Source organism: Anas platyrhynchos, chromosome 1, assembly GCF_047663525.1.
Source record: "Anas platyrhynchos isolate ZD024472 breed Pekin duck chromosome 1, IASCAAS_PekinDuck_T2T, whole genome shotgun sequence".
NCBI lineage: Eukaryota > Metazoa > Chordata > Aves > Anseriformes > Anatidae > Anas > Anas platyrhynchos.
Window position 1 is genome coordinate 184,443,984 of NC_092587.1, and position 127,076 is coordinate 184,571,059.

A 127,076-nucleotide genomic window follows, 5' to 3' on the forward strand; every position below is an offset into this window, starting at 1 on the left:
TACAGAATCAGGCGAGTATTCACCTCAAAAAGAATATGAAGTGAGTCCGTGGAGAGCAAGAAGTAGACTGTGGAATTCAGAAAGCATCAGAATAAAATTTTAAGAGAATAAAATTGAGTTAAATTAGACCATGCAGAGCTAAAATAAAAAGTGAGAGAATTTTCATCATGTAAATGAAAGAGGAAATTTGTGGTCTGACCCCAGAGCCACAGGAATGCCTTGTCCCAGTTTTCAGACTCCCATTGGGACTCTCAGCAAACCAAAGCAGCCCCTCTGGTTCACAATTACAGCATGAAGAATATTTCATTTCACAGAATCACAGGATTGTAGGGATTGGAAGGGACCTCAAGAGATCATCGGGTCCAACCCCCCTGCCAAAGCAGGTTCCCTAGAGCAGGCTGCCCAGGTAGGCGTCCAGATGGGCCTTGAATATCTCCAGAGAAGGAGACTCCACAACCTCCCTGGGCAGCCTGTCCCAGTGCTCCATCACCCTCACAGTCAAGAAGTACCCCTCATATTCAGCTGGAGCCTCCTGGGCTTCAGTCTCTGCCCGTTGCCTCTCATCCTGTCAGTCACTGGGCACAAAACAGGCCCAGCTCTCTCAGCCTGTCCTTGTATGACAGGTGCTCCAGGCCTCTCATCAGAAATAGTGTCTGTGTTTCTGGGAAAACCTAAATGTGAGCTAGTTTTGCTTCAACCTTATTTGAATCTGTGGCATTTTAAAGCTGCTGGGAAGGCAGGCAAGCAGGCAGGCAGGAAGGAAGGAAGGAAGACATTATTTGCAAATGTTAAATGGCAAAGAGTTTGTCTGGGGGCTTAAAGTAATTCTTAGGAGCAGGCTATGGGCATATGTTTGCTCTGATTTATGTATAGAAATGGGGAGTCAGCTTCCAAACTGGCGTGTGTCACTGCATGGCCCCAGTGGAGCTGTCATACTACAGGCTTGCACAGGGCACAAACCAGGAAATAATTTGACTCAAGCTAATAGTAACTCAAACGAAGGGCTTTACATAGCAAAACATTAGGCCAGCAGATTATAAACAGTTCCTTAGTAATGCCATATTTCAAGTTTCTTGGCTCTTTACTGAGTACAGAAGAAGCACTGGTTAAGAGGGAAGGAACCAGCTCCTCCTCCCAGCTAATGGTGTAGGAGGGTTAGGGGGATAATTCATTTTGTGGCTCTGATGTATTTTAAGGTCTCCACTGGAAAAACATCGCAAGTACAATTAGTGATTTTAAAAAGAAGGAAAGAGGTGAAAATGGAGGGAAGGAAAGATCCCAAATCCCTTAATTGCCATATGAAAAGTTTAAAAAAAACAAGCTGGGAGCCTGCTTTACTTGCAGTCACTGCACTGTGCTGATGGGAGGCCCGTGCAGGGTGACCTCCACGGGCTGATATTCACAGCTCTGTTGGACAAACAAGCCAGCACAAGACCAACATGATAAATGTTCTATGTTAAATTTTCATAAAATTCTCATTATTATTAACTTTACATGAAATTGGGCAACTGAGTTTCTGAGAAACAGTGTGGAGATGTACTGCACTTGAACTGAGCTTTGTCTCAGTCAAGAGTCAAAAAATGGAGGAATGCTCATACTCTGACTGGTTTTATGCTAAGTAATAAATGCAGGTCAGCAGCCCAAATACACCAGCTATTATATTTATTTTCACAAATTATGTGTAGTTCTGTACTAGGATTACCAGACACTTTTCTGATGGCCTATAATTGTGCTGAGTTTAGTGGCTCTCAACTGTTTGAACAGCTTTCATACAGTTAATATTAGATATTTTGTAAGGTTAGATTTAATTGCTTATACATGCAAAACCATAAATAACTGGTGAAACAAACCATTTTTTCAGATTGACCACATATTTTTTATTTTTTTTTTTTTCCTGAAATAAAATAATTCTCTGCAGCAATTTTATCAAAATAGAATTAGATGCTGGCACTGGAAAATTGTTTGGAAGAGGATGTAATTAATGTAATTAAAAATTTGTAAGATTTGGATCTGCAGGGTACCTTTTATAACTCATCTCTGTTTTGCCTGGTACCATGTTTTTACCCAATACCATGCTTTACCTGATGGCTGCTGGAAGTGTCTTAACTGAGGCTGCTTAAAAATGACATGTTCTTCATGACATGCTTAGTGACATTTCCCCTTTGCCTAATTAGCAGAGAGCGCTAATTATTTTGATAGTGCATAGCCAAACCAGTCTGGGGAAGAGAGCTGATTTCTGTCCTACCTCATATCAAACATTACTCGTCATTTGAACTCTAGTTGAAGAACTTCAGACCTGGTTCTCATCTATGTCTTTTTAAATAATAAGAATCAAACACCTGATCTTGATTAAGAACTAATTGTTTAAACTTCCAGAAACATTTTTATCTGGTAGTGTTAAAGATGTGATCTTTGAAGATGTGCAGCTCGCACTGACATCCTGAAACATGCAAGTGATCACTTTGTAGTGGGACCATTAAAGCTGGCATGAGTTAAAGTGGTCCTGGGCCTGCTCTGTCTTGCAGGAGATAGGAAGTTTTTTGTTTGTGAGAGTCTTTTTTATGTTTAGACTCCTGTTTTCAAGCATCTATGTGTGATTTCACTTATCTATGGAAAACTTTCCTTTGAGACTGTATAGCTGTGGTCAAAGCTCTGTGAGGTCTCACACCTGTTAAAAGCTCTGCAGTGAGGGATCCCATACATTTAAGGAAGGAAAGGAAGTAGAAAAATGACAAGGACAGAAACCTAGATGAGCCTATAAGGTTTGGGGAGAGGAAGGTTTTGTTCTATCTCCACAGCCAGATCCTGATCCACAATCTCAGGTTCTGAATCAGGGCTGAAGACATGATTGGAGATGTTTTCAGTGTGGTTAAAATCCTGCAAAAAGCTGTAAGTCATCCAACCATTGGACTTAATTAGCAGAAGTCTGAAAAATAAGATTACTCTAATGACAGAATCCCTCTCCATATAATATTGTTCAAAATATTCTGGACCTATTTTTTGAAGCTGACCCAGGGCAGCTTCACCAGCTTTGATACAGAAACAGAACTGGCATCTCCTTCACTTGGAGCAATCAGTTGCTCCATGAATGTGCCAGACAGTGCCCAGAAATCAAACTAAATAATGCAATAATTAAATGGAAAGTTTCCAGAGCAGATATGTTGGACTTTAGTTATCCCCACCCATTTATTCCTTATGAAGCTAACACATTAAAACAATCTGCTTGTAGGCAATGTTTCCAAAAAGAGATTTTTTTCTGAAGGTTCTCCGCAGCCAAACCCTCACTAAAAACAAACAGAAACAGAAACAAAAACGTGTGCCAGTGGTGCTGATACCAGGGAAGTGGGGACATAAGCAAGCTGAGGACGGCGTTCAGCACTGCTCTGGTTCAGATGGAGGACACCACGTGGGTCCTAAACAGCTTCAGGTTCCTTTCCTCAACGTTTCTTACAGGGGAACAGAGTTAAACTGTGTCTCAATAACCCTAACTAACCGCTTTAAGAGAGCACCACATCTTCAAAAGAACCTGATAAAACGCACAAGCTAGCATGCATTATTTAAGAGCAGCTGTTGCCATAATGACTGTGTGCAAAGAATAGCAGAGCCACAAATCCCAGGCACCACATCCTGCAACAAAACCCACGCGGATGTAACCCTAGGACCTTATTTGCCTAATGGGACTTACTACAGCTAAGAAACATGTTGACGAGGGGCAATGGCTTTAACATCTTGACGTCCAAAACTCAGTTTTTCCCCTTACTTCCTTCTGCTTGGTCCAGCCCTGGGAATTTTGCCACTGAGAGCTGGCTTATAATAGCTGGATCAGCTCAGTTTTCTGAGTGCTTAGGGAAACTGTTAATGCCTGCATTGAGTGCTAGGCAGTGGCCAGTGACAACACTTTGGGATACATTTGGTCTAACAAGGGAAAAGCACGGTGCAAGTGATAGCTGGTGCTAATGAAATCTGCCTCCTTCGAATCTATGCAATATTGGCCTGTGCAATATCGATTCATTCAGCGTTTCCTCCTGAGAGCACAATTATAATGCGGAGACAGCTCATGGCAGTGTATCAGAGCTACACGCATAGCAGACACACAGCAGTAAGACACAGAGAAGATGGCATGAAAGCACTAGGAAAAGCTCCATAAGCACTGCTTACAACGTCCTAATGAGAGCTACAAAATAGTGGCTTTTTGGGTGCTGTTTTAAAAAGGCAAAGACTCAAACTTGTTCAGTTTTGCGCAGCCCAGACACTTAGGTCATTTGCATTTTGGCTAGCTGCTCACTGAGAAGCAGTAAGTAGAGACTGCATCAAAGCTTGAATGATATTCAGGGAGAAAAAAAGACCCTGAAAGCACCAGGTCATACATATTCTGCTTTCCATTACTTGATAAAAGAGTTTTTACCAAATAACTCCCAGGACTTTATGTAAAGGCAGCTCGCAGAGGTATTCACACACATGAAGGAGGTTTCAAGAGCGTTTCCTCAAGTGGATTTGATCGCTGTGCTCATTTCCATCATCTTATGACCTCCACAGAAATTTCCATTCAGGCAAAAGCTCAGTTTGCGTGGCCTTTGAGAGCTGAACAAAGCGCTACCTCTCTATTTGATCCCAAGCACAAGCCCCGGGGTAGGTCTGGGCTTATGTTTATGTTGGAGCCCTACCCACTGTTTCCTCCGAGCCTGCTTTTATTTTTCCATCAGCCACACGGCAGTCATAGTGCTCACTGTGGCAGACAACCCCACATTAATCATGTGAGATAAGCCGTCAGGCAGCTCTGCCTTCCACCCAGCTGATGTTGCAGCTCCCATCCGTCTTCCTCCCTTTTCTTTGAAAGCAAGCAGTTCACCTTGGCTTTAAATCTGCACATTAAATCAAGAGGAACACCTGTCTTTTTTTAGCCTTTGAAAATATTTTAATCTGTTCCTTTCCGACAGGCAGATATAGCTAGAATTACCACTAATGGGTTTCAATACACAAAGTTTTATGACTTGGTGGCTGGCACTGCTTATATCATGTGGGTTTTTATTTACATAATTGTGTTTGTCTTGATTCCCCAAGCTGATATTTATTAGCACAGAAGAACTGGCAGAGCTGATATAAGGAGCAGTACTTAAAATATATTTGTCAGCCAAAATGAATCTATGATACAACGTGCCTCTCTGTGGGTTTCATAGAAAAAAGCCTTATTGAAGAGCTTTTTTTTTTGCAGGAGTTGTGCAATTATCCTGCTCTTAAATACAAACCTATACGTGTACCAAACCTATACGTGTACCAGTACTGGGTACCCATCTATCAAGTATAACACATGAGCATAGATAAAATTAACTGTAACCAAAATACTTAGCTTTCTAGAGATACAGGTTGTTCCCGTGGCCATAGAACTAAGGTAAAATAAAACAGAGACAAACACTCCATTGAAGGTGGCTTAGTTTCGGGTGTTTGGCTTTAGATATCTGTGGCTTTGCAGATTCCCCTGGACTTGTCTGCACTTTAACAGCCACGAGCCTGAGGTACCAGTTGATGTCTGAAGCTGTTGCGCCTCACCAGGCACAGAATAACATTCCTGAGGTCACACAAGGTTTTGCAAAGACCCTAAACTTATTTTTCCTGTCCTGTCCTATACCTGTTGTCGTGCTGGTGGGCTGCTGCTGCTTCTGCAACAAAGCTGCTACAGGATCTGCTCCGTGCATCCCACTGGTGCTGCTCATGGTGGATGAATACCCCAGGAGCTGGCAGAGGGAGGTGACTTTGGCAGTCCTGTCCTGTAGAGGCTTCTCACGGCAGTCTCATAACCTGCAGTGATCCTCAGGGGGGCTGATTCGTGTCCTCTCTGTGTCTGTGGGGTATTATCCCCTTTGTCAGGATGGCAAAGCTCTGGCAGGAGGAGGTGAGCAATAGGTTTATGCAGGGAGAAGTGTTTGGGCCTTGAAGGTGAGCTGGGGAGGGAGTTCTTGGGATCACCCCAAGTGTACAAGGAGATAGGCACTGCCTGCAAACCTGCAGGTGGGGAGGAGAAGGACTTTTTATAGCTGACTGCTATTAAAAAACCCTACCCAAAGACAAACCATTACCAAGACCTGGTTTTGAATTAAATTTTGCTTAGTGTCATAACTAAATCATCACAATGAAGGATGTCAGTAGAAAAAGCTATGGTTAAAAAGAATTGAGATGCCATCAATCTTTGAATATTTGAGACTATTTAAACCTTATTCCCTCTTAATATGGAGGAAGAGGCTTGCTGTGCCCAGGCGAACAAACCTTGTCACGACGAACCTGAGGCTGCTCTGGTGTCACCACCTGAACCAAAGCAGCGTGGACCCAAGCATATAGTGACATGTGTCACCTAATTATTACTGCCCTGACAAACACTTAGATGCAGCTCTCAAGGATGCAAAGAACCAGCACCCAGAAAGCTCTCCTCACCACAAACGCAGTCAGGAAGCATCTTGAAGTTGTTTAATTAATGCCTTAATGTAGCACTGCCTCTTACTAGACACATATTGAAAGCCCACTGTCAAGTCCTGCAAGAATCCACTGACAGGCTGAGGGCCACCTTCTGCTCTTCTCAACCCCACAGGACACCTTCTGAAGGCAGAGCCACCATGGGGCTGTCCAGGACTTTTGGCACTCCTGAATTAAGACAGCTGCTCAGTGCATTTAGCTACAGACTCTTGGTCATAGCAGAGAGCAAAACAGCCCAATTTCCTGAGAAAATTATGTTAAAAGGAATCCCGCAGGCTATGGAGAATTTTCTCCCAGTTTTGCATAGAAATGATATGACAGCAGTGTTCATTGGCACTGCTGAGTTTGCCAGGTGCAAGAGGAATTGATTAAGGACAAAATTCTGACTGTGCATTGCTCTTCAATGGGTGGTAAAATCTCTCCCCTTTTCTTTGTATTTTTATAGAGCTGAGCTCTGCTTCTTCCTACAAAGCTATTCCACTTTGACTGTACTCACCAGGCATTTCTAATTCCTCTTTACAATAACACTTTGGCCAAATCCTGAACACATTCAGCAATTACATGCAGGAACCTTACCACCAGGTAAGGGGCTGGCTGTTAAAGTGCAGAAAGGAGATTTGCCAAGGTGCTGCGAAGTGCAAAGTGCAGAAGGCAGCTGAGTGCTGTCATGCAAGGAAATGTCAGATTTTATTTTTGCAGACATTTTGTGCAGCAGGGACTGCAAGAAGTGCTGACGCTCAGCAGACCTGGGGTGCTTCCTTACATCATTCCTGTCAGCTGATGGCACGAGTATCTCCTCTGTGGGAGAAAAGCAAAGTAAATATTCTGGTATGTGAGTGCATAGAAACAAGTGCAAAATGGCAAGTGGGAGGAGCAGGAGAATAAATCGGAGGTGCTCTGGGCATTTCCTACCTCTCAGACAGCCTTGGTCTGAATGAGACAGCTGTGATGATGTAAAGGGCACTCCAGATTGCTGAGGTCCCCTCAGCCTCCCTGCTAAATCTCCGTGTGGAGAATCTCCGTTCATTATGCCAAAAAAACAAGCCTAGGTAGGAGGAAAAAGAGAAAAATATTTTGGCAGGGAAGCCAAACAACACTGCATGAAAAAGAACCCCTAAGAGTCTGGTAAGCCATGGGATCTCTGAAGCAGTACTGGGTCTGAGAGCCAAGGGGTGGGAAAGTTTGAAGGGTTTTAGAAGGAATCTGCAGACCTGCGATTATCCCTGCAGGACTGATGAAGTCTAGAGCTTTGCAGCACCCTGGGGAGAAGCCCCACCAGGTTAATCCACCTCAGCTGTTTTTACGGGATATTTCTCCCTGCCTGGCTGACAGGTCTGATCTACCCCCCCAAACAAACAATAAGAGAAATGAAAAAAATATACTCTACCCTGTGAGTAATTTTTTTTTATTATTATTATTTTAATGTCCCATATTCATAAATAAAATGACCTGAGACACTTGCCCAGCAAAGATTATAATGTTTGTTGTTCAATAGCTTGTGGTTTAAAAGTCCTGCTTCCCACTGGTAGGAGCACAGGACAGCTGTGAGGACAGACAACCCAGTGCTGCCCAGGAAGGATGCTGTCACCCAGGAGCAGAGGCTGCAGGGAGAGGTTGGAGGCACGAGGCTTGCTCAAGAAAGGATGCTGAGGCAGGGCAAGCCAGGGAGTCCACACATCCAGCTGTAACCATCGGTGATCTCCAATCTCTTTGAACCTATCTTGAAAATACTTAAAAGTTTATAAAGTATTTCAAGCTATTTGTCACACCCTTAATAGATTTTTAAACATTCTTGATAGTTTATCAAGGAAAAGAAAAGAGCTCTTATGCCACATGGATGTGTATTTCTTGAATAATTAATATTACCCTCCAGGGGATGACTCAGTCAACTCAAATGTGATTTGTATGTGTAATGCGGACTATTTCTGCTGAGATGTATGACTAAAAGTGCACTTTAAGATATGTTCTAGGAAGGCAGAATTAAGACAGTCTTTCAACATTACTCCCTGCACTTGAGATGTAGAAGCCCAATATCCACTCACAATTATCACATTTCTTTCTTTACTTTGGTCGCAATGATTAAATGCTTGGATCCCTTTGGGAAACTTCAGCCTGTGGGATGCAGGCACGTCAGGAAGGGTTTTAGCCAACAAAGGCATTAGGCACACCTGAAAAAAAAAATGCACAGGACAGGATAAATCATTAGTTGTATGCTCACGGATATTGTACCATTATTTCCCAGTTCAGATGTAAATAAAGGTACTTATTTGTGGGCACTAGGTAAAATCAGTTCCCCAGAGCTCTTGAACACTAAGGTTTAACAGAAACAGGTGTCTTTGAAATGGGTCTTATATATGTACAAATGTAGTAAAGAAACACTTGTATATATTCTCTCTGAGCACGTGCTCCACTGAGATTGTCACTGAAATCAGGGGGTTTCTTTATTTGCAGATGGGAGAGGAGAAAATGGCATGGATATCTGGAAATCTGCAATTAATAACTCTATTTTTCACTATTTGGGGGACTTAATGGAGAATAGGACACTTTTTCTGAGGGTCAGAGTCATTACAGAAAACCGTATTCATATCTTATGAGATGAAACAGCCTTAAGATTGTCTTCTCTAAGCTACGACCCATAGGTCATGTTCCTGAGAGCTGTCTAAAAGACAGGCATAATTACATTATATTTTTAAGTGATCTGAGGGAGAAACTTTGCTCTGCACAGCCCAGCCTGCAAATGCCTGTCCCTTCAACCAGCAATCAGTAATTCCTCTGAAGGCTGACACGGGGCTGCGGAAAGCCAACACCAGAGAGCATCTCCTCAGAAGAGAGCAGTAATTCGGGGCTCCTTTGCCAGTCCTGGTGTGCCCTGCACTTGGCAGTGGGGCTGCCAATTAGCTAGCTGGCTGCTTTGACATGCTTTGAAGATGTAAATTGGTTCTTCAGTTCCACAAGGGCAATGAATGAAGTGCTGCTATTATATTATTATATTTTTTTTCACAGTGGAAGCAATTGCTTGTGAATATTAAAGGAGATATCTGCCTGCACCAGTCTGTATTCTGATTCCCCTCAGGTGTTTGATGCTCAGCCTCAGCAGCAAGCACTTCTCTTTGTACCCATGCAGAGGCCGGGGTAGGGAGAAACCTCAATCTGACCAGCAAATAACCAAAGTGTGCACTCTTACAAGCAGTCTGTCTGTGTGCTGGTGTGAGCAAGGTACATCCACACAGGATGCCACGGCAGCCACAGACCTGGGGGGAGCTGGAGCAGGTCACCAAGCCTCTCCGTGTCACAGCTCCACCTTCCAGGCAGGACAGTCCCTAGACACATACTGGTTGTAATTGAAAACAGCTTCTCCTTCATGAGCAGAAGATTTAAAACCTGCACATCACCGCGGTAATTGGCCAATTAATTTCCCACAGGATGAAGGCAGCAGGAAGGCCACAGGCAAAAGGGAGAGGGGGAAAAAAGGGAGGCAAAATCAAGGCAACGGGAGAGATGGGCTGAGCTGTGACATGAAGTAAGCAATACAGACAGGATAAGCTGTTTCCTATGAGGCCACAAGCTGCAGGTAACCCCTCCTGTGGAAAGCTCCTGGGGCATCACTGGCCAAGCAGGGGGAAGGAACGGGCACCTGTGTGGGGGGCTTGTCCTGCACAGATGTGTAGGGTGCATGGATCCAGGGTCAGGGCCCTGCAGAGATCCTGTGCTGGCACTGAAAAAAAGTGGGAGTATTTTGTATAAATGTTATGTTTGAATCTCTCTGACATTTTCCCCTCAGTGCTAATTATTCCCAGCGGCTTCTCACCATGCAGCAAATGCCTGGCACTGTGACGATTGCTAAAAATGTGTAAATAGACTCTAGAAGAAAGTGCCTGGAGTCACCTTGCAAAGTTAAAGAGAACCTGTGAACTAACTAAAAATAAGTCAGATCTCAACCCATATTCAGCAGCTTCAGATACCTCTCAGAGGCAGAGGCTCAGGGAGGATCTTATCAATGTGTGGAAGTATCTGATGGGAAGGTGTAGGTTAGGTGGAGCCAAAGTCTTCTCAGTGGTGTCCACTGCCAGGACAGGAGGCCATGGGCACAGCTGGGCACCCAGGAGGCTCCCTCTGAGCACCAGGCAGCACTGCTGTGCTGGGCAGGTGACGGAGCCCTGGCACAGGCTGCCCAGAGAGGCTGTGGGGTCTCCTCCTTGGGGAGCTCCAAAAGCCGCCTGGACGTGGGCCTGGGCAGCCTGCTCTGGGTGTCCCTGCTTGGGCAGGGGAGCACCAGGGGCCTCCAGGGGTGCCTGGACTACTCTGTGATCCTGAGTTTCTGTGTAAATGCTGTCCTCTGGGAAGTAGCTGTGACAGGTATTCTTAGAGGGACATAAAATATAAAGGATCTGCTCACTCAGAAGCAGCTAGTACAGCATTGCCTCCAGTCCTGTCAGCAGCGTGATTAATACTGACTGGAGTCAATGAAATACACACCAGGAGCTGAGCTCCATCTTCTTCACCTTCTCACACCAGGAGAAATGGCCTGGCTCTGTTCACAGCTCCAGCATTAAAGAGACTTTGTAGGATTTAAAAAGCTAGAGTTCCTGCCATGTACAAGTGGAAACTACAGACAAAGCCAAGCAACTTCACTGCCTGGAGCTTCAGCAAGCAAATGCCTCAGAGCAGGGTTAGGACAATGGTGGCACTGTGTGGGCCCAAGGCTGTGTTTCCACACAGCTCCCTCCCTCATCTCTCTGCCAGTTTGCTGTGGTTTCAGCAATAAATTACCGTCTTTAGAGACAAATTGTGGCAGGAACTGCAGTGTGTCAGAGGACACTGCAAGCCCTGGGGAGAAGATCTCACTCCTGGATTACCAGAGTTTTCTGAATGCTAGTTCTCATGTCAATTCGGGCCTGATGGGCCTGTGCAGACCCGGAGCCAGTGGCAGTGCTGCTCCATGGGTTGTCACGTTCCCCTCATGCCTGTTTGTCAGAGCTGCTTGTGCAAAGGTGTTCAAGAACGTTTGGTCTCAACTGGATGTGTAGTCTAAAGTGTGCCTTGCGTCCCTTCCTTTCAACCTGCAAAGCCAGAAAGGGTGTGGCAAAGCACATGAGAGCGGGATACATCTTCAGCTGGCCATCCAAACTGCTTCAAATGAGGCCTGGCAAAGCCTACCAGAGTGACAGCAACCTAAAAGGAGGCTGTGTGGTCCTTTTGGTGAAGTTCAGCACAGTTTTGCCCAGCCAAACCCCATTCCTGGATACTTGAGGGCTTGAGGGAGCAGCAGTTCCAAGGACATGTGGAAGGAAGCTGTAGCCTCACAGGGCTGTCAAAGTGAAGGCTGGAGCGTGTCCAAGAGGTTTGGCTCTGTGAATCAGAAAGGACAGAGCTTTCTTGGGATCCAGGGCATGCACCTCTTATGGTGTGATGTCAAGGGACACAAAACAGGTCAGCTGAACACCTAGTTTGAAGGAAAGTGTTATAAGCACAGGAAAAGCTTCAGATATCTGAAGGTGCATCCTACTGAATAAGCTTTCTAACGATTATCTGTCGTTGTTTTTAATAACTTTTAATATATTTCCAGCAGAAACAGTGGCGATCAGGAGGTCACCTTCACGAATAGCTGTGACAGTTGGTAGGATGTCCAGAAACCTAAAGGAAGGTGCTGTGACAGATGTCAGCCCTGCAGAGGTGGGGCATCCTTCAGGAAAAACCTTAACCAGCCCCCCTCCAAAACGAAATAACTGTGAGATGTGGAAACCTTTAAAGAGTTTTTATTGGAGGGTGATCAGTGGAAATCACCCACAAAGAACTGAGTCCCTCAGCCCTCGCAGGCAGCACAAAAAAATGGAGGTGAAAGTCCCTTAAAGGAGACCTGGAGTTCGTCAGCACTCGGAAGAGAAAGCAGAGTCTGCTAGGTAGCCATGGGTGGCCACCAGGCCAAAAGATGAGTGTATTTCACCCAGCACCTCAGCTGTGAGGATAATAGGGTTGGATAGCAGCTCCCCCCAGGCACTGTGAGCAAACGTGGCAGGAAGGGGAAGGGGCCTTGGGTTTCTCTCTGCCACATTAGGAAAACTGGTGAAGAGAATTGTTTCGTCCAGGAGGAGGTTTATTGAGTTATGATGCCTTGTCTGATGAAACTGGAAGTCAGCCAAATGAGGGAGAGACATAAATTATTCCTATGAAACACGGGATTTAGAAAGAACACAGGTTCAGCCCTGCCTTGCAGCAGACTATCTGTCATTTCTAGTTAGACTTTGGTGCAGATTGACCTCAAAGCACTTTGTATTCAAACATGATCCCTAGGGGATCAAACCATAACTCACACTTGTAATGAAGGTGTTGTTTTTTTTTTTTTTTTTTTTTTTTTTTGTTTGTTTGTTTGTTTTTTTTTTTTCTGAGACTCTCTCCCAGAGTGATCAGCCCACCAGATAAAGAGACTACTGACAGACAGGTCTGATGCTGTTGACATATCAGCTCCAAAGCTTGTTCACTTCCTGGCATCAAAAGTTGCTCAGTTTCTCTGGGATCCTAAAACCATATTCAGCAAGGGGAGCTTGGCTGACTGCCCTGCAGAGCCTGGGCTTTGGGAATCTTGTCTTCAGCATGTGCCTTGGCCCATAAATTGTGGTGAATCAGCACTTAAGGTTGAATGTATGCATAGCCCATCATCCAAGCCTTGGCAAGTTTTCTTGTCTGGGCTCCTCAGGCATTGACAGAGCCGAGGAAAGCAGGGATTTGACAGATGCTCTGTTGTGACTCTTCAGCTCAGAGGTGGCTCTGGACTTATACAAGCTCTGATGCTCTGTGTACACAGGGACTGAAGCACTACCCACAACCACCAGCAGTAGAAACCCCAAAACCCCAAGTCTCCACTTCGAACTGAACTGTATGCATACAGGTATCACACGGAAAGAGTCATAGTGAGGACACAGGTCTATTTAGCCCGGTGTATCTGCCCTGTTTTAAGTATTAGTAGTTTAGAGCCTCAGCTTGAAGAGGTTTTTTGAAACCACTATGTTTATAAGCCATTTACTTTTGTTCTGTGACTTTGTACAAGTCGTTTTGCAGTTTTCAGCCTCTGCACAGCCTGTGCTTCTGGGTCCTGCAGCTTAGTTTTGTGCTGTGGGAAGAGTTCTTACCTGTCTTGAAACTACTCTGACAAGTTCATTATCAGAGTGTGAAAAATCACTCCCTGCTCACCCTTTCTGTATCACTCGTAATTAGGCAGACCTCAGCTCCACTTGTGCCTTTTCGAATGGATAATTCTCAGCTGTTCAGTCTTCCCCTGAACAACTTCCCAATGTTCTTACAGATCCTTATCACCCTTCCCATTGTTTCTCACTGTCTTTAAAAAAAAAAATGAGCGATAGAATATGTTACTTTTTAACCCAAATGTATGATGTTTCCTACTTAAATGAGTGTTGACAGGTCAACAGTTCAAGGGGCCGTAAGAATCTGACTCATCTCATTGCATTTAAAGCTTCTGTTCAATCTCTCTTCACATCTCGTACAGGCAATGACAATTCAACAAGCCTGGCCACGACGTCACTTGGGATCCATTCAGTCCCTCAGCTGGATGGTTCTGCAGTACAACCTTGTGTTTTTCAGTGCATCCAGCAGAGTGCTGCGGTGCTTGAATAATGTTTGCCAAGAAGAACAATGTTGTTATTGTGTTTGCCCATGGAGTTGCAAGCTGCATTAGCTGTGGTGTTTAAAACTGACTGTAACTTCTGCTATTTTGGGACCTGGTCTGTGGGCAGGTGGATGTACAGGCAGAAGTTAACCCACCTCCACTCGGAGCTCTGCAGAGGCTGGAGAATGGTGCTGGATTTACACATGAGGAACCAAAGCAACGGAGTGCAGCTGGAGGCTGACCATAACGAAGGTAAATCCACAATCCTTCAAGCTGCCAGGGCCACAAATGAAATAAAAGCATAAAAGCTGCACAGACTGTGGTACAGTTTTATAGCTGCACAGACTGTGGTACAGTTTTATAGCTTCACCTCAGTATCTCTTTCCTTTGCTTTCTACACTTCTACAGCCTCTCTGCCCTGTTCATTGCAACCCAGCTGACATTCCAGGACACTCTTTCAATAAACCAGAAATATCTTACGAATGCAGTGGCTGAATTGCTAGCAAAGGTCATGAGAGCACTCATACACAGCGGCTGTGAGGATGCTGGAAGGGCAGCAAATGTTTTATCAGATTTTGAAAGACTGTCAGGACAATTACAGGCCTCTAAGAGGAGCGTTTGCTGAAGCGTTAATTATACCACTTAGATGAACAAGTGGCAAGACTTGATGGAGGCGAGCCAGCACTTGTAAAACAAAATCCTGTCTTATTCTGATAAGACTTTTAATCTTTTTTCAGACATTCAAACTGCACTTGACAGAGTTCTTCACAAGCAGATAATAACTTGGTAATTATGGGATGATTGTCCACATTTTATTGAGTTAAAAAATGTATTTCACTGTTTATTAAATGCCAAGTAATTCCACAGCTAGTATTTGTAAGATCAGAAGCATTTTAATTAACTTATAATCCATTAAGAGGAAAATTCCAGTGTAAATCTGCTTGGTAGAGTACCATGGGACGAGGCCTGTGGGGAGGAGGGCCCAAGAAACTGGAACTTCTCAGAAAAGGGAACTTCATACAACTTTACAATTCCATGTTAATTTGTTTGCTCCACAAGTGATTTGTGAATTTCTATTCTCTTGCTTTAACGTTACACCATTTATAATCTCCTTGCTTTTCTTTAAAAATCCTAGTACTGCTCAAGCTTATTACAGCCCAGTTTTGTCCAGATTTCAGATAGTAACTGCCTTGCTGAGTCTTCTAAAACTAATTATGGAAGGCTTCAATTTTGAAGAGTTTTTTTTCAGAAACTCCCTATTTGAAAAAAAAAAAAAATCTTACATTTTTCAGTTCATGGAGTAAAACGTCACTTTTGCCATGCTGCTGCTAGGGATGCATACCATTGGTTATATCTCAAAATTTAGAATGAGTTTTTGAGATAGGCTACTTCAGTAAATTACGGCTTCATTGTTTTCAAAACCATGACGACTGGAATCAGAAGTCTTATACTTACTAATACCTCCAGGATCCTTGCAGTAAAGCCCACAGGAAATGGCAAGAGAAAAAGGTGGATTTTAAAGAGCTACTATCACCTTAGTCACATCAGAAGAAAATCTTCATGTAAGTGACCAAGCAATGAGTGAGTCAATGTCTCCCAGTCTTTAAGACAGAAGCACAGAAGCACAACACGGCATGGATCCAAAGCTGAACAGCTTTGCCTGACCTATTCCGTCTCCACAAGGCCCAAGGAGATGTGAAATGTCACCAGTTTGAAGTTGGAAGTGATTAACAGCATCATTATAGATGGAGTTTTGTGATAGCTTCAAGATTCTCAATCACATGAAGAGTCCACTGCAAAAACATTTCTCATTTGCACAACAGAGACTTGAAAATTAACCTCATCCGGCGAAATATCTAAGAACTGAGTATGAAATCAAACAAAACTCTTTAAACACTCTTTTAGTACAACTGACCATCAAATGTTATTCAGCTGATAAAATTACGATGCAGGTGCTTAAAGAATTCTGTACTCTCGCTGCAAAAAGGAAGAAGGCACCAAAGGTTTAACAAGAATGCTTTTATTCAGCTCTCACAGTTCTAAACAGTAAACATAATTAACGATACATCCGTGGTACCAGACAGCATACTCCTGGTATCCGTAAAATGTCTACTGTTTAAGGCACTGATAGTGGGAAGAAAAAAAAAAACATAACATTGATTGCTCCTATTTAATCAGTACTTGAATCTATTATGAATATGTGCTTGCTATTAAAACGCTTCTAATTCCACAAGCTACATTCACAAACAAGTGTTTATACAACTTCAGTAATTACTGAAACAGGAATCAGTGGCTCCCCTGTTTAGGCGTAAGAACAAGTATTGCATTACTCTGAATGGAATCAGTTTCTAACCTACCAAAAATAAAATAAATTCAGAAACAAACCCACAAATGACTTCAGCAGTATGGCTTTAAGACCCTGTATTTGGTTACAATATAGCAAGCGAAGTTAAATAACAGCATACAAGTGCCATATTCTGTTCTCTTGAAGTAACAGTTTTACAGTATAAAAATTAGTTCAGAACATACCAATGCCGGTTTTTGTACAAACATTTTTACAAAACTGAATTGCTCAAAGAAAAAAAATCAAGAACATTTAAATATGAATCACTTTTTACATGTTTTAAGCATAAAATTACTTATCTTGGTGATATAAATTAGAAATCCTACAAACCTTTTAAAGCTGGCATCCACGCACTACTGAAATGCACACGTCAGAAATACTGAAGTGTTAGTTCGTCGAAAATCCTTAAGTCACATTTATACTTGCCAAATAGATACACAGCGATTTAGGTTTCTGAAGGAGCCACAGTGACCTCCCGTGGCCACTTCAGAAATCCCAGTCTTAACCTTTTTGCGCATTTTGAACACGACATTCAGAAATACTGATCAACTTAAAGGTAAAACAGTAGTTCATGCTTGGTCCACCTATCCAAGGGAACTACAATATTTCTGTTTGAAACGAGTATCAAGGAACATGGCCTTCACATGACCCAGCTCCTGGTCACAGAAACAAATTCATGTCTCCTCTCTCATTTATCAGGAACCTGTTCTAGAACAGTTCAGAGAACTGTTTCTGCAGGTCAAGCAGACACGAAGGTCAATAGATGTTTAACAGATGTTCGGTATTAGGCTCCCAAATAAAGAACTTCAGTTTTTGCAAGAACAAAGGAAGGAAATGTGAATTGATGCTGACTCCAAGTCCAAAACAGAACACAGATAAAGTTGTAGGAGACATTTTAAATGTGTGGCAAGTTCATTGATATATAAAGCCCTAAAACATTTTAAAGAGAAACCAAACTAACGAAAGAATCCAAATGTCAATTACATCTCTTCTTCCATCACTCTGAAGGAATGTAACGACCAGGAACAAAACAACAACATCTATATTACGAACAGATGATCAATGTAAGAACAGCACAAAAATCACAGTAGTGTCAGCCTCTCATCTGCAGTACATTCATCTGCTGCTTATAAATCCTCTCTGTTGTAACCAACTTTCTTGCCATTAAGTACCTCTTCTGTGTTTGGTGCCAGCCATGTAAAATATACCTTCACTGGATCAATATTCCAATGCTTGTGAAACGATATTGGAATCTGGTGAGAAAGGTAGTCTTTTGGGTAGTCCATTGGCCGTGCCTAAGAAGGAAGAACAAACCAAAAGCACCAGTAATCAGTTCGGAAGGATAATTTTGGAATCAGAAAGGATCACCGCTTGATGGCCTCTGTTTTATAACAAAGCAACATGGCATTGACAAACTATATAGGGTGACAACACAGGTTATTTTACATCATTCTGTTAAATTACAGGCATTAGTTTAGATCTTAAACTCATGCTGCAGTCATCATGGTATGAAGTATACTGACAATAACCCTGCCCTGTTTCTTGAAATGAAATGGCTGCTATCTACGAACACAAGCAGCAAGCAGTATTGTTTGCATCACATCTGTTTAAACATTCAGTTTGGATTCAACAATGAGAAAATGATTTTACGTAATGTTCTCTTCGTTCCTCCTCTTACTGAGAGATGTCAGCACTGCCAGTGGGACTGTAGGATCCTAAATATAGCAGCTGAAATGTATGAAGTTTTACGATGGCAAAGGATCACCAAACGCAGGTGATATTGTGGTACCAGGAAACCGCATCGTTTTTCTTGATCACATCACATCAGAAGAGACAGAATTACAACAAATGCACATAATGCAGCTGACTTCCTAGCGAGCCAAGCATGTTTTATTTTCTCTGACAATTTAATGGCAGGTAAATGCATCACTATGCAAACAAGCCCAATCTGTAGTGGTCTCTGTAAACTATTTTTTTTTCCTGTTGTAAATAAAAATTTTGTATAGAGAAACGCAAGAAAGGCATGCAAAAACTTACTCAGAGAGCACTTTGTTTCAACATTTTTAAAATGATTTAATAAAAGATGCATTCTTTTTTTTTTTTTTTTAAGAAGTAAAATAAAATTGAATCAATGAGTTGATGCTGAAGCTCGTAACTAATTTAATACTGTACATTTCACCTACTTATGGTCACAATAATGAATTCTACATGCTGCATTCGTCATGCTCTTTCATGTACAGCCAGTCATAAAACCAGGCAAGGAAATTTGACATTAAGAAATCTGAGCTGTGTTTTTTTCCCCCTCTTATGTTTAAACCACAGACTATTTATTTAAAGAATTAAAATAAAATAATTTGGTGCAATCAAGAGGGAGCCCAAAAATAATTTTCTGGTTTACAAAAAATCCAATTTTGGTTTCTTGGTTTTTAAAATATTTGTTGAATAATAGTGAAATTCAGAGAATGAGCACACTCCAATTTTATTCAGTAGTTTTTCCCCTCAGGCTTAACTTTTGTTTAAGGTATGCTAAATTAGAATTTGTTATAAGTGACAGTAAAGATGTATTACAATTCAACTGTAATTTTCTGTGTGGAAAATCCGACTGCTAGGATTTCACTTTCAAAGTGATTCTGTATCAAATGTACACTATTAAGGATTACAAAGAAGTGCTCTGTTTGGTTGTGTAAGTGCCACTCCTACAAATCTGTAAAATGAGTTCTAGTCTTTCCAACTCTCATTTTAAAAACAACAAAAAAAACACCCCCCAGCCTCTACAAGCAAATTATTCAGTAATTCTGTCGATGAAGATGCATTACTCTTCTTTCATACTTATACTGAAAGAAGCGATGATAAACCAGGAAAGAAAAATCAATATGATTTTTTTATATATGCACAAATAATTAGAATTCTGAATAGTGTGTTCTCAGTCATCCCACTTCCCTAAATAGTAAATGTAATCAGAAAGAAAATCTCAATACAGGAAAAGCTGATAATTTAATTAGCAAACTTCTTCCTCCCTCCCTGACAGCTGCTTTGAATTAGTTGGTAATTTACTAATTTTTCAAGGAGGCTATTATCCTAATTTCAGTTTATTTTCAGCTACACAGATCTTCCCAGTTTTTAAACTAGATTAACTTCTGAAAAACATCCAACATTTCACTGATTTAAATGCTAATTTTTAAAAAAGTGCTGCACTGTTTGGAAAAATCACAAGCGCTTCTTCTCTTTACTACCATGGGAGGAAGGCAAAGTGTTTATTTGGTTCACGATGCAACAAATCTCTCTGGGACTCGGTGCATCATGTTTTCCACTATGATGTCACAGTTAGATTATGAAAAATTCTGGAAAACAGAAAGACGATTTAAATCTATTCCGATCCTCTTCTCCCAGACTGGAGAATATGCTCAAAAGAAAATTATGTTTTGTGACCTTTTTCGCTTGTGCTACCATAGGCCAATTTTTCAAAAGGTATTTGTATGATTCTTCAGAACCCTCCATAAAAACAACAGTTACAGGAACGCTTTAATGTTATATTCATATACACTAAGTAATAATATGTTTCAAAATACTAAATTCTGAATCACTAGAAGAATTGGATACATAGATGTATCAGGTTTACATAGTAAGCAAGGGTTTGGTAGTGGGGGGCTGCAGGAGTGAGGAGCTGCCCCCATGTTAAGAGCCAGCTCCAGCTGCTGGCCAGAGCCAAGTCAGGGAACAACGCTGGTTGTGCCTCTGGGAGAACAGACCGAAGCAAGAGAAAATCTGCACAACAGCAGCTGGGAGAGAGAAGTGAGAAATGAGAGAGAAGCAGCCCTGCAGCCCCCAGGTGAGTGCAGCAGGAGGGCAGGAGGTGCTCCAGGCAGGCAGCAGCAGTTCCCCTGCGGCCCGTGGAGAGGCCCCTGGTGGAGCAGGCTGTCCCCCTGCAGCCCATGGGTCCCCCATGGAGCAGATCTCCACGCTGCAGCCCCCCCATGGGTGGAGGAGCCCCCGGTGAAGCAGGTGGATGTGGCCTGGAGGAGGCCGCGGCCCATGGAGAGCCCCCACAGGAGCAGGGGGCTGGGGTGAGCTACCGCCCACCCGTGGGGGACCCGTGCTGGAGCAGTTTGCTCCTGGGGGATGGACCCCGTGGTACGGAGCCGTGTGGGAGCAGTTCCTGAAGAGCTGCTGCCTGTGGGCAGCCCCCGCAGGCTCAGTTCGGGAAGGACGGCATCCCGTGGGAGGAGATGTTCTGGAGAGAAGTAAGCTACAGCAATAGCATCTTGGTTATAGTTATTACAAAGCAGACTGATGTGTAATATTTATGAGTCACATTTTATGTGTATACTTAAAAGAACAAAATGTATTATAAACACTAGCAAAAATAACTCTCTGACCTGATGGAAGAGTGGGCTATGTGTTATAGGGATTCCTAAGCCACTGAAGCACATCCCAAGAACCATATCATCAGGCGCGTCCATGCTGTAACACCGGCATTTACTAGCAAGTAGTTTCTGAACGGCTGTTCTGCTGAAAACCATCCTGAGTTAAAAAAAAAAAAAAAAAAAAAAAAAAAAGAGTATTACACAATAAGTACTAGAGAAGCCAAACAACTGTAAATAATTAAATATTAATTATAAATATTAATCATACATATTATAAAACTGAAAGACAACAGGTAGCCCTCTGATGCAGCTCATCAGAAATTTCCAAATTTGAAAAGTCAGTACTGACAAGTAATGCAAGAGGCATTGTCTGAAAGATAATTACTTCACATAAAGAAAATGAATTATGCTGTTACTCCAACAGTTATTTATCAGCAGTAAAAACGGTGGCTAGCTAATTACCCTTACATTTTGCCAGGACTTTCTCTTCTGTCTTAGTCAAACATACCGTCTAGTTACTTCTCATGTAACCATTAAAAGGAAAAGAACTTGAAATCTGAACTGTCATTCCTTGAATCCTCTGCTGTACAGAGTTCTCTTTATAAGTGAAAAATGTTCCTTGAAGCTATTTACAAGGCTTTTCTGCTCACCCTCTCTTGCTCATCTAAATACCAACAAGAGCCCCACAGCTGTTAGATCATTAGCACTAAAATAAGCCTCCAGTAGACCAGAAACATGATGATGTCTTAAATTCAACAGCTGAGGGAATATGCTCTTGTCTAGCATTCCCTAGCTGTCTTTTCTGAAGTTACAACATCAACACACTTCAATACATCGTGCTCCAGCTTCTACACATTCCACTAATTAGATTCACACTCCAAAATTGCTACACAGCTTCATGAGTTTGTTCACAACATGACAATCCTTTGCTTGATACAGGGACATGGCAAAATTTGCAGAAATACTGAGGCTAAGGCAAAAAGCCTTGCCTAAGAATACTGCCAGATTGGGAGCTGTAGAATATTTCACATTAGCATTGCAACTTTGAAGACAGATCAGCTGCTTTTATCATAAAAAGACAAAAAATGGTGAGCACAATAGGAAGTCATATTTCAGTATTCAGATCAGAGAAGAAAAAGTCAGTTAAAGCCTTGAAAAAAAGAATCAGGACTTGTGACCAGCACACGTTGCTATGCAGAAGGTGTGGTGGAAACTGCCCACATCTGGGGAAGATACTTGCTAGCTGATTATCTGGATCATGTCCTTTCATTTATATAGAATTCTTCACTTTAGACAAACCTCAAAATTGGGGTATGGAGCAAGACGCATGATCTGTGCCTTCATCTGCTCAAACCCAAGAATAGAAATAATCCCCAAATTTCTACATCTAGATGACAGAACAGAAACTAAGACATAAACACTAAAGATACAGAGGTACAGGATGGGTAACTAACAAACAGCAAGGTCTTTTTCTCAACTCTAGCATAAACTCTACTTGAGCAAGACCTTCTGCAACTATGCAAAACAACGAGAAGGTGAGTCAGCGGATCTTTATTTACTCATGGATGGATAAGAAAACTGGCAAGTTATTATAGTCATTACTTTTCACAGAGAACGACGCTAAGGCTATTTGGATGTCCACGCTACTTGCTTTAGATGGTTCTCATTGTAGTAGGAGCCAAACCAAAAGATCATGCACATGTTAATTTAAACCAAATTCTATATACAATCTCAGCAGCCCATCTCTCTCATGCGTGAGATCAACCCACAATGTTCTCTTTCTATGAGAAACTGTTCTCTGGGATATAAATATCAACTTCCTTGCTTAGCTACCTCTCCATAAATCATTGCATAAAGTTCAAAAACAGAAACAGAATCATCATCATTTTTAACCATGCTTGGACACTGGGGGGAAAAAAAGGAAACAGGAAAGAATATTTGCATTGCAGCACTTTGTATCACTAAGTGTGCTTCTTTAGGTTCTCCTGCAAACTCCACCACAGTTCAGTTCAGAAGTGTATTTTTTTAGGCAGGTATCCCAATTGTCTCTGCTCACAACACTTTGAATCAGATTGTGAGATGGTCTGAGTGTGCAGAATAAATTCAATTAAATGAAACTGAGCTGTATGATCTGCTTCAGGAGAGCATGTGGTGCTGATAACTGGTAACTGTTCACAGGAATGCTCAAGCTAAAATGAACCCTCTTAAACATGCATGGTGCTCAGCACCAACTGCTTTGCTCTACAAACCTGTTCCTACTGGGCTGCACAGCTTCTGACTAGTTGTGATATTTAGGTCTTGGAGCATCACGGCATTGTAGTTGTACTGAGCAAAGTTGTACTGTTTCTGTTGCAACTGATTTGTATTGTAATTCAAAACATGTGCATTCAAACTAGGAACTGATGGAGTTCTCAGCCGGAATTTAAATACATTACCCTCCTCCTCCAGTGATGTAACTATATCCTCCTGTTCCCAAGCCGTAACCATAACGCTCTCCAAGAAATACCGGTTCATTTGGGTCATAGCAGCTGAGCAATTTTCGGAGCCTGAATATACTGTAAGAGGCAAAACCATTGAAAAGAAAAATCAAACCATATAGATATTTATTTTGACAAAGACATTGCTTGCCTAAGTTGTATTCTAGTAAACAGCACAAAAATGATCCAAAAAATCCAGAAATTCTACAGAAACGGAGATACCAACTTTAACAGGAATTTGTAATGGACTATTTACTGAGAAATGATTGTTTGATTTGCTCAAATGATGGATCAGTTAGCCTAGAAATGTTTTTCTGAAGTAGGCCATGTTTCTCAGCAAAACAGTCAGATATCAGAAAACATACAATATTATTTTTTCCAAACAATGGTAAGAACTTTGCAAATGATGACTTTGGCTCAGGAAAAATGATGACTTTTGGCTCAGAAAGAAAAAAATCTAGCTTAAACTATACGAATACTGCTTTATCTACATTTACAGTTTCTTCCAAATTCTTCTTCTGGCATAATTTGACGTAAAGTATTATCTTGAACCACATATTCTCATGTTCATGACTACGTTCTCCTGATGGTTGATTACTGTGCTTCATTTTTCTTATACTGCAGCATTGTTTTTCATGCAAATGTGATCCAATTTACTAACAAAGGCAAGTCTCTGAATATTGTTTGAGATGGCTGTGACAAGCGACTACAAAATCTTTCTCCTGGCTCAGTTGTGAGAGCAACACAAGGGAAAAAGTGTATTAGCAAGTGACTAAAACCAATCAGCTCACACATGCCTATACTAAAGGATCACGCTCTGCAACCTTCAAATTTAGAGGCTATAGGATTACGTAGTAACGCTGTGTGCATAGTTTTTATCAAGTTAGAAGACTACATTGTTTTTAATATCAGTCAAGGAACCAGGACAATTTTCTTCCTTGAAGGAATGCAAAGCTACATAACTAAAAATATATATCTTAAGTATATCTTAAATACAGAAGAAGAGATATATATAAAGATATTAAGATATATATCTTAAGTATATCTTAAATACAGAAGAAGAGATGAATACTGCTAAAACTGTTATCAACACGAACAGTGGAGATTCCTGAAATACTGCAACATATACCTTATCAGTGTGTCATCATCCACTATGACTAACCAAGGAGTTCTGGAAGAGCTATGATTCAAAAACCGTTCCAAAATGGCAAAAGTTTTCCCACAGTGACCTAAAGGAAGAGGAGTAACAGAAAATATGATTTAAATATGATGAGATTTTGTAATAAACAATTATTTATGATTTATAATAATATTTTACAGCACTATGCAAAACATTTTGGAAATGACAGGCAAAATATTTGAGATGCAAGTTTAATTTATATCCTTCATTACGCTGAATGGCATTTGTACAAATAGTTCAAATAATCATACAAATAATCATTTCTTTCAATGCAGGACCATACCTATGAAGGATGCTGAAGTATGAAAGTTCTTTGATTATTAAAAAAAATAGAAAATAAACTATATTTGAGCTATCCTATTGAACTGTTGGACAGTTTGGGGCGAACTACTACTCTTAATTTCTGAAAATGTAAAAGGAGGAGATTATGACAAAAATATCTTCTGCAAAGTACTCCAAAATATTTTCATAGTATTTCATGATGCATCTGGTCCATTGCTTGCACATAAATATTTCACAGAATCGTAGAATGGTTTGGGTTGGAAGGGACCTTAAAGACCACTTAGTTCCACGCCCCCTGCCATGGGCAGGAACACCTCCCACCAGACCAGGTTGCCCACGTCTTGAGCCCATCAGGGACCCTCTGGATGGCATCCCTTCCCTCCAGCATGTTGACTGCACCATGCAGCTTGGTGTTATCAGCAAACATGCTGAGGATACACTTGATCCCACTGCCCATGTCACTGACAGTTAAGCAGTGCTGGTCCCAGTACTCAGCTCCCTGAGGAACACCACTCATCGCTCATCTCCACCTGGACACTGAGCCGCTGACCACAACTCTGAGTGCAACCACCCAGACAGTTCCTTACCCACGGAGTGGTCCATCCATCAAATCCATGTCTCTCAAATTTAGAGACAGGCTTATCATTGGGATAGTGTAGCTTTGCACAAGTCCAGGTAGACGATGTCAGTTACTCTTCCCCTATCCACCAATCTACTGTACTTGTAACCAGCAACTCAGGTCCCAGTAAATTCCTCCATTTAAAAGATAAGGATGGAACACTATATTTGAAGCTACATCCAGTGAGAATATTTTGAACAAATGCACTAACCCTCTGCTTAAGAAATAAAATAAGCCTTAGCTCTGCTGATTTTGTGAAACCACAAACATAATTTATTTTAATTACTATCCTCTGTCTGCCTTTGATAAGCTGTATGGAAAAAAGGACAGCTGGAAATAATCCAGAGATCAGAACAACTGAATTAGTGGGTCAGATAAAGCTAGCGGGCCACAGCTTGGACACCTCTAATTGAGAAAGTAATAGCCCGTGGCGGACACCGCAAGCCTAACAACAATAGAACATTAAACCCTAAAATGAATAAATTCATTGGAGCCATCACATCCACAGCCTTTTTTTCCTATTCAAAGCAAATTACCACTTTAAAATCACATCATTTATCATTAAAAAAAATCTTCCAATATTAATGTTTAGCTTTTGAATCCAAATTGAGGCATACTAGACACAAGCATACAATACTTGAATACCATATGGGAAGTAATTTATGTTCAGAAACCAGTTGGCACTGTCTGAGGCCTTTGGTCATAAATCCAAAGTGAGCCCAGGGTAATTACACTGTTTTTTGTTTCTTGGAGTATGTCAGCACACCCTCCTTTCATACTCACAGCAGGTTTCTACTCAAAAAAAAAAATACAATATTCTATCTAGTTGGGTGAACTTTGCTCTCCATCCATTTTCTGTGTGACAAAAGCATTCTTTTAGTTCCAGCTGCAGGAATGTGCTATAGAAACACACAATTTCTAGATGTCATCCTCTACATATCCTCCAATGAAATATGCACATCATCCTGAAGCATATCATCTTTACACAATCACTCCTGCAAAAGTGAGAAGAACAGCCACCAGCTCACCTCTTTCAGTATTAGGTACGCCTAAATCTATAGTAGGAATGGAGCTGTCTGCGTAATCACTGTAGTATTCAATAAGTGCAGCTTCTCTTTCCCAAGTCTGCTTTACGACTGGTACTGCAAAACAGTTGTTGACATTGAAACATAAGTAACTGCTAGATTAAAATGCTGATGTCCTCGTTAACTGACATATTCCTTCACACTGTAAATAATATTTCCAGTACAACAATTTCCAGAAAATAATATTTCCCGTACAGCATCAAGGTTGTAAGCATTCATTCTTTTTTCCTGCCTACAATATTTAGGGAAACATTTTTACATTTTTATGTCAGCTAGCCAGGACAGTTTTATTTACACCATAATGAATTTCCTTTAAGAATATGACTATAGCTACATTCATATTACATTGAAAAGGCTGATGTTTACATTTGTGCAAACCCACCTATGGAATTCATTACTTTTACACTTGCCATGTTAGACTTTATAGCATACATCAGCAAGAAGACTATTAGAGACCGATCATTCTTCCAGTATTGAAACTGTCACATTATGAAAACAGCATATCCAACTGTACAGCATAAAAAATACTCTGAAGCATAAGCAGACCGAATGCATCTTTTGAAACACTATATACCTAATATTTGACAGCAACACCATGTTAATGCTCAAAAGCACCCATCTGTGGAGGCACGCTCACAAAAGAACATTTATAAATACACAACCAATTTTTATCCCCTGCAGATTCTATTCAAAGGACTGTTTAACATTGTCAACAAGCACAACCCTTTCCTTAAGAGCCTGCCATTTGACTTAAACATTTAAAATGCATCACACAGAATTCTAGTAATGATGCGATAAATGTTTAAGTTATTGTCAGCCCCAAAGCAGTCTGACAGTGGGACTTGATGACCTTTGTACTTCCCTTCCAGCTGGAACTATTCTGCTCTGTATCCTGAAGTGAATGAATTATGATTAACACACATTAAAACAAAAACAACACAGAATGGTAGGAACACCTGTAGGATGTTTGGAAGAGAATGATCAGATTAATATCAATGATTTTTCTTCCATTTTAAAAATTAAGAGGTCAGGACTTAGATGAGCAACTACTCGGAAACATCGTGCTTCTTCTCTCATTGTTTGCCTGCTCTGTGTTCCATTAAGCCTTACTAGGAGTTGCTAGTTATTTAATTGGTCACCAAAGCCCTAAATCCCAAGCATTTTACCTATGTACAATTTAAGTAATTTTCTACACTAGGAAAACTGCTTTCCTACTAGAAGGAAATATTTATGTAAATTCACTTTGCCACTATTTAACCGTGATGCTTGTGAGTAACTCATTTCAGCCCCTTTCTGGAACCATCCTTCACCTGAATGTTTGCTGCCTACCTACTTGCTTGCTTCCCTCTGTTCTGATCACATAAAGATTAATTGTACGGTTAATTATTGATTGACCAACGGTCAGTTCTATAAGATTAAAATGAACTAAAAGGGGACTGTTAGGATAGATAGTAAGAACTCAATCTACTAACATAAAAGACTGTAGCATGTGCAAAAAAATAAAATTCCACTTCTGTAGCAATGCACAATAGAAAATGTTGCTTTTAGAAGTTTTAGGCACTTAAAACTCCTCACAATTTTTGCATTAAAAACTTAAGGGAATTATGTACAAAAAATGTTCATATAACATTATGGTGAAGTTCTGAATTACAAAGTCAGGAATTTCACACTATATTAACTTTATCTCCTAAATAGTAGTACTAACTAGTAGTACTATTTAGTGTACTAAATACTAATTTTAGATCATATAACACTGCATAATCATGCACTAATTGGCAGAGAATACCACCTAAACTTATTATTTATTTATTTATTTAATTCTAGTTGAAATAAAACAAGTAGAGAAAATAATTTTCTTATTTTGTGGAAGTGGTCCACTTCAAAAACATTCCTCAGAAGAACAAAACCAGAAAACTTTTGGAAACTAAGGCTCCAAACCAGAAATGTTTCAGACACACAAAACTCTTCCACCATTCACCTGGTGGAGGCACACCTTTAAAGGTTTTTTTTTCCCCCACTCTTCTCCAAACAAGGACCTAAACCTCAATACAGTGCTTTAACATACACAACTATTTGCTATTAGGGACTAAGCTTCTCACTTCCTTTGGTGGAGTCCCCTTTTTTCTTTGTATAGATGAAAAAACAGTTCACTGAAGTGGGGACCTGCATGTCACCTTAGTTAAATGGTCTAATAAGGGAGTTAGTAGCTAAAGCAGCTCTTTTCCTTGCTTGTTTTGACGGAAGTGTCACAGATATATGACTATTGTAAATTAAACCCCACAAAAATTTCCAATTTCTAACACATTTTCCAAAGAAAGTGCAGCTGTTTGAAAATTCCTGACCAACCACTGATGCAAATATTTATCAATATTTATTAATACTAGTGATCACAAGGAACTTTTAATACCACACTGCAGAGATACCTACAGAAGGTTAGCTCTTAACTCTTTATTTTGTTAATTGTGCAATTTCTAGAATCCTGATGTATGTTTGAAGTCTTAAAATCTTCTTATATTACCATATACAGTATGAAGGAGAGTTACATATGAAGTAAATACTTAAATTGAGCTACTTTTGTACATCAAACTCCAAGCCTTACTGTTGAAATTATGTAGACTTTGGTATACAATAAAAAAAATGACTTACCAGGTAAAAGGAGCTCTCTGAAGCTGGCATCCATTAACCATTCAAAATCTTGAGTAAGATTATCCTCTATTGCATAACACTGGAAACTGTGAGGAAAGTTCAAGAATTTTCCTCAGTCTTCAACATGTGTTTCTTGAAGGATATTTATTTACGCTACCTTTTTGAAGTCATATGTTCCTTTTTGAGAAGGTTTTTGTTTGTTTTAATTTGGTTCAAGAAATTAAACATGGATCCAGAAAGGAGAACTCTTCAGTGAACTCCAGTTACAGGACAGTCAATTTTGTTTTGTCAAAAGCTATTTGCTAAAAATATCCAAATGACTATCACAAAACAGCGGAAAGAGGCATTCATCAAGTGTGGTAACAACAAAGTTATTAAAATATCTTCAAAGGAAAGAAAAGCACCTGGCAAATAATCTAAATTTAGAAGTGATAGAACCTACAGTTTTAGATGCATCAGTATATGGCGACTTAGTTAAGAAAAGAGCTTTTATCTTCATGCTGTCCTCTGACAATAGGTGCAGCAAACACCACACAAAATTTAGTACAAATACTAGCCCTTCATTTTTTCCCCAATAATAATCACTTTAAGCTTATGAACAAAGTATGCTGACACTACTACAAGCCTGGAGTATTCAAGGATATACAGAATTCACATAAATCCATAAATTAATGATAAATAATAAATCCTGAATTTCTTTATTCACAAAGAATATAAAAGTAAAATAGAATGGACTGGTAAGTGGCATCAAGTAAGTAGAATGTCTACTGTTAATTTGGAATTTTTCCTTCCAAGTTTTGTATACACTGTATCTGCCTCAACTTAGCTAAGCCTCACTACATAATTAGCTGAAGCTGGGTGTCTCTGTGTCTGTATTTTTCTGGTGCCTGAGACAGAATTTAATACCCACTGTACAGATTTGTTTGGACTGCACTACGTTGTTGTGTTTTGTTTTTTGTTTGTTTGTTTTTTTAAACCATGGAAATCGTGGTTCATGGTCATGTTTTCATGGTGACTATCATTACTTGTAGAACACCACAACTTCCAGATGAAATACTACAGTGTTGCACACTTGAGAGATTCTTGATCTGGACCATGGCTTCAACAAAGTACTACAGCTGATAGATTTCTACAAGAGATGAAATTTCCCATTCCAAGCATTATAAAACACCTGTGCACAACCAATTGCTTAGGGTGACAACAGGTGGAAGCAATATGACAGCATAAGCCACTCAATCTTCCTTTTATCCTGCTCTCCAGTCCAATAAAAGAGCAAGTGGAGAGAGCTTTCATCTTACTCAAATTTCTGAAGCAGTCACCATTGAGTTGCACAAGTGTCATTGCTAGCACAAAGAACAGAACTGATCCAACTAGCAGGGGAACACACTGAAGAATATAAAAAGCGGCAGTATTAATATCACAATAGCACCAAGTTACATCAATATAATTACGCATATTTGTAATACATGTATTCAATTTTAATATTGTCAACCAATTTCTAAGAAACACCAAACTACTGTAATTTTGTCTTAAACATTTTGCAGCCTTCCTGAAGAACTCTGAATAGAAAAAAAAAAATCTACCTAAAGAATAATTCAGTGAGACTTCTGAAGCCTTCATGCTTCCCAGTGAATTTTGCAAATATTTAGTCCTCAGAGCAACACGGACAGCATGTATCAGCTTGTTTTTATATATTAATTTCATGAACTGTATTGTACAGACCTACTACCTTGACTAACAAACAACTTACTTCTGTCTCCATGAAACTTCCGACATGTTTTTACAGCAACAAAGACATCTTCCTTTTTCACTGGGTCTTTCTATTTGGACAGAACAAAAATGAATTTTGTAATTGCAGGCTCTGCCTTTAACATTTTATAGGATATGTATGTCCATAAATAAAATAAAACAGAAGATACCTTTTTATTGTACAGCGTATCAAGTACAATAGCGTATTAGTAATATAGTAGAACTGAAATTTTTGTCTCTTGAAAAAAGATCATTAACGATTTAAAATTCCTAGAATAACATTACTGAAACACTTTTTCTGTTGATGTAGTATTCTAACATGAACAAAACATCTATCATTAGGAAAAGAAAGTGAGTGGTGAAATTTGTTGCACTAGGAATGATTTGTCTGAAAAAAAAAGTTCTTTTAAATTTATTTGAAATTAACATAATCACTATGAGAAATGCTGAACTATATGATGCTCATAAAAAGAAGCTTAAAATCTACAGGTGAGTAATCTTGATTTCCTCAACTCTACAAAAGACAAAAAAAAAATATTAACCACCTTTATTTTCCTTTTTGGCACCTAGAATTTTGCTATCCTGGAATCATGGAACACTTTTATACCTCTAGCAACAGTTAATGCGTAACACTGTAAGTATATTCTCCTAGAGGCAGAAGAGATGGACTGTACATTAATGTACCAAATACTGTATTACATTTTATCTTTAGCCTAAACAAAGTTTTATATTTCCATCTGTGAAAAAAAAAAAAAAGAGTGCTTGTACTTGAGTGTCTCAAGGTTTGAGATTTTTTGAAGTAAAATATTATGCATTTTAGTAAGAGTTTTACCTTAACTAAGCAAGTGATATTTAAAGTTCAGGACTTACACAAAGTGGCAGAAAATTACTGAATGTTGTAGCACACTGATCAACCTTATACGAGTTCACGTCATCTGTGCAGAACTCAGGCACTGGTGTAAGATGAGGTCCATCCCCTTTCTGCCAAATATACAGGGCAATCTATGAAAACAGAAAGCATTTATATCAGTAAGAAAAACTGGATAAACATTCTCAGGGCTTACAAAGAAACCACAATACAAGTTAAGCTTAATAAAGAAAATGGAAAATATTAGGTGCCAGAGAGGATGTGACTTTATTGATTTACTAGCTGGATACTTTACCTCTTGCTTACATTTCTAGAGCCAACATCTATTTTTTTGCTATAACAAATTCTACACATACTCAAGTTTTAAAGGATTAAAGTAGTTTAATATATTAATATATTATTAATATATATTAATATATAATAATATATGATATTAATAATATATTACTAAGGTAATATATTCAAGCATGTCAAAACAACTGATCTCTAACTTTTGTAAGAAGAGGTGGAATGAATACTTGCACCATCCTTTAAATTAAAGGAGAGTTCTTATTTTGTTGCTTTTTGGAAATTCTCTTGATAATTTGGAATAGGTAGGGCTACTTCTTCCTATGTAGAAGTTTTCAGCTTTTCAAAAGAGACACATTCCTTAGTGACAATTTGAAATTAAATTTAAAATTTAAAATTTGAGATCAGCGATGACATTGACAAGTTGTAAAATACACTGAAAGAAAATGTAGATGTTCTAAACTATAGTAGATCCTTGTCTATTTTAAATGGAAGAACAACCAAAAAAAGCCAGCAAAAATTTATAGGAAAAAAAGGAAGAGGCAAATCAGTGATGCCTGAAGCTGACAAAGAAAATACCCCTTGAGTTTATGTTATTAATTTTATTACAAATTAAATGAATACTTCCATACGTATTTTATTAAACGTCAAGAACACTCAGACTAGCCCAAAATTTGTATTGCAAACCTTTTACACTGCTTATAATGCCAGACTAAATATTCATGCAGATAAATTCTATGCTGGGTGCCTTCCTCAGACCAGTTAAAAGATTAACTCCAGTTTATCTAAAATTGTTCAAAAATTTGCTAGAACAAAGTGAAGTTTCTCAAAATTTAAAAGGCAGAAAAGAGCATCTCATTAAGTATATGGATTCAGAGCTTCCCTGCTGCACTGACATATATTTTGAATGCTTAATCTCTCTCAAGGACAGCTCAAAGATGTGAAAGCATCTTCCACTTTGTACAAGAGCTCTTTGAGCATAGACTCAAGATGTAGGAATCCCCAGGTTGCTTCTGCCTAACTATCAGAAATTACAGTTTTGACTTTTGAAAATGTTGCTATGCCAACAAACCAGGGATATTCTGAGAAAGACTCTCCATGCTACCTCATGAAACGGAGTTAGTGTGCAAAAATTTAGGGTGAGGCTGGCAGGCACCTCTGGTGGTCACTTTGTCCAGCCCCTGCATCATCTTCATGGCCCTATGTCAGTCCGTTTCCAGCACGTCCATTTTCATCTTGTACAGGGGAGATCCCAGACTGGACTCCAGGTGCAGCTCCATCAATGCTGAATAGAGTGGAAGCATCATTTCCCTTTAGCTGCTGGCAGTATTTTGCCTAATGCAGTCAAAAACACTGCTAGCTTTCTTAGTGGCAAGGGCACATTGCTGACTTGTTGAAGAATCTTAGCATCCTCAGAAAAATCCAGTAAGCTACACACAGCCACTTCTGGAACTCAGGAAAAATAAAAGGGAAGTGCCTGTTTGTTACAGGTGCTGCTAGGACTGGAGGCAGGTTTGAGAACAGAACCACTTTCTTGAAACTTAAGCTTAGAGATTTGAAAGTTTTTAGACAGCAAACACTTAGTGTACAGTCACACACTAAAGTAATTAATTAACTGAGGAGTTTTTAAGAAGTTGCTGGTTTTAAGTGGGCTGTCACATACAGATGCACTCAGACCACTCCAATTGCACAGTGAAGTCTTTAGTTTAATTGCACTGAAAAGAGTTTAAATTACTGCATTTTAATTTGTACTTGATGGGATACAAATGACAACTGTGAGTGCAAACACAGTTGCCACCAGTGCTCTGATGGCAGTGACTAGAGTTAAGGCACTGTAATTAAGCTCCAGGTTCTCCATACACAACAAGTTCTGTAGTTTGTAAATTCTGATTTCTTTAAGCCTCACCTTTGTTAAGGGGTCTGTTTCTTTGCTGTTTTAGCAGTATTTTGGAAGCACATATGGTCTTAGCATTAAAAGTGAGTTCAACAAAGTACTAAAGAGAAGGGCCTCTCTGTATAGAAGAAAATGGAGAAGCATGAGTGGCAGTTCAGCCTAATACCATTAATAGCGGTTGGAATAAAGGAGGAATATGGAGAAGTATGGAACATGTAACACATACATACATGTACTTCTGTATGCTCCTTGCCTGTTCCTTATCAGATCTCCAAGGTTTTCTCTTTGCCTTGCCACTAGAGTCATGTTACAGGTGTAACAAGTGGTTCTTGACCCTGTCCCGTAGCTGGGAGACCAGGTAACTTCATAGCCTCCAGTACATTTTAAGATTGTATTAGCTCAAAATTCAGCTAGTCAGAATGAACATTTACCACATGAACAACAACAACAAAAAAAGCAATGCTTGTGCTGCACAAATAACATTTAAGAACTGTAAGTTAACATTAATTATTTATGAAGGTTTGTGATGTGCTTTGATTTCCCACTAAATAATGAATCTTGAATAAAAAAAATCCTTAGACTAGTGTCAAACTGTTCTATTTCAGGGGCAAGGATAGACTGCCCTTCTGGTTATAGAACAGGATGACACTGTCCTCAAAATAATGGAAATAGATATACAATAAAAGATGAAATATAGCCTCAATCCTAGTTTAAATCTAATGTTAAATATACTATAAATATATATATATACATATATATATATTGTTCACTTCCAGTATAGAGTAGCAGGACATATGCTATACCATGCAGTTACAAGAAGTCTAAAAAAACATCTAAAAATGAACAACAGCATGACTGTATTTAAAGATAGGTGTTCCAGATGGGAAGAGAGATAAATGTTATGGAGATAAGTAAGAACTTGGGAAAAAAAGAAGGTTAAAAAAAGCTGATACAGAGCACAGTAAAACACCAAGGACTAGAGGAATGCGTTATTAGGACTCTGTCAAACTAAAACATTTCTTAGAACATTTATCATCTTTCATAAACTTAAATATTACGTGCAATCATTAAAGACCACAGATTATATCCTTTCATGTGTTGTCAATCTTGATTCACACAAGAAGGCTGTAGGAAGATAGAAATGATTTAAGAAGACAGTGATTTATAAAATAAATGAGGAGGAATGGATCTGTCTCCAGGGAGCTGTGAGACTGTGCAGAAGAAATAACCACAGAGCTGAAGCAGGTTATCAATAGCAATAAATTTGAAATGAAACATATGCAAAGAATTGCTAACAGAATAAGGAGAGAGAAATAATTTTTCCAGACAAGTGATCAATTGCTTTTCATTTATCAGCGTGTGGCACACAAAAGAAAAATCTCCTAATGATTTATTCTGATGACACTTCTATGTTTAGAGGCTTTGTCAGTGCTGAGGTAGACTAGAATATTGTGAATATCCAAATGACTTTGAGGTAAGTTACAGAACTGAGATTAACAGCGTGTAGTGCAAGGTCTTGAATTCAGAAAAATTAACAAGTGGAAAGAAACAGCTTGTTGGCGTGTTTCATGTGGCAAAATGGAGGCTGAGAGGGGTCCAATTGCTCTGGAGAAATACATCAGTCAAGGAGGGAAAACCATGTGAAAGAACAGCACTGGCACAAAATCAAATTCAATTAAATATGCTACCAATGCATACTCTATAAATACACCACAGATTTATGTTGGAAATAAGGAGCTTTCTAACCATAACAGCATAAAGATCTGGAACCGCAGCAATAGCTTTAAGATCTTTTTTGTGTTATTTCCTCCCTTCCATCTGGGCCAGAACCACAATTTATAGCTGACTTTTAGGAGAGTTTGGGGGTTTTGTTTGTTTGTTTTTTTTTTTTTTTTTTTAAATTCAACATCAATCATTATTTCAGGCCCAAACCAGCAAGCTTACTCCATATTCATACTCCCTTTGCCCCACAGTTCAGTTCACCTTTCGTTACAATGCAAAATCCTGGGCTGCAATAAACATTTTGAAGGAAGAAAAAATACAAAAACTTCAGAAAAAGGCAGCACTGATCTTCTTTCAGATCTCCACTCCTTTCTTCTCATGCTCCTTTCAGTCAACTCACCTATTCTCTGAAGACCTAGTAGCTACGCTTTAAAATTGTTAGAAGCCAGAGGCAAAGAGATTTCCAAACTGCCACACTGCAAGTTGATCACACTGACACAAAAGTTTCCATTCCTCAAGCTATTTCATCCGAAGTTCAACATATCTAGCTGTTAGAGTCCAATTTAGAAAGTAAATGAGGCTTGCCAGTGTCTGAGATGCTCTTCATGCCAGTGTACGTTTCATTAATTAGGAGACTCTCTCCCTCTCCATAGAGCAAGCCTCAGAAGATACCTCACTGTACACAATCATGCATATTAATATGAACGCAATTTTATTTATGAATTCTTCTACGCTTGAAACGCGATTTTAAAGTGTTACGTTATAATATTCTAAGGCAAGGGAAAGAAATTAAACATGCTATTGCATTCAGAATTTTTAGCAATCTCAGAAAATACACCATTTCCATTATAAATTTATCAATATTCCAATATATTTGAGACTTTTTTTTTTACTTACTTCACAAGCATAGCACGCTGCTTACCTCATGTTTTAGATCTATAGTAAAGTCTGACTTGAGTGGTTCACTTTTCAACTTGACTGCAAGCCTATGAAATTAAAGATGAAAATTTACTCACTTAATAAAGGATATTAAAAAAAAATAAATATTCGCTATTGTACGCAGTGAAATGTGGCTGGTGGTTTTGTCCATTTTATAAAAAATTCCCACTTCTGTATTTCTTACCCCCAAAATCAACTTGTATTTCATTTTTGTATTTTTTTTTTTTTGTCTGCACACAATATGATGATGTTAATATTAGTTTTCAGCACAAACATTCTGACATATTCCTCCTGCCCAAGAAGAAAATTCTCATCTGGAGAAGACTGGAACAGTCTGGCAAAACATTTTCAATAGATTTAAAGCAGCAGTGTCTTTTAAGCTCCATCCATATCAGCATCTCGAACTTCAGACAATACTCTCTTTTTTGTATACTAAAATTTGCAATATTTAAGCACCTTCAATTTATGGAAAGATCTTCCTACAGCAAGATGCATTTGACTTCTGAAATATATGAACTTTTAAAATCTAATTTAAAAACAAAGTATCTAAGCTGAGCTAACCATCCAGGCTCTCTCTATAGCATGAGAGAAACATTTCTAGAGGGCAGTGCAGTCACTGGAAAATCCAGGAATAGAACTACTGTCTGGAGGTGCCTGCATTTTTAAAATGACAGAGATGGTATTGAAAACTAGCTGACATGATGTTAACTTTTAGATAGGCAGAATTTAGCAAAATAAATCATGTGTACAGGCACAACAATGATACAGAGATTTTATTTCTGTTTATAAATTCTTAAGTGTAATTCTTAAGTGTTTATTTCTAATAGCTACGTATGAATGGATAGAATAAGGAAGAAACTGAATTTTGTCTAAGGAGTATTTTCAGGGTAAGTTCACAGTAGGAGTACAAATCTGTGCATGCATACCCAGAGCTAGCTGTACATTACCATGACTAGCTGGATATCTTTGTACCTTAGATCCTCAAACTGAAGTGGACTTGCAGGTATTAACGTGGATGCTGATAATAAAAGTAACAACAGCAAGAGCCCAGCATAGGCTAGAAAACCAATGCATGAAATCAAACAGCTTGCCAGCCTGCAGTGATTGAGTATATCCCAAGCTGTCTGCCCTAGCTAAGCTGCAATCAGTATTCATAAACAGCTCAAAGTTAAAATTTGACTCTGGATATTTACATGATCCGTAGCTGTTCAAGTGCACTGCAGGCATGTGTTCATCTTTTAGAGAAAATATTAATCCATATGAATTCATAGCTTGTTAAAATAATATTGATTAGCATCTAGAAAAAAATGTAGAAATTCAAAACTTAATTGCTATCAATAAACAATTAAGAAGTGATTAAAAATCCAATTCTTACTTGTTAACAAGTGGAATACTAAGTGCCCATCCAGCAGCAAAATCTGGAAATTTAAAGACTGTCGGATTTTCAGCAAAGGCATAGTGGTGAATTATTGTAGATTCTTCATCATATAATGCTTTACCTAAAAACCACTCCTGTAAAGGAATATAGGAAACAATTTTGTTCATCTACAGCATCCTTTTAGTGAAGATGATGACTGCATTCATGCTGAATAAAGCAAACCTGAAAACAAAAACAAGGGAAGCATATTGTTCACAATAATTCAGACAAAAATTGGTAAGAAATGAAAACAAAGGCAGGTGCACATTGTAATTTAAAACCTCAGCATGTGCCCTGGATTCCACCTGTTCAGAGAGCACCGAATCACAGAACAGTTGAGGTTGGAAGGAAGCTCTGGGGGTCACCTGGTCCAGACCCCTGCTCAAGCAGGGTCAGTCAGAGCAAGTTGCCCATGACTGTATCCAGCCACGTTTTGAATACATTCGTAGGAGACTCCACTGCCTCTCTGGGCAACCTGTTCCCATCTTTGACCACCCAGATTGACTACTGATTAGGTAAGACACTCAGAAGCACTGCATTGCATTCAGGAACTTTTTATACATCCATTTTGAGCTTTCATCTGTCTATACCCTTCTCCACTAGGGAACCTAAAAAGCAAAGACATTTTAAATACCTCGATTTTCATAACAGTTAAGTGAAGATGGTCTCAAGTATGCATTTGTAAACTAAACAAAAACAATTATTATTATTAGAATTTTTAATATACATTAAAGAATTTACCACTGATTCTGCTGTATCTGAAGATATTTAAGCAACTGAAATTCTACTTCTTTAACATTATTATCAGCTGTCCTAGTATTTCTGTTTAGAATGGATATAAAACAAGAATAGCCCCATTTTTTGCAAAATAAGGACTACTATGTATAATATATAATAAAATATATATATTAAAAATGTTTCTCATGGTTACAAGTACAAATGATGAAACAGAATTCTCAGTTACCCTAATGGTTATATTAAATCACTCAAGTGTGGAGTTGTCAGCAAAAATGACAGGAACTCAGACCGTCCTTTTCCTTTTTTCCGACAATTTAAAATTCATCACTAAAAAGGATTCTAATTAAGGCAATTTTTTTCACTAAAGATACTTCTTCTCCATACTCCCTAGCATATTTCATTTTTCTCCTCCTTTAAAGGGGCAGCTGTCAGCAACAACGAAAAATACCACGCATCAGAATAGTTCACAAACTTGATATAAGGTAAATAAATAATTTGCACAAAATTTGAGAAAAAAGGAAAAATATTCAAGTAGAAGTACTGTCAAAGCATCCACCTCCAAAAAACATCTGACCCCAAGAGCATCCTTCTCAGTAGCCACCTTCCTACCTCCAAGCAGAAGTACCTATATAGGTTGTGCTAAACTTTATACCTGCCCAGAGTAAATGAGGAAAAATGTGTAAACTTACAATGTGTAAGATTTGGCCAAAGCAGGGAAAGTCAGCAATGTGAGCTCTGCATGCACAGGACACACCTCCAGCCAAAATCAACTGGCCAGGCATGGCAGAAGCATGAAAGCATGACTGCCCCACAGGACATTCAGCCTGGCAACCACCTGGCTGCCTAGAATCAATGAAAGGACAGACACCAGGAGCTGCTGGTGATACTTGTTTCCCCCCACACACTTGAGTCAAAGCTATGGGATGCTGCCTGCTTTGAGAGCCTCACCTCTGTAAGGATCCTTTGGTGTGGCCAGCTCATGGCTAGGACCCATATAAGCAACTCAAGCTGAATTGAATGGATGCTACCCCTACCCAGGATCATGATCCTAAAAGGTACTGATACAGGTATAAGCTGCCTTGCATATGAATGCGTGTGCGTGTAAGGTGTTGAGTGCTTTCCCCCCCCCCCAGATTCTTATTTTTCTCCTCTGCTTTGATCAGCTAAACTCGGTAAAACTAAATCAAACAAAGCTTGTACTTGACTAGTTACTTCTTCAGGTAACAAAGGCTGAAAAGTTGTTTGCTGCCAAAATCCCCACGTGCTCCTGAGGCTGAGTGCTGTTCGGAAATCTGTTGAGGAAACAGCCAAAGTTAAACTGACACTATCCATTACATGAAAAGATAAGGATGAAGAATTTTTCCACCATTTTCTTTTTTCTTTTAAATCAACTACACAGGAGTTGCTGCCAGGTACCTACTTACTCAGCCCTCAACTTATATCTTCAATCATAACAGACCCTGTTTTCTCCTTCCTTTATTGCAACAATTCAACAGTGTTCAGTGGAATGATTTAAAAACAAACAAAATATTGGGAGATGAAAGAAAATGGATAAACACACTAATTTTTGAGCACAGAGATGACTGCCTTGAAAAAAATACCAACGCAATTCTTGAGGAGCATTTCTGCCAAATGTTTTTTTTAACATTTTTAGGGCCTCCAAGATTTCAAAATATTTAAAACACAAGTACTCTATTCGGTTTCAGAAACATAATAATAAGAAAAAATAATTAATATTAACATTTTCATATGACAGCAATATTATTATCCTAATTACCTTAATTCTAGATGCATTTTTTACATCAAAACGATCCATTAATTGCAATTTTTTTTTTCCATTTCTCTATAAAATACCTAAAATTAAATCCATACATACACCCTTCTCTGGCTTTCACAGAATATTGTTTCTGGCATTATTAAGCCACAAATCAACACAGTGAAGGCATTCCAGTTTACAGCTGATACTCCGCAGGCTGGTTTGTTTGTAAATCACTTATTTACTACACTGATATGTAGGAGGAGTTGTTCTGTGCAGGCTGGTTTTACAAGATGAAATCAGTTACGTACTAAGGAACTCACAAAGTACTTTGCATATAGTTATTAAGAGCTATTAAGTCACTGCTGCCTACCAGCTTGGTTTGTTCATTCTGCATGTCTTTGGAGCCACAATCAGTCATCCTATTAGGATGATACGAAAAGGAGTGACACATACAGTTTGGTTTAACCTTGCTGTCTCTCATTATGAAAGCACAGACTGAATCAATTGATTATTAAATCATAGTATCACAGAGGGGTTGAAGGACACTCAGAGCAGGCTGTCCAGGACCACATCCTGGTGGCTTTTGAAGATCTCCAAGGAGGGAGACTCCACAGCTTCTCTGGGCAGCCTGTGCCAGGGCTTGGTCATTCTCACATTAAAAAAAAAACACAGTGTTTCCTTATGTTCTGACACAACTCATCATCTGAGTGCTGGCCTTGTCATTTTTATGTAAATCAGATATTCCTCAATGTTTATTAGTTTTACTGCAGTCAGTAATATCCTTGGTTAACTGCACAGGTCATTCTCTTAACATTCCTCTATGGTCTCCTATAGTGCTTCAACACATCTGTTTTCACTCATATCGCATTCACAGCACTCCCTATAGCTCTGTCACCAACCTCTACATATTGAGATTGAAAAGCTGCAGATTCATCAGCTATTCACATGCCCCTTGTAGACCTTTTATTATGATTAATGTATATCAGCTTTTTATTATGCAGCCTGCTGACATGATAGAATGAATTATGAATGAGCTCATTCTGGTCTAGCTCATCTTAAATTATGTAAATGATGGACTACTACTTGATATAAGGAATCGGTTATGGACTGTTACACTAAGATGACTATCACTCTATAAAAGCAAAACATTTTATTTTCATTTTAAAGCAGGTCAGAACATAATTTGTCCTCGTAGTAGGATTTACACACCTGCAAAGGAGAGATTTAAAATTGGCATGTAAGCAGCATCTAGAAGAAATGTTATGTTTCTGTTCAGGAAACATCAAGTAGAAGTGTTTCAGAACAGAAACAATCGGATATTCCAAAGGCTTGGAAATATTCAATAGGCTGTTTTGAAGACAGTGTGTTTAAAAAATGTACAATGTTTAAGTAATTATTGTTATCATTTTCAAATAGAATTGTGTGAAAATGCAACAAGGCCACGTGCCTGCAACAGAAGTAAATACACTACCATGAGATCTGGAGCAGAGTTCAATATTCAGTCAAGGTAACAATAACGAGGCAAAGCATATTTCTCACAGGAGATTTTGGCTTCTTTTACTGAAGGACATCAAGCTGAGGTGTTTTTCTGAACACTGAACTGAGTTTTCTGAACTCTAAATATTAGCAGATTTCTTATTAGTTGCACTGCCAAATTCAACTGTGTTCCTTGGTGACTGCTTTTTTCTTTAGTTCCACAAGTCTTCTGGTGTTCTTTCTTTTCCAGCGGGTAAGGGTTTTATTTCTCTCTTATCACGAAGATAAGAGACAAATTCTCAGAAAGAGAATGCAAATAAAATACCCTAACATATTAGATCAGGGACAGTTTGACTAGTATCAGTCACTCTGTCTGATGATAATCAGAGTAGAGAACAGACAAGAAAAAGGGGAGGGGGAAGACACAGCAGACTGCATCCATCTTTTTATTGCTCATACATCATTTTTGGGATATCCACAGGAGGACTTCTTTTCTGCTCAATTTTAACAGTTACTCAACACCTAGACATGTTCTCATGGCAGTTCACGTTAAATACCTTGCACACTCTCAGCCTCAGCATCAAAAACTTATTCCTCTATTTTAAACTGTTTGAAAATATCTTTTCCAATCCTTGGAGCTATAAGCCATACAAGCAGTGATATGAAATTGAATTCTTGACAACTGAAACGCTTCTATAACATGGAATCCTAAAATTCTGTGTTTATACTTCTGTACTTAAAAAAAAAATGATTCCCCCATTTAATCTAAAAACCTATTTGAGCAAATTAAAAATACAATTAAATATCTAAATGTTTACTTCACCTTAGAAGCATCAAATCTTCCAAGAGTTTCTAGCAGCTTTACAACTTGTATTCTTGTATCTTCTTCACAGAAGAAAATCCACGAGGAATTCCTACCATAGGCAATGGAGAAGCTAACAAAAGAAACGATCATTTTACTACTAAACTGGCTCACAAACAGAAGGATAGATTCAACCTTCCCAAATATGAGTACTTGGCAATTAATTATTAATTTACACAGAAGCTTTTAGTGTTAATGTAGAGTTACATAATCAGAGCACGACACTGAATGGATATATTGCCACTGCTATCTACTTAAATAGCATTAGTTAGTCCAAAAAGAAGGAACAAACATGAAGAACACCCACTCAAAAATGTCCATGTACTACAGTTGTAGCCATCTATCAATTCCAAGTTTATAGGCAGCAGTTTAAGTTACCATCCCCTCTGTATCTCAACTTTCTTCCAACGAGCCACATTACTGAGCACCTAACATTGCAATAATCCTGGAACTGCCTAAGGAGATGCTTTATGACAGCTGTTTGACACTGACCACATCGTTGTCCCCAACTTAAAAACTTCATTAGCTCTTTCAATATGGTTATGCAGACTGAAGGGACTTGCCACCTTCCTCAAAGCTAACACTAATCTCGATGCAGATTTCCTGACTCCCTCATGAAGCTGTTATCTTTAACTTCTCCACTATTCCCAAATGATTTTTCCACAACTTAATAAGAAAAAAAAAAGCATTAAAAATTCATGACATTGTAATGCTGGGATTTAAAAAATAATCAATCTTTAATTGTCCTTCTCATAGCTTTTATGCTGGTTCAATTAAAGAAATCATCTGAGGAAAGGGATAAGAAATTGGCTTCTGTAGACATCACAGCCTTCTTCCTCTGCAGCACTGCTTACTGCTAAAATCAGCAATGAAAATAAACAACAGAAATGTAAATTGGGAAAAACAAGTAAAATAGGGTGATGGGATTATTTATGTTTTAGGGAACTATATTTTCTTTAGAAAACAAAACAAATAGAAAAAGAAACAAAAACAGACAGCATTGTCTGAAAAACATTTCTGCTAGAGCATGAGACATCTGCATCTACAGGTCTTCAAATAATGTGCTAGAAGCACCAGATGGTTGCCTGGTACTAAACCAGTTTATTTTTTATATTCTGGGATAAGTCACATATACCCATAAAGCTACGCTTCCTCTGTGTCTTGTGTATTTGATCAGTCACCACTTTCTGCTTTTGATATGTGATTTGCTGAAGTATAATAGCTAGAAGAACTCACGCTTCATTCATCCTTTCAGTTTGTAAAATCATGTACTTGTTGTCTTCTCAACACCGAAACCTAGGCACTTCTGTCATTCAGGTAACAAACAAAATACAATCAGCTAGGAAAAACCTATTTGACATAACACTTCCTAGTTGTTCCTTCTAAAACCTGCCAAATAAGTATCTGGATGGGTATCACATAACTTCATGTTTTTAAATATGCACAGTATTCAGTGCCCTATGAAGACTGATGGCTTTTCTCTCGTGTTTTAGTGAACAGCTAGAACTTCAGGACAGAGACATCTGGATTTATATGAAAGCAGGTGGGTGAAGGACAAGCAGAAAACAAGCAGAAAGCTGTATGTCAACGGATGTCTTATGACTGCATCTTCAGAAAAGTAAATCTTCCTAATTAACCTCTGCCCAAGAACTAAAATGTAAGATTTTTTATTTTTATTTTTTTTAAACTGTTTAGAGGCCTCCTTAAAATTACTGTCAAATATGAAATTGAGGGAAGCCATTCTTGTGAAAGCAGTTTTCAGGTAAGAATGCATCTAACATCACAATTCCTAGCATTGTCAGCTCCTGCAGAAGGGGATGATCCCTTGAATCTTTCTCTCTTCCTCCTCTTCTTTACATTGAAAACACCTAACTAGTACAAGCCCCACAGCATGAACTTAATTCTGAATTACTGTAAGCATTTATTCTGCCAAAAATGATAAAAGAAACAAGCACAAGAAACTTGATATTCCAGAATTCTCTTCAAGATGGAAATCTGAAAAGTGATTTTTCTTTTTTAATTCCTGAAAAAATCTCTATCAGACAAATGAGTATCTGTATTTTTTCATCTGAGTTTTGCTACCTTGTAAGAGCTGCATCTGAAAGCCTTGTCATTGAGACATAAATAATTCAGAAGAGAAGCCATTAGGTCACTGAAAGGAGAGCAAAGAAGGAAAACCAACGTTGACATAGCTGGAACATCATGTTCCCATTTTTCAATTTACTTCAGTTCTCCTTGTGCATCTTTTTCACATGCATCTTAAAAGATAACCAATATACATGTATAAGCACCATTTTCATGTTACTGCTCATACAGAAAGCAATGCAAAGCAGGAAAGAGAATAATAAGAAAATCCTGTTCTGTAATCAGTCCGATGCAAACCCCAAAACCAAACCAAGAAATATCTTTTTGAGTACCTCTAGTAATATTATTGTTCTTCTGATGTGCCATTAGCTAAACTAAACCTCAAGAGGCTGCAGAGCCTCTGGCATCAATTTCAAAAGCAATTTTGAGGCAAAAGACAGCCTTCAGCTTCAGGTCTTTCTCAAACAGGAATTGTTGCTTCCTAACAATTTGTAACATACTACCACGTAAATGCTGCAAAGTCTTCCTCAGAGCAATCTGCATAAGCTAAAATGAAAGATATTTGAAATTCCCTGTGTCCTCTGACCATGGTAAGATGAAAATTGGCCATAAAAACTTCTAAAAAGATGTCAAAACCTATATCTTTCCTCTGTGGAGGAGCACTGCCTCTTAGGAACACTGTGAGCAATGGAAGACAGAAACCCAATACAGGTATTATTTATTACTTTTTTTTTTTTTTTTTAATGATTTATCCTCTTCATTCAGCCAAGTAATCTGAAAAGTCAAAGATTCTGAAATACCTTACACTTTACACTGTGAGCAAATGGAAAAATACACATTTTAAAATGGTATTTCTTTAGACTAGTTTCCTTTTCTAAAAATGTTAAGGCCCTTTTGAGTGGACCTCAAAGTCCTAACTTTTTGAGGCAGGTAGTTGTTCGCTTATGTTATATTATCACTTCTGTAATTGTTCTTAAATTTAGAACATCCTTCTCTGATTTAATGAAATTTAACAGAAAACTGCTTTAGAAGGCTAAAAAAAAAAGAGCAAGAAAGTAAAAACATAAAGTAACAACTCTGATCCAAAAACTGTTGCTTCTGTGAAAAAAAAAGAGTGAGTAATTCATAGCCATATTCTTTGTTATAAATAATTAACCTGAAAATAACCAGCATTTATTACACTTACTCTCTCATTAATGGCAATATGGTCCATGCACCTTCATGCCTGTTGATCTCATGAATAAGCAGGACTATAGGTAATTCCTTTAAGAAAAATAAATACACTCTCGTTAAACACAAATAATATACCTTTTTTTCCCTATACACCAGCTAATCTTAAAAAAAAAAAAAAAAAAAAAAATCTGCAATGACTACTTGGTTCTTCATTGCTTTTACTGGTATGCAGCCCTGCAGAACAGATGATTTAAAATTGTATGAAGTAAGGTGACCTACAATTTAGAGAAAGTGCTTCTTACAACTCGTGATTTCTTAATTCTGTATTACATATAAAGCTAATATACTTTGAGATAAATATTTTTCAGAAATCCTATGTAATCAACGAAGCAACATATCATATTCATTTCTTTATCTTACCATAAAAATCTCGTACTGCAAAGAAAGACATAAATAACGTAGGCTATTTTACAAAGGCTCCCATTGACAGTCTCATTACAGAGTTTACAAGATTTTTTTATACTCTTACCTTTGCTAAATCCAGCTTTAAATGAGCACAGTAACATCATGACAGAAACTCACAGGTTTAAACAAAAATCAAGATGAAGGGTTAACATATTTTTTTGTACTGAAAAAGTAAAAAAGCATCCTACAAACCAAAATCTTCCTATAACTTTTTTGTTCTTTTGTTACTTGAAAACACTTTGGTGTGGCATATCAAGACGTTTAGCAGAAAAGTCTGGAGAAAGTTCCCAAGAAAACACCCCTTAAAGATAGCCCATCGATAAATCAAATTTACTCAGTTGTTCATACATGTAAAAGGTGGGAAATATATAATGTATGCTATATAGGCAGTACCTTACTCCATTGACTTACTAGCTGTTCATTCACAAGTACAACTCTCTACTGCAGCTTCACAAGGGTCACAACAGCTTCACAAATGACCAAAACCTCCCTGTTGGGCAACTGCAGCAGTAGGGACTCAAATACCCTCCTAGCAGACAAGCCTAACCTCCCAAACAGTTTGTCTAAACTTTGCCACCAGCCAAGCATATTCCATTGCAAAAATTCACTGACGAAGAGCTGGAGGTGTAAATGCATTTCAACACCAGTGACTTACTACTTGCAGACACATGGTCCCAGCTTTCCATTACGTGAACTGTTTGGTACTGTGATTAAAGACTCGTCTCCATAAACACAAAGAAGCACAGAGCAAGAGTGACAAGGGAGGAGGAACCCTACAAACCTTATCAGAGAAAACTGAGCTGTCAGAGGAGAGCCAGCTCCCCTCTGTAAGCTGCTCACAGCCTGATGGGGGTCACTGCCTACAGGGGTATGGGGGGATTTGTTACAGGATTCAGGGTAAGAGCATTACAGGATGGTACAAAACTTCCTATGAGATGCTTAGAGGAAGAATCAAAGCTTGTGGAAAAGATGGCTGGGGTGGTTTGATGAGAAATGAATGTGAGTTAACATAGGAAAGAAGGAAAAAAAGGGGTTGGTTGATTGAAACATTGCTTGGCAGGATGCTTATCTGGCTGTGCCCTGTACTGATCACCACAGTCTGTGCTGTCTTCTCATTAAACTCTATTTCCAATTATTTTCCTGGGCACAGGGTATCTGTGTGCATGGGTGTGCTTGGAGAGGAGACCACAAGTCAGACAGGTCCACATGTCCGTGTAGGAACTGGGCAGAGTGGGGTGTGTGTCAGTGCCACGAGCATCAAAAGCTGGGCTAGGAGGAGACAAGAGAAGGTGGAGAGGCCTGGGAGCCAAGTACTGGAGCAGCCGTGAGCTGGGGCACACACTGGAGACACCAAGGAGCCTGACAGCTGGTTACTGGAGGGACCAGGAGGTCCCAGCTACTGGAGAACCTCTTGGGAGCAGGCGTCAGCTACTGGTAGGGCTGCCAGTCTGCACCAGCTCCTGGAAAGACCCCCGTGCAAGTGGGTGGCAGGGAGGCTGGGGAGGGTAGGGTTCAACTACTGGATAGCCCGAGCATCCAAAGCTTCTGGGAGGATCTACAGAGGATCCATAGCGTGTGTGTGTGCAAGCAGTGCTGTGGTTTGTGTCTGTGCTGATCCACAGCTGAGAAAATACTGCGTGGAAGTGTGCACGTACCTTTTGGGAACGCGTGCTCGGCCTCGCTACTGGCTGCTTGTGGAGACACGGGGCTGCAGCGGCATCGCCTTGGCCGGGCTAGCAAAGGCTGCAGCTCCCACCACGAAGTGCCTTCATCTCCCACGGGTTTAATTCCTTTCCACTTACACCATGCACATGCCAGTCGTTTCTGGCTTGATGAATGCTTCCCATGAACGTAAGCTGATGTCATTGGCATAAAATTCACATTGAAACACAAAAATATTTTATTCTCTAAGTAACGCTGTACGATAAAGTTTACACTTGTTGCTATGTCAGGTTTACATTAAAACCTTTTTAAGGGCAGTTAAGCCATAGCAACTCAGCATACATAAAACCCCCAAGTTTCATACACTAAAGAAAACATCTCTATCACTGGAGAGAATAAACTGTGTCTTTCAGGATTGCATTAACTCTATCAAAAATAACTACCTACTTCTTTTTTATTATTATTATGTTCTTGTGAATGACACAAATTGAAAATGAACTATGCCAAAACCTTAATTTGGAGCAGGATATTTAGCTGCATCTAAAACATGAGCTGTTCTGATTTATGGCTCTAGTTCAAGCCAATCTATCAAAATGCTTCTGGCTGCAGTTTCGATTTATTGCAAAACCACAAAGTCCAGAGCTTTTTACTGGATGGGGCAGATCTTAGTAAGAGTATGATCAACATCTGGTGTTTCACAACAATCTAAATACACATCATGGAGAAACAATAAAAATGTTCTCTTTTGGGATTGCAGATAAGGTAAAAGGACAAACCTCTGTCTTTACATGAACATCTGATTTTACATGCATACAAACCCTACAGTTGTGCTAGGATTTGCATATGGCCACGGATTTTATTTCATGTGGAGTCAGACTGAGATACAGACAGTTAATATCAACATATTCAGTGTCTATATTACATTAAAGGCTGAAGTTGTATTCTTTTAAATTACATTTTCCATGCAAAAGGTATGAAATTATGTGATTTAGGAAGCTCTACCACTTACTCTGGTATCTCCACTTTAACAGAAAGAAATCTTTCCTCTGTGCAAATCAAAGGGGTAATGATACACAAATGGTGCTCTTTCTTGAGCCAATCTGATACTTGAAAAGGTGTATTTTCTCTCTGACATTTTCATAAGCCTGCTCTCTTTCTGTCCATACCTAACTCCCTCTAAAACATGAAAATACACCTCTGGCATGTATCACTCTTTCAACTCATCTCTAACAATGCATCAACTCTGATTTAGCAAGTGAAATGCTTAAAAGAACTGTACAGATAGAATAGCCTTCTCCTCTCCCCCCTCCCCCCCCAATAAAAAAAAAAAAAAAAACAAAAAACCTACTAACCAGGATGACTTTTGTGCTTTTCCTTTCTTATTTTATGCGTTTTCATTCTGAATCTATTCATTTTACTTATTCTCCTTTGGTACAAATATAGAAAAAGGGCAAAAGGTAAGCAATAGCAGCTTTGGGAAGCAAAAGGGCATACACAGACTGGCTTATAGAGGATGGCTAGATAACCAAAGTAGTGATAAGCTTACAGTAGGTCTGATACGGTTTCTGTGCATCTCAAAAACTCTCCTCCAAATGCTCAAGTCCTTACAACATCTATACCCTCTGCTGTATTCACTAATTTTCTTTACCTTGAAAGTATCATGCTTCCACAATTACAGAGCCTGTATGCCTTCCCAGAGATTAACACTTTCAATTTCACTTACACCACGTGTAATCTAAATAAGATAATGTAATCACTTTTAAGGACCAAGAAACCGTCCTCTCCACTTTCACAATCGAGCTGACTTTAAAAAGGCAAGAAAAAAAAAAAAAAAAAACAGAAAATGGAATCTCTTGTGGCCTGAAATAAAGCGTAAACCACTTTAGCTCCAAGTGTCACCTGCTGTATCAGCACGCCGAGCGCAGCAATACCTGCCACACGCTACAGCTGTAAATTCTGCACACAAAATAAGCCCTAAGCAATGTGTGACAAAAGGAGTTAGATCCACATCTTTAAACTAACTCAAAGAACATTGACACAGCCTCTTATCTTTAAAATTCTGTATGATATAAAAGTGTAAAAAAATGGAAAGTGCATCTTTAAAAACATTTAGCGTTACTTCTAGCAGTTGAAGTACAAGGATGCTGGTGATACGCTTGGTTTCACAGTAAATCAGCAGCAGAACTGGAATCATAAACTCTGGCTCTTGAATCCAAATATTACAAGTCATCCTCATCTCTCTGTTCTACTCTCAGATGCCTAGTTATCATTTTGAAAATGTACCAACTTTCCTGAAAATATTATGTGCAGTTTCAAAGGGTTCAGGGAAAGGCCACAGCAGTACACTGCCTTCATAAATCAAGAGAAAGATGCCGTGTATACATCTGGCTTCAGCTGATCTTACATTAAGGAATGATGGAAGCATTTACCCAGTCACACCGAGGCAATAACTGCAACTTAAGAAAGTGATTTGAAGTGTCCGTGACTATAACTTGAAGTAAGAGGCAAAAAAGAAGGAATAGTTGTAGAAGAAGAATTTTAATTCATTTTCCTACTGCACATTATATTGAAATCCTCAGCACACAACTCTGCGAAGCATACACGAATGCATACCCAAAGCACTGACTGCTGAGTGCCCACATGCCAGATCCAACAACTCAACGCCTGACAAAATAGCTGCAGTATTTGTGTTTGAAAGCCCACTTTAGGCAGTTAGTTTATTGCATAAGGATTGATTTTACAACTGTTTCATCATGAAAATAAAGCTTTCTGCAACAATATATTGTTTCAAAACCCAACAATTATCATTGCTCTAACTTTTTCATGTGGCTAAGATGCTGGTAGCGACGGATTTTTGGATTTTACCAGGCTGCTCCTCAACAATAGCTGGAGTAAATTTCAGCATGCTTATTACAGCGCTGTCAATTGCTAACGCGCTGCCTAGAGTTCCCACAATTAGAAAATCAGTAAAAAAAAAAATAAAAAAAAAAATCTGGTAAGGTTCTTGTTATCCAAAAAGAATTATTTGTTTCAGTAGTCATCAGCGTTCATTTGGTTTGCATTATGTTCATGGCTCCACAGAATTTTCCTCAAATACTGGTACAATCAGGTCTCCTGAAGCAAACTGAGAAACAGTCATTCAACTCGGAATTTTTAAGTGTGCCTGTTTTCCACTGCTAGGAGAAGAAAATGTGTTTACATTGATACACTTGCCTCCAATCTTCTGGGTGAAAGGCACAGATTATCATTCAGATGATGAGGACATGAAAAGACTCAAGAAACCACTAAAATGAAAAAAACAATTCAAAATATATGTTCATCAACAAATTAATTACATCCCACCCCCTCCAAAAGTGTCTAAAAACATAAAATAGTTCTAACTCAATCTCTTTTTAAGCTAGACCGGCTACATGTTTCAAAGACCAAAACGAAGTCCAGTCTTCAATTAGTGCTTGCTAACAGAGTTAGCAACTCCTGACTTTTTGAACTGAACGACATAAAAAGCTAATTAACTCCATTCTTATAATTACTGAGATGTGAACAGCATTCAGAGGTCTTGCCCCACTTCAAAATGATTACCATAATTGTTAATACCTACCAAAAAAGAGAGATATTTACTAACTGAAGTTCGAACCTAATGAGAAGATTGAGACCTAGACCCAAACTAATTCCTACTAACCCTGCTCTATCTATTCAGACTAGGCTAGCCCAGAATGCATTTTTGTGCATTTTTTTCTACTCACTGCATCTTCTTGCACCACAGAGTGCACAAATTATATTCCTTTGGGATGAAACTAAACCAAAAGACGTGCTGCATCTGCAAACAGATCTCCAGTTCCCAGAAACAAGTCAGAGCTAGTCCAGTGTAAAACCCCTTGAAACATGGTGTAACATGGGTGCTACCTCCTCAGCAACAACTGCACTGGGCTGTGTATTTGTTCCTATTGCAACACGCTACTTGTTTATGTAGAAATAGCCTAAATAAGCTACTATAGGACATTTACTACAGTTTCAGTTAACTGGGATTTAATAATACAATTCTATGAATTTTAAGTCAGTCTAATTTGAGCAGCAGTCAGAATTCTGGAAACTAAGACAAGCATTTGAACTTGCTAATTATAAAGCATAGCTTTGGAGGAAGACACTTAATAAAGATAAAACAGATCTCACCAGTTTATTCTGCATTTCCTTTTCCTTCCCTAGAACTATCCAACATCTTCCCTGTTCCGTTCTTCTGAGAGATAATTATCATCAGCATCCCAAAGGAAGTTTTATTTTGCAACAAGACAAAAAATGTGGAAAAATCCAGAAGCGACTTAAGTGTTTATTACAATAAATGCTACCAGACATGTATGTAATGTGACAGTAGCCTAGAATGGCAATAAATTGCACTGAAACACCATTGGCTTGCTCATCACTTGTCTGGATAAAAACCAGTCTTAAATACTGTCTGCACTGCTCACAGTTTGCAAGAATCCCATATAAAATTGATCATATAGAAGACAGACATGACCTATAGTACACAGATATTATTCATGAACGCAAGTATTAGTGATGAACCATAATAATTATATTACCAACTGATCTGGATAAAATTTTCAACTTAGGAAGTCTGTTGATGATAGATTTTGCTTTCAAGCAAAAAAAAAAAAAATCTAACATTATCAGTCACAATAAATCCTTTCTCATCCAAATCTAATGCATAAAGACATTGCAAACAATGAAATTAAGCTTTTTTTTTTTCTTTTGAGGAGGTGGAGGTTGTTACTCTTTTTTTTTTTTTAATCATAAAATTGACCTTTCAAAACCTATGAGGTCCATTCTAATGTCAGCTGGTTTGCAAAACCCACACATACATAGAAATGGGGGGCAGTTTGCTTCTGCTCTTCTCTGCCTGTAATGGAGCCTTTAGATCACTCTTATTCACTCTTCACAAAGAAAGACATACCTTGGCAAAATTGTTTCATTCAAATTTCATGATTTATGTAGAGATTATCATAGAAGAGCCTGAGAGGCAGTGCTTAAATCACTTAAACTGGCCAATTTCATGGATACATTTTGCTCTGACATGATTTAGTCACCTCCGAGGAGACTCAGAGATTCGAGGAGGCCACTGATAAAAGGCTGTAACTTCTTCCTTCCTCCCTTCCGCTGCAATATTATTACTCCAATTTTTTATTCCCCTTTGAGGGACTTGAATTCTGGAAGAAGTAAGAGTGTCAGATGCTCCACGTACCCATAAGCATCTCTGCCCTCACCACAGCAGCTCAGGCTGTGTCGTCTCAGCAAGATACCTTCACACAATCATTGCCAGGCATGTGCCACATGCACCATTTTGCTGTGGAAAGAGCCCCACTGATCAGCCAGAGACAAGCAAGAATCAGGCCAGAGTGGAATATAAGATCCTGTCATGACATCTGTGATACTTATCTTCACAATGAGTTTCAGTATAGACTGCCACATGAGCTTCGTTTTACCTAGAGGGGAAAGCAATGGAAAGCTAATGTAGAAGGAGCACTGAAGAGCCTCGTTTTTCATAAATGAAGTCAATAAAAACTGTCCACCAACAGGCAAGATAAATTGACATCTTAAGGGATAAACATTTTAAGAACTACAGGTGACAGAAACAATTTGTGAGACTGCAGAATTTATTTGGCCTGAATGAATCCTTGCAGCTGAAAAGAAAGCTGTTTGTAGGAAGGAAGCAGACCTGTACACTAACATGGTAACAAAAAAATGTTATTTGATCTAATAACACTGGGAAATAAAACAGTGATGTGTAAACCAGCTCTGTTCTAACAACAAAAAAAAAAAAGAGGGGGGGTCATAAAGTTGAATCATTCTACACGTAGAGAAGGATTGGCAAGACTGAATGCAGCCCAGTGCTTTACTTAAATAATTCATTAAGCTTTGTTAAAACTGCAAGATAGAGAAGTGAAACACCTGACCAGTCACAGGTGGAATCGGCTTCCACGGTGTGGGAAGCTGTTCTAGAATCCAGAATTTGAGGAAGAAATCTGTGAGTTGAAGCCTCAGATCCATTATGGATGGGGCTGCACTGATGGTATTAATTTTAAAAGGCCTCCAGCAAATTAAGCCTATGAATAGCTCTGCTAAATATACTCTTCTAAATATACAGATTAAACAAATCAGTCACAGTGAAGAAGTTCTTCCACCAAATTTTATAAGCAAAGCTTCATTAACATGCATGTAGGCTTTACAGTCACGGTAAAACACAGAACAGTTCAGACCTACTCCAATGCTCAGAATCACTGGAGAAATCCAGCTATAGAGTTTGTTGGAAAAGTATCCCTATTCCTTTGTGGAATACATCTAATAAGGAACAAAATACAGGAACTATGACTACAGCCCAAGGAAAACACAGATGCGTTTTTCAGACTTATTTCCACCTCAGCCTGATACAGTATTTTGAAATTTCATTCAGGTGAGATATGGGCACCAGAACTCGCAGTGGGAATAGTATCCAACAATAACAGAAAAGTATTTAATGAAGCATTTAGACAACAGAACTTCACCAAGAATCCTCCAAAGAATCTGAAAGCAGACGTGGAAGTTGAGCTAAGAAAAACTTTAGGAAACATTAATTCACCCAGAAAAGGAATGCATGTCCCACAGGAAAATTAAAAAGCAAAGAAAATATACTCTAGAAATTCCCCCAAAGTAGTCTTTCACAGATGGTCAAAACACGAGCAGGAACAATTTGGAGATCATTTCAGACAGGAATATGGTGAATGTATAGATTAAAATTCAAGTGAGCTCTTTAGACTTGCTTCCTCTCAACGCTTTAACAAGGAAATCTGTCATTTTCTTGAAGCAGTGCAATGCTGCTGCCAGTACAGCCTAGGTAATTAAAAGTAGCAGATTTTTAAAGCACATAATGCCACACTCAACAGCAATTGGCACACGAACAATAGATACCGAGGCCATGACTCTAATGGCATAATAAAACAAAGCTGAGACAGGCACCAAGAGGCTTTTCCAGGTTACAGAGGACACAAAGCAGCAAGGACGCTGAGTTACGGTCACTGGGTGTTGGAGGCAAAAAAAACACAGCCTTCTGTAAGCATGAACCTGTCAGATAACAGACTGAACTTCTGCGGCACACACCAACAGCCAGCTGGATTTCTGATCAGCTTTGTTCCTTCTTTACTTCTGGACAAAGGGATTTTGCAATTTTTTACTTTTTTTTTTTTTAAATAGGCAAGAACACAACTACAGGATGCTTCTAACATATTTCACCTGTTTTTACTTTAGCCAAAACACTTCAAAACCCTGAACTCGAAAGTCACAGGTTGACAAAGAAACATTATTATGAAAATTTCAGTAAAAACATTAAGCAAAGCAAACATTTACTCAAGCAGTATGGGTATTTTCTGTGTACGTTTCCATATTTATGAATGTCCTTGTTCCATTTAAACTGAACTTAATAATCACTACAGTAGTAGTCCCTGACCTCAGAAACAGCATTTCCCTTTACATGCAGGACTAGTTTAAATCTGTGATACTTCATTTCTACGAGATGGTACAAATTACATGATTTCACTCAAAACTAAGTAAGCCTAATGGTAAAAGTACTGCAAACTAGAGCTAGAACACTTCTGTGTAATGGAGTTCATATATCACATCATTCATATGAAAGTATGTGATACTCATTTTTGTTCTCCAATAGTACATGGTATCAGTCTTAAAATCTTCCTCTTACATTCTTGGTTTTTAAACAAGAATGCAGTGAATATTACTAATTTCCCAATTTGCTCTATTTCTTCTGGTTAATATATACAGGATACCATTTGATCTCTAAGCTTTTCAGAAAATAAATAAAAGCTTTCTGAATATGATAAATTGTTTGAGGGTGTTCAATATAAGAAACTTCAAGGAAAGGAAAAAAAGTATTTAAACTACTTCACTAGTTATCATAAAGAAATATGCAGCAGTCCTTTGTCTTCAAAACAGTATCACGATCACAGGCAATTGAATAGCATTAACTGCATCAAAAACAGCATTTCAGACAAAATCCATCATTTTTAGTGAAAGTATTTTATCTGCGTTTTAGTCTTAAATGTAATAACCAAAAAAAGTAATATTGTTGCTAAATTTTTAAAGAAGATGGAAAGAACAGTCTCAAATATTACAATATCATAAACTAGCTGCTTCTTTTTTTTTTTCCTCCTTAGGAATGTCTGGTTTACAGAGCTTCTTAGAACAGGAATCTCAGAAAATTAATAAAATTGGTGAAAATCTTTCATCATTAAAACTTTCATCATTATGTTCTAGACCTTGTTTAATATATTTCAGAGTTTTGGTTAATATTTAATAGTGATTAATTATGCTTTAAGGAATGAAAACAATACTGACATCTACTGGTGACCACAATTATAGATTAAATTCACTTTTTTTAAAGGTACTCTGAAAGAAATGGACAAATTACTTGTAAAGATGTAAAGTAAATACGAATGTGACTGATATAATCCATTTTAAAGCAAGGCAGATACGCTAGTGCCATTAAAAATTAAATCTATCAAGCAACTTGTTTTCACTTCTCATTTTAAAACAGTTGAAAATAGTAACTAACTAATGAATTCTTATGGACTAAATATCTACTGTTTGGTACTGTGAAACAGGCAAATGAACCTGATACAACTGATCCAGCCTTTTGTTTTTACACTGCCATTTCTCTTTAAATGACAAGGACTTATGTTCCTTTACGTCGAAGTAACAATTTCATATATACTCTTATTAATGAAAAATGCAAACTTCAAACGCTGATGGGCAGGGTTCCAGTAATCTTCTGTCTCTTCTCTATAATTAGTACTATTGGGTTATGCCTTTCCATTGCCTACAGTGGAACTGAGAGTTTACAAAAAACAGGCAGCACACCCCAAGTACATGCCAGCTACACTCATTTTTTCCTGTACATTAATGGCTTTCCCCTTTTCCCGGATTTCAGGTATGAAATTTTTGCTGTGATATAATTTCATTGCTGCTTCTCTAAAATTCCATATATGCTGTTTAACAGGTAGCACTTACCGTTGGAAGAGCATTACTGTTTCAGCATCCCCACAAAGGAATCTCCTTAACAACAAAATAAATTTTCCTAAAACCAATTCAGTTTGCTAAAGGCTGAGGGACTCACAGGTATAACTTGATTTTACCTCTCTCACATAAAACGTGCTTATGCTCCTGCCTCACAGAAACTATTTATATTTCCACTTATTGATCTTTTAATCATTCATATTCTGCACTACCAATTAAGAGAATTCACCTGAAATCCTTATTTTTAACAATTAAAGTCATAATCCCCTCTGCACACTTGCCTCACCCCCTAAGAGGACTCTGCAGAGCAAAGGCTGTTCACATGACTGATTTCATTAAGGGATTAAAAAGTACATTTAGAATGAATTTAATTGCAATAGTTTTGATAAGCTTGCATAAACAAAGTCTAAAGCAACCAAGAACATAATTTAGGCACTCCAGTTCAGGGCCAAGATACACTAGACACAATTTAAATCAAACTTATTTTTCCTTTACATCAAAGATCCTGGAGCTGAAAAGTGGGTCCAAAAGCCTCACAGCAGGCTGTATCAGCCTCCTACTTTTATTAAAAAAAAAATAATAATTATTATTATTAAAAACAAAGAAAATAAAGCCTTGTTCATGTACACTAACTTTCAATGCAAGGCTCTTAAAAAAAAAAACAAAAAAAAAACTCTTCAGGCTTCACAAGTAAAATTTCTTATCAGTTATGTCAAAATCAGACCCAAACAGCATGCTACAGTTGTGCAATGAAATTCTGACAAAAATCTACATCTTACAGCATTTTCATCGACATCAATAAGACGATGTACTCACCTAAAAATTATTCTAAGTATTACTAGTGATTATGTTGTTTACTTCATAAAGAAAGCACCTTTTTATTTTTTAATTAAAAAAAAAAAAAAAACACGTTACAGTAGCATGGGAAAACTACTCTTCACAGTTTTTGCTTTTTATCACTTCTATATCAAATGCCATCCAGAGAGTTCAAATTAAAATCATTTAGTTATAAATTATGGTGAACAATTAGTGAATAACCATTGAAACAGTTTTCTTATTCACACACGGAAGACAATAAAGGCAATACAATGGAACAGAAAAAGGGCATAATAGAAAACTTTTTTTTTTTTTTTTTTTTTTTAGTAAAATGCAGGAAAAACATAGATAAGGTACAACCTGTATTATCTTAACGTACCTTCCCAAGATCTGCAGCCTGTTTCAAAATATCTCTTTTTAGATCTTCTGCTCTCTTGGAATGAAATGAATTACTTTGGCTCTGGATGACAAATACAATTTCTTTTAATTCTGTGAACCAAAAAAAATAAACAGATTTAAAAGACAAAAGAAATTATTTTCAACTTTGTTCCCAAGCTGCTGAGAACCCAGTTGTGGGTGCCAATTATTACACAGCAAGCTATTTCTTTAGTTATACAAACATTACAGGAAAATAGTAAAAAGGTGTAATTTCACACAAAAATAAATCCAAGACAATCCTTTTAAGGATTAACATACAAAAACCATGTCTTGAGGATGAGATCTGCAGCAACAAAGAAAATTATGCATATAGAAAGAGTTGCCACGTTCAGGAAATTGCTTTTTCTCCCTTAGCCCTGCACTCCCAGTTACAACCGAGTTAAACATCACAAAACATTACAGTCAGAGACCAGCACCCACCTCACTAGCCAGTGGATGAACATAAATTGGAAAAGAGGATTCCTCAATAAAGAACTTAAAACCTTAGCTGGAAGCAAATATTAGATGGAATGAGACACACATGAGAACATTGAGGCATTACTCTTTTATATGATAGGGCAGTATCAATACCTCACGTGTTTCTTCACAGTGTTCAAAGCCATCACAACTAAGAATTTTAAACGGGAAAGGAGACTGAGAAATTTGAAAGAAAGTAATTAAGTGGCTTTGCCACTTAATGGCACTTACGGACAGAAAAAAAAAAGTGCTTATTGAAAAGTACAAGTAGATGATTAAGATGATACCATGGGGAAACTGTAGATTTCAGATCAAGCTTTCTTGACGATAGTAGATAGCTTTGAAAGTGTGAAGGGATTATTTTGAGGAAAACATGCATTTGTTCAAAAACAGTACACAGCAGAGGATAGGAAGGTAAAAGGAAGAGGAGAGAACAGGTACCCCTTCAAAAATTCTTAGAAGTTTGACAGAAAGTTTGCAGGTGAGGGAAGTCAGGGTGTAATAGCTTAGAAGTCAAAGTCAACAACTAACCAATTACAGGCTAAAAGAGAAAAAAAAAAGGACAGTAACAAACTTTCTCAGAGCTCTAGGAGATAAACATAGGACTAATGGGGAGAGAGAGGATTGAAGACTGCATTTAAATTCTGGTAAAATCAAGGTGACAGTCAGATCAAGCATATGAGAGAAGAGATTCTAGTTAATTCAAGGAGAAGACAGCACTGGAAAGGGAGCTGAATTAATGCTTAAAGGTGACATCACTCAAAAATGTGACAGAAGGAAAGAAATCAATGATGAAGTCAATGATGAAATCATGGGATTTGTGCAGAACGTTAAAAATGTGGAAAATACACAGAGCACACCTATATATATATATATGTATGTATGTATATGTTGATTATAGGTGTGCAGGTAACAGAAAAGATGTAGGAGTCAAACTTCAGAAAAGCAAAACTTCAAGACCACTCATTAAGAACCTTATGAAATCTGGCAGAAAAAAAAATAAATAAAAATAGAGAGATAAACCCTGTAGGAGAGCTTTTTAAGATCAGTTACTGGCACTCCATTGAAACAAAACTTTCACTGGGGTATAGGAGAGATAACACTGAAGACAGTCCAGAAGAGAAAGTTCAGTAGAGAAAATCCAGAGTCATAGCTGCCTGAAAACAGGCAGATTTTACTACAGGCAATGTCTGTGTGAAGACAAACCTCCCAAGGGCTGAGCACTCAGAGGAGGCAGATGGAGCTTCTTGTCAGGCAGCAGAGCATTTCAGCACTTTTAATCTGCAGCGCCACTGCGGCAGAAATTCAAATTTTATATCATGCAATATTTATTTGCAAAATGTGTACTTCTGCATTGTAGATCAAGTAGATAAAATCTAAGAAGTCCTGGTGTCACACTGAGATTTTGACCTCTGGGATAAAAATACTACCTTGGCAAATAGAGTAGAAGGAATGAACAGTGGAACGACAAAGATGGAGAGAATAAATGCTCAAAGAAAGAGAGAAATAGTCTCAAAGAGACTGAGCACATGAAGAAGGATCACAAAGAAACAGTGGCAATAAAAAGAATACTAACACCAAATAATCCTCAAATAATGTTCCTCAAGAACATTACAGTGACCAACATCTGACCAGTGGTTACACTCCTTTGTTGTGCTACAGTTTCTTGCTTGTTATCTTAGACCTATGACAGCTCAGAGTTGCCAGTTACATGTTTTTCTGCCTTTCCTGCTATCCTTTTCCCTCAATTTATTAGTTTATTCACCAAGACAAACCCTGAAAATGTCAAATTATGCAAGGTTTCTGGTGATAAAGATGGGGAGATGGCATAAGTACTGACATAGATCTAAGCTCCGACTTCACATTTTTCCCAAATAACACTCCTGCCTGTTCTACCCCAACCCTACAAACTGCTTAAAAACACCCTGCACAATAAAATCTTCTAAATAGCAACTGCTATCTAGCACAAAATTTGCTATTTTTTCCTGTGCAGAAATTAAAATCAGCGCAAAATTTAAAATTACACTTCACTGATGCTAGCAGGAGTCAAAAGGCTACATCTATATGCACAACACTGAAAATATCCCCAGAGATAAAAAGTAAAAACCAGACTGCTTTGTCTAATTGCTGGTTTACTATCGGTAATACACAAACATCTGAATTACAGCCAGTTTCACTTACGGTACATTTAACAACAGCTGTGATATCCCCCAACGAAATACTTTCGAGGAGTGCTCTAACAGCCAGTCTGGTGTTACTGCTTTAATCCAGTGGAAAGCATTTTCCCCAGCACAGGTACTTTAAAATAGTTCATGAAAGGAAGTATTCTTTGTATTGAAATGTCAACTGAAAGCATGTAGAATTTTCACCTCTTTATTGCACACCTGAACTGTTTCTCAAGCTGAGAAATAGCCAACCAAGCAAGACAAAGAAGAGAGTCTTTTGGAAGATTAATATTCAAAAGAGCTACTAATACACTGATTTTTTTTTCCTGTTGTCTTCTTTTCTCGTTTATTTCCCTCAGGCATTTCTGTACCTGGAAAACAGGTATATCTTCAACTATCTTCAACAATCTCAAATGCTCGCTGATTGGAAAGGTGCTCCAAGTTCACAATGAAAAAAAAGAAAGAATTGGGAAAGAGGAAGACAGCAACTTGTGTTAACACAACCATATCTGACTGCTAAGCAGAATGGAGAGGTAATGAACTTTTAACGAGCCATTACCAGCAGTGTGTGTTTTAGAGAGTGTACAGTGGCTAAGCAAAATACACCTTCTTTGGAGTTATCACTATATTAATTGAAAGGTGAAAGTGGGGAAATATTGCTATTTGAAAGACTAGCACTGAGGACTAGCAATGAGGACCAGCACAAGAAAATGACCTGCGTGATATCGTGATTTTTTTTTTTTTTTTTGGCAAAGTCTCACCATAAAAGGTTGTTTGAGACAATTCAGAACTACTGAAAACGTTAAAACAAACATTTCAGGGGAAAATAACTAAATAATTAAAAAGGAAAAAGAGGACAAAAGCTCCAAATACTGGAAGAATGTATGATGATGCTATTGCTTGCTAGCCTTTTCTTCTAGCCAGTCCGGATGCAAGAAACCCAAATTCTCATCTGTGAGGCAGATGTGGGCTTGAATATCTGCCCTGAATGTCTTGGGTTTCTGGTTTTTCAAGTCAAACTCTTAATTACCAGGCTGCTGGTATACTCTGAGGTGGGTCTCACCATTCCCTCATATTGGTCTAGAAACGGAGAAGAATGAAAACAACTCCTGAGCTTCCAAATTTCATTACTCTCCTTGAACAGTGGGTATCTCGATGCGTTTCTCTAACTCGCTGAATATTGAAACACATCATTAGGAAGGTAGAATAGGCATCAACAGAAAAGACAGAGCATCACATGATGATTTATACACTTCCCTGGAGCATGGGTGACATGGTCCGAATCATTTCTGGCAAAGAAGCCAATGATACCTACATCTTTAAAACTGCTAGAGTGCACTCTAAGCACTGGTCTATTAGGTAAATGAATGCTGCTGACGTCTTTGCAGCTCTGTCAATGGTGCTTAAATCTAGCTCTTCTTTTCTTTGGGTTTTTCTTTCCAAAGAAATGATGGAAAGAAAAACAACTTGTTTAAGTCTAAATAGAATATCTGCACAATGAAAAAAGCTTTTATTCCAGTGAGAAAGGACAAAATGTCTCTTATTTTTTGTCTGACTAAATAATAAACTGCAGAAGCACTGTGGTGCTTTAACTCATAAACTGGAGACTCTACTATGTGTATTAGAAAACTCAGCTTCTGGTGTCAGTATCAAAAAATCAGGCCACTTGCATATTCTGTAGGCTTCCGTGGTATGCCAACTCTACAAGCAACTTGAAACTCCAAATCAGGATCTTGTACTTCAAGAATCTCAAACGTGTGTGCTTGCTTATTTATAATATATCCAATATGCATTGTAATGACTGGTGGTCTGTTTATGGCCTGCAGCATAAGAACTGAAAGTCATCCTAACTTCAAACACCAACTCTCAACAGTTTGAATGTTTGTGGTACTTCTGCTTTCTTATTTTACTAAACCATTTGCCTTATTAGCATCTAAAAGAAAAGCCTTTAAAATCAGTTCCAAACATGCCATATTTTTGAGAACACTTCTTAAAACTGGAAATAATAATGCCCTGTTCTTCAACAAATTGCATACCCTTTTACAGTTTTGTGATAACATTAAGTACGTTGCTTACCACTTCAGAACTCATGATTTGTGTTAATACTTACTTAGAAAGAAAGGTCCGTCACCTATAATATTTGCTCTGATACTAAAGAAATCCTTATTGATAAATTACAGTTCCCTACCTTACAACTTTGCAGGCAGAGAGTGATTTTCAAGATGATTTTTCCATGCGTCTCATGCTCATAATATCAAATACTTAACCAGCAGGGTTTAAACCTTGTAAGTTGTTCTCACCTTTCCACCCAGGCTTCCCACAGTAATTCTTAGAGAGCCTGGATAACAAGCAGAACTCAGCCAGGCAGGATATTAAAAGGACATTACTGAGAAAAACCCCTTTGATCCTTTCAGAGTATTGCGGGTGTCTGCAGATCAGAGGAGGTAAAATATCACCACATTTGCAAGAATCAAATCCAAGAAAAGAAGCCTCAGTACTACTGCACCCTTTTCGCATAACACGTAAGAAAAGAAACAAAAAAAAATCTCCTCCAAAACAAATAACCCCCCACCCCAGAGCCAAAAGCTGGTAGATGTGAAAGGAATAGCTCCAGAGAGGACAACTCAACATTCCTCGGATCTCAATCATCGTCTGGAAGTTGCCCTCTCATTCCACACAAGGGATCTAACACTCAAGTTAAGTGCTTGAATTTCCAAAGAAGGTGAAATCACCGTACCCTAGCTCCAATCAACACAGTGCTCACCCAGTGACCCTCTGCATCCTTTGTCTTTAGGTTTCCTAACCCACTGAATTAAGCAGATGTGAAAGGATAAGCTTAATCATCGCTGGCAAGAGAAAGGCCAATACTACAGACAGGATCGATGCCAATTAGTTCTTCAACACCTGCGCTGAAGCTGGACTACAGCCTACAAAGTTTGTAAACTGCAGCCTCGGAAGCTGCCAAATCCTGCCTAGAGCCTCAAGCTATAAATAACTCCACTGATCCTCACTGCCAATGTCATCTACTTCATTGAAGCAATGATAAATATTCAATAAACTTTCTCAATTATCTACTCTGTCTATACTCACCCACGAAGATTTATCCTACGTTCTCAGAAATCACAACATATATCAAACTCAAGCAAAGTTCTCAGCAGAAGTGTTACTCCCAGAACCCAACCTTCACACATTTAAACATATGGCAGATGAGTAATTGCTACGCTTATGTGAAACAGCCAGTGCCTCACTTCAAGAAGAGATCTGCTTTTGTTCTTCAAAAATGCTAAAAGCTGAAAATATTGTTGGTCAGCAATAGCCTACCTTCTGGGGACAAACACGCCCACCATTAAAGTACCTACATGCCCATCTGAGGGGCAAGGCTTTTCACCATGGTGTGGCAGTGATGGCCCAACATCAGCACTGGTCTTGTGTCTGGGCTGTAACATCCATGCAAGAAAATTCAGAAAGCCACGTCACTTTCTGGGTGGGCAACGGGCTAACAGTTTGAAAAAGATGATGAAAAAAATGAAATGATGAAAAAAAAATACAGGAACTAAGAACCATCAAGAATTTTACTCTGTTTCATGTCCTGTGATTCCACCCTCCTAAAAGAAACGCTTGAAAACGTGCATATTAGAAAAGCTTTTGTTTTTCTTTTTTTTTTTTTTAATAGGTAGAATCATAGAATCATAGAATATCCTGAGTTGGAAGGGACCCTTAAGGACCATCAAGTCCAACTCTTGACACCGCACAGGTCTACCCAAAAGTTCAGACCATGTGACTAAGTGCACAGTCCAATCTCTTCTTAAATTCAGTCAGGCTCGGTGCAGTGACCACTTCCCTGGGGAGCCTGTTCCAGTGTGCAACCACTCTCTCTGTGAAGAACCCCTTCCTGATGTCAAGCCTAAACTTCCCCTGCCTCAGCTTAACCCCGTTCCCGCGGGTCCTGTCGCTGGTGTTAATGGAGAAGAGGTCTCCTGCCTCTCGACACCCCCTTACGAGGAAGTTGTAGACTGCGATGAGGTCTCCCCTCAGCCTCCTCTTCTCCAGGCTGAACAGGCCCAGTGCCCTCAGCCGTTCCTCGTACGTCTTCCCCTCCAGGCCTTTCACCATCTTTGTAGCCCTCCTCTGGACACTCTCCAACAGTTTCATGTCCTTTTTATACTGTGGTGCCCAGAACTGCACACAGTACTCGAGGTGAGGCCGCACCAGCGCAGAGTAGAGCGGGACAATCACCTCCCTCGACCTACTAGCGATGCCGTGCTTGATGCACCCCAGGACACGGTTGGCCCTCCTGGCTGCCAGAGCACACTAGCTAGGTACGGTGTCCATTAAAAAAGATAGAGAACACAAGAAATGATGTATTGGATCCTCCTAGTCCAGTTTACTGTCTTTAATAACTGCAACAGGAAACATTATGTAGGGACACCACACTTCACTTTATCCAGAACTCCTCATACTCTACCAGCATCTGCAACTAACGGATTAGGAAATGCTAGAGAATAAATCACTGCCTGTTTCTCTTCCCATACACTTACGGGCTTGATCCTCTTGAAAACTGACAGTACTGTAGGCTTCCTGCTATAACAAGTTCCTAAATTTTGCTACCTGCTGTATAAAATACTTTCATTTGTCTGCTTTTAAGGAAAAAAAATGGCAGATGGTAGCTACATCAGTAATGTACCATCATAACATGCCTATATATAGCTTTCCTAAGTAATGAGATTTTATAGAAAGTTATGAAAACAGAGCATTGGCAAAAGCCAAAAGAAGTCTGTCGATGCCTCTCTGGATGTTTTATGAGGTGAGACACAACAGGTCTGCAGAGGGTGATAAAAGCAGCAACCAGAACCTGGTTACGCTAAGAGATTCAACAGAAAGAGATGAAAGAACACAGACTAAGGAAAATGACTTTGTTTGACACCACATAAGGAAAGGTGATCAAGAAAGGAGAGTAATAAAACTTCTATAACAAGGTCCTGACCTTTCAGTGGTAAAATGGGAGCTAAGTGGGTCAAGGGGAGAATAGTTAGCTGTCCTAGGGACAGAGCTTGCAACTAGGTTCAAAACAGTCCAACACCAAAAAACAAACAAACAACAGATCTCAGTGCCATTACGAGTTCTGTTAGCAACTCCAGTAAAAGCACGATAATGTTCCTGGCGTTCAGCTTTGAAGTCAGAATGAACTCTCAACATCTGAGAAATACGGTCAACATGTCTCGTTTTAGAACAAGCAGATCTGGGTGCTCGGGGTATAGAAGAATGAGAAATACCATAACAGTCTGAATTTATTTTATCACTTCGTACGCCATTAATGTTTAAGAAAGGTGTCAAATACTTGTTCCTAGTTATTACAAAGTTATTACCAGTAACTAATTGTAATTCCAGTTATTACAATTATAATCAGAGCCTGGCAGACTGGTAACATTCAGTTTCATGTTAAATTTTTACAGGAACTGCTACTAAGTATCATGAAATTTGATTTAAAATTCTGCGTATGACAAAAAGCAATGCATCAATTTCATAGTGCAAGTGCACATTTTCAGGGGAAAAAAAAGCTTAACTACAAGGATTGCAAATACAAATGAAGATCAAGAAGCTTATGTCTGATGAGACTACATGAGCAAGGAAAACAAAAAAATATTTGGGAATCAGCAGTTAATTAGCAATGCTGTTGAGCATTTAGCCACTGCTCAGAGACTTGCTTTTTGAAGCATAACCATGTTTTATTTATACAAAAAAAGACAGCCACAAATAAAAACAAACTAGCTGGACTCAAAACAATCTTGGAATGCAGAATCTTCAATACAAGGTTAGTACAAGTTTGCACAAAACAATTTTGTACTTACCTCTGCTTCTTTTGCTCACTGTTCCACTTTTTTCAGACTTCTGGAAGGGGAAAAAGGAAAATTAGGATGCAGGCGAAAACTCAAGTATTTCTGTAGAGTGGTGAACAATATGACGTTAAAACATATTTTACAATACCTTTATTAAAGAGCAAAACAAATTGTTTACAATTTTATTCCTGTTATACTCCTGCTTAAAAAGAATAATCCTGAAGAGTTCTAGGAGTTTCTCGCGTGAAGTCTGAGGTAAACATTTTGAAACTAAAACAGTGCAAAAGCTTTCATAAATTATATCCTATGTAAGAACGATAAAACTCTACATTTATGCTGGATTGAGGTGGTTCTGGCATTTCACAAGGACTAACGAAACCATGATGACGCTATCTAGTCTGCCGTATGCATGGCAGCATATCAGGAGTTTGCAGTTGGGATCTTTTTATTTTCTGAAAAGTACTGTATATTCAGCAATGATCAACAAGCACAAAAAAACATTGAGAAACACACATCTCTGACCATACTTCTATTGCATTTGATGTGAGATCACTAGATTTAAAAGGCTTGTTATAGATTCTAACTCTTGATTAGTTCCAGTATTTTTGTTTTTTCTCCATTAAATCTTCTATGTAAACACACACATCTGTTACAAATGTATAAACGTGCACGTGTGTGCATGTATATACATAAATCTGTATGTAGAGGTCTGTTAAAGGGCATGCACGCACACACACAGTATGCTCTTTAATTGAACGCCAGGGCTAGCTCTGACCATTTGTTCTTCTAATCTGTTAATTTGAAATTTCATAAGCAAGCTTTACCTGAGATGTGATCTGGGTAGCAATAATGCTCATTTGACAGGAAGGCAGCCATTTCCCTCTCAATGTATAGTACAGTTAACAAAATGGAGAAGAAAGGAAGACACATCTCTAATAAGAAAGGTGATCGAGAACTATTCTGGACAACACGTAATGATACTATAAATATATAAGTTTCTAATGTACTTCCCAGGTTCTCCTGGAAAAAGAAAAATTTTCTCAATTATACTTTTGTTCCACATTAAAACTTCAAACTAATAATTCTCTTAATGAAAATGTCACAATAAATTAGAAAATTCAATGTAAGAAAGAATCAAAGGTGGCAAGTATAAGTATATTCCAGTCATTCTAAGAATCCAGGGGATAAATTAAGATGCTAACAATACCAGAATTACATGTCCTGTGTGTCCCAGGAAAGACATCTTGCTTGACAGACCAGGATAACAAGTGACAATGAGCACCACTGAAGTCCTAATGATGTCACAGATGTTAAGACTTTTTCCTCTGGTCTCTTCTAGATGATTTTATAATGGCTGTAAAATGTTTCTGCTCTGGCAATTAAAATTTATTACCTGCAGCACTGGTAGTTCAGCTGTATCTTCTGCATCGTCAAGAATTACATTTAGAGCAAAAGCTGAAAGAAAAAGCAGATGTTTTTAGATACTATAGGAGCTGATTTTCACACTTGACAAAGCTCCACAGAAAAAGAAAAAAAAAGTGCAATTTTTCACATTATATGATACTATATTGATAATCTTACAGGAACATAAGACAGCCCTTTCTGACAAAACCTATACTTTTCATGCCTGACAGTTCTATTCCTGCACATGTCTAAAAAAAAAAAAAAAACAACAAAAAAACACTCTGATGTGAAGCCAATTTACCTTGGCTTCAAGGCAAGAAAACCCCATTAAAAAAAACACAACACATCTGTTCGGTACAATAGTTCACCTGACAAGAGCATAATGTGCTATCACATGGGGACCTGTACTCCGCTCTGCCTTCAGGTGAAGGTTTGGATCATCAAAGCTTCACTTGGAACCACAGAAATGACATCACTGATGTAAATTTGAGTCAAAGATGGTGAATATAAATCTTTAATGCCATCTTTGAACACGTCTAAATTGCTGATGTTTTAGAGACCCAAGTAAGTGTTTTAAAAAAGAAGAGACCCAGCAGAGCAGATTTGCACAAACTTCCTGTCCTAAGTCTTTAACACTGACACCTCCCCAAGCATATCCTCTTGGTTTGCATTAAGGGGAAAAAAAAAAAAAAAAAAAAAAACTAAGACAGGGTTCTGTAATTTTTTTGATTGCCTTCCTGTTGATGGAGTCTAATCGATTTGTCTCAGTTTGCTCACTTGTAAAGCAGTAATCCTATTAACATAAGAAAGCTTTGCTAAGATTCTTCATAACGACTCTTTTTGTTGAGTGTACTGAAGGTATGCAAATTAAAACTAATTGCTGTGACTTGGAAGGAACTAAAGGTACTCCTCATCACAATTAAATAGATGATTTTCTTAAAAACTGAGAAAAAAATGAGTTTCGAGTGGAGTGTCTCACTGCAATTTTAAATTATTTACCATTTGAAAATGATTTCAAAGCGAATTACCAGCAACCCTCAGTTCCTTAGGCTGGAAATCTGGGATGTAGGAAAGGGAGAAGACAAGATTGTGCGAAGCCTGTGATGCTCCACCTCTGATTGCCTCTAATCCTAAACTGTTTCAACTGGAGACCAAATCTGATGAAAATCCAGGAGCTGTGTTTCCCACTGACACCTTAGGTCATCTCAAATCACACCACTAGATGTAGACATCCCCCAACTTATTTTAACACGGTAGACTCACGTTGGCCATAGCCACATTTCAATAAGACATCAAGCCAGGAAGAAGAAAACAGGGTACAAATGGGGGTCACACCCTGCTCCTATCCCTAAAGTCAGCCTCAAGAAATGTTTCCCACTTCTCTTTCGAAAGGGCACAGCAAGTATCTCAATCTGACTATTAAATCCCTTTCTGACTGTGTGTACTGATCATTTTCATCCTCTTCTTCCAGCCTAACACTCAGGACACCAGATAAGGGATATCTTCCCTTACACAAACCAGACCCACATTCTACCAGACGTGATCCAAATCACAAGATGAACACCAACACCTTTATTCTGAGAGATGTCTTCACTGCACAGCACTAACAAGAAGCATCACCACGTAAATTTGGCTTATTTGCAGAAATCAACACAAGCAGAAGTTTCACGGGTTTGTTTTCATTCTGCACAGGAGGAATGGCACACGGAGAGCTGAAACAGCTGTGCCTGACAGGCGGCGCTGCCTCCCTCACCGTAACATTGAATAACCCGTGCCACACAGCTCCAAGGATTTATAAAATTTTAATGTGTGTGATGCTTGAAACAAAACAAACAAGACTCAGATATACTGGAAAAAAAGACCTGTTCCACACTGCATCTTTCTGAGAACACACATAAAGCTCCTCAAGGAATTATTTTAACATCTTTGTATCACAGAACCACGCAACACTTGAGGTTGCAACGGACTTCTGCAGACCATTTAGTCCAACCACACCAATCAAGGCATCTTCTTTACTCCCTCCCTGCCCTGTACAGGTATTTACACGTTAGAAAGACATCCCTGGAGCCTTCTCCTCTTCAGGCTGAGCAGCCCCAGTTCTCTCAGCCTTTCCTCATATGTCAGGCTCTCCAATCCATTAACAACCATCAAGGACCTTTTCTGGGTTCACTCCAGTACATCCAGGTCTCTCTCGTACTAGGAAGCCCAAGATTGGACACTGCACACTCGGTGCCTCACCTGTGCTGAGCAGAATCACAGAACCATTAAAGTTGGACAAGCCCTCCAAGATCACCTGCTCCAACCATCCCCTACCACCAATGTCACCCACTAACCCATGTCCCCAAGCACCACGTCCAACCTCTCCTTGAACACCCCCAGGGACGGTGACTCCACCACCTCCCTGGGCAACCCGTCCCAGTGCCTGACTGCTCTTTCTGAGCAGAAATGTCTCCTCATTGCCAACCTGAACCTCCCCTGGCACAGCTTGAGGCCATTCCCTCTGGTTCTATCACTGGTTACCTGTGAGAAGAGGCCGACCCCCAGCTCCCCACACCTTCCTTTCAGGCAGTTGCAGAGAGCAATGAGGTCTCCCTGAGCCTCCTCTACTCCAGAGCAAACACCCCCAGCTCCCTCAGCTGCTCCTCACAGGACTTGTGCTCTGGGCCCTTCACCAGCTTTGTAGCCCTTCCAGGGCCCCGATGTCCTTCTTGTACCGAGGGGCCCAAAACTGAACCCAGTACCTGGCACAGTGCAGGTTTCTGGTCAGATTTGTCCACCAGGAGCCCTGGGTCCTTGCTGCAGAGCTGCTGGCCAGACAGCGAGCCCCCCATGTGCGCTGGTGTGGGAGACAGTTCCTCCCCAGGGGAAGGACGTGGCATATTTCCTTTTGTTGAAGTTGATGGGATTTCTGTCATCCCATGTCCCCAGCCTGTTGAGGTCCCTCTGAATGGCAGCCCAGGCAGCTCGCCCTCATTTCACAACATACACAAACTTGCTGGTGGTACCCAGTGTCTGGGCATGACATCCTGGCAGGCAGCACTGACTCCCTGCTAACACTGAGATAAGCAGCACCTACTGCTTCCCCACATCCACCAGCACAGGCATTTTGTTGCAGAAGTCTGTGGGGTTGCTCAAGCATCATTTCCTCTTCATAAAAACATGCTGATGCTTCTCGATCAACTCCCATGGGCTTCTGGATGTCCTGTTTGTTTAAAGGTTCCCTAAACTGGCCCTGCTCCAGTAAGATTAAATATTTTTGCTTCAGACTCTCTGACGAGTCTTATGGCCCTGGGATTGCTGAAGGTTAAGCCTTACCAGTAGAGATGAGGAACTCAAAACCTTCTTTGCCTTGGTCTTCTATATCCTGCCAGTTCACCTCCTCCATTCAACACATTTTTCCTAGTCTCCCTCTCTTTTGCTGTCAGTGCAGCTGCAAAAGCCCTTCTTGCCTTCCACATCCCTCACCAGATTCAACTCCAGCTGACTTTTGCTTTCCTAACCCCATCCCTGCACACTCAGCATCTCTGTGTTACTCCCAGGGTGACCTGACCTTGCTTCTACCTCTTGTATCTGAGTTTTCAGCAGGAACTTTTTCATCCCTGTGGGCTTCTTGGCGTCTTCTCTTGCCTTCCTGCACGTGGGGATGGACCATTCTTCAGCTTCCAAGAGGTGAACCTTCAAAACCAGCCAGCAGTCCTGGGCCATCTCCCACACCAGTCGTTCTGTGCTGTTGTAGAGGGTGGTCAAATGAATATGCGCTGAAAATGATTTTGTTGCAGCTGACCTTAATAAAGGGCAAGTTCAACACCGACATGTACCATGTATTAAACAAACTGAACTCTGACAGCAATGTATGTCAAGTCTCCCTCTATACCTTTACCCTTACAGAGATTTCAGACATGCTGCCTCCCCATCTTTTCCAACAGTTAAACTTGTTTAAATGATTCTGTATCTTTTACTTTAAATATCTTAGGAAGGTGTGGTTTTTTTTTCCAGCTCATGCATTTTAAGGATGAGACAAGAACTGTTCTGATTATTTTTAAACTACTGAAGCACTACTGACCCCCAAAGACACTCCAAAGAAGCCTCAAGGGTCTTCACCCAACAGCATCTGAGTTTTTCACCCAGGCAGAGCATATGAGTTTATTTTAGCAATGATTATGCCACGGTCCCTGGACAACATTATTAGAAAATCCGTTATGATCACACAATATAATTTGATATGAGTAAAGCAGTCTTCAGGATTAAACAGGTATGTACTCGTGGGGTAACAAATCTTACTAACGCACGGCCAAGATGAACTGCTCTGGCTAAGCAACCTGATTTCTCAGCCTGGCCACAAATATCCTCTTTTAGGGATTTATCAGGAAAAAAAAAAAAAAGTGGAGCGAGGAGAACATGCTAAGTCCAGCTGGTGTAACACTCATCAACAATGGGGTCACGGTGTTTAAGGGAAATACAGTGCCTGGAAGCCAGTGGTCACCTCTAAGATGAATTCATCCACCCACAATTAATTCCCCAGAAGTTTCTGAAAACGTTATGCCCAGAAGCAGAGCATAGATGGAAAAAAAAAAATCTAACTACAGGCACAGGTCATGGCCACTCAGTTGCACAACACAGGTGGAAACTATAAGCTCTGTGGAAAGAGCATCTTTTTGTTGTGTGTGGTACACAAACAGAGAAGTTTGACCAATATCTGGGAACTTACAGATGCTACTGTTAAAAAAAATGAGTAACTTTTCATGCCCAAATATCATTACTAATTCAGAAAACCGCAGCAGATTTCTTTCAGCACAGAATTCCCTGAGAAAGGCACCAATCTCTGGAGTTAGAGCTACCTCTGTCACAGCCAGGATTTGCCCCTACACCTTTGATTCTGCTGAGGTAAAACAAACCTCAAGGGGGCCACTGACTTACCAAGGGGCACTGAGAATATATATTAACAAAAAAAACAAAACAAAACAAAACTAATCACCTGGTAATAATAGTTCAAACTCTATAGACACCACCAAGACCAAAAAGGGTGATAAACCATACAATTTCTCATAATCAAAGCTATCTAACCAAAAAACAAACAAAAACCCAGCAGCACTGTATTAAATGCAAGCTGTAATTCTGTTTTGTCAGTTCGTTACTTAACGCATTGTGTTCACTGACATTTGTTACCACACGCAGCTATTTACATGCTCTGGCACAAGCAGCCAGAAGCCGCACGTGTCGATTGCCAGTCCTCACCTCCTCCTGCTAGCTGCTCGAGGACTGAGGCTAAGAAAGGAAAGCAAAGAAACTTTAGACAGATCTTAAAGCTCTTTCTTTTCATCAAGTTAATCTTTTTTTCCTTTGAAAGTGGGGCCAAAATCAACTGAAATGCTAGACAACATTTCAGTATCAATTTCCACAAAAATTGGAAATTTAATCAGAGAACGGAATAAAAGCCATTTCAATGGCAAATTATTTTTCTCAGTCGTTTCATTATTTCAACCAAAATTTTGGTGAGCAAGGAGATTTGCTTATGGCACTAGAAAATATATTAAAAACCCACAATTTATTTTCATCAATCAGCAGCTGAACTGCATGAATACGTACCAACAAACTGTTAGGACAGCAGAAATAAATACTGTAGATTAAATATAATACACTATAAAATGTAATAGAACTGTATTATAAAAGCAGAAGCAATCCTCTTGTTCAGTATTACCCTTTCAAGTATAAACAACGACTATGATTAGATGTCCTTTGAGTGCAAAGGATGTTGTTAACTGAGGAGTTGCTTCTTTTGCCTTCATAAAGAAAAACGATTCGAGGCAACGCTTCTGGTGCTCTTCTCTCTGATGGTCTGATTCAAGGCCGCCTGAACCACTTCACCAAGCTGTGGGTTGACTTAAATGAGCTACAGAGAAGTTGTGATTCTATGACTTACGTACAGCAAAATCACAATTAATAACCACTTCAAATAACAAAAGCTGTGCACAATAGACAAAACACTTAAAAAGATTTCCTTATAATTATAATTTAATGAAAGGCCTATTTTTGCTTTGGCTGGAGGCTGCTTGTTTTTCTTCCCCCCATGTTTTCAAAGAACCTAAGAGTCTACAGATTGACATGATTCCAGAGAAAATCTGCACTGCCACTGTCAGTCAAAGAGATAGGATCTTCCATAATGAGACAGCGTGAGAGCACTAGAAGGCAAAATAAATTAGTTTTATGTATTTACATCCACATTTTAATGACATTTCTTTATTGTTGCTACCCTACAAGCATCAAAGACCCTGATCTAACCAGGTAAGGCTGAAGACTGGGAAGAAAGCAGGGGGAAGAGGAGGTAATGCGAGCAAGTTTTCAGCATCTGAAGCTTTTTATAAAATAAAAGCAACTCATTTTGTTTTTTTTTTACTAATTTATTTAAGCTGATAGCACATATAGGAAGAAGTCAGCTAAAACCACCACTTGTAAACCACTGAAATGTCTGAACGAGTGCTGTATACACCAGTACCTTTATAAAGGTGACCAAAGAAAAAACATGGAAAAAAAAGCATCATCACTATTCCTTCCGAGTGTCTGAAAGCTAGACCAAACAAAATCACCTGAACACATCTCCCCATTCTGCAAGGTGTCACCTGCAAGCTGGAATTTTATAAAATACTGACTAACAGACGTGCTGTTTTCTCCTGTGAAATGAAATCCACATGATTTCCAACAGCAAAGCTGATTGCTTTGCAAACTTATTACCCTTGCTATCTCAAAAGCCTACAGTACTTACAAAAGGACTTTACAATAAAAAGATATTTAAAAAAAAAAAGACAGAAGAAAGCCTTGGTATTGCAAAAAGCTTTAGGTAAGCAAATTTTATAGCAGCATGGACAAAGCAAGAGATAACTGCACAAGCAAGAACACGAGTTTTTCCACTTCTGCCTATAAAACATATTTATATACACATACACACACAGGGAAATTGAAGCTGCTATCCTCAGTGTTATCACAACCCTCTTAGAAGTTACGGGTGCCACAGCATCTTGCTGGAGGAAAAATTACTCATTCTTAGAGGCATGAAACACAGCTTCAGGACGAGCAGTAGGGTATCAGGACTGCAAAGCCCAAGCTGCACAGGTAAAAGGAAAAATGTTTTACAAGGCAAAAATCAAAATATCACCCTTTCACTTTGCCTAAAACTGGATTTATTTGTACGAGGTTTCTCCGGCAGGATTTTGATCCACGAGCCACGCTAGCAGAAGGCAATCAAACCCAAAGGCTCAGAATGAGCTGATGAGCCCATGCTGACAGAGCCTGGGTGCGTTTGGGAACACAAATAAGGAGAAATTGAACAGCTGTGAACGTTTATTTCAGCTTTCCGCACTTCAGGCAACAGCTAACTCCAAGAGCCCGTGGCGAGCCGACTGCTGACAAACCCTTCTCTCGCAATCTCCCCCCACCTGCCTAGAAAAGGTCTCTAGAAATCAAGACACATCAAGAAAATAGGTTTTATTTTTTCTTTCGCGATGAAGGAAACTGGGCAGCTTTTCTCCCCTCTGAGACACCCGCTCTTAGTCCGGGAGCACAGGGCTCAGGGGGGCGGTTTCCACACGCTGTTGATGGGTTATTGAGGGAAAATGGGGTTTTTGAAGGAAAGATTTTTGAGGTAAAGAGTTGTTGAGGGCAGGGCTGTTGAGGGAAGGGGTTTTTCGAGGGCTGCCCCCTGCCCGCGGAGCCGCCGCCGCCTCCCCTCAGGCGGCGCCGTGGCGGGAAGCTGAGGGGAGCCCGGGCGGCCGAGCCCCGCTGCCCGCCCTCAAACAAAGTTGAGGGGAAGGGCGAAGGGCCGGGGTGCCCCGTCCCCTTCCCTCCCGTCCCGTCCCCTGCCCTCCTCCCTTCACCCTCGCCATGGCGCCCCGGCCGCCGGTCACTCACCGCGGCTCCGGGGCGGCGGGAGGAGGACGAGGACGTGGGCGCAAGCGGCGAGGAGCAGCCAGCGCTCGCAGCCGGGCTGCCGCCGAGCCATGGCGGCGGGGGAAGGAGAGGAGAGGAGCGGGGAGGGGGGCACGGCGCTGCCCGCCTCTGCCGAGCGGCCTCCGGCTGGTGGCGGTGCCGCCGCTGCCTGCCCGCCCTCCTCCCCTCCCTCCCCCGCCAGGGCCCGGCAGGACCGGGCGCCAGCGCCGGGAGGAGGAGGAGGAGGAGGAGGAGGAAGGGGGGGAGGGAGGCGCAATGGGGCCCCGGCGCCCTCTGGCGGGCGGCCGCCCGCCCGCTCCGGCCTCTCGCCCCTGTGGTGACTGCCTGAGGGGCGGCTGCGGCCGGAGGATTTTTAAAATTTAAAAGTCCTTAGTTTTAAAACCCTTAATAATGAAACGTGCCCGCATTTATAGTTACGGACCGTGTGGTTACGGGCTGTACAGTTACAGATCATATAGGTACGGACTAAGTTGGCAATATTAGAGCCCCAAATCCTCCAGATTAGCACAGCGCTCCGTAACCACTATCAAACATCAAGCAGCCATTACCAAAAAAACAATTAAGATGTCTTTAGTTCTTAATGCTCAATTGCAAACTCCAAAGGAGGTCCTCCAACGAGGCTTCTCCATTGTCCAATTTAAAGAAGTTTTTTTTTTCTTCATTTCTCATGAACAAACTTAAATATTGTCAAATGATACCCAGCACTCCTACAGAAACACGGTCCAAATTAACAAGTGGCCTAATACAGCCCTCAATGCCTCACAAAGTGTTGCCCCAGAGGGTGCTAAGCCTCCAGGCAGCCACCTCATAACTCCCTGTGTAACCCCATAGCCCTTGGACTGCCATGAACAGGCCACAAGTTTTTTATTGAATGTGTATTTTTTATTGAATGTGTATATTCTGTGTGTGTGTGATTCTGTGTGTAAGGCCTTGGGGTTGCAGCCAGTCTGAACTTTCTTGACCTGCCCGCACATTTATTTCAGAGAAAGATCACAAATATGAAAGCTTGTTCACAAACAAAAAAATGACTCCCCATGTATTCTGGAGTATGAAGCAAAGGTGTAGAAACCAAGTGGTGTGTGTGCAATGTTAACTGCACTGTCATTTTTTCACCATTCACTGTCATTTTTTTTCATTTGTAGCAACGAGGTCTGCATTAATAATGAGAATTAATAATCCTTTACATTTTATTTAACAAAAAAAAATCTTGCTTTTACTTACATGTAAGGTGTAGGTCCTCTGTGCCCTTAAAAGCAATTTAGTGTGACACCTGGCATTTTGAGGTAACAATTGCTTACACACTGGGTACTTATAGCCATGATTTCCCTAAAGATCTGTATGTACACATTTTCCCATCAAATACAGAAGATTTCCATCGCAGATACTCCCCTCCTACCAACCCCATCACTCAGTACCCACTGATCTTACTGGACACATCTGGTTCAGCCTCCAGGAAAACCATAAACTGCCTGTTTTTAATTCAGTAAGGCCAACAGCACAGTACCTGACCTAGACCTTTCATAAATACTCTGCAGCTTTTAGATCTACTGCCTTCTTTTCCTGACAGATCAAGCATTCAGTAGGGTACCTTAAGTATGCCAGAGAGGTGATTTTGAAGATGAATGGAAATCTTTTCATAGTGATAAATGTTCACTCTCATTGCAAGTTCAGTCAAGCACATCTATATCACCGTAACTTGGTAGCAGACTTCACACTTCCCTTAAAACCACCGCAATAGAAATATATTAGCCAGACTTCTTTGGGGATTGAGACTTGCTAAATCTAGTTGCATAGATCCATCTTATATTACTTGGTGTTGGAGAGAAGGGGAAAATTGGACGCAAGAGTGAGCAACCACAGTTTGTTATTTCCCTTACAGAACAATCTCTTTTTGCTGACATTCTGATTCACTAAATAAGTTACTGGCCTCAAGAACAATTATTCTTACACAAAGGAAGTAGAAACCTTCATACTATGTTTATTTCTCTAATTCTACATGCATGCTCATTACCAGGAAAAAAAGTATTAAGTTATCCTTCAATTTCTAAACCCATAACAATATAAAAGTTATGAATCCTTCTGCGTATCATGTATATCTGCATTTCATTGTTTTTCCCTGTAGGTTTCAGACACGTTTCCTGCCCTTTCTCCTATTTCTCTGTTCTGCGCTGGTTTCTGCAAGTATGCATATAACAGTGATCGTGCCCTCAACAGTTGGGATAAACACGTTACTTCTCACTTTCAAGATGGTTGAGAAACACCCATATTCGAATGTTTCCCTACCCTGCAGTCATTAAGAAAAAAAAAAAAAAAAAAAGAAAAAGAAAAAAAAAAGATGGGATATAGTCAATGTTTTGGTTTCTCTCAAGTTTAATAGAATTTTTACTATAACAACCTTACTCAAAATATGGAACTCTTACATATATCGTAATGTTCTCCAACTGTTAAGAAGAACACCACTTAAATGTTTTCTATTCAGGGCTGTGAAGGGGAAGAAATAAATCCTTTTTTTTTGGTTCTACTGTACATACAAACTCAGATTATGTTTGTTTGTTGTTCTAACTACCCCACTGAGAATTTCCAGTTAAGGAAGGATGAAAATAAGGAACTTTCTTGTATGGAATACAGAAGTTCAGAGCAACACTAAACTTCCTTTCCTGACAGTATTACATGTATCATACATTAATATCTAATTCAAATGTAGCACTGATGCTGTCCCATGTTTTATATTAATTAGGGGGACTTTAAATCCCAAAGAAATACTGTCAAATATATATGCATAGAGTTATGCATATTGAATTTATTTTGTCCTTGTAGGACGTCTTTTCCAGATATTAAATACAAGTTAAGCATTTCAAATAATTTATTCTTCACAGATGACATATTTAGAAGAAAACAAAGCAAAAAAAGGGCATGTTTTCCAGAACTAAAAGTAAATCAGGACTTTCTGGAAAAAGTAATTAAAAAAGTAAATGACTGTGTCCTCTGAAAACTTGCAATAGCATGTGTGTTACAGAAATTTTACATCTGTTTTACTATATTTTAGTCAACAAAATTTAGTATAGTAGTGTAAACTGTATGAATACAAGGCCTGTAGAGTTTCTGAGTTTTTTTACTTACCAATTTGTGGAAGATTTGCTGCTTTACTTCATCCTGACAGTTTGATCCAAAAGACAGAGCAATATTTCACCAATTAAAAATTGTCCAAGATTTGAATGAGTACAACTTTTCAGCTATTATTTTGTTCCTAAAACCACTTTATGTGCCTAAACAGTTAGAGATCAACAGGACCCCTCACATGGTAAATTTAAGTCTTTACACCTCTTAATAGATCCGGTGTTACTATTTTAAGCTTTTTCGTGTATCAAGTGGCTGCAAGAAGGTAGAGAATCCAGAGTCCCAATGGAGAAAGAAGCTCGTAGTAGTTATGGCAAGTGTTTATTATTATACAAAGCATAAGAACAAACTTTCACAATATATACATGTGTTCCAACTGTGCCATTTGGGCTAATGTTTTATTCAGTTCTTCCTTTACATAAACCAAAGAACAGATAATGTTTCTAGCCCAGAACAAAATGCTCCGATAGTCATGTCAGAAAAACAGGCAACAGTGGAAGAAGTTCCAAGGTAGAAGATGACAACCTAGTCCACTTATTTATTATGCATGCTTGGGATGGAAGAGGGGGACATCACAATACAGGTAATTCAGCATCTTTGAATCATAAACTATTGCCATGGGGTGAGAATCAGGAGTTCTGTCAATTCACGGAACATGACACAGATCCCCAGCATCTTGAGAAAGCTGCTTTAGGCATCAGTACTTCAATCTCCTTTTTAGTCCCCACCTTAAAATGTCTGATCGGATCATTCTTGTAAGTATCACTGCACATCTTTTGCCTCTGCACTGCCAGATTCCAGATGTGATTTACTTTCTGAAATGCATAATCTCAGAGAAACAAATGGTGATGCTTATTATTCAGCTAGTGTAAAGAATATAACCTATAGCTGCAGTTTGTCAAGTTTAACGTTTCCTAAATTTGTACTTTAAAATGTGCAATAGCAGTAAAACAAGAGGTCTGTGTAGGAGAGATGCAACCTTGGAAACTGCAATACTTTGGAAGGTGAAGCTAGCAACTAAATTTCCTCCTTCTCCCTAGGCCCCCAAAGCCTTTATTCCCTCGTTCCCACAGGATCATAGCTTAGTTGCAGAATCTGATCCTTTATTGTTCTTGCCATATTGTTTCAGGCCTTAAATTTCAATGACTGTATTCTAGTGCATCCTCAGATGTGCAAAGTCACCATGTTGGCTTTAGTCATTCTACACCCCTAAATTTCTACCTCTTCTTTGGCTTTGTTCTAACTACTACAGTACTTCGAAACTATCTAAAAAAAAAAAAAAATATATATATATATATCAAATTGCCAGTGTCCAGTGGAAAGCACATAAAGCACATTATCCCTAAGCTAGTATTAACATTTTGTAACATTCAACCATGTACAATTATCATTTTTTTTGCTTTTCTACTTTTGGAAACTCAGTGTTTTGTCCAGTTTTATTTGATAAGATTACTTCTGAAAGCAAATTATTTGATTAGAAATTATCTAGGTTCAGAACCGAGCGTTTTAAGTGATTTAATCCCATATGATATTGACAGGATGATTCAGTTATAAATTATTTTAGTCCAAGATTTTTGAAAAACTCTTTCAGAATCAGTATTTGCAGACAAATAGCAGTCAGGCTAAAATTATGGGGGAAAAGCCTTATTTTGATTTCTTGAGACTCTTGGGTGATGAGAAGAAGATGAGTTTTGCATCTGTCTTTGTATTGCACACAGTCAAGGAGAAACAAGGGTAATGCTTCTAGAGGCAAATGTAGAGGAATGAAGCTTTTCAGCCTTGATTATAAACCACGGGCATATTGCCGACTCCTTTGGTCAAATGAACAGCCTGCCTAGAAGAACTGTCAGGCTTGATACTCTTTCCTGTTTTGTCTCCTGCTGCTTCCATCTGACACAAAATTGCCTCTACCAAGCATATCGGAGTTCTTTGTATTTTCCCTGCTGAAGTGCAGCTATCTGAAAATAACAGACATTAGTCCTAAAGTACTTGATAGTCTCTTTTTATCAATATATGAAAATACCACCTGAATGGAGAGAGTCACAGTATAGTTGAACAACAAGGGCTCTAAGTGAGCAAAACGACATAGGAACCAAATGTTCCCATATATTATAAGAGCTTAGCGGACATATTGACTATTTTCCCTTCTTCTGTTCCCACAGGAAAAGAAAGAGTAGTATAAAGAATTGCCTTCCCTTCTCCACTGTGCACTTTGTCATAGTGGCAGGAAGAAAAACAAGGTGAGCTGCTCAAGGAACACTGCAGTGGACGGGCAAATAGTGGCCTCTGATTTTGTCTCAGTAACTTTTCTGCTGTTTTGATGTGCTCTCTCAAGGGTTCCATCAGCTGCTGAGTTTACTGCCTCAACATTACAATTCTCACAAGTGGCTTCCACGTATTTTATAGTTTTATTACACCTGCACTGTAAGCTATGAGAGTTTGGGAACCAAGTCAAGAGTTGTTATACCATGCCAACATGGCAGCAAAAAAAAATAAGAAAACCACACCTCCCAAGGAGTAGGACAGACAAGTAGGCATTCAGAGATGTCCAAAGAGTGTGCAACATCCAGAGTAGATTTCAAACCCAGGAAAAATCCATCCTGCAAGATGGCAATACCAAAGACTTTGGGGTATGTCTGTTTTACAATGGTTATTGCCAGTAATCCCAATAAATTCAGGGGATTATACTCTCATCAGAACACTGTAAGCAATGGCAGGAATATAAGAGCTAGATTCTTTAGCTGAAGTAGCTCTCCTGTGATCCAGCTTGGATGGGCACAATAATCACGTCCCAGAATGAGTAAGTTTGGAAAATCCTCACTAGCTGGTAGGTCTCCACATTTTATTTTAATGTAAATAGATTAGGCATAGTTTTCTCATTTAGTCATGTCTCCATAGCTTCGTAGCTACATCGTTTCATAAATCCTTTGCTCGTATCTTAATGACACTTGAGAGAAAGCTCATCTCTAGTCGAGTAGCTAATGCCAACGCTATTTCTATAGGAGTGGGCTTCAAACCAGGACACATGGATACTCTCACAGCATCCCAGCACACAGGGTTTTAAAAAGCTAGTGAGTTGCATGAACTGATACAGAGAAGAGCCCTCTTTTCATAGAATCATGATCATTATCAGCCAGGAACGCTTTCTGGTGTAGAGCAAGATAACAAGAGAGAGTCCAAACCTCAAAGATCCCAAAAAAGCTTTGACAATGACATCGTAGTGCTAGGTTGCATCCTGATATCTGAAGCTGCTTAACACAGAGTGATAAACCACAGCAGCTGCCTTCATACTGACAACTCTGGGCTATACAGGCAGCTGCTGGCCTTATTTAATCACTGTCCCGAACAATTCCTGTAGGGATGCACCTTCAGCATGCTTGCAGATGACTCCAAGCTGGGGGAACAGTCAAAATCCTGGAGGGCAAGTTATGAAATGCGTCTTAGGAGCCACTACAGTCTGGTGCCACTTCAGAGCAACTGCACTTACTGCAGCCTGTATTAGCCTCAAAGCTAATTGTGTCCACCAGCAACTGCTCCCTTAGGACTACTTCTGCTTTTGATACAGAAATTCAAATGAAATTGGATTAAAACAACAACAACAACACAGAATGTCAGTGTGGTACAGAGCCACTCACATGCAACAGCATCAAATGAACATGATGTATGAAAAAAGTCAAAGATAGGACGTTGATGTCAAAGCCATAAAGAAAGAAATTACTGAAGCAAAATTTACAGTTCTAAATCAAAAATGCTGTTAAGACTCTTTGGAAAAAAAATGTTTTTTGGACATGCCCAGTATGCTATAGTGTTTATCAGCAGTAACAAAACTTTATGTCACTCTACAAAAACACCACAAACCCTGAGAAAATGCCTAAGAGATGCACAGTAAGCCCCAGTAACTGGAGCCGTGTGTAAGCAGTGTGGAAAACAACTGGAGTGTTGAATTTTACCTAAAAATCTTCACAGACTTGGTGTGCTGGGTCTGGCCAGGATGGAGTTAACTTTCTTCACAGCAGCCCTTCTGCTGCTGTCCTTGCACCCCATCCCATCCCATCCATTGAGGGAGAAGCTGGGAGGGGACACAGCTGGAAACACAGACCTGAACTGGCCAAAGGGATACTTCACACGTGTAACCCCGTGCTCAGCAAGAAAAACTGGGTTAGAGGAAGAAGGGGGGGAGTTGAACTCCAGTGTGGCTGTTGCTTGGAGACTGGCTAACATTGCACTGCTTGTGAGAGGTGGTGACTTACTGCCTTTGCGTCACTTCATGTTGTTTTTCTTCCTTCCCCTCTTTCCTTTATTTATTAAACCGTCTTTTTCTCAACCCACAAGTTTGCTCTTCCTTTCTCCCCTGTTCCGCTGGACAAAGGGGTGAGAGTGAGCAAGCAGCTGTGTGGGTGTTTACCTGCTGGCCAGGGCCAACCTACAACACTCAGCAGTGATGTTCTCAATAACGATTTTGTCTTTTCATCACCATTATTTGGCAGAGAATGTACTTGGAAGGGACTTGATCTGATAAGTAGGCTTGAAAGACAAATTATTGTTTCCAACAGATTCTACTACAGAATGTACAGTATTAAAATTATGTGGTGGGGAGGGTTGGGACAGGACTTATGAATTAAATGACCTCTTGAGGTTTCCTTCTGTGTACTCACAGCTACAGGACACATGCTGCCTGTCAAAGCATGGAGACATCACAAATCAAAACCGTCTACCAGTTATGCAAGACTCCCATGCCCTGGCTGACACTCAGCACCAAATTCAGTGATCAAAATGAACCCCTATGAAAGGAAAAGTACAGTCCAGGACATCACTTCTTCAGTCACAGTCCCTAGTCATCCTCTGCTCCTTTCCTGGTTCTAGTCAGAAGGCACAATGTACTGGGTAAAACCATTTTGAGAGTTTGAAACACCCATCATCAGAAATTGCTATGCAAAAATAAGCCAGTGCCTGGGCCTAGGGAAAAAAAAAAAAATCCTTATATATTTTTTTCAGTAATATTACCAGAATTCAGAAATAGTATCAAGCTTCTTCTCAATTTCTTTTTCCACTAAAGAATAGAGGAATATGATTCTTCTTATGTTGACCCACTCACTGATCATCAGTGGTTCTCCCACTGTATATTTAAAGCTTCTGTCCACCTTTCAGGTCAGAAACTGTGTTGTGTGTTGCTCCAAGTTTACTTGTAAGCCTTTAAATATTTGTAGAAGGAAAGATCTTGAACTTGCAAAACTGCACTGCGATCAGTTTTGGAGCAGCATAAACAGGTATAGCTGGTCAGATAATGCATTACAGATAGAAAACACAGTAAATTTATTTTAATAATCTATTTGTGAGTTTTGTATCTGGGTCAGATTCTACTGAACACATTTCTTACAAGGCTTGAACTAACACTGCAAACTTCTACAGGTTCATAAACAGTTTATAGCAGATACTATGGATATTTGATTTGTTATTGTTTCTGATATCTCACTTGATGGCAACATTTTTATAAAATAAGCAATATTTTTATGCTGATTTCCATTTAGCCCAAAATTTAGGGTCATTCAGTTAGCCTTTATCCAAAGCCTGTTGTCTTGCTTCAAATACAGCCAGAAACTGAAGATTAATCCAAATACTGTATTCCTTTTTACATGTCTGTCCCGCAGTAGTAAGCACTGTATAACTGGTCAGTCAATTTTCAAAATGAAACCTCTGTTGACTTAATCTAATGGTAACATGTTTTTAGTTATCTACCATTTGAATATTTTGTTCTGTACAGTAAATTTAATTATCTCCAGGGAAAAATAAAAAATAATACTTAAAAAACAAAAACAACAACAACAAAAAACACAGATATATATAAAAATATACACACACATGCCAATAGCTAAAATAAGTATTTGTCATATGTTTTATACCACTAATGTATTAATTTCAAAGGTGGAATACATGTGTTTCCTGATCTAAAACAAAGTTTGTACCTGCCAGCAAGAAGATTAAGATCCAATTAAAAAGACCTAAATACATTGTAAAAGTAAGCTGCTTAGAGGAGATGTGGCATTTGCAGAAGCATATAACAATATCCGCTATGTCAGCTATGTCACCAGTGCAAAGCAGCTTTTAATTCAGAAATCATTTTAAACTGAAGGAGATGAGAATAAACCACACAAGAGCAATTCCTGCTTTCTGCATTACTGCACAGCTTCACTGTAGGTTGGCTGGGGCACACACGCACGAAAGCAGATGGGATGAGAAGCACATCTTTCTGTTTTCAGCAGAAAGCTTCACGGATGATCTGTAGATCAGCTCTTGAAACAAGAGTTCCTTAAATTAAGCAACATCAGTTCTTAGTCAGAAATCCTTTACCATTTAGAGCAAGATGATTACTTAAAAGCAAGCTAAAAAAAATAAAAATAAATACATAGGCAGTTATTAGTTCTGCTTCTTATATAGTTATGCTAGAAGAAAAAAAGCAGCAGAACCAGCATAGTACAACTTGATAGGAGGTTTACGTGAGGCTATAGTGCCCCCCAATGTCCACATGTTATAGATAAGCTTGTTTTTCTTTACTGAGCAAACAAGCAAAACAAAAAAACAAGCAAAACAAAAAAGCAGCAACTATGAAATGCTTATTAATCATCATTCCTATATGCCAAAACTCAGCTCAGAAATAAAATTAGAGTGTGATGAGTTTCAAAACGTAAATATTTCTTATTTCTTTTGCTTTGTCTTGAATTCCTTGTAAAATGTATATTAGCAAAGTTTGGGTAAATTCAGACAAGCTGTCAAAGTTCCTAAGTTGCTCATTATTTTAGTTTCCCCACCTTTTGGGCCCATCTGGTTAGGAGTCTCTCATAGGGCTTAGTCTTCAGCATGTTGCATGTGCATGGGCTTTCCTGGGACACCATGAAAATCAAACTTGTTGCATGACAATCCAGCTCCATCCATTGAGCCTTGAATCTAGCCCATGTTCAAAGGTCTAACTTTTTTTAGAAAGGCAGCCATCCATTACCATAAAGAATTCATATTGGAAAAGTCTACCAGGAGATCATTAATGACAGTCACTGTTAAATGTGTACATCTCATTTTTATTTTGAATTTTGCTCTCATCCTTATAGGAGAGGAATATTAGATGACGATGTCTAAACTTAAAAAAATAAATAAAAATCCTCCACTAAGAATACTTTTGTGGTGCAAGTAAATTGAAGTCTCTAAATAAATCTAAGTAACGGATTACTTATACCACTTTACAGAGTATGCTATTCGTACTACACACAATAAATCATACTTTAATTTACACAAGTGTCCAGATCACATGAAGTAGTCTTGTGCTAAGAGCTGTATCTCTGCAGTGGAACGTTCTGATGAAGTTTTTCTGATAGTGCTTCCTTCATGCTTACCAGTCCTTTCTACAGCTAAGGATTTAGGTTATCTTATTTTCACCACAGATTCATAACTGAACCTTATGTCCACCTAACAAATAAACAAGCTCCTTTCATAGTCCCTCAACTTCCACAATACACTTAATATTTCTTAGTCAAGCATATCCTGTTTTCTTTTTTTCTTTTAAAGAATCATTTATAAAAGCCTTGGATGTACAACCTTTCAGACATTTCTGATGGAGGAGAAAGCAATCAGGCCTTTTAAAGCACTTACTCAGCCCGCTGATTTTTAACTTTTAATATCTGATATTGTATTCAGTGTTTGTTTGTAGCTTTCACATGAAGACAATCTGAAGGTTTAAATTCGCAAAATACATTTTATCAAGTTTTCTGTGACAGCGTGCTTAAGATGGTTGTGTATTTGTAATAGCTAATTTACTCTAAGTATAGCCGTGCACATGCTATAAATGCTAAAAGAAAACCCTCCATTTGTTTGTGGCAATTGTTTACTTCGTGACTATGCAAGCAGGCAAATAACAAACCTAGCAGCCTATTCTTAGGAAACAATATATGAAAATGTTGGACTTCTTGTAAACACAGACACACACCATGCCACGCACAGACACTTTAGAAGATGATTACAAAAAGATTAACTAGAGATGTAATAAAGGCTGGCTCTTTCAAAGCATGCTTGCAGTAAAGTGCAGTGGAGCTATATCTCGTTATCTGCTTTTTCATGGTGTTCAAGCCTAACTGCTTAGTCAGTATATGTTCAGCAAGCTGTTGAAAAAGAAAAATTAATTTCGTAGTATAGATATTTGAGTGTTGTTTGGCTTTTTTTAGTTCACATAAAAATCAAAGTTTGGATGGTCTTTGAAGTGCTTGGGATATTTTCTAATGAAAAAAAAAAAGTTTGGATTGCTGTCAGAAATTCATCGCAAGTACATGTCATACTAATATTGCAAGTGTTATTTTTAAAACATTCTACCGATGTTGAAAGCACAAGAAGTCTGCATAATCCCTGCACATCTCATTAGCACTGAGTCATACGAAGGATACATAATGATTTGGCAGCATATTGCCAGATGGTTTGCTATCAGATCAAGGAGTAATAACTCAGCTTCTTTTTCTCCATTAAAACCCCCTCCCCCCAAATTTTCATTTATATCCATTTTCATTTTCTCTGTTTAAAAATAAGATCTGGTTTCTTTGATGTGATATACACAAACCAGTCAAAAGCACTTTTTTTTTTTTTTTTAATCCACTCTGCCTCTTTGCAATCTTCTTACATTTACAAATGTATTTATTTTATTAATTGCACTTAGGCACCAGACAGTTTATGCAATCAAATTCTGTATTTATGTAAAAACTGTACGACTCCTCTCTTTCCAATTAGTGATGTGTAGCTGGTCACCTACATGAAATTTGTTTTGCACCATAATCAGATTGTCTTTTCTCTTGCTCAAAACACTTCTTGTGTCCAAGCAACAAGGAAAAAAAAAGTTATGAGGGAATTGCAAACAGATAATCACTCAAATTCTTTATTTGAGCTTCATGAATACTTAAGGCTTAGTATTATTTAATGCTTCTGAACACCTTTTAACATTATATTTTTTTTAATTTTAAGTCATTCATGGTACACTTACCATACTGTGAGAAGTTTATTAAGTACAAAGCAAATAGTTTTAGTGTTCCTTTTCCTGAAGTCTTCACATTTTCCAGTAGGACAATCCAGCTGATTAAGTGAAGGCATTAAAACATCTGTATAGGTAAGTGATTAAGACTGCAATGTTTACAATAACGTTGGCACTATAACTTTTAACTTACCTTCTCCAGTATTGCATTATTTAGTTTCATTGTTTGTTTTGAAATCCAAAGAATGCTTAACCAATGTGAGACAGTAATGGTAGTTTCCCAGAAAACAAAGCAAACACTTATAATACTTAATTTTTGAGTAACTCATGCTAACCTCAAAAGCAACACCTGCTCCATTTTAATCCATGTTTTATAAGCACACTGCTTAGATCTGTTATTCAGTGTGAAAATTAAGTGTGGAAAAAAAAAAAAAGGAGATCACAGAAAAAAGGACACCCTTGTACTCAGATTAAAAAGCCATTCTTGTGTTAAGAATCTTATTCAGAGTGTCAGGAAGATAAAGCGTCCCCCCCCCTTGGTTACAATGGGATTTGGATCCATGCTATGCTGGGTGTTAAAGTATGCTGAGACATGGACAGAGCCATGAAGAGTCACGTTAGAGTTTGCAGACTGCTGAGACTTACCAAGAGGCATGCAAAATCTATGAAGAATGCTTACCTTACCCAAGAGGCTGCTCTTTTATTTATTTATTTATTTATTTATTTATTTATTTATTTATTTTAAAGTGAGTTTTCCCCACACTAGGGATGCTCTTAACCACGCAGCTCAGATGTCAACCTTGGGAAAGCAGTGCCCACCGCTTGCTGTGCTTCAAACAGCTTACACTACCACCTTGGCACATATCCTCTTCGTTCTTTCTTTCCTTCTCCAGGCTAAGTATGTGGATCAAAGTATTAACAAGGATAATGCTATAAACCCTTATCATTAATGCTTCCTATACAGAAAAGACAAAAGGCCAAATGAAAACACTTAGTTAATTGCAAGCATAATGTGACTTATCGCTTCATATAGTTGAACAAACATTTGGCATTTCAAATTATATGTGGATGTAGAAATGTATATGCCTGCAAATCCCCATGGCATTTTACTTATTCCTGTCATCTGTTTCACTCATGTTGCAAAGTGTTTTTGTACATCAAAATAAACATCCTACAGTGTTAACACAGTGACATGAAAATCAGTGTCAAAAAAAAAAAAAAAATAAAATAACTGTAGTGCAGCATTGTATAGCAAGGAACTACTGGAGGTATGCTGCAAATTTATTCATAGTTCTGGAGAACCATGACTTGATAGGAACATCTGTCTGTCTTTGGGATAAGCAATGATCTTAAATACCCTTTACCCTTTGAAACTTAGTTTCATACCCAAGACCGAAAGAACCCTAATCTTGCCAGGTTTGCATTAAAGGTCTTCTCAAATGAGGAGAGGCAGAAAATATGAGGAACCTCAGACTGACCAGCAAGTCCATTGGGTACTATCATAGGAGCCAACTGCTTACAGTTACGGACAGTGAAGCTGGGACAGGCAGCCTCCAAATAGATCAGAATGATACAGCATGGGCTGGAATGCAAGCTCAGTCCACAAATGGAAAGTGAGTACACACATGAAACCCCCAAATAAATGATACAGAGGTCTATTTAATTTTAATGCAATGTATAGATGTTGCCTGCCTGTGCTGGGGTGGGCCTTCCTGTTTTCTGTTTTAAATAAAACATGAAGATTACGTACAGGAGGTATGCTGGGGCAGTAGAGGCAGCATTCTTTGTACATCTCAATATCTGGGCCCCTGAAACACAGCAGAAATCCTCAGAACCCAGTAGATTCCTATGTTGTGTTCTGTGATACTTTGGCCTTCCACCGGCTCTTTAGCTAGTCTTCTTTAGTTCACCTGGGTCATGTTTTACTATGGTAATATTCACTGTGTATACACTAATGTCATTCCGACTCTACCCCACAAGACAGTTTACAAACATTAGGTTTGGTGTAAGAGATGAGATCACCCTTGTCCCAGTTTCAAATTCAGTTTCTCAACACTCATTAATGCCTCTAGTTCTGGTAGAGGCCACAACACAGAACATCCAGTACCAAATAAAAACAATTCCTGAAAGGCCTGATCAACTACTATTTTAAAGCATTGCTTGTGCTGATGAAGACCAGATTGCTCTTTTTTTTTTTTCCAAGTCAGAGTGTGGACATAATTAAAGGTTCCTTTAACTGCCACAGACAGCAGGAGCACCTACGTAGCTCCACATGCTGAGAAGCAAAGGAAAATTCACAATATATACCACGGTCACCGAACCATCTCCTTATTTACCATAAGCTAAGCACCTAAGTAGATAAGATGAGGGTTGCTCAGTCTACCCAAATATTCTAACTGTGCACGGCAACTTTAAAAAGTTGAAAAACATTGGTTAACCATTGTATATCCTGGTAATGAGCTGCGGTGGGACAAAAGAAGGGAAGGGCAGCACACCAGTTATTCTCTAAACTCACAAGCATTGCAACAAAAGTAATCCCCAAAGGAACTCAGTTACAGTGTTCTCCCCCAACCCAAGACATTTAAGCTGTCCTTATGTGACCCTTATGTGTCCTTATGTGACCCATAGCATCTCTATTCAGACAGGAGAGACACACACAATCTCCATATTGTCAGAAGAAAGTTCCAGGACTTTTGAGGTTTTGTTTGTTTGTTTGTTTTTTCTTCCTAGATTTTATAAAAGGTGTATTACCTTGTCACTAAAACTTTTGGTGTCTCACATCTGTAATGATTCCAGTGCTGCTGGCTGTATATAGTGTCACAGACTAGCCAGACAGACCCAAATCTCACCATCAGGCCTAAGCAGCATTTCAACTTTAGCCAATCAATGTCGCATCGTTTCTTGATAGCTCTTTGATCTGATATTTGTTGGCTTCCGGCAGCAATGAAAACCACAGGGTTGTTATTCGTGATACAACAGCCCCAGGCCAAGAAAAACTCTGCTCTTCTGCTGGGATCCCAGGTCCGTGAAGCTGCAGCCTAGCGACTGCACTGCACAACACCGTACCAAACCATCGGATAGATGGTGCCAGCAGAGTAACTTCCAAATTCACTGTTTGAGCTTAACATTTTTCTCCCTTTAGAGACCAGCTGCAAATCTGGGCAAACAGTCAAGTTTTCCGTATTTCTATTCAAGGATAAACAATTTACAGCAAAGGATGAAAAAGCAAAGGGAATGTTTGGTATCTGCTTTTATCATCTATGCTGACACTGAAACTAGCAGTTACGCTGTATGTTTATCACATACACAACAGGATTTTCTAAACAACCACTGAAAATATGAGGCACGCAGCTTGTTGTTAGATAGGGCTAAGGCTGACGGACAGATGAGCTGGTAATAAAGAGACTTGGTTTTCACCTTCATACTCTATAGAAGTACTATTCAGGGTTCAAGGATAGTACTGATTCAAGGAATTAATACATTTGTAAAGAAGACAGAAGCATTTTGAGCATATCCGCATCACCCAAGAAAAATCGGGATATTTAAGCACCTTAAATAATTTGAAGAAATTGACCTCCTTGTTGAAAATTGGAAGTGCGGTATCAGGAACATTTACTGTGTCAAGCAGGGACGGAAAACCTCATCAACAGGCACACAGGCCTTAATGTTTGGCTATTTAAGTTATAAATTACATCCTCAGCTACAGCCACAGAACAGTCTCAGTGGATTTTCAGCTATCTGCCTCCTCTAAAATAAGCAAGCATTATTTTAGGGCGCCAATTCCTTCCCATATATACCCAAGGGTGAAGGTCTGACAGAGAACTGAATGTTAAATCTGTTGTGAAGCGAAGCTTTAGGGGTAGTTTTGTACAGCATGGTGTGTAGAAAAGGAGTAGGGGCAAAATACTGGTATTTTGGGAGGTGTGGGGAGCTGGGGGTTGGCCTCTTCTCATAGATAACTGGTGATAGGACCAGAGGGAATGGCGTCAAGTTGTGCCAGGGAAGGTTCAGGTTGGCAATGAGGAGACATTTCTCCTCAGAAAGAGCAGTCAGGCACTGGGACGGGTTGCCCAGGGAGGTGGTGGAGTCACCGTCCCTGGGGGTGTTCAAGGAGAGGTTGGACGTGGTGCTTGGGGACATGGCTCAGTGGTGACACTGGTGGTAGGGGATGGTTGGACCAGATGATCTTGGAGGTCTTGTCCAACCCGAATGTTTCTGTGATTCCACATAGGGACACACGGGTCCATGAACCCCACGCAGCAGGCAGGGTCCCCGCCCCCGCCCCCGCCCCCACCCTCGGCCCGGCCGTTCCCGGCCCTCCCCCAACCCCTCCCCTTCCCGCCTGACCCCGCCCCCTCCCCCCTCGGAGCCGGCGGCGTCCGCGGTCTCCATGGCAACCGCTGACGTCACGGCTCCCCCGGCGGCGCCGATTGGCGGGCAGCGTTCGAGAAGGCGGCCGAAGGCGGAAGCGGAAGCCGCACGTGGAGCCGGCGAGCGGCCGCCGCAGCTTCTGGAAACTTCGCCGCGTTGTGGTATTTAAAGCGGCGCCGCCGCCCGCCCGCCTCCCGCCCTCTGCTCCGCGCCCGCGCAGCGCCCGCACCGCCGCCCTCACGGCGCCTCGGCCATGGCCGTGGTGGGCTTCGACCTGGGCTTCCAGAGCTGCTACATCGCCGTGGCGCGGGCCGGCGGCATCGAGACGGTGGCCAACGAGTTCAGCGACCGCTGCACGCCGTGAGTACGGGGGGGGGGGGGCATGGGGGGACATTGGGGCGCAGCGCGGGGCTCCCCTCACGGCTGGAAGGTGCTGGAAGCTTCCAGGGGGTGCCGCCGGGACGGAACGGGGCAGCTTGCCCCCCCCCCCTCCCCTCCTGCCTTCCCTCCCCTGGTTTAATAAATCCCCGCCGAAATTAGGGTGTTTTAAGGTAAAAGCCACCCCAGCAGGTCCGGGGGCCGAGTTAAGCCGCCTCTTGTTCTTTGCAGCTCCGTGGTTTCCTTTGGGTCCAAGAACAGAGCGATCGGCGTCTCGGCTAAAAACCAGGTAGGTCCTTCCCAGGCGCTCACAACTCTAAAACAGCCGCAGCAAGCTGCTCAAGTACTTCTGGGTGTAAAGAGTCCCTGCCCGGTACTTAAAACCAAGTAACTTAATTTTCATTGTCAGATCCTGCCCTCTGTGCCGTGCTGCCCTCAGAGAAATTCAGGCTGGCTTTGCTAGAACTTCACTGCTTTCTCTTTCGTTAATAGTAATGTTTTCCAACTGATCACTCTCTTTCTGACAGCTTGAGCATCATATTTCTGTTCTTAATGCCTGTATGTACTGTTCTCCTTGCATTTACAGTAAAACCTTTGAATTGCTGCATAGAGCTCCTTAAAATTATATGGAACGTGAAAGTGTTGCCTAAGGTTGCTAAAGTAATTAAGGTACCTTACTACCTTTACTTCCAATGAAAGGTGAATGCTTGCATGGTTTTTTGAAAATATAAATCATCAAGTTTTATTGGTTAAGCTGCTCTGAATGGGTTTTGAAGAAATACTGAATGCTTTCTTCATTGAAGTAATATTTTCATGTTAAAGGGAGAGCTAAATTCTCTCATGACTCAGAGTAACTAAATGTAGTGGTTAAATAAATCCTCAGGTATTGTCAAGCCCTGAACTGGAGGCTTGTTGCGTAACTACTGCTGGTAGAGACCAAGCTTGCAGCCTCTGCTGGCCTGTGCAGATCTCTCCTGTAGTAGAAGGACTGCAGTGGGTTTCCATGGAGAGAACACTAAAGGAGACTTTTTTTCCCCTGTAATATCTCACTTAATTTTGAATGGCCAATGAAATGTGAATGGCTTAAATGTTGCATCTGTGCATACCCTTCCAGTTACAGGTTAATGTTTGGAATAAAATAGTAAATATGTAACTGTTTTTTCTTTAGAGAAACTTGATTTTAGCATTGCTTTTGCTTATTTGACTGTGATTCCACTGATTCAGATTAGAAACTTAACAATTCCCTTGTATGCAAAAATAAGTTGTTACTCAAAACAGCAAGTGATGTAAATCTTACATAGATGCTCTTGAGAGTGTTTCAGTGTTCTGTTAAGTGCAGCTGAAGACTTCAAGTAAGCTGAAAGTAAAGTAGATTCTGTCTCTAGAACTGCTTTTAAAGGAATGTGCTCCCAGTGATGAATGCCTGTGAGTTCAGTTGCCTTCAGACTAACCTTTAATGTATATTAACATGTTGTCTTTGTGCTTGGTGAGCATCTATTTTTCTTGCTGTAAGTGTTCAGTCTGGCAGGTATATTGTTTCTTTTGTAAATGTGGGAGTTTCTTCACATGAGCAACTGAGAGCTACATCTTCTGTGTCTTCAAGTGTGCTAGCTACTAAAATCAAGGAGTAAGGTAGTCCCTTTCCTTCTGTTTCCTATTTAAAAGAAAAATAAGTTGTTGACTAGTGATTTCAACAGTGTGACTACATGAGAGCTTATAATACTCAGAGGTGATCTCTTTCCAACTTGAGGAGCTGCTGTTGGAATGTATTCTCTGAGAACTGGTTTCCTCTTAAATAAGTCAGATAGCACTGCAGATGAGAGCAGTATCTTAGTTAACAGACCATAATTCTCTTTCTTAATTGTGACTAAGCAGGAAGATATTGAAACATGCTACAGATCTAATGGCATACAATTACTCTAAAAATATCTAAAGATTGTTCTCTTGGAAAAGGCTGTGAGCGTAATTCTAAATTAGGCTGTAAAAGCCATCAGAGTGTTTGTGCTTCTCTGCCCACTACATAAAAATTATTTTTGCTTGCATGTTCTTCAACAATACAGCTATGAATTACGTAGCATTCAAGTACGCTGGAGTTATGGCTATACAAATAAATGAGGCCATGCCAGGAAATGGTCTTGGACACAGCAACTTAAATATTCTATTGCATTACAGTATTGGAATAGTTTCTGGCAGGATTTCAACCTGTACAAACTAGTGTTCCTCCTAGTAATTGTTGATTACTGTCGGGTGATTAGAATAAGTCAGGGACAATTTGCAGTAGGAAATTTGGGTGTGACATCTTTCTCCCCACCCACAGCTTTTTGAAGGTTTGTCTTTAATAGTACAGATATGGCTGGATTCTTTGTTAGGGAACTGCTCTGTTGGAGAACTGTCGTAGTTTCATAGCTTTCTAGTATGAGATGTAGCTTGCATTCTTTAATTCCATGATGGATTTTTTTATGCAATGGGAAATTGATACTTTTCTTTGAGGGTAGTGAAAGCTAGAAAAATGTTTATCATTTGACTTAATGCCATGCAGTCTGTTGGTGCCTGCCTAAGGCTATTCTAGAGAAGAACGCGCTTTTAGTTTCTCTCCAAAAGAACGGGTTTCATTCTACTTTGAGATCTGTGCTGTATCTCTTTTAGGACAGTCTAGCTGTCTGCTTTCTGTTCTGCATTGTATTCCTGATAAAGAATGTTTCTTTTGGTCAGTTGGTTCTGTGGGCAGCTCATGCTGTAGTTCAGTGTGTACTTTAAACTGACATTGGGACCAAAATAGTGTCTCATGCTTCTCACTGTGTCTGTGAACCGTGTCCTTTTATGGTCTGCTGTAAGAATTTAAGGGACTGCTAGGTGAATGTGATCAGGGAGCTCACCTGGTTTAAGAAGAGCTGAAGGGAAAAAAAAAAACATTGAAATGAATGAGGAGGCTGATTGTCTTGAAACTAATAATGGAATGAATAATTCTGTGTGCTTAATGTGATGGCAATTTGTGACTAGCTGGAGGTGAGCTGGCTGGGGTTGGAGTACCAGTTCACAGATGTGGCAGATGCCTGGGGACTGCAAGCATCTTCGTTTACTTGAACTGCATCTAAAGTAGATGACTAAAGAATGGGCACTATAAAATAATAATATTGCTCACCTGATTGTTTTGAGGTTTTAGAGACACTTTTATGGTATTTATAGTAAATAATATATGATGGTCTGTAAGCATGTAGCCCTCTGAGTCAGATTTTTGTAGTAATGAGTTAGTATAAAGTACCAGATACTAATTACAGGTTCTATAGAAACTGATGCGGTAAGTGAAATTTTCTTAAAATGTGTGATGCTGGGGGGTATATAGAGCAGCACTGAATGTTGCAGGCTGATGAAGAATAGATTTCTGAATGTCGTGTGTTTCCTTGCAGCAAATCACTCATGCCCACAACACAGTATCTAACTTCAAGAGGTTCCATGGCCGCGCATTTAATGATCCTTTTGTTCAAAAGGAAAAAGAGAAGTTGAGTTATGATCTAGTTCCTATGAAGAATGGTGGAGTTGGAGTAAAGGTATGTCTGTGGTATAACTCTTCTTGGTTTTATATCTACATGGGAAAGTTTACATTTCAATGCCTAGTCAGCAAAATGCAAGCTTCCTTTCATTACCCTAAAGGTTTTCTTTAACCTTTCTCTTGAAGAGGAGCTCTTGTATGAATAGCCAGCTTGATCTTTAAGTAGTGCATGTTAAGTATCAAATTAAGATTCATTTGCAAGTAATTGCTGAAATACGAGCTTCCCTGTTGGCAAATTGTACATCCAGCTCAAACATTACAGTGGAGGAACTGCTAAGATAATTACAAGGTTGTATGGCTTTACTTTGAAGTATTAACCTTTCTGTCACTCCTGTGTGGAATGCACTGTTACAGTCTAATTACATGGTTACATATTCCTTAGAAAGTAGTGTGAAACTTGATTTAGAATTGTTATAAGTGAGTGATTTCCTTTAGGACTGTCTGGTATCCTATAAGTTACTTGACTTGTAACTGGCCAGTTACAACTCAGTCTGGGTCTGAGTCTTGCTTACACTACAAGTTCAGTGGTAAAATGTCAGCTTTTCCTAGGATAGGTGCCATCTGCATTAGATTCATGTACAAAAGTGTACAAAAATAACAAAGCCTTGTAACTTCACATGTAATACTGCTTCACTAATGAAGACCCTGGCTTACTTAAGGCTGTGCATTTTGTTTGCTGCTTTCCTCTATACCTTGAACTAATGCCTCAAAACTTCAGCATAGAATCAGGCCTTGGTAATGAATAGATTGCATAAGAGATTATGCTTTAAAAGAAATGTAAGGAAGGAGAGTTGAGCTTTTCAAAAAGAGGAGGTGCCTTTTCTTACATTGATTGTGACTTGTGATGTTAATATGCATTGCAGACAGAAATTAATGTTTTCCTTTAAAGTGCATGTAGGAGTCTTTTATGTAAGTGGAAGTGTAGTGTAGTAAGAGAACAGTGCTACTTGGTATCTCTTCTTTTTTCCTCAGTCTTTGCAGAACAAATCAGTAGCTTTTTTTGCCTTTTTTTCATTCTAACTGCAAAAAATAAGTTTTAAGAACTGATTCAGTCTGTCTTACTTGTTTAGACTGGGATGTTTCTCTGCTAAAAGTGAAATGTTTTATTTTTTTCCCATTGGAATGATCTGGATGAAAGGCAAGTACTGCTTTCCAGAATCAATTGTTACGTGCTCCCTCATTTGATCATTGGCATTATTACCCAGGGGACTGATTCAGTAATATTTTTGTACTGTTCCTTTACCAAGAAATTAAACTTTTTGCCGAGCTTCATCTTAAGTTTTTAGTTGGTTCATGTGAACTGTTGAGGAGCCTCTAACAAAAGAGCTGCACAAGTCTTGAGCAGACATATACAAGTGTCAGGAGGAAAGAGCAGGTAGTTTGGGACTTTTCTGTAGTTGATAGCAGTTTTAAAAATAAATAAAAATTAATGACTTTTTACTGTCTGGCATGACATGTGACCCAGCCTTATTTGTGTTCTAGACTCAATCACTTCTAAAATCACTATAAACTCCAGTTAATTTCTTCATCTATAATATTGATGCTGTTTTCAGTGTTTTAAATCTGAAAATGTAATTATTGCTTCTGTAGACATTTAACTGGTAAATTGAATTGTAAATTGCAGTTCTATAATAAACTAATTAAGCATGTCAAGGTTAAATTATTAGTCAGCCTAGCAAAATTAATTTTTCTTCCCATTGAAATGATGGCATTACTTTTCCCTATTTCTTCTATTCAGGTCATGTACATGGATGAGGAGCATATCTTCAGTGTGGAGCAGATTTCAGCTATGTTGTTGACTAAATTGAAGGAGACTGCGGAGAGTAACCTGAAAAAGCCAGTAACAGACTGTGTTATTTCTGTAAGTAATTGTAGTGCACAGGAACATTATGTCTTTTAAACTTCAACTATTGAGGACATTTTGTTTCTATTCGTGTATACTGAAAAAGAACTCCAGATAAGTGCTTACAAAGGGATTAATCCTAACTAGCTTTAGAGCTTCTGACTTAAAGGAGTCCCAGGGCTACTTCCATATTCTAGTCCCTGAGCCAGTTCATGAACTCATTCCCTTAAGAAATGTGTGAATTTTGGGACAAAGAATGCCCCTGATCCAGGTGTTTACCCTTCTGCAACTTCATTCCATGACTAAGCACACTCAAAGACACCTTTTTATCAAAGTTTACTCTCTGGCAGATGAAATTAACTGTTTTTTTCAATTTATGACTGTACAAGAGAACTATCTCAGATCAAGAACAGTCATTCCATTCTAAAGTATAAAATGCCATCTGCCTCTGTGTTCACTGACTGAACAAATCTGTCTCCTGTTGTATCTATAAGTATTTGAATCTGTTGAGAAGAGTTTGTCTACTTGATATCTGAGAAGTTAATGTCATCTAATGATACACTCAATCTCTGAGGACATCACAGGTCACTGTCCAAAGCTGATGAGAGAGATCTGTAGCAAATTATCAATGTACTCCTTCAGAATCTTACCACTTGTCTGAAGTCATTTTGGCCAAAGCAGTTTCTCTGTATCACTTAATTGACAGATTATTCTGTCTCTATCTCCATAACACCTTGTTTTCTGTTTTGCACCAGTATTTACGGTCCTTGGTATTTGTATATAAATAATTCAATTGCTTCTTGCTCATGTATGCTCATTTAAAATAGTTGATGTTTATTTAATCTCAGCTTGACTGAGTAGAGTACTTAAAGTCTTGGTTCAGCAAACTAGTTATGTGTTAAAAATTTGCAGTGAGCCCCATTCTTGAAGATGAGGAATAGATACAATTTCTATGAATGCTTTCAGATTAACAGTGTCTCATTTTCTGGTATTACTAACTTCTCATTCTCACCTGCTTTCTTCAGGTTCCATCATTTTTCACGGATGCTGAAAGGAGGTCTGTTCTGGATGCAGCCCAGATTGTTGGATTAAACTGTCTTAGATTAATGAATGACATGACAGCTGGTAAGTATGGAAAACAGCAGTTTCTTCAAAGTGTGCCTATGGCAGCAGGTGTATGTAGTTACTCTAGGAAGCAGTGCTGGCTTTAAAAATTGGACATGAAACAAACATTCTAAACACCTCTTTCTCTTCTCTTTATTTTGCATCTTCCATCTTAATGTCTTGTGTGAAGGGGTAGAAGAGATGAAGCTTTAGTGGTGGTTATGTCCTTGAATATATACTTAGGAGTTGCTGCATGTGCCTTGTCAATTTAGTTTAGTGCCTGTATTTCCTGGAAGAAAACCTACAATGCGCAGTTATGGGTTGTAGGCACTCTTAAAAGAAATTGATTGATTAATTGTTAACACTTAACTTCCAAAGTATTTGTTGGTATAATTGTGGTTTTAAAACAAAAATTGGTAATTGATTTCCTCCTGCTAATGTGTTAAGGACTCTAAAAATGCATTGGCACAACCAAGAGCTTGTCTGGTGTTTTCTTAAAACAAATGTTCTTATTCTAAGTTTTCCTACATTCCCTGTTTGCATCTGCGGTCTACTTTTTAAATATTGTAATGATTAGCACTTGTTTCCTGATTAGTACTTCTTTCCTCCAGCACTTTGATAATCCTTAGCCCTCCTCTGGACTTGCTCTAAAACTCCATTTCCTCCTCGTGCTGGGGGCCCCAGAGCTGAACACAGGGCTCCTGGTGGGGTCTCACAAGAGCAGAGAGGGAGAGTCACCTCTTGCCCTGCTGGCCACGCTGCTTTTGATGCAGCCCAGGATATGGTAGGTCTCTGGGCTACAAGTGCACATTGCAGACTCACATTGAGCTGCTCATCAACCAATACCACAAAGTCCTATTCAGGGCTGCTTGCAGTCCACCCAGCTGTATTGGCACTTGGGCTTGTTGAACCTCATGAGGTTCTCACAAGCCCACCTCTCAGACCTGTCCAGGTCCTTCTGGATGGTGTCCTTTCCCTCTAGAGTATCGACTGTACCACACAGCTTGGTGTCACCAGTGAACCTACAGAGGGTGCAGTTGATCCCACTGTCTGTATTGCCAGTGAAGATGTAAATGGTGCTGGTCCCAATACTGACCCTTGAGGAACACCACTCATCAGTGTTCTCCACTTGGACATTGAGCTGTTGACCAGAACACTGATTGTGACCATCCAGCTGATTCCATTCTTAGTGGTCCATCCATCAAATCCACGTCTCTCCAATTTAGAAACAAGGATATCATACAGGGCAGTGTCAAATGCTTTGCACAGGTCTGGGTAGATAATGTCAGCTGCTCTTCCTCTAAGGAAGATAATTTTAAGTGTGTAAGTAATTTTTAACAGAAATTGATGGAATGGTATCTTAAAGTTTTTCTGTAATAATTTTCAGATGAGTATCTGGTAAAGCATAAGATTTCTAATAAACATAGATGCTTCGGTCAGTATGACTCTTCTGTTGAATGCAATGTGTTTGCACCTAATGAAGAGCAAATCTGACAGTATCATTACAGAAGCCATATGTGCCTGTCACATCATCTAGTCTTAGCTTAATTCTTTATATAGCAAAGAGTGCTCTAGGAAATGTGATAATGTGAATTCTTGAGCTGGGTAAGTGGGGAGCCCACATCAGGTATGCTTTTTAGTAAGGATCTTCAGAAGCTTTGCCACTGGAATGAGCAATTCACAAAAATGTAGATCTTTCATCTTAGTACCAGCAGCTTTCCTTTATTGTGCAACAAAGCATTTCTCATTTTCTTTTCCTTACCTAGTAAGGCTGAGTACTGTCCAACAGTTTCTAATATTAAGTGTTAGTCTTTGATAATATCTGTGGGGGGTGGGGTCCTTAGTTATAGTAGAGCAGAAAATAAAAAGTTTTGTGTGTTTTTCTAAAGAGACAAATTCTGCTGTGATTTATTTTCTTCATAAGATGTGACTTGGGAACAAAGGTAACTTGTTCAGCATGCTCAAAAAAAAATACAAACACTATGTTGGTCTTGTTCATTCACATTTTAATCAAATCTAGATCTCAAGGATATAACACTTGGATGTATTCCATGCAATATAGTTGGGGTTTAGTTAAGCACCTGTTCATGACCTGGCTGTGGGAGGGATTGATTGAGGGGGGGGCTAGAATTTATAGACCCCCAAGGAATCTACACAGATCAGAATGAGTGTACAAAGTGCAGGGCAACTTCACTGGACACCAGAATCCATAAGTCTCAAGCCACTGATGAATGGGAAATGAGGCTGAACTTTTTCCAAATACTCACATCAAAACCAGTAGATCCAGATTAAGGAAGTTAGTGAGCCAGTGTCCCTTCCTCCTTACACGAGAAGGTGTCAATGTGATAATAAAACATTGTTCCTCAGAGTATGTGTTCTCTGCCTTCCTTACCACCTTCGCTAATGTTCTAATTCTCTTGCCTGATAATCTGGCTAGGAGCCTGGCCTATTATCTTCAGTTTGGGGTTTCTTCTGGCTAGAAAATGTGAGAATATGCATTTACATATGCCAAAATCTGAGCCTTTCCTACATAACTGTGTAGGTGAAACTCTCTAGGCCTTTATTTTTCTTTAATTACTGCATCAGCCTCCTGCCTCGCTGTGACACTGCTATATATACAAAATGCTGCAGCAGAACTGTTACTGTTCAGTCCTTTGACTGTATCACCCTGTGTTTATATGCCACACTGGCTTCTGTTCCACACTTCTGCAGCACTTCACAACTTGTGCCTGCCTGATGCTCTGTGTAGACTGAGATTATTCCCTTTTGCAGCCTCTCCTGACCTTTCATAGCATTCTGAGACATGACCTTCATGCCTGGGAGATGCTTTTTAAATTCAAAACTGGGTTTTTCTAATTAAAACACTCTGCATCTTTGATTAGTATGAGACACTAAAAACTGAGCTGTTAGTAAACAGATCAAAGGAGATTAACCCTTCAAACAGGGTCATGGATTCTTAGTTTTGTATGCTTAAACATTTAGGGACAGAGCATACACGTGACTGAGGAAGGACTTGCTTCTTGGGTCCTATGACATCCATGTTAATGAAGTAAAGCTTTCATGTAGGAAAGACCTTGCTTAGGTGAATGCCTTTTTTTTTTTTTTCTCCTGGCTGCTCTTTATTCTGTAGCTTAATGTTTGCAGGGATGTGATGGCATTCAGTTGGAGACTAACCAGAGGTTACATTGATAACCTTTTTTTTTTGCAGTGGCTCTGAATTATGGGATTTATAAACAAGACCTTCCAGCACCTGAAGAGAAGCCACGAATAGTTGTGTTTGTTGATATGGGACATTCTGCATTTCAAGTATCAGCCTGTGCATTCAACAAGAGTAAACTAAAGGTAGTAAGATTAAATGATGAAAGACTTTGAGACAGTAGAATCAGCTGTATAAACCTGTTTTTAAAATTCTGAAATAATTCTTGCATTTGAGGTGCAAAGATTTTATCAGTATTCTTCATTAGGATGACTTTAAATGGAGGCTGTAAATTGCTCAGTAATACACCGATGTGAGATATGTAGTGTAATTACTACCTCTTAAACTAAGTGGATGGATTAAAATTGTGAATACTTAGGATTGTCACCTACTGAGGTTTACTTTCCCTGTAAAATTGAAAAGCAGTTTTTTAGATGTGGTTATATAAATACTTAAGCCGAACACAGGCTGACTTGCCCCTTACCTTTTTCAAAACAAATGCTTGCTGGTATTGGAAGACTGCTGTTCTATTTGATTTCTGTTGAGTATTAGACTAAATTGTGTTCTTTCAAACCAGGTACTTGGCACAGCGTTTGACCCTTTCCTAGGTGGAAGGAACTTTGATGCAAAGTTGGTAGATTACTTTTGTGCAGAAATAAAAACGAAGTACAAACTAGATCCAAAATCGAAAGTTCGAGCTCTTCTTCGTCTGTATCAGGAGTGTGAGAAGCTGAAGAAACTGATGAGTTCTAATAGCACAGACATTCCCCTAAACATTGAGTGCTTCATGAATGATACTGATGTATCTGGAAAAATGAACAGGTGAGCTCTATAGAAGATGGTTAGGTTGTTGTTTGAGTTTCTAAGTGTTAAAGTAGCTAAGCTCTGATAGCTGAGCACTATGCTTCAGCCTTTGTTTTCAGTGTGATAATACGTGCGTAAGAAGCTTGTTCTTCCTGTAAAATGGCACACTTTTAAAACCATGCATTGATGCATGCAAACCAGGGCGGGGGGTTGGTTATTTAGGTCTGCAGTATATTTTAGGTAACCTAAATCCCATACTTCTCTTAAGATAGAAACAATTCAAGTTCTCCTTTTTTTTTCTGCTTTTACTGAACTGTGGATATTGGGAGAGAAATGGAGGACAGAAATGGCACTTCTGGGGGTGACTCAATTATGCCCAGAGTGTAAATAGTCTTTCCCTGTGCATCTCTCCTGCATGCACTCACAGGCACAACTTCATTTGTAGTCACTGCACTACTAATCTTCTAACTGCTGTCAAGTGAGTGTTTTGTTCTCCAGTATTTACGAAACAGATTTTCTTTGTAAAGGAAGTATGAGTGTTTTCTGCACTCTTATCTGTAACCTCTGCTTAGAGGCAAACATACAGTGCCTGCCCAAACAATACCTTCATCTTACTATGTTAGCTACATTGATAGCAGCATAGGAAAATCTGTAAGCAGCTGTTCTTGTACTGCCTTGTTGCTGGCTGTCACTTCAGCCTGTTCACAGGGGCTTAGCTTTTTCAAGTCTTTCTGTAGAGTAGTTAATAAACCTGATCAGAAATCAAAATCAGTTTAGAAACAAATACCAGAAAATCTTAAGGGGAGGGGACAGTCATGGTGTGGCATTTCTTTTCTTAGGTCTCAGTTTGAAGAATTGTGTGCTGACCTGCTGCAAAGGATAGAGATGCCTCTGCTTTCATTAATGGAACAAACACAGCTGAAAGTGGAAGATGTGACTGCTGTAGAGATTGTGGGAGGAGCAACGCGCATTCCTGCTGTCAAAGAGAGGATTGCTAAATTCTTTGGCAAAGATGTCAGTACAACACTGAATGCAGATGAAGCCATAGCTAGAGGCTGTGCTCTGCAGGTATGGTACCGGCAGCATGTGAGAAACTGAAAAGTTAAATTTCCTGAGAGTGCTGTCTGAAGAGGTGGCCAAGCACTTGGAGAAATGGTTAAGTGTGCATACATTGCTCACTGAGTCTTTTAATGGGACTATGCTGTTAAAGAATTCAGAGTACTCTTCTGTGGTGCAACAGCTTATTTAAAGTACTGATGCTGGGTGTATTCTATAAGCAGCCTGCTCTTCTCTTCAGATGAAGGGGCCTAGGAATCTTTTCTAATGAGTGGAATTTAAGAGTCACTGTCAAGCTGAGATGCTTTTATCAATGAAGCGTACGAGATCTATGTAGAACCTAGAACATTGCAGCTCTGCATTTTCTGGTATCAAGCTTTCTGTCAGTGCAAAACTGACTTTTATTCTATTTTCCCTGTCACCTCCAAATTATTTTTATACATTCTAATCAATGAGCTATATTTTACAGGCAAATCACTCATTGTCTTCCTTCCCTGCTTTATTCATTCCCTTATTTCGATTCTTTCTCTGACTTGTTTCTTTACCCCATCTCACTAATTGCTTTCCATCACTAGCAATCAGTTGTCTGCAGGGAAGTAGAACCTGTAAAATACATGCCTAATGTTTTTTTAATTTTAGACCTAAGTAAAGCAGCACTTCCATTCTTTACAGTCCTGTCATTCCTTTAGACTGCTACCTTTTTCACAAGCTGCAATAAGAATAACGTTGAAAGTGTTGCTTACTCAAAAATATGAACATACATGTATATCTGTGTTCTCTTACAAGACTACTGAAATCAAGCAACTCACCTAGCTCTGTTCTAGTGAAGTCACCACAGTTCTCTTTTTTGTCTTTAAATACGTTAAAATGTTGGGGGCAGGAGCTAGAGCAATTAACCAAGTGTAATGTAATGCATCTCTTTCTTTTAGTGTGCAATTCTTTCTCCAGCTTTTAAAGTGAGAGAATTCTCTGTGACAGATGCTACACCATTCCCAATATCTCTGTTGTGGAACACAGAAGCAGAGGACACTGAAGGGTAGGTAGCTCAAACTACAGTTCTGTGAAACTTCTAGCCTTTGCATTTAAAGGATAATTTTTTTCGGTTGCATTTAAACTAGGTTCTTGGCACTCTGATGCAGAAAGCCTTGTACATCATACACCACAGATCGTTCACGGTGGAGATTCTGTTGTATAGGCACGAGTTAAAGTTTTAGCCGTAACTACCCTCATACATTAAAGATTAAAAAAAAAAAAAACTTGAACCGACAAGCAATATACTCTCACATTACCTGTATTTGTCAGGTTTTGAAATATAAAATGAACTACAAAAACTGTTGTATACTGATACCATTTTTCTTCATGGCTTTTTTATCCAAGGTGTTCCTAACATCTATCAAGATTCTGGTTTCTGTAGTAATACTATGCACTATGAACATTGTGAGCTTAAGTGGATACTATTTGGCTAGAAACAGAAGCAAAAGTTTAACTCCTCGGGTTTCATAAGACAAATTTCTTGGAATTGCCATGTTTGAAACTCTGACCTACGTTATTAACTGTGCTGTGCCTGTGGGAAATACATCTTGCTGTCTAAAATGTTGGAAGTGCTGAGGTTAACTTCTAGGGAGCTTAAAGTACTAGAGTAGCTGTTCATATTCTTTTTTGCCTTTTTTCCTTCAAGTTCTCTGTAACTCGGCTTTCTCTTTTGTATTTCTTGTGAAAATGCAGAATTTAATGTTTCTTCTGTCACAGGCTTCCGAGAGCAAACTCTGGATTCCCATTCTAGGTGGAGCTCTTGTTTTCTCACACTTCGGTTGTTAGATGAGATGCTTTCATAGGAGATTTAAAAAACGTTTGGAAATCAGAATCAGGCAGGCATAATGGCAGACAGAACCTAGAAGAAGAACATAAAATAAAGCTAGTTGTCTTTCTGTCATATCAGGGAATGAATAATAATCTGGTGTCAGTGTTCTCAAATGAGCCATAGAAGCTGAGTGAGTAAGGAATTAATGGGACTATAATTAGCCTTTTGAGACTTAAGTGAGGAACAGTGCAAATTGTGGTTTAAATTATGCTATTCCAAACTCAGTGTCTTTGGAGGAAACAAATTTTGGAGGACTGCTGCTAAACTGCCACCTACGTCTAAAACTTCTTAAACTTACTTGCTTCTGAGACTCAAAATTAGCAGAACAGGGTACTACCTGATTGCAATACACAACAGTATTTTATTTTCCTTGCAGTACAGTAGAGGAGTATCTTGGAGTTGTTCAGAAGGGTAAATGTGTCAAAGCATAGTGGTGTTTTTAAAAGAGTTCTGATGCTAAATTAAGCTCTTTCAGCTCAAAGATCATGCTAAAAGTGATTTTTTTTTCCCTAATCATAGGGTTCACGAAGTGTTCAGCAGAAATCATGCAGCACCTTTCTCCAAAGTTCTTACCTTCTACAGGAAAGGTCCATTTGAGCTAGAAGCATTTTATTCTGATCCTATTGGAGTCCCGTATCCAGAGACAAAAATTGGTAAGTAACTGTCTTGGAAGTGTTGCTGTCTTAAGTTGTTTGATAGCAATGTTGGTCTTGAATCAGCTCTGTAGTAATGGCGTGCTGTGTTGCAGTAAAGCTGTGTGATGTATATATTTAGATTTTGGTCTCTTGAGGACTCAGTTACCAACTGTCCTGTTCCATAGGTAACCAAATTTGGATTTTGTCTGGCTTCAAAAGTTGCTTCCTTCCTATAGTGAACTGAAGGGGAACTGTAACAGAATGCTCATGACTAGAATGCGAATTGCAAGATCTCTTCTGCTAAAGCAATCTAGGAACACTTGAAAAATACCTCCTGTATGTAGAGAACTTAAACGTGTGTTACACAGGAGCAGTGAATATATCTTGTTACTGGATGTTGCATTTTTTCTGTTCTTTCTGGGTGTGACGTAAGTCTACTTTGCTTAAAACTTACTGAGTGCTAAACAGTAGGAACTGCAAGACGAAGGCATTGATTTGAATTCTATTGGTAACGTGAGCAGTCTTTGATCCTTTTTGACAAATTACAACACTGACAGTGTTGACAGGTATGAGGAGTTTATAATTCAGTGAGAAAAATATTTTTTTGGTAAAGATAGGTCAGTTAAATGCTTGCTCTAGAGTTTTAAGCATGCAATTGGATGTTGCATTTTTGCACATTAAAATTAAGCTAGAAATTTTTTAATTGTCAAGTAATTGCTTGGTTTTGTTAGAAAGTTCAGTGGTTACTTCTCTTCAGTATTTCAGGCTGGTAGAAACAATGACAAAACTCAATAAAATAACTTACATCTGAGCTATTGATTGGTTAGGTATTTCATAATATAGCTGTTCAGTTTGATAACAAACTGAATAACTGTTAATAACAAACTTACAGTTTCACCAGAATCATAGTGCTAAAGATGAACTTTGTAAATCTTTATGGTTGGGGGAATGCACAGGGCAGAAACATCAGTCTGATTTACCAATACTTCACCTACTACCTAATTACTACAAAGTCACCTATAATTTTCAGTCACCTGTAACTTCCCCAGCAGGAAAAATTAGTTATTTTCCCTACACTGAACCAACTTCTCTGGTTGGCTCACTGAGAGCATAAAGTTCAAACACTGTCTTAGAAGCCAGTTCAATATTTTGTAGTTCCAGAAATGACAGACTTCCTTTCATGTTAGCTATTCCTGTAAAGACTAGTAGTGGGATTTCAACTTATATGGATTTAACAAATGAGATGTTTAACTCCTCTATTGCAACTGAGCATGGATTTTGAAAATCAGATTGGTTTTAGCTTATTCACCAATTAATTTTGCTCAGAACAGAGTCAGTTGCCCTAATGGGTGAGTCAGTAGGTCTGATGAGACTACTAAAAGAGGACAGGTCACAACTGCAGCGTTATTGGATTTACAAGAGAGGGGATTACATTCTTTGGTCTGTAAAGTAAGCTAATAAAAGCTTGTATGCATAAGGATCAGATCTGCTGATGAGGAAATCGTGCATGTGTATATCCAGCCAGTGAGGATATCAGTAAAGCATCATCTCAGGTCACTGTTCTTGTGATATACATATAATAGGAAGGAAAAACAAGTCTGTTCTTTTGAGTGTCAGATCTTGCTTTTTGTATATTGTTAAGCTAGCTGTCTGCTTCTTACTTCAAAATGTCAAATGTTGCAGGAGACAAAACAATTTCACTTTTCACTTAGAGTAAAAGATCATGAGACTTATATGGATGAAAAGCTAAAAATTTTTAATTAATTATACTTCTAGAAATACTGTTATATCTTGTTGTAGGTCAACATACCGCAACACTGGCATTAGATTAAATCTTTCTAGCTTTTGTTCATCCCATGGTAGCATCACACGTAACACAAGCAAGGGGAGCAAGCTTTTACTTTCCGTATTTATTCCATATTTCTGTATAACTAGTGACAGGAGAACCTACCCTAGGTGATGACAATGTTATGCCTTTGTATTTGGAAGGTAAAACCGATGGAACAATACTGTTTTTTGTTTTATATTTCATAGTACTCATTTCATTTGGGGACCATGAGATTAGCACAGGTATTAGTGGTGTGGTCAAATATTTTTTGTCTTTCTGTGGAAGAGGGAAGTATTTTTCTAGCTCTGTAATGTTACCTATTTTGTTCCACTGTGTGAATTCTGATTCTTTTGATTTCTAGGTAGGTATGTTATCCAGAATGTGGCAGCCCAGAAAGATGGAGAGAAGTCAAAAGTCAAAGTGAAAGTCCGTGTCAATACTCACGGCATTTTCAGTGTGTCCACTGCATCCATGGTAGAACCAGTTAAAAGTGAAGATAGTGAGGATGTTGGTGTTGAGACTGAAGTGGAAACCCAGGACCAGAGGCCTGCTGAAAATTCAAATGATGTGAGTTAACCCTTTCTTGTGTGTGAATATCCTTGCTGATGAAAACGTGTCCTGCTGCTACATACTTGGGAAGAGGAAAAAAAATCTAAGGATGCAAAATGAGGCTAATTTTGAGATGTGCATAGCTGTTAGAAAAAAACATTTATAAGAAAAGGAGAAAATCACTACCATCTTGAAAATGATGTGGATTTTAAATTCACTTTTCAGGGAAAATGCCGAATGGCAGGAAGCAGGTTGCTTGAGGGTGGGGTTGCTTTACAGCTGATACAGTTATCGGAATGTTCCAGATAGGAAAACTTGGTTTGGGTTGTTAGTCATCCGTGTTCTCTGTGTCAAAAGGATTTGCGCGTAATCCTCTGTATTAGTGAAGTTTTGGAACTTCTCATGGAAGGGAAAATTGGACCATTTTTTACAGCATTGATGGGAAGGGGAACAGTGGGGAATAATGTGGTGGACTTGATGCTTTAATATTTTTCTGAGGGGGGAAGAAACCTTAAGCTATGACTCAATAAATTAAAAGCCACTTTTAAAAAGAAAGTGGTAGAATGCACACACACGCAAGTATTGTACTGCCAGGGTGGTACTGGTAGGTAGCATTTTCACCAGGTCCTTCTTATCTTATTCCTAGTCTGTATCAGTTAAAGCGTGTGTGTCTGCGTGTGCACAGAATGTTTTCTAGGGCACTTGGTATAGTATGTGCATCAGAAGTGGTGCCCTGTAACTTTGATTAAATTCAAGTGCACATGCCTTCTACATCCTTTGTGCCTGGGCTTTCATTTCAGAAAAATATCCAGCAAGAGAACAGTGAGGCTGGAACACAGTCCCAGGTACAAACTGATGGTCAGCAAACGTCACAGTCTCCCCCTTCATCAGAACCTCCCTCTGAAGAAAACAAAACCCCAGATGTCAAGAAAGTGAGTGACCCTTTAACTCTGTTGAAAATGTTATACTGTATAATGGTGGCATTTAAAATTGTAATATTCCAGGAAAAAAGTAAGGAACTTGGTACTCAAAACCTTTTTTCACTTTTAAACCTTTTAGTAATTATGAAAAATAATCTGTATATCTTGTGATGATTTTTCATAAAGAGTTTGCAAAAGAAATCCTGCAAGAAGTAAGTCCCTCTCTACCACTTCCCTGTCTTTATGCAGTCTTCTGTAGCTAATTTGGTTGAGGTGCAGACACTTCAATTTAACAGCTGTTAAGAGGCCAACTTACTAGGTGTGCTGAGAGAAGCTTGAATTAAGAACTCATAAACCGAAGGGGAGATAATCAATGTGAAAAACATGTGCCTGCATGATATTGCTAGTAGTTTCCTTTCATCTGTGTAAGATGAAAAATGTTTTTGGATTAAAATCTTGCTGCTGTCAGCACCACTAGTGAAGTGTTAAGCTATAGAGGGGTACTTCTGGAAAAACCTGCAAATAGATGATATATCCGGGAAATGTCCTTGCTGTTGTTCAGTACTTGCTGTGAAATAGACTGGAAAGAGGCTAGGATGAGAGGTGGGCTGCCTGAAGGGAAAGTGCCTTGCAAGTATATTTTGAAGATCCTCAAAGAAGACAAAATCTCTGCATGTTCTTCCATGAATGTTTCTATCATCATCCTGTTAATTCATCAGAAGGAAGTCAGGAATATTATCTTATTTTTCTTCTCTCCAACTCAGACAAATGAGAAGAAAGGTGATCAGCCTCCAGAAGCTAAAAAACCCAAGATAAAGGTGAAGAATGTGGAACTGCCTATTGAAGCTAATTTGGTTTGGCAGTTAGGAAAAGATCTTCTCAATATGTATATTGAAACAGAGGTGAGTTAGTGGGGCTTAGACTGTTTTCTTGTTTGCAGCTATTAACCACTTGTCTGCTCTTCAAGGCGCAATGTCTGATACTTTACTGTAACCCTAGAGGGTAAACTCAGCTAACTTAAAGTGAGCTAATAACTGTCTAACTTTAGCACAACTGAGAAATCTTAACAAAAGATTGTTGTTTATAACGATAGTTTCAGAGCACTGGTGCATGGAATGAAATCAGAGATTGGTTCAAGCTATTGTAACCTAGAAAAGGACATTACATTTCTTCAGGTGAGTCTACTTGGTAGTTAAGAGAATTCCAGAAGCTAATGTGAGCTAAGGTCTGTGGGAGATTTGAGTGTTTTACACCACCCGTGCTTGTTAGAAAGCTATTTGAATATAGGTATTTTTTAATTAAATTTTTTTTCTGTGATTGCACAGGGTAAGATGATTATGCAAGACAAGCTGGAAAAAGAGAGAAATGATGCGAAGAATGCAGTGGAGGAATATGTGTATGAGTTCAGGGACAAATTGTCTGGACCATATGAGAAGTTTGTTTGTGAAAAGGTAGGTTATAGTTTCAGCACCTTCTCTGTAAATACTGACATTAAATATCTATTCTGTACTCCTTGGTCAAGCTTTATCACCCACCTGTCATGGAAATAGCTGGAAATCTTAATTCCATTGAATAATGCTGGGGCTGATCCAGAATTAGGGTCAGGCTTAGCAAATAGTGTGTATCCCTAACAACTTCGCTCCCTTTGCAACAGAACTTATTTTGCTTCCAAGTAAAGTTGTTGACTAGTAAGGGAAGCTGTGTTGTATTCACAGGCAAAACCATGAATTAAAACCGCAGCCCAATCGTTGGCCTAGCCCAAGGCAAGTGGCTATAGATGCTGCCTATGTTGCAGGCGTGTGTTCTCAGTTCAGAAGCTGCTGTGGTTTATTGGACTTAATCAGACAAAAGAAATGTTTATGTAGGAGGCCAATAATTGTTTATATTTACCAGTATACTGTTCCTACAAGACTAGCATAGCCAATTGGTGCCTATTTTGGTGTTTGATATGTTGATTTATATTGACACACAGGATCTTCAAAGCTTCTCTGCGCTCCTAACAGAGACAGAAGGCTGGCTGTATGAAGAGGGCGAGGATGAAGCTAAGCAGGTGTATGTAGACAAACTAGAGGATTTAAAGGTAGGTCTGTTACTATGCCCAAAGTGAAAAGCAAAGTTTCCAAAATACCACTGTAAACAATGTTGATGAAATACGTAATGCATGGGAATTGTTTTTTCTAGAAATTAGGTACCCCAATTGAAATGCGCTATCAAGAAGCAGAGGAACGACCGAAGGTGTTAGAAGAACTGGGACACAGGCTCCAGTATTATGCCACAATAGCTGGGGAATTCAGGAATAAGGTATGTGGCCTTGAAGTACCTTCCTTTTACCACATAGGGTCTCACTGAGGCCCACCAGCTGGCAGAGGTTTCACATTCTCTCAGATTAGCTGCAGTCTGGTTTTGTAAGTCACAAATTTAACACTATAAATGTTTCTTAGTACTCAACAAAACCTTGCGCAGTGCGTCATTTTCAGTTGCTTGATGCTTCTCAATGTTTTCAGGCCAAAAAGTACATTCTTAAAAGAGGAAGAGGGATTAGACTGGTCTGATTCTTGACCTTTTAAAGGCTAATTTGATTTCTTCAGAGCTGTGTTCTTCTTTCCATTCTATTGGAAACAAGAATGGGTATGGTACTGTGCTGAGAAGCATTAGTATAAAAGCTACCTGGGAGGAACTAAAACATGGAACTAAGACATCGTGCATATTTATGTACACATTTCTTTTGCCACTGGTATTTGAAGATACTTTCTTGAGAAGCGTGCCTGCCTCTGAAAAATTTAGTGCTCAGGTTTTAATGGGGCAGTCCACAACACCCAAAATAACTTTGAGATTTGCAACAAATAATTCTGTATTCACAGCTATAATTGCAAAATTAGCATTAAGTTAAATTATTCAGTAGTTTTATAGTCTTGAAATTAATATTAATGAATACAGTACGTTTAAGTACATCAAATCCATCTTTTGAATTCCCAGCAAAAGTCATGGGTGATGCTGCAGAATAGGTCTAGTGCCCTGGTATCAGTTAATTGTGTGACTGTTTCTGGGGCTCAGAGTTGAACAACTCTGTAACCCTTTCTACGTACAGCAGAGTGGCATGTTCTTAACTGCTGGGGGTCTGTGTAAGATACTCAAGAAGGGAAGGAGGGTGTACTTAGCAAGAAGTGCTAAGAATGTTGTGTTATTTTATTGGGCAACTTCTTTACGGCAAATACAGACTTCAAAGAAGTTGCTCTGTGAACTAACTTTCATATTTGAATATTGAACAAAGGAAACTTTATTTTTGTCTGTACTTCTTGTCTCATGTAACATATCTAACTTGCTGATGACTTTTTTTTGAAAATCAATGAAGATAATCGGTAAATAACTGGGATATTCTTGTAACTTGATGCCACTGAACTTGACATTATTAACTAATAAAAAATGTGTACCTTTGCAGGATGAAAAATACATCCATATTGATGAAATGGAAATGATGAAAGTAGAGAAGTGCGTTAGCGAGGTGGTAGAGTGGATGAACAATGCTGTGAGCGCACAGGCTAAGAAGAGCTTAGATCAGGATCCAGCTGTGCGTTCAAGTGAAATTAAGGCAAAGCTACAAGTAAGTACCATAAAAAACTAACTTTAGAGGCCGTTTCTAAAGATAGGCTAGCATAAAAAGCTAGGCTGATCTCTTGCCTCTTCCCTCCACCCCTTCCTTTCTTATTTCACCTGACTGCTCCAGTATTCTTAAAGGGTACTTGGAAGTGTGGACAAACTGAGATTGAGTAGAAAGTAGAGGAACTGTGCCATACTGTTAATAATTCTGTGGAGCTATTGGCATTGTGTCTTTCAGTCACCTTAAAAACCCAGATTGTTTTTCAGAATGGCTGAAAGGTACAAAATCTTTTCTTTAAAAAAAAAAAAAAAAAAAAACAAGAAAGAAAACAATCACATGTGATATTGAAAATTTTAAGTGAAGAACTTTGCCCACTGAACTTTGAGAAGTAAATCTTATTTTATTTCAGGGTACAATATATACTTGTCAGTTTGTAGTTGGGAAACAAATAAGCAAGTTTTAAAACAGCCTTTTAGGCACAGGATTCTTCACACTAGTGAAGCTGATGTGTCCTTAATGCATATTTTGAGCACACTTTTTCCTCTTACTCTTTCAGGAGTTGAACAATGTCTGTGAGCCTATTGTGACCCAACCAAAACCAAAAGTTGACTCTCCTAAGGAGGAAAACCCCTTGAATGAACGGAGCGATTATAAAACTGAAGACATGGGGGAAGACGACAAAAATTCAGAAATGCCTCAACAAAATGGCGAATGTCATCCAAGTGATCAAAGCACTGTTAACATGGACTTGGACTAAACCACAGCACTTGCAGCAAGTTATTTCATCCCATGACAGAAGATATTTTTGCTGTCGTATGTGATTGGGGGGGTGGGAATGCATTGTTTTGGGAACTATTTATATTTTTTCTTAACTTGTCTGGAATATGTTGTGTTATGGGAGGAAAGAATAGTAATAGTGTTGGTCATGACTATCCTAAAAGGAAAATTGCCTTGGTAACTTTCAGATTCCTGTGGAATTGTGAGTTCATACTAAGCTTCTGTGCAGTATTTAACCATTTGCATCACTAAAGATGAAAAGAAGCCCTTGCTCTGAAATATACTGCTCCTTCAAAAGGTTGTAATCGAAACCTTCGTAGGCATTTGTAGATGCCAAGGTAGTTTTCTTTCATCTGGACATCTGATTGGGTATGTCAATAAAAAGCCAGTGTCTGTCCCGTTCATAAGGACTTTCCAGAATAAATTCTTCTGTTCTAAGGCTTTTGGTTATTGCAGTTCAAAGCATTTATCAGACAATAAGATGGTGAAATGTGTTAGTAGCATGCAGAAACGCTTACGTTTCGTCTCTTGCTAAACAATACATTTTTCATGTGGGGTATATAAAATGAAGGAAATGCTAATTCTGTTAGTGTTATTGTGAAGCTTTTTAATGAGCTTTAAAATAAAGTTCATTTTACTGGTATCTCCTGACTTTTTTTTTTTATTTTTGGTACTTCTGGTGTAAGCATTGACCTTCCTGCTGTTGGCAACAGATAAACAAGGCTGGTTTGTTCTTCCACAAGATTAAAAAAAAAAAAAAAAAAAAACAAACCCTCAACATTTAGCATAGAGATAGAAGGGACATAGTTTAGTCATGGGACTCAGCAGGTCATCTTGACAGTTGGACTTGATCTTTAAAGGTCATTTTCAACCTAAATGATTTTGTCTTAGAAGAAAGTTGTGCAGTGAGTTCAAAGCATTAAGTTATAAATGTACAAAATCCTGTACCCTGGAGACAAGGATCTGCAGTTCAGAATAAGATGCTAAAAATGGCTAAATACTTAAACTAGGCTCTAGTTTTAAGTATTTTGCTCTGCATTTTTGTTGCAGACTAAACTGAAAAATTTTACATTTTTTCATCCCATTCTGAGTAAATGGCTCTGGTTAGACTGTGATAGCAATTTAAAAAATTAAGAATTCCTCTAAAATCTGTCTGAAGGAGCTTAGTTTTTAGGTATGTGTAGCAGAGGATGCTGAAAAAAAGATCACTTGTGTTCTGAGAGATCCATCAAACTACAGTATGGAGTTAGGCACCTGAAGCCAGGAGGGAAGAATTTTTCTTCTTGGAAGCATATTCCAAAAGGTGTCATCTCTGCTGATGCCTTAGAGCATAGAGTCCATGTGTAACTATGTGACACTGGATGCTGGAAGAAGCTATGGAAGTCCCATCAGATTTCAAAATCCTGTTTGAAGTGTAGAAGGTGGAGTACTTAGACACCAGTGTAATGGCAGCATCAAGGGTTAACAGATGACTGTGTGCTGGTTTATTACTTGCTGAACTGGAAAGTGTTGCTCTGGCACTATAAAACACACCAGAACTTACACTGCAAAATCAGTAGGATGCTGTAGCAGGAAACAGCCTGATCAGAGAAAGGCTTTGTGGGGACACTTTATTTTAAGTAGGATTCTGCCAGAACATTTAGTCCTGGATCTACAGAAAGAAGCTTTGCTGGCCCTGGAGTGATGAATTATGTCTTCAGTTACCTTGAGAGAAGGTACTGCTCTATTTTTCCTCTAATGAACTTTCATAAAAGAAGTCTGTACTGAGAACAGACGAGTCTGTTTTCACAGGTTTCTGGAACACTTACATAGCAGCTAATAGTGTGGTAAATGCTTGATCCCTAATGATTAAGTGGCTTATTTAAATACTTAGAGTGCTTAGGCTTTAGTCTGAGGTGAAAAAATGAAGGCAGAAATCAGTGATTCAATTTTTCCTCTTCTCCCCTCCCCCTAATTCTATGAATTTCTTTCTTTTTAATTTATCTTTTACCAGACACACATGAATGCCATTTGTTTCCTTTTTCACTTCAACATCAGTAACAGGGAGGGGAGGATGTTTGGGATGGCAGTTTCCTTCCTTCATGCTGCAGCATACTGAAGCAATGCTCAGCAGTGCAAGGAATTGATGGCTGGCCAGGTTAATCTTATTGGCATGGTGATTTACTGGCCTCGTACCCTGTTCCTGGTTATTACACAAAGGTCTGTCTTTCTTTTTTAATTCTAAAGGAAGAAAACTTAATTGCTCTACAAAAAGGTTTTGAAAGCCTTTTGACAGAGTGTCTTGGATAGTGTGAGCAAAGTCATTTACTTACAACACTCATCTCCTAAATTCCCTACAAGATCTTTACAACTGTTTTTGCTCTTACAGCATTACTAATAGGGAGAATATCTATCAGTATTCAGTGTATTCTTACTGAGATAATAGTTTTCTCAAGCTGTGTTTGGGTTCTTTGGACTTCTTTCAAAGATCATAGAGAAGTCTAAGGAATACAGTCACAAATTTCTTTTCTAGAAATGTGTGTGATGTATACAAGGAGGTCAAATCCCCTCTAAGAATATTAAAGGTCATAAGTGGAAAACACTCAGAGCACTTACTCTTACTGCCATATGGGGTCATTATTAACCCTAGTTCAGAGTATAAAGATGCCTCAACTGCCATTATCTTGTCAACATAAGACTTGTGAATTAACTCTGTCTTGAAAGTGAAGTTTAAAAGCTCATACCACGTGAATTGCCTGAAATTTGATCTTCCTGTAATTCTGGATTTCACGTGATTCAAAGTTATGCGAAATACATGAGATTTACCAGATTTATTTTCCTTTTCCATTATGTTTTTTTCAAAGGTTTGATGGAATAAAAAATTTGAAATGATGCACAGATTAACTATTCTAAACCACTAGGAACTTACATGCTAAGAAGGTTAAGCACAAAGAAAAAAGAGCTAAATCTTTATCTACTGTATATCCACTCTCAAAGGTTTGGTCTAGCATATTTTTATGGACTAACAGTGCATAGATTATTAAAGTTCGGCCAATGCATTTTAACACTTGATTGTCTTGTCCCTCAGCGAAATGTTCCTTTTATTTACTGTCTCACATTTTTGCAATAGATCTTGCTTTTGTTGTAGATGTACATGATCAAAATGATGGAGCCATAATGGGATAAGCTCTCTGGACTATGAAGTATACCTCCTACAAACACAAAGAAGTTTTGGTTTACCATCTGGCAGTCCACGTGGTGCATCTCAGGTTGAAATTCATTCTTTCTGTTTCTTAACCAGCTGTACAGAACTCAATGGCATGCACTGCTGCCTGTGCACAAACCTTAGGCACAGGTTTCCCCCAAATTTGGGAACTCCAGTCTGAGTAGGTGGCTGACTTGTAGAACCAGAATGCTCCAAGCACCAGGTGAACGGGTAGATTCTGGGGCTCTGTCAGCACTCTGTAGCCTGGAATGGTGATTCTGCCTGGCTGGCTAAATCTTCCTGGTGTGGGGGGAGAAAAAAAGAAGACAAGATAACCTGGGGGAGAGGCAGGCATGCTGACTGTGCCCATGAAGGACTCCAGGAAAAAGTCTTCCAGGAAGCTGTTTTGGGGAGAGGAGGAGCGAAAGCAGGATCACAGTATTCATGTAACAAAAAGCTCAAAGAGAGGAGATTGTCACCCTTTAAAACAACGTATAAAAGAAGGAGGGACTTGAAGCATTGCTATGATTGATCTTTGGGTCCTGGCTCTTCACTCATGTGAACCAGGGGTGCTGGTTGTCTCTATAAATAAAGGTATTGGGCTGCCAGGTGAGTTTCTGGATGCAGCAGAGGCAAGGTATTAATTTCCCCATTATAGTTGAGCACCTGATTACCAGGGCCTCCACTGCTCTGTTAGAGGTGTGTTTGGGGCCTTTGATTATATCTATTTTGTGATTTGTCTCCCTATGATTAAGCCACAGCACATCTCTTTGAAAAATGTTCCAAAAATAAATAGATGAACAAAAAAATTCATGTTTATGCAACAGTCCAAGTCAGGCGCTACTTATTCCACAAACCTTGATCAATCCCCCAAACTGGTGTTGGTTCCAGAGGATGGTAATTGTACTGGTTTTGGCTGGTAGAGAGCTTGTTTTCTTCACAGAGGCTTGTGTGATGCTGTGGTTTGGGTTTTTGATGAAAGCAGTGTTGATAACACACCAATGTTTTAGTTATTGCAGAACAGTGCTTGCACAGAGCCAAGGACTTCTCAGCTTCTGGTGCTCTGCCAGGGGGAAGGCTGGGTTTTCAACATCTGCATTTTTAGTGTTTGAGATACCTTAAATTTGGGTCTCTAGCCTTTTTGCCTGAAGGAAGTCGATTTCAAATGTGGATAGAGTATATTCTTGCTTCTCAGAAAGCTTCTCAGAAAGCAGTAGGATGTACATGGGGAAGTAGGAAAAAAATTCCCTATGGAACTGACAAAACCCATCCTGGAGGACAAGAGGACTGTTCTCATGTCCTCTCATCTACCGAAACAGGGGCAGAGCAGCAGGCAGGTGCACAGGCTCCAGAGGCTGCCCAGTGCTGCCTGCAGTGATGGGTGGCTTTAAAGGCAGACCCCAACACACAGATGCTGATCCCTCTTGGGGCTCTGATGGCACGTGGTGCCTGTGCTGATGCTGTCACCTGCAGCGTGTTTCCAGCAGCTGCATCTCCAGCTCAGATGTATTGCAATGACCCCGAAGTAAAACCAGCACCACAAATGTCACTTGGTGTGGTTTGGGAAGCGACTGCCACCAGCGACCTCTGAGATGAGGTGTCCCGCGGTGCTGCTGGGGTGATAATGAAGTAACCCAGTTGTGTTGCCACTGAAAAGCAGCTGTCTGTAACAGGCCTGTGCGCTTGGTGGATGTTCACACAGCCTGCATACAGCTGGGTTTGTGTGTGCTAGCCGGTGATTCATATCTGCAGTAAAATAAAGGATAAATCTCTAATCATTCATCCGATTTGCAGTGGCACATAAATGCATGCCAGTATCAACGTTTCAGTGAATGATGTTTTGTGCCAGGCCAGACACAAAGCCCAGCAAATAAAAACTAAGCAATATCCCTGCCTCGGAAATGTTTTCATACAACAAAACATTAACACGGTTTCCACGCAGAGCGCGAGGCAGACCAACATCAGTACATAGCTTCCCCTGAACCACAAGGATTCGTGTGACACGGGGTGATCTGCCAATGTCCTCACGGAGATTTTACTCACTCCTCACCTCCTGCTGAATTCCAGGTAGGTTTGTCAGCGTTTAGCCAACAAGCCATTAAATTGTTTGACTTGAAACGCTACACGGGGACAAATGTAGCTGTGCTAACAACAAGCCACCGCATAACCAAGGGCGGATTTATGAGCCCACTGCCACAACCACGTGGTGCTGGGCTCCCAAGGGTGCAGCCCTTAGTGCTGTGGGCACGCACACAACCTCTGCCACCAGCACCGAGATCCAGACTGCTGAGAGGGGCAGTGTGCTGCTCAGCTGCCGCTTTGTCCTGGCCTGAGCCAGACAGACACGTCGTTTGTACGATTACCTGGTAATTGAAGGTCTGAGATAATGCAGCACGGGCTGTTTTAATGGACAGAAATTGCATCACATGGGTGTCTATAACAGATCTGAAGTGGGGATGCACACCTACAGCTGCTCATTAGGGAAAATATGCTTTTCCTCCCTCCTCATATGCTTGCCACCGATGTGTGCCACCAGCATGTGCCAGTGCCAGCAGGCAAAATGACTGGTGGGGCTCCACCGTGCAGACTCCAGAAGCATTTAAGAACCTGCCAAAAACCAAATTGTGACACCAAAATATTTCTTGGTAACAGTGGGAGGAACCCACGGGTGGTGAAATCAGGGTTAATCAGAGAAAATCAGACTTTACCAACTCGCACCAGGGCCAGAGGTCCAGTGGATGTAAGCACACAAGAGAGGCGTGTTGCATGCTCTGAAATGCTGAAAATCAATAAAATCTGCATTATGCATCCTTATGGATTAAAAGCAGGGGGAGAGGGAAGATCAGTTATGACTGCAACCTGAAAAGCAACTAATTCACAGTATTCTAAAAAAAAATAAGCACAATCCTTTTATTTTTTTGAAAAACCCTATCACAGACCATTTTAAAGAAATACCCTATGTAATACAGAGCTGTGGTGGTCTGGGATGTGCACCATGTCTGGGGGTTAACTCTTGCCTTGAGGCCCCCTGGAAATGAGAGCTGCTGCTTCAGATCTGAGCCCAGCTATGCAAGTCCATAGAGATACCACTTGGGTAACGCCTGTGTCTGCAGCCTGGAAAGCAAAAGGAAGAAATAAATCTGTACCTCTGCTGTAAGCCTGCTTAAATATGGAAGAGTTGAGAATTGCTTTCCTGTAAAGACTGATGTTCAGTGAATAAAATGCATCATGTTGACACAGCAAGGTGCTCCCCCATTTGCTGTACTGAAATTACTGTGAAGAAGTTCCCTGCCCTGGATGTTTTCTAAGCAATGCATTGGTTCATTGGAGCTGTCCCTTCAAAGCCTCACAAGACCTCTCCTGATGTCAGACATCAGCCCTGGCAGCTTTCATCAGGGCTGGTCAAGAAATGATGAAAACACCAGGAAACTGGAGTCTATTGAAATGGAAAGCAATCTGCCTGACCATGGCTTTCAGCACCATTTCACTTTGGGGTTAATAGAAGGAAAAGCCTGGCTGTCTCTGAAAGAGGCTGGTTTAGCATGTTTAGCGTAAAAATGATTTTATTTTCCTTTAGAAAACACTTCAAATGAGGTTTTCAATCTGTTCAATAAATATACAACAGGAGTAACCTCATAAAAGTCAAAGCCAAGCACTTCAATCTATCTTAAATACATTCCTGATGTTCGTTTCATGAAGACTTTGGAAATTTGGGTTATTTTCCCCGTAGGCACCTTCCTCCTCCGCCAGCACAGCTGGTGGGAAGCAGACAAAGCTGGAGCACGTGTACCAAGCCAGGCTGCAGGTGGATCCTCCTGCCAAGAGGGCTGGGGCTTCAGAACATGATGGAGATCATCCGCCCAGTCCTGGACCAAAGAGATGGACAAATTGGGGTTGATGTGGCCATGGCCACAGGTTTGTCCTCCCTGACAATTAACTTTTTTCGATGAAAACCCCCTCTGTGGGAAGATGCCTGTACCTCCTCGGCCTAGAAGGGAAACCTGGGAGACATTTTTAGTTTCAAGCCCACACAGCATGTTCTTGTGGTGGTAAAATCACTTTTGTTCTACTATTTACCAATATCAAAACACTGAATTCAGGTTTTCATTTGAAGCAATTTCAAATCGTTTTATGTGAATAAACCACCGCTTTTCGATGCAGCCCGTCTAGTCACAAATTACATGTTTATTCTTCTGTCCCACACAATAGCTGGAACAAACCTGAGCATTCAGGGCTGCTCAGGATGTATTTGATTTATCACACACTTCTCCAAAATTAGACAGAGATGTGCTATTCACATACGGCTAATTCAAATATTCCAGCATGGCCACTTTTCTCTAGAAGGATGAAATAGAGACAATTTTCTGCTCTGGGATGACTTTTCCTCCTGGAACCTACAGCGTTTTTCACTGAGGTACCTGCTCCTATGCTTAGTGCAGTAGGCTCTGCCCTACAGGCTCAACCTGGGGTCGCTACGAGGGCTGGGGACCTCCCCGGCCATCCTGGCCTTTGCAGGTGACCAGGGGACGTGCATGAACATGAGAAACCCTGTGGCCAGACCCCTCCTTATCCAACCTCATCCACCAGGCAGCTCCTGTGGGTGTGCAGGCCCCTGGTCCTCACGGGCAGCCCCCTTGGCTTGTGCTACAGCTCCACTTGGCTTTATTTTTCTTCTTTTTTTCCAGAAGCTGCAGCACAGGTTTCTTTCTGAGGCATGCGAAGCTGACTAATCCTTCAGGAATGTCTCAGGGGAGGAACTTCCCACAGAAAAGCACGGTGACTTGCAGCAACTCCCACCGGGTGCATCTGGCTCTGGGGCAAGGCTCACGAAATGCTGGGGAAGACCTAACTCACTCCTCCTCACCTCCGCAGAGGTGCAGTCACCAACCTTAGCACAATTTCCTCCTGCAGGAGAAAGAAAAAAAGCAATTCCCTCCCCATTTATATTCTTTTAACCTTCTCCAATCTTTCCTCCAGAAATCAGCAGACTGCTTACCTGCCTTTAGAGCACGCAGACAATGCCCGTTGTGACCCCGCATCTTCAGCCATCCGTCCCAGCCTCATGTAGCACAGGACTCGGTATCGGTGCTCTTTGCTGCATGCACCAGCAATAATGCCTGCAGAGATGTAAGAGATATACACAGAAATGCACCTCCTTCCACTGCTATCAGAAGTCAAAGAGGTGATTGCTGCCCCTCCATGAGCGTTGCTGAACTCAGATAACTGCTTTCCCACAATTCAAAAACCCCCCAAAAAAAAAACAAATTCAAACCCCCACAATTTAATTGCCTTTTAAAAGGGAGATAAAAGGCAAAGGAAATTTGGAGTCTGAAAAGAAGCTTAAACCATTTGAATTCCTACCCTTCATGCCCACCTTCACACCCCAGCTTTCTTTTCTGCTGAAGAGCAGGGAAAAGGCTTGTCCTTTGGTCACCACTGCTAAGGTCTCAGATGTCTCAGCAGTGCAGCAATGGGGGCCAGAGGACAAATTTGAGTGGGTCTTAGTACTTAGTACTGGATGGGCATCATCTGATTGGCATGGGAGCAGGAAAATGAGCAGCAAAAATAATAAAACTGTGTTTGGGAGCAGCTGCCTGGAAGACGACTGGGGCATGCAGCTCAATACCTGGCAGAGAGCAGGGCATTGAAACACCACAGGAGGGGATAAATGATGTTCCTGTGGGTATATTAGAAGTGAAAAATAAAGCCCTGCACAGCTCCGTTCCTGCTTACAGATGCTTGCAAGCTGCTCAACACCTGCAGCACAGGATGGGTGCCGTGTGAGGAACCGCTCTGCCCTGTCATGGAGACCACTTGGTTGGCACACAGCATGCCCCATGGTGGCCACCCCACATCCCCCTGGCTCCCAAGGGAAACACCCAGCTCCCTCAGCCGCTCCTCGTAAGACTTGTTCTCTAGTTTCTATTTAGAAAGAACCAGAACATGGCATCAGTGGCATCTACAGACATTAAAGTGTTCTCTGTGGACACAGAAAATATTGTAACATCTTCAGATTGGCAGAGGTAAAAGATTGGTGCTTTATGGCTCTGGCTTCTGAGCTTGCCTGTGTATCACCTGAAATTTAGATGAGAACAGCTCGGTGTTAAGCAGTCTCAGTCTGCGAGCTTCTCATTAAGCCATGTCACATGTAATGGACCCAAATCTATTACTAGTTGTGTTTTGGAGAGCAAAGCTGTGCAAATTTTCTTGAGAAGGTCTGGCCGGCAACAGCAGCTCTTCACTGAAATGACGGCCGAGGTGCTGCAAGCATTTGCCTGAGAAAAGCAGCTTTTCCTGCTAATCTGCATTGCTTCATTGCTGCCCTGTGTGCCCCATCCTTTTCTGCTGCCATCTCCCCTTCAGGCTGTAAGTAAGCTCTGCTCCTTATCTCTGCACCTCCCCTTCAGGGGTTTAGGGATATGGATGAGATCCCCCTCAGCCTCCTCTTCTCCAGGCTGAGCAGTCCCAGCTCTCCCAGCCTCTGCTCACAGGAGAGGTGCTCCAGCCCCTTCCTCATCTTCATGGTCCTTCACTGGGCTCTTTTTAGCTGAAAACCGTGGGGTATCTGCTTGGGCAAAAACACTGTGTGGTGGTTTTACCAAGCTGGGCAGCTGAGCTCCATCACAACCCATCTCTTCACTCCCCCTTCGCAAAGGGAAAGTGGTAGAAAATATGATAAAAAGTGCTGAGGGGTTGAGATAAGGATAAGGAGATCACTCAACAAATAGTTATCATCACGAGGAAAACAGAGTCAGCATAGGGAGATTTATGTAATTTATTGCCTATTACTAGCAAGCAGTGAGAAATTAAAAAAAATAAATAAATCAAAGTATAGACACCTTCCCCCCATCTACCCTTTTCCACCTCCTCTCCCCGAGCAGCACATGGGAATGGGGAATGGGGGCTGCGGTCAGTCCCTAACGCTTCATCTCCACTGCTCCCTCATGGTCAGTCTTCTGCTCCCCGTGGGGTCCCTCCCATGGATGCCGTCCTGCCCGAACTGAGCCTGCAGGGGCTGCCCACAGGCTGCAGCTCTTCAGGATCTGCTCCCACACGGCTCCGTCCCACGGGGTCCATCCCCCAGGAGCAAACTGCTCCAGCACGGGTCCCCCACGGGTGGGGGCAGCTCCCCCCAGCCCCCCTGCTCCTGCGTGGGCTCCTCTCCACGGGCTGCAGCTCCGGCCCGGGGCCTGCTCCTGTGGGGGCTCTCCATGGGCCGCAGCCTCCTCCAGGCCACATCCACCTGCTCCAGCGGGGGCTCCTCCACCCATGGGGGGGCTGCAGCGTGGAGATCTGCTCCATGTGGGACCCATGGGTGCAGGGGGACAGCCTGCTCCACCAGGGGCCTCTCCACGGGCCGCAGGGGAGCTTTGGAGCCAGCAGACACTGGCCCTTATCTAACATCGCACTCTTCTTACAGAGGTCACTCTCCCACTGCTAAAACCTTGCCATGTAAACCCATTACATACTGGGAGCTGAGGGATGAGGACCAGCTCCAGCAAAGCTCCCACTGAGAACAGTTTGCCCTTCTGCAAAGCATTTATAGCAGTGCGAGCTGCGGTGCTGTGCTCTGGGGTGTCTGCCATGTCCAAAGCAATGCAATGGAGCCTTGGTCCTGAGCTCACAGCTTGGCAAAGCCACCAGCAGCTCGTTTCCCACACCCAACGGCAGGTTGCTTTTCTTACTGAGCACAAATGATTTCACTCCTTTGGACACTGAACACACCTGATCCCCCCCCAGCTCTCCTGGGAGCTGCCACTGCCATGGTGCCAGCACAAGGCACCAGGGCCAGCTCTAGAGCATGGGGAAAACATCCGAGGGACCAAGTGCTGGTTTGTAGCACAGGTTAGAAATGAAGAGAGAAGCAAACCACCCTGTCATCTTGCAAACCCAATTTTGCTTTCCTAATGCAGGGGAAGGAGAATGAGAAAAGCCCAGGGCAGCTAGAAGCCAGCACCACAGGTGGAGTCCAGGTCCTTTCTTCCCCTTGGAGGGTCCATATATCTTTTTAAGCAGCCTGGAGGCTGCACAAAGTTACAAGTGTGGCTGCATCTGCTGCTGCCGAGGATTCCAGAAATCCTGCCCCGGAGTTTCAGAGCTGAGCAATTATCTATTACTAATTTTATAACCTTGAATTAAACACATTCTCCATTTATGATCTACCCAGGAAAAATGAGCTTTGCGAGAGTGAAAAGCAATGGGTGTTTATAGTCGGATGATGAAGTAAGAGGGTTATTGTCATTGTGCCAGTGTCAGCTATTTCAGATAACTTTATGTCTGCCTGCTGTCTGCTGAATGAAACCATATACAATGTGATATCAGCTTTGTCTGCTGTTGCCACATTTAGGCTGGAAAAAAAAATAACCTTCTTGACATCTCCTGGGTCTGCAGTGTAGATGGGCCATTAACTTTGTGCTCACTCTTCACACCATGCAGACAATAATATTTGACTAACTCGCAGTGCTGCTGTTAAGTGATGACTGTGCTCTGCATTGAGCTTACTGGAGGGAAGGCTCTGTTCTTGCAAGCTATCACAAGAAGGATATAGAGGAACAAAATATCACCGCTTGCTTGTTCTTCTCAGTGCCTGGGGACAGAGTGATACAAGGGCCTGGACTGGGAAGGGAAAGACAACTCCTCAGGTTTTGGGTTTTTGCATTCCTCATGAAAACGATGATTTTTAAGATGTGTTGCTTTTGTGGTTATGCAGCAAAGAGGACCTCTGAGTAACTGAAGCAAAAGGACAATAGCCTCATCACAAGTGCTGTTCTGGATGACAGCATAGGATAGCTAAAGGGGAAAAAAAATTAAGAAATATTGCACCAGCAGTTAATTTGCACTATTTCCAACAATTCAGCTAAGACCAGAGAAAACAAATATATGGGTTTAAAGATGGTTGCTATAGAAACCAGAAGAGATTTTATAGTTGCTTATGAAAGTAACGGAGGTTCTGATTGATAAGACAATCGCCTTCCCAGAGTCACTATGGAAACCCAAGGTGACCCGCAGGAGACGT

The 127,076-nt window shown here is 39.7% G+C and overlaps 2 protein-coding genes across 4 annotated transcripts; one reads left to right on the top strand and one right to left on the bottom strand.

Moving 5' to 3' along the window:
* Nucleotides 1-16,090: 16,090 nt before the first annotated feature.
* On the bottom strand, nucleotides 16,091-76,513 carry B3GLCT (beta 3-glucosyltransferase). Of its 2 annotated transcripts, XM_072032641.1 has the most exons (16): nucleotides 76,253-76,509; nucleotides 71,912-72,077; nucleotides 68,340-68,401; nucleotides 66,959-66,998; nucleotides 58,430-58,539; nucleotides 46,067-46,143; nucleotides 42,757-42,868; nucleotides 37,919-38,055; nucleotides 36,527-36,590; nucleotides 31,703-31,834; nucleotides 30,834-30,903; nucleotides 26,381-26,494; nucleotides 24,401-24,500; nucleotides 23,230-23,349; nucleotides 20,807-20,951; nucleotides 16,091-17,725 (listed from the first exon to the last, which is right to left on the bottom strand). In XM_072032641.1, the coding sequence occupies exons 2-16, from the start codon at nucleotides 72,000-72,002 to the stop codon at nucleotides 17,558-17,560; spliced, it is 1,542 nt and encodes a 513-aa protein (XP_071888742.1). In that variant the 5' UTR covers nucleotides 72,003-72,077; nucleotides 76,253-76,509; the 3' UTR covers nucleotides 16,091-17,557. The 2 variants fall into 2 exon arrangements, with proteins under 2 accessions (XP_071888742.1, XP_027325811.2); XM_027470010.3 differs by lacking the exon at nucleotides 71,912-72,077 and having other exon boundaries at nucleotides 76,253-76,513.
* Nucleotides 76,514-92,859: 16,346 nt separating this feature from the next.
* Nucleotides 92,860-115,519, top strand: HSPH1 (heat shock protein family H (Hsp110) member 1). 2 transcript variants are annotated; one of them, XM_027470001.3, is made up of 18 exons: nucleotides 92,861-93,137; nucleotides 93,387-93,444; nucleotides 96,563-96,703; nucleotides 98,444-98,566; nucleotides 99,574-99,673; nucleotides 102,861-102,994; nucleotides 103,426-103,670; nucleotides 104,492-104,720; nucleotides 105,638-105,744; nucleotides 107,089-107,222; nucleotides 109,394-109,599; nucleotides 110,382-110,513; nucleotides 111,266-111,403; nucleotides 111,827-111,952; nucleotides 112,474-112,581; nucleotides 112,683-112,802; nucleotides 113,941-114,102; nucleotides 114,656-115,519. In XM_027470001.3, exons 1-18 carry the CDS (start codon nucleotides 93,031-93,033, stop codon nucleotides 114,854-114,856), a joined length of 2,571 nt encoding a protein of 856 aa, XP_027325802.2. In that variant the 5' UTR covers nucleotides 92,861-93,030; the 3' UTR covers nucleotides 114,857-115,519. The 2 variants fall into 2 exon arrangements, with proteins under 2 accessions (XP_038030669.1, XP_027325802.2); XM_038174741.2 differs by lacking the exon at nucleotides 110,382-110,513 and having other exon boundaries at nucleotides 92,860-93,137.
* Nucleotides 115,520-127,076: the final 11,557 nt, after the last annotated feature.

Excerpts from the sequence above, each read along its gene's own strand:
- B3GLCT (XM_027470010.3), bottom strand. The coding sequence starts at position 76,343 with ATGGCTCGGCGGCAGCCCGGCTGCGAGCGCTGGCTGCTCCTCGCCGCT. Across the intron at positions 36,591-37,918 it reads AGTATTCCACTTGTTAACAA|GCTTGCAGTCAAGTTGAAAA; the intron begins GTAAGAATTGGA and ends TTAATTTCATAG. Across the intron at positions 26,495-30,833 it reads GAAGTTTCATGGAGACAGAA|TACCAGTCGTAAAGCAGACT; the intron begins GTAAGTTGTTTG and ends ACTGTTTTGCAG.
- HSPH1 (XM_027470001.3), top strand. The coding sequence starts at position 93,031 with ATGGCCGTGGTGGGCTTCGACCTGGGCTTCCAGAGCTGCTACATCGCC. Across the intron at positions 109,600-110,381 it reads CTGCTGAAAATTCAAATGAT|AAAAATATCCAGCAAGAGAA; the intron begins GTGAGTTAACCC and ends CTTTCATTTCAG. Across the intron at positions 111,404-111,826 it reads ATATGTATATTGAAACAGAG|GGTAAGATGATTATGCAAGA; the intron begins GTGAGTTAGTGG and ends GTGATTGCACAG.